We start from the raw sequence: 117,711 nt of genomic DNA on the forward strand, positions 1-117,711 counted from the left end.
AGGGAACCTCCTGAATCTTCTCAGGCTCAGCATGACCTTCTCCTTCGGCGGAGCCCAGCTGGTCTCCACCAGGGTCAGCAGCAACGACCTTCTCTGCTTCCTCCCCCAGGTCAGGTTGACGAAGAAAAACGTCAACCTCCCTATCAATATCATCTGAGAAGCCTTCAGCAATCGGCTTCTCAGATTCTTCAGCAGGGTGTCCCTGAAACCCCCCCTTCGGATCAGGAGTTCTTTGGTCCACCTCCATCTCTTGAGCCTCGGGAGGTGGAGGGGGGTTTGAGGACGCGGAGCTTCCGGCGGAGGGGGAGCCCTCGGCGAGCGTCTACCTTCATCAGGCTCCCGTATGAGGATGCCCCCAGTAGGCCTCATCCCCATTTGAAACTGCCGAGGCCCCAGCACGGCCAACCTCCTCCTTCTCTTTGCTAAGGGCTGCTCGTCCATTTCTTCAGACTCTGACGAAGATGGATCTTCAGAACGAGCAGGCGCCTTTCCTTCTCTCCTTCCGCTCCCTTCCTCAGACTGCAGAAAGGGGGGGCAGCAAAGGATGAGTAAAAAAAAAAAAAAAAAAAAAAAAAAAAAAAAAAAAAAAAAAAAAAAAGAAAAAGAAGAATATACCAAGCAAGTCAGGAACTTACTGGAACCCTCGGCTGAACTCCAGGTACAGGGATATCCCTCTCAGCAGCACCAGACGTCCCAACACCTCCTTCCAAGGAGTTGATTACTCGGGACACGTCAGCTGCTGTCTGAGCAGCCCGTGCTTCCTCAGGTAATAAAGGCCGAAAGGGATCTCGCTTCTCCCACCAAGGCTTCTGCTTGGTGTATTCGGCAGCGGCTTCAATTTGAAGACCCGTTTCATGCAGATGCAGCGGACGGTTCTTCGGAGCTGTGATTGCCGGAGCCCGGTCTAGAATGACCCTTTCAGCGTTTACCCCAAGCCGGTTATAATCAATTCCCGAGGTAGCTTCGCTCAGCTCTGAAAAGAACAGACGAAGGTTAGACTAAGGGAATAAGCATCAAAGACAAATCAAAGTTGATGAAGTTAAAGTCCTCGGCCCCAGCCGAACATACTTACCACCCCTGTACTTTCGGCTGAGGCCGACAACTGCCAACATCTTCTCTTGGAAGATGTAATGGTTATCCGGAAGCCATCTGGCCGGGAGAGTTTTCATTCGGCCAACTCCCCCGGGGTTATTCTGCTTCCCGAAGAAGCTCATTTGCTCATAACTCGGGTGGCTAGTGGCATCAGGTTCCTCAGGACCCAAGTCTTGCATGTCCGGATCAGGCCTGGAGAGGTATCGGGGAGCCCCGAAAAAATATGGATGCTCCGGATCAGCGGGAACTCTCACCCAGACCCATTGACCCCTCCAATCCTTATCCGAGGAGTCGTTCGGCCACATTGTCAGATATTGGGGGCGACTCTCTATTCGCCACCAGCCTGAAGACCCGTGTTGGCCGTACACGCTCTGGAGGTTCTGCACTAGCTGATGCATCTTTCGGAAGCAGTGCAAATTCGGTTCAACAGCAAAAAACCGACACACCCAGAGATAAGTCATCACCCGCCGAATGCTAACGGGTGTTAGTTGGCACAGGGAGATCCTGTACTTTATTAAAATGTCCCTGACGAAGGGATCCAAAGGAAATCGAAGCCCGTATTGCTATTGCCGAGTGTACACCCCTACATACCCAGGAGGGGGACGGTGAATCCTGTCAGTCGGCGAGGGCACTCGGCACCAATGCCCATCCTCTTCAAAAATGCCGTAGTGCAACTCAATTTGCTCGGCGAATCGGTAGGTTTCGGCATGCCGAACCCACCATGAGTAGGGGGTATTTCTCACCATGGCGTTCTGGGCCTCGGCGTCCTGCCATTCAGCATGCCCAGGAAGCAGGTCCCAGAGCACAGGGGGCAAATCTTCAGCCTGCCCAGCCTGTTCTCTCTGCTCAGTTTGCTCCGCCTCGCCGGCCTCGGCGTCTTGCTGAGGCGGCGCGGCGTTCAAAGGAACTGCCGGAATCCCCCTTTCCGGGTCTTCGTCGGCTTGTTCCCCGTTCCAAACGTCGGCGCGGTCACGGGGATCCCTAGCCTGACCCCGTCGACCCGGCTGACGCCTCCTTTCTCGAGCCATAATCGAATTCAGAGAAGGAAAGAAGGGAGAAGAAGAATTTCCCTAAAAAAGGGGTAAGAAAATCGAAAAAGCTCGGAGAAAATTACCTTCAAATTGGCCGGAATACGCCTGTCAAATCAGTGGAAGCGATGGATTTGAGTCTCGAACTCGGATTCGAAAATGGTACGCTGGAAATTCAGAGCGAAAATGGGTTTGCGCGAGAATTTGAGTGTAAGTTGGTGAAGAAATGAGGTTGAAATGCGAATCAGACCTTATAATTCCAGGAAGGAGAATCCCAAAGGTCGAAAAGTTCAAATTTCTCTTAAATGCCTCCTTAATTAACCGTTAAACACTCTCTCTCCTGATTAACCGCCCACTATCCACTCCGCTTCCTGTTAATTATCCAAATTACAGTTATTTAATTAATAACTGTTTAAAAATTTAAATCTTTTGATTTAATTAAGTCATTTACTTCCCTCCATTTCTTATTGGATTCAGACCCGACCCATCATCCTTCCAAATCGGGTCTGGGGGGCAAGTTGTTTGGGTCCAATTTATCTAATTGGGCCTAGTCATGTATTTGGGTCCAATTACCTTATTGGGCCTGGTCATTAAATGACTTCTTATTCCAAGGTCAAGGCCCGAACCTCCAATCAAGCCAAGTCAACCAAGAGCCCTTTGGTCCCAATTGCCATGGTCAGCCCATGACTACTTCAAGGCCCAATGGCTCTCCTCTCATCATGTGCAAAGGTATAAAAGCCTTCAATTCATTCATTTGTACAACACAACAAAGCCTCAAGCATAAAATCTCTTGCATAGCTTTCTCTCTAAACGTTGTTTGACTTCGGCATCGGAGGGGTCTTCCTCGGATCCACCCCCGAGGCCAGTTTACGTGTTTTAGTTGTGCAGGAAACCTTCGGCCCAACATCACTTGGACCGAACCCAGTCTCCAGCCACTTCAGCGGGCCTTCGGCAAGGCCCCATTGTTTTCACCCGAAACAAATGTAACTTGTGAATTATTTGAAGATTAACCAAAAATTGTATTTTCTTGCAAATAGTTGAGGACTTATAACTTAATGATCTTTATTTTGAAATACTAATTAGGTTTGATTTTGCACCTTCTTAATGATATGGTGTGCATCCTACATTTATAAATCTCAATTTTTTTTTTGTAATTTTTTTTTGTTTGGTTGCATTGAACATTTTTGCAGCTTAGAGCAAAAACTAAACAAGGGTCTTTCTTGTAAAAATCAAATTTCATTCAAAGATGTGGGGCCCGCCTAAAGGGTACGAGCCTAAGCCGTTACTCAAGGTGCCTTATAATGTAGTCGGCTTTGTCTGGTTAGTAAGAAGAAGTGTTGTATTGGACTAAAATCCCTTACGGATCAACCCTACCCGAATTAAGGGTGTGTTCTATTCATCTAATTTTCAAGTCTGAACTTATCCAAACTTTCTTAAACTATTTGAACTTACTAGATATTATTATATCTTATTTTGATTGTAATTTGCACTTGAATAACCCTTAAAAAACTTATTTATTCTAAGTTGGACCAAACAAAATTAGCCCTAACTAAATACACATATCACATGTGCTATAATATTGAAAAATTTATAGTATTCCTACGAGAAAGTACATGTTCATCCTCAGAAATGTTAAGATGACTGAAATTTTTATATTGATTTATATACGGAATGACTATTGAATATACGTTTTTTTTTTTTTTTTTTTTGGTTTTTTGGGGGGGGGGGGGGGGGGGGGGTGTGTGTGTGTGTGTGTGTGTTTATCATGAAATGAATTGGGGCTCTTTGGTACTACTACCGTCCTCTCCCCTATTCCGATTATAATTTTCAACCATAAAAAAAAAGGGAAAAGAAAAATAACTCTCCTTCCTCTGTCCTTCGCTATAAGACTTTCAACACCTTCCCTTGCCCAAAGATTTTTCATCTTAACACTCTATTTCTCTCTCCTCTCTCTAACAATGGCGATTAGGGTTTTTTTCCTCGCTTTACTCCTCCTTGCTTCTCCTTTCCTTCAAGGTAATTCCTTTTTTCATCGGATCTCTAATTTCATATCCTCTAATTTCATACTTACACTCTGATTTATTTACCAATTATCTTCTGTAATTTCTATTGCATGCATGGATCTGAATTCCTGATTTTTTTTTTTGTGGGATTTAATTTGCACGATTAAAGATCCAAATTTGCATTAATACTATGTGATTGTTTAGCCTTAATTTAGATCTGCATGTGTTGAAATTATTGACCCAGAAATTTTTGTTTGATTATTGTCAAATTTTGGTTTTAATTGAAAAAATTCTGAATTGTATTTGTGGGATTTGATTGTTAGTTGCTAGATGTCAATCGGAACCTACGGATGATCCCATTGGTGATTCCATCGCCGAGGAAATGAGTGATCTTGGAGTTGTTAACGATGACACTCAAGTTTATGGTGATGAGAGCTTAAGCTCTGCTCCTGGGGTTGAAACAGCTTATGTTTTCCCCAAAAATAGTGGCAAAGGTATGATCTGGTCTTAATTGTTTGGATTTCAGCTTCGTAATGTCTGCATTGTGTTTTTTTTTGGGATTGTTGACCTAATCTGAAACGGGTTTGTTTGTTTTGCAGTTGTGACAGCTGGGGAAGAATCTGAGGTGCTTGTTGGAATCAAATATGATGGTATTTTTCGAACTTTCGTACTTTCCCTCGGTTTCTTCGCCTTCGGGTTGTTTGCTTAGTGTGGTTAACTAGTAGTTTTCTCGGTTTCTTTCACTGTTGAAATTCAGGGTCTAAGAACTATAGGGACTATAATTGTTGTTGCATGTGATGTTTATGCATGTGGTCTTGTGCAATGTTGTTTCACTGGTATAATTGAGTGTTTTTAGAACTATAGGACTATAATTGCAGCAACTTTGGGTGGGGGGGGGGGGGGGATTGGGAGATTTCTATTAGTTGTCATGTTTCTTTGCGAATATTGCCATCTGAGAGATTTTTCCGGATACTTGAAGTATATGCGTGGGAACTGGTGATGATTTTATCTTTGTGGTTGAATTGAGTTTGCATGAGTATATTTCAACATAGAAATGTTTGTGTGTGTGTTATGTTTCTTCTATCATAAAATTAATTTACATTTCGGTTAAAAGAAAAGTGTATTTTTATATTATATAATTCTGAATGTAAGGAAATTGGTTCATTGAGATGATTATATGAAGATACTAAGAGCCGTTTTTTTTTTTTTTTTTTTTACTGTGATTGGCCACTATTCTGGTACTTTCAAATGATATTTAAAAAGCCTTTTATTTTTTCCTCTTATTAATAATCTTCTATTTTCATGAGTGAAGTGAATTTAGTATCTAGACTTGGTTATAATGGGTTGATGATGGGGTTGAAGTTTCTTCAAGCGAGGAGTTTTAGGATTTTAGTCTAGTTGCAGGTTGCATTTGTATTTTACAAAGTGAAGGCATTGAGATGTTACCTTACTATGATTTATTTTACAGGGGATGCAAGTTTCAGTGTTGTTGCAATCCATGCCAGCGTTCATCTCCCGTATGATCATCGTTTGCTTGTTCAGAACCTTACTGCACAGGTATATAAGGCTCTTTAATTTTCATGTAGACTTGGATACATGACCACCAGAATAGTGAACTTGTTATTTAAAATATATGATTCTGCCTTTTTTAATCTAGGCCATACTTGCTCCATTAGTATATCATATCCATATATATTGGATATTGGAATAGTTAGATTGTTGAAGTAACCAATAGGCCTGTTATTGGTTGGTGACCAAGTATACTTTTGCAAGTCATATGTGATATTTTGAAAGCGAATCAGATTGATTTTTCTGTTATCTGAGTTTGGAAGAATTATTTGTTACACTTGGTACTGGTTGTCTGGTATTGTCCTCTATGCTATAATCCAGGAGCCAACTAATTTAGCTTGTGAAAATTTGGTGCATGATCCATGCTGTGATGAGGTTTTTTTCAATTTGACTTTTTTGTCATGCTAATGCATATTGTCTTGTTTTTAAAACTATATTTAACACTTTGTACAATCTATAGGCTACATCACTGTTGACCACCAATTACTTCATGTTGTCTATTTGTTTTTTTTCTTCTTGGTGTTTATTATTTTGCTATTGTGTGTTGGGAAAGAGGAATGGACATGTAGCCCATGTGTGGTGTTGCAGATACCCAACTACCAAGGCTTAGGATGTGATGTTTTTTGGGTTAAAAAATAAAAATAAAATAAATTGTTACTTGTGCTGCTTTCGTGTTTGTTTCATATAGTTTGAGACGGTGCTTGGTAGGTTTGTTCATTTTAGTGAAGCTTGTGAAGGTTGGCTAACTGATGTAAACGATAAACCTGTCAGGTTGTGATACGCTGCCTGCATTTATTTCACTGGTTCATCTGCATTTTATTTTGTCCTGTATCTGGTGTATATTATTTTAGAGCTGTTCATCTTCTGTTTCTCTAATTTGCTTCCAATTTAGCTTAATGGTTTCTTTTTCAATATAGGTATTCAACAATGCCTCAGTTCCTTCATCAGCTCAAGCCACTTTCCCCTATGTATTTGCTGTCAGCAAGTACTTGCAGGTACGTGATATAATTCTGATTGTCTAGTTCAGACTTTATTCCATTTATGGCTGCTGCTTGTAAATGGCTAAACGCTACTTGATAAAAATAAATCATTTATCTGCTTGTAAAATTAATGGCAAGACTTTTTCATTGCAGCCTGGATCATTTGATCTTGTAGGATCTATCGTTTATGAGATTGACAAAACTCCGTATCAGAGCACTTTCTTCAATGGCACCATTGAAGTTACTGAGGCCAGTGGCCCCTTGACCATTGAGACTGTTTTCCTGGTTATGCTTGCTTTTGCCCTTGTTGCTGCCCTTGGTTTGTGGATACGTGGTCAATTACAACGCTTCTCAAAGGTAAATTCTTTCTCCATGTTTGTAGTCTTTTGTGCAATTTTAATTTTCTTGATTTTGTATGTCCACCTTTTTTTTTTAAACTCTTTTCTTCAAACACTCGTATGTGTCCTTGAACATAAGTAGTGTGCTTTTCTGAGGGATCTTGAGGTCCAAATTTGTTGATTGTTTTGGGGGTTATTAGGTCCAAATTGCTCATGTTGATATCCTAGGATAAATATTTAATGCTGGATGGAGGTTATGAACTTGCTTTATGATGTATTGTTGTATTTTCTTTCTACCATTGGTATGATTAATTACATGTCAAACTTGAGTTCCATTATAAGTACATCTTATCATCTTCAGCAGGTAGTTGATTCTGTTGTCAAAACGGAGATGTGTGCTAGTATAGTTGTATGGTCAGTGTTTGTAATGTTTACTTATGATATTTAGTAACTTCTGTCTCAGAAATCTAAGAAAGCACCTAAGGTGGAAGTTGGAACTCGATCAACTGATGCATCATTGGATGAATGGCTGCAGGTATGTTGGTTCTAATCTTAATTAATTAAAAATCTTAGTAGCTTCTCTATGAATGATTGCTAATATCCAGTCTTTCGTGGTTAATGCAGGGTACTGCATACACCCAGGCCAACAAATTGAAGAAGAAGAAATAGATTGGTCTTCTGCGGTACAAAAAACTGTTGTCTATTTTATAGGCTCATGTAACTCAGAACTCGGCATTTGATTTTGTTAGAGCGGAAGAGACTACTTTTTTTAGTTTAGAATGTGCAAGGGAATTTTGATGGGAGTTTAGTCTACAATGATATTTGCTTTAGCTCACCCGTCAGTTACTTGTCATACAAATTATACAGTTTCGTAACAGGATTTTTTTTTGTAAGCATGTAGATCTTCACAAATTAGTTACAATTATCCACTTCTCGTTAATATTTAGTGCTGTGATGTTCCATTATATTTCAAGCTCCCTTCTCAGTATTCTTAGCTGCATTGGTTCTGAACTTCTGACTCCTTGTGTTTTAACTGAGTTTTAAGTTGACATGGAGCAGTTTGCTTGATGTTGTTTTCTATATAGCTCACGTTCATTTTCAGGATCAGTATTGATTTCACTTATCTTTCTATTTGAATATTTGATCGAAGCTTACCTATCGTCTCACTGACTAATCTTGTGACTTCAGTGTCTCATTTTCTAAGTTTCTTTAATCATGCAGATCTTCTCGATTTTGAATCCAATTGCCTGTTTATCTTAAATTTAGATTTGTGTTGTTTCTGACTTCGCACCATAGTAACCATACTAGTACGAGTCAATTGATAGTGGACGAAGGGAGTACTATATTGTCGAGAAAAGTTCACTGTTTTGTGAAGTAGTATCCTCTGAAACTTTATGTTGCAGGCTGTCGTATAAGGTATAAGCTATCTTACCTCTAAGCTGCACAAAACCAAATCATATTTGTATCCAATAATTAAACATTTTAGGTGAATTGAGCAGTACACTTTTTCTTTAAATGTGAAAATTAATTATGGACAATACAGTGCTTTAGCTCTACTTATAGAGTAATTGCAGCCAGAATTAACACTTTGTCAGTAAATGCCATTCTTTTATGAAGTGATTCTTTAGCAAATTGATCGAAAGGAGGGTCCATGAGAAAATTCACGATGAATAATAATAATAATTATTATTATTACTATTTAATGATGATGATATGCATCTTTTACTATAATTGTGGTGTTATTTCTATAATGTCAAATTTAAGTCGATCATAATTTTTGGATGGTGGTACACTGGTACTTAAATGGGCGAAACGTAAGCAGGGATGATATTGAATTAAGTCACACTTAATTTCCTTGCTTGATGACGCCCTTCAGCTCACCTAATAACCATAATTTATAATCTATCTACTTTATATACACGAATTTAATTATGGTTTGAGGCTGTAACTAACAACTCAATTTCTGAAATTCTGTACACACTATATGGTATTAGCTTAGTTGGAAATTAGAATTTAGTTCACAAATTTTTAGTTAATGTCCTTTAGAAGAAAATATCTGCCATGCCTTTCCTTCTAGATTTGTGGTCATTACCTTTTGAATTGGTTTCCTGAGAGTAACCTTTGATTAGGACTTGCTATGCGCCTTTTACGGTCTAGCACTAATAGTAAAACCGAAAAAGAAAGTTAGGTTGTTCTGCCTTGTTATATATGCTTGCACACACCTTACTCTAATGATGTGGAGGATGTCAACTATCTTAGTTGGTTAAGGTCTTGGGGTGACACCAAGATTTGGATCAAATCCCGTCTACGTCATTGCTCACTACCTCTTTGTAACTTACCTCGTTATATATGATCGCACATATCTTACCCTAAAGATGTGGATGGCAACTAGCTTACTTAGTTAATCTTGGGGGTGGTACCAAGACTTGAGATTAAATCCCGTCTACATCACTGTCCCTTTGTGGCTTACTCAGTATTTTATTGTCGACAGTAGGCAGTAATCTTGTTTGTTGCCACATTACATTGTACAATGTGCTTCTTCTGTAATAAGCATGTTGATCCAGACCAGAAATATTAAGAGATACAGTACATCTTGCATTCAAAATATTACCAATATTAACTCTAAGAAATTAAATATCACTTCATAGGACACTCACTAAATGCATCTGATCAGTACTTCTGCTATGCCATGGATATCCTCGGACCACGGACTATTGAGTCCGTACCCAAGGATGATACATGTATAGGCGTTATAAGAATTTTCCTGACCAAATAATATAGGCATTTGGGAAAATTTGATTATATGTGGATCCACATTCATCAACTCTGCTAAAAGCCAAACTGAAGATTTTTTGTGTAGAAATGACCATAGCATTGATGAGTACACATAATTAGGTGTGCAAAAACTAGTTAACCCAACCACAACTCTTTGGACATGTGCTGTGATAGATCATAACTCATTCAATAGTGAAGAAGACCTCTTTTGCTATCTATCTACTTAAACGGCGATTATGTGCCTTAATTTGCAAGCTATTTAGGGGGACCCTGAAGAACATGTGAGTATGTGACTCCTTTAAGAGAGTTGGTTGTATAATCTTACATCCATCCATATATAATAACTCCCGAGGCCTATCATTTTTATTCAAGTTGTATGCCAAGATCTTCTGGCAGGGTTATCAGCACTTAATCCTGCATTGTTTGCCTGCTTATCAGACCAGTCTAGCTGTTCTGTGAGCGCGTGTAAAGTTAGGGGATCCCAATGAGGATATCAATCCCGGTCATTTTGACCCTATTGTTTGCCACAAGCTTCTGTTATGGCGCTCAAAAGACTGTAGAGGTCATTGGAGTTAGTGAATGTGCTGACTGTCAGCAGAACAATATCAAGCAAAGCCATGCTTTTGAAGGTATAAAGTAATCGCGCTGTTTGTATGTACTTTCAGCTTCTATTATCTCTGTTACTAACATGATCATGGTTTACATATGCAGGACTTAAAGTTACAATTGACTGCAAGCTTGCAAATGGGTATATGAAAAGAAGAGCAGAAGGGAAGCTCGATAAAGAAGGGAACTTTAAGGTAGATCTTCCACATGACATTGTGGAGGATGGGAAGAAGTTGAAGGAAGAATGTTATGCACAACTTCATGGTGCATCAGGCATACCATGCTCGGCTCATAATGGGATCGAGTCTTCCAAACTAACCTTTGTTTCTGAATCTGATGGAAAACACACATTTAGCCCAGTTGGAAAACTAAAATTCTCACCAGAAACTTGCACATCTGCCTTCTTGTGGCCTCACTTTAAGTACCCACCTTTGCACAAGAAGTCCTTCCCTAAGTTGCCATTCACTTTCCCTAAGATCTCTTGTCCTCCGTTTTTTAAGAAACCGTTTTTCAAGAAACATTTCTTCAAGAAGCCAATTATCTCTATTCCAAAGTACAAGAAATCTTTCCCACATGTCCCTATATACAAGAAGCCATGCCCACCACCCGTGCCAGTATACAAGAAGCCTCACCCAACACCCGTGCCAGTGTACAAGAAGCCACTTCCACCACCAGTGCCAGTATACAAGAAGCCACTCCCACCACCCGTGCCAGTATATGAGAAGCCACTCCCACCACCCGTGCCAGTGTACAAGAAGCCACTCCCACCACCCGTGCCAGTATACAAGAAGCCATGCCCACCACCTGTGCCAGTATACAAGAAGCCACTCCCACCACCCGTGCCTGTATACAAGAAGCCACTCCCACCACCAGTGCCAATATACAAGCCACCTGTATTCAAGAAGCCGCCTGTTATCCCAGTATATAAGCCAAAGCCTCTTCCTCCTATTACCTTCCCTCCTAAGAAGCCATGTCCTCCTATTAGTATTCCTAAGCTACCTCCATTTAAGTTCCCAGACCACCCCAAATTTCCTCCAAAGGTTTTTGAACATCCCAAGTACAAAAAGTGGCCTTCTTTCCCACCATTCACTCCTCATCCTTGATCAAAGAGACCATTTGCTTTATTTGTAGCGCTGTGATTTATTTCATTTCATTACAGGATCATATTCTTATTGATGCAGTAATATTTATAGTGTGTTCTTCATTCTGCATCGATGCAAGAAGGAGCGTGCTGGTTCAGTTTACTCTCCAAAAGATGCAGGCAGCAGCAGGCAGTTTCACCCTGAAGTACTAGAGTGATTATAAGTCATCATTGTTTTTATTACTGTTTCTTTTTTACTTGTACAATGTTCTTGCTACACCATATCTTTTGTAATATCTATTTTGCCAATAAGATTGGTGACATTATTTGTTGAATTTGTTATCATATCTCTATAATTAAGCAAATGATTGTTGAGAAATGGTTCTATGAATTTCAGAAAGAGATCTTAAAAGAGAATGTTGTTTAATTGGATATGCTATTTAATGTACACTATTTAACAGGAAATCAGGATTAGAGGACACTAGGACAGTGTGTGACATTAATATCGAATTTTAGAGCCTAATAAGTAATAACCTATCTACTCAATCAGACTTCATCAGAGGATGCCCTTTTGATATACTGCTCAGTCCTTATTTCATTTCGAATACCCTTGTTGTTGGGTCGTGGCATCTACACTTAGACATGACTCACATGAGTATGGTGTACTTGATTTTTAGTTTTTGATATTTTGGAGTTAAAAACGGACTTTTTCCGTAAGATAATGAGTTTATGCATACATGGCTACCCAAGCTCAAGTAACGCGTATAAGAGCAGCAGCTCTTAAGAAAATTGTAGATGAAACTGAATTATCAAATTCACTAAGGCTTGCTGTGAAGGATAGAGTGACAATTCTGACAGACGAAAGATGACTTCAAAGACTAGTGTGGCTGCATGTTTTGCCAAACTTGTACAAAGCAGTAAAGCTTATTGAATATACCATGTTATATCACAGGTTCAAATGTCCTATTTTCCTTGCTACAAAAGAGTCAAGTCAGTAAACCAAATTGAGTGTAGCAATTAAATTAAATACTTGCTTAAATTTCGGCTGATGTCTTATAAGTGGTCTTACACATAAGATTTCCCAAACAAAATGTTTAAGATGTATTATAAGTGGTTTTATAAAGTCCATATTTACACCTACATATATTTGTGAATTGTGAATGACTTAGTTGACTCCCCCAGTACTTCTTTTGCGGATTTTTGGGAGTGGTTGTGTAGCAAATTTAATACGGATGCTGTGAGTACCATGGCTACCTTTATGTGGGCTGCTTGGAGGTGTAGAAACCTTGCAACCTTTGAGAGCGAGAGGCCTAATCCTATTATGCTGGCTGCGGGGTTCCTGAAATTTGTTCATGAATACAACCAGTATGCAAGCAGAGTATTTAGGCCTGCTGGTCTGGCAGCAGGTTCTGTTACTGCTAAATTGCTAATGGGTGGAAATGTCCTCCACAGGGGTGCGTGAAGATAAATACAGATGCCCATTGTCCAGCAGGTTGTGTGGCAGGTTTAGGGGATGTGATTCGAGATGCTAATGGGTCTCTCCTTGCTGTCGCAACTGGAAAGGAACATGCTACATCTCCAGAGTGCACTGAGGCTCTTGCTGTTCCTTATGCTTTGAAGCTTGTTAGAAGGCTGGGGGTACTCGCATGTGTGGGTGGAATCAGACGCAACTAATGTGGTTCAAGCGGTGCGCATTGATGATGGTGGCAAAGCTCCAATTCACCTTATTTCTGATGATATTAGATATCTTAGTAAGTCCTTTGAAACATGTACCTTTTGTCCTTTTCCCATGTCAAGCGTAGTTGTAAACTTGTAATACAGTGGCTTACCTTGCTACGAGGTGGGATACCGAATGTAATATGAAAAATGTAATGTTCAATCCTTTTCCCCAAAGCTTCATCACTTTGGCGGAATTGGATATAATTTTTTTTTTTTTAGGAAAAATTGGATATAATCTAATAATATGGGCGACTATTTTTCTTAAAAAAGTACTCCGTACTCCGTAACTAAATTGTAAATTATTTAACCAATTAATTTAGGTGACACTCCAATTGAAAAAAAAAATGTTTTGACATTGGGCTCATACCGTCTTTCCCTTCTTCAGTTCTCCTCTTCTCTTTCTCTCACCACTTTAAGCATCAAAAGCGCGGGCTCTAAAAACACAGAACCAGAAAAACCTCTAAGCCCTAACTTCACAGCTTCTTCTCACTCTCTCCAATGGCGGCCTCCTCCATCGCCGCAACCTCAACCAACTCTCTCGATTCTTCTCTCTGGTTCGACTCCTTCTCTCTCCTCCTCACTGACCTCGAGAATCTCTCTCCTTCTTCCTCCGACCTCCCTCCTTCTCTGGTACTTCTTCTCTCTTCTTTCACATTTTCTCAAATTCTTCGAATTTCGTGCCCTAACAATGCTTGATTTTGATTTTTCATCTGTAGATTGAGAAGTTGAAGCAGAATCATGCTTGGTTCTTGAATACCGTTACTCAGTTTAAACCTCCGAGTGAAGCGTCGAAGTCGGCGTTGAATTCTGAGCAAGTTAGTGTTGTTTCGCATAAATTGAGTATTAAACCTCAATTTAAGGAATTGGCGTTGAAGCTCAGCTCCACTGTGGTATGCTTTTTCGAATTTTTATTTTCAAATTAATTTCTTGTTTTTGTTTTGTTTCAATGCTGCTGCTAATTTGAATTTGTTGTTTTATTCTTTTAATTGATTTTCTTGAATTGCTAATTTGCTTCCTTACAAGAAATTATTTTCATGATTTTTCGCGGTTATGTTATGGATACTAAGGGTTTCTGTAGTTTGCTAGATTAGTTGATGCTTCTTTAATGATGGTGGCATCAAATTACTAGAAGTACATTTATCTGCATTTCGGCAACGTGTTTATTGAAAATTTATAGGTGTGATGATTCATCAGGCATTGTAATCTTGATCGTTGATGTTAATTATATTTGACATTTCTATCTTGAACAACTATAGAAGAGGTGTTTGATCCCTAGGCTAGACATTTTAAAAATTATAGTTCCTGATTTCATTTTAATCTGTCTGAAACTAATTGATATTTCTTTGTCCGGAAATGATAGTTACATATTAGATGCTTGGAAAAAAAGATCACATTTTCTATATGACAATTGGTCATGCTTTGATTTTGCATAATGCATAATTCTCCATTTGGAATGTTGGAGGGACAAGTCACACAGCCGCTACAAAAGTTGTTTTGTTAAATTCACATTATCTCCTTACATAAGATGAGTAAGGAGTCCAAAGACCATATGCCAATTTTTTCCGAGCAAAGATAGAGTAATTGTTAGGAAAACAACCCTCATGTGAGTTGGGACTTGTTGTCCCACATGGAAAGTGTAGGAGGAGAATGACTAAGAGCTACTCCACCTATCACCAATTGGTTTTAGGACCGCACCTTACTAGGATTATATGTTGTCAAAATCTCCGTTTGACATGGGGATGGTGCAAGGCCTACTTATGATTATCTCATGTTTGAGCCCGTCATTTATTAATAAGTAAGGATTTGACGTAATTTAAAACTCTTTGTTATATCGTGTTCTTTTACTTAAGTTAGGCCTTGTTTTGCTCACTTCATTCAAATAATATATTGTAAAAGAAATTGAAGTTGTGCAAAATTAATTCCAATTTAGCAAAAATAAATCTTCATCAGTAAGAAAATTAGTTATTTTAATGAACATTAATATAGAGAATCTGTAAAAATAAGTTTTGTTCGGTAAAATAATTTAGGATAAGTAGAAATAAATTAAGTTCAACTAAAATAATTTCAGTTTAGAAAAATTAAGGTGAAGAAAATAGGGCCTTAGAGTGGCATATTGGGAAATTATGTCATTATTCACCAATCAAAAACGGTTACTAATTTTGGAAAGGTGACAAGTTCAATTGAAGTGTATATAGTGACCGTTCGCTCTAGATGAAGGCAAAAGCTTATGGAATAATTCTTCTTTGTTTTGCGTTACTTCCATTTATACATCTTCTGCTTTTATTTGTGTAGGTCTGCAGTGGATTCCTACTTGCAAGTCTTAAATTTTACAGTTATCAACTGTTTCTATTACATGCAGTGGCTTTCCTGGTTTTTTTGTTCTGTCAACTGGATTAGTACTCAGAGATGATAGTAGGGTTTTTCATGCTAAATGCATCTGCTGAAAGATATATATTTTAATCAAGGTATGAGTAATAATCAAACACTTTTTATATTGTGCAGTGCTTAGATGAGATACAGTCGTATATTCTTGTCGAAAGATCGATGGATCAGAAAAGTGATTTTGTTGATGGTGCCATACAAGGTTTTCTTCATGAGGTCTGTAGTTTTCCTACCTAATGTATTAAAATAATATGTTGATGCCTCTTTATTTATTTATAACTTTGTTGGTGAATACTTGGTGCACTTAGAATATGAATTATGGACTCTAGTGTAGCCTGCTGATGAAGATATGTTATGAGTTATGTGACAAACCCTCCTACACATGGGCTATACCCCTTGTGTGTTTTAGCAATGTTCATTGTTACTTGAGCCAAATAAATAAAGAAAAATCATGACAATATATTAGAGGCTTTCATCTCTTATGTCTTATCGAGTGTTGGTAGAAATAATGTGTTTCATTACTCTAGCTGTGAGGGGTTCTACGCAACTCTTATCTCCTAGATAATATAGAATGCAACACTATATTTATTATTTATTTGTCAACAGATTGTATTTTATCAACTGGTTGTTTCACCTACCTTTGATTAATGTTATTATATCTTGTTTTATGGTTGCGCACTTCTTCGTGTTTATGTAATTATCAATGAAGTCGTGCCTAACAATTACAGTTATAGTAAAGCAGGATCATATCAGCTGACTACTTTGTCTTATTGTTGTCTCTTTTGAAGATAGTGCTGCAATATTATACTCAAAGGCAATGCTTACTTAAATGTGCTCGCCAAATGATTATTCACGGATGTGAGTTTACATATTCTTGCTACCTTTGTGCTTAAATACTATTTTATTTACTTCTCTTGTCCCAATTTAGTGTTCTCACTTATCAGGGCAGTTAGTGAATGAAATTAATGTTGGAGTTTGATCATCAACTGTTTAGTGGTGTCAAAGATTAAGGTGTATTTTTTAAATTGGTTGAGACTCCTTCTGAAGATATTTATTACTTCTCTCTTAGCGGTGGAAAGAAAGAAGTAACAAAAATAAGAGGGAGTACAATTAATCATTAATTGTGTATTCACCTCTCACTCTTCTCGATTTGGTATCCGTCCTTAATATCCTTAACAATGTCTTTATATCTGCCTCATTTGTTCTGTAGCTTTTTTGTTCATCTCATCAACATTTGAATATGTAATCCACGAATAACTTCAATGTGGTTAATATTGATTTCTGAATCATGTTTCAGTAAATGTTGGATCATCTGTTGAAGAAGAAAAAGCCATTTGGCATGAGGTTTCCAAGCTCATTTCTGATGGTCTAGAGAGCAAGTTGATATCTATTCTGGATGGACAACTATCATCATCTTTTCCTCAACAAATGGTATGTCGTTGCATGATTGTTTTGTTGCATCATTGTGAAATTAGGAAAGTAATTTCCTGATCTTAAGTTTACGATTCATTAATAATCTATTGCTTGGATTCTGTCTCATTACTGTGTTCTTGATGGCAATGCATCCAGGATGTTGATCTTTTCATATTGTGGGGTGAAGAGATTCTAATTGAAGCCAACCTGATCTTGGACATTCTATTTCTTGTATATTATGAGTCATTCTCTACTTGCAGTGCTTCTAAATGGAAGGATTTATGCCTGTTGTATAAGGTATATATTTTTGTTGGTCCTTCTGTTGTTCTCTTACTGCTCAATGTAATTGTGGAATATATATCGTCACTTTCTCACTTACCAAAAATTGGCATTTCAGGATATGACAGCTGGATCATCAAACTTTGTTAAGCTGGGGGTGTCTGCTGAAGCTTGTAAATATTGTTATCGTGCTAAGATTCAGATGCTATTGATACTTATAGAGGCCTTGGACTTTGAGAGTCTTCTTCAAATGATACATGATGAAATTCCCTTTAGGCAAGTTTTCAATTTGATCCAATTGATATGGTGTTGCCTTCTGCTCTAAAGATTGATAAACCACCTAAAAATTAATATTGTTGCTTTTCGAATGTTGTATGTTGCCGATATTGTCACCAACAAAATTAAGTAAAATGTCAGGAGTGGGACTTAATTGTTTCAGCTATTGGCATGACTGTCTGTACTCTGTAGTAGTTTAGTGGTGAAAATGTTGCCCTTATCCTCTGGCTCCTTTTCCTTTCCTGAACTGCAGTTTCTATAGTATTGGGAAAATTTTTCTGCATAGCATTGCAACAATCAGAAGCTCGTTCTTCTGTGTCTAACAATCAATGGGAGAAGGAATGGTAACTTATTTACCCTATGGGTGTAGGGTTGTATTTTTACCTCATTAATAAGGATATGTGTACCCATGCACATGTTTTTAGGGATTAAAATAATGTTCAGATGACAAATTTCTGCTGGAGTAGCTATAATATCCTATCAAACCTGTCCAAATAAACTTTCTCTGTATCTAATAATGCGGTTGAAAGCTTAAATTGGGCCCATATCTCTTATGGACTTAGCTGCTGTAAAGTTTTCTATTGCTGTGCCAAAGACTTATAGCCAATGTTATAGGCTTTTGATTGGTTAAATTTCCAGCGACTGTGGCTTCTTTTGTTTTGTCTTTCTATTGTATTATTTACAATTATATGACAATTGACAACCTTCTTTGTGTTTTGATTATTCAGCAAGGATAGCTCTTGTGTGTTTTCATCAAGTGATATCCTAGAAATGGATTCTGTAATATCCAGTTTTGATATTTATGAAACCAAAGAAGCGGGTCCTCTGATCCTTGCCTGGGCTGTTTTTCTTTGCCTGATTGTATCTCTTCCTGGAAAAGAGGAACACAGTGAGCTAACGGTAAGCTTATCTGATAAAATAGTTTTCTTTCACATATCATATTTATAAGCACATGTTGTATGATTTATTCAGGAAGTTGACCATGTTGGGTATGTTCGTCAAGCCTTCGAGTCTTCTTCATTGAGCATTTTTATGGAAATTCTTCAAAGTGATGTGATGAAGGATTCAGATGTAAGTTATACCTGCTGATATTCATCTTTACATGTAGAGAGTACAGTTAGTGATTTTATTCCTTTTGTTATCTTGGATATGTTGCTTTGCCATTTTTTGCTGTAAGTCTGCAACTATATGAAGTTATGAACTATTATGCAGAGACTTGACAATTGATCTGTAGTTCTTGCCGAAATCAATTGCCAATATCATTTTATTCCTGATGGGTTCTGTATGTCTTTGCTCAAGGGACCTCTGGCTGGATACCGAAGCATCTTGAGGACATTTGTTTCTGCATTTATTGCATCTTATGAAATTAATACCCAGGTAATTATTATCTTTTGGGTATGAAGAGGGGGGGGGGGGGGGGGGCATCATTAATGTACTAAGTTTATTGTTTATCTTAGCTTCACCTATATGGTTTCATCGTTTTGCAGCTGGAAGATGATACTTTCAGACTTATATTAAATATCCTATGTGAGACCTACCGTGGAGAGGTATGTATTCTACTTTCTTTCTATCTTTTTTCTTTTTTTTTTTTTTTTTTTTTTTGTAAAATGTTTCTTGAATTTTATCATTGGTAACTACATTTGTGAATATATTACTTGCCGGAAGCTTTTGGTTGATGGAGCGAGGCAAATTCCTCATTCCTTAAACTTGATAAATGCTCACGTTGTTCCACTTTACTTGCCCTGTTTAACCAAAAAATCTCTCATTTTTGGTCAAATGGGCAGCTAAAGTGGGATGGATGTAGTAGCATTTTTGCACTCTCTTTTGGAAGTAGATGGACGTGTCATTAAATTTTCTTAAATGAAGGTTCCTTAATTTCATATCAATTTTTTATGTGCTTATTGTGGGATTTTTTTAATAATATACTCCCTCTTCCCCAAATGATTTGTATCAGTTTCTATAAAGCCGTCGCTAATTACTTACAACACTCTTTCTGAAGGCATGAACCCTCAATATCTTTCATAGTTTCATATTTCTCACTGACTTTCAGACCAATATACTTGTTACTTTCTATAAAAATATAAAAATAAATCCTCTTACTCACATCTTCATAAGTAATGATACATTTCCCTCTAAAAAATTACCCAACTATCAACTACCACCCAATAGAATATAATTCCAATTAAATTGTCTAAATCCTTTACCAGTTAAAGGCGTTACGAGTGATTTGGGAGGAAGTAGTATTTTAGTACTGTATGATTTGGCTATTGATCCAAAAGGGTCAACATTAAGGGTGTTAACCATGTGCTCGTTATTTGATATAGTCTCATCTATTATGTGCATGCTTTTTATAAAGTTGATATTTGCAAACTAGCAAATGTGCAGTTTACTTTTAAAAACTTTATGCACCTTGAAATTTGGTGTAGTTCCACTTCGGTGTCCTGTGTTTTCTCTAATTTTATGCTGGTGCCTTGACATTCTTTCATGCGATTCTTGTTTTACATGTTGATTCCACTACAAGTTGGAGCAGAATTTAAACCTTCTTTTATACTTTGTTGTGTTTGATGAATTTGCCAAGTGTATTTTTTTCTTTTTTTTTTTTTTCTCTTTTAAAGTTTTTTTTTTAGTAAAAAACCAGAATATAAGGAAGGGAAATAATATTTTATTTTATATTTTTGTGCTGTTTGTAAGAACTTGGGATTTGTAAGAATTTTAGATGACGTTAGTTATCCATTGAATAATGAAAGATACGTGATAATTTTTATTATTATTTTTTTTCTGATGGGGTAAATTAATTAAATGGAACTGTTGAAGAACTTAATTTCATGACATTAAAGTGGGGAAAAAAAAAACCTTTGAATGTCAGGTTACCGAAATGGAATTGGTATAAACGCGGTGCACCAAAAATAGAATTTTGTGAAACCTTATGGTACACCAAAGTTATATTTGTAATCGCTGATTTGGTAGAGAAGTGCTCTAGTTTGTAATCTGATTTTAAAATGCTGCAGGAGTCACTTTGTGTTCAATTCTGGGACAAAGGCAGCATAGTTGACGGTCCTGTTCGTTGTCTCCTTTGCAATTTGGAGGGTGAATTTCCGTACAGAACTATTGAGCTGACTCGCTTTTTAACTGCAGTCTCTGAGGGGTGCTGGCCTGCGGAGTGTGTGTGAGTAAAGATTTGTTTTTGTGTTGAGTAAAAAAAGTGAATTTTTCTCTGAAAATTTCTTGAAGTTTCAGTGGTTTGATTTTCTTGCTGACCCTCTTCCTTATTCCTAGCTGTATACAGCTTCGTAATGCTTTTATTATGTGATTTATTTGCATTTTTCGTAATATGATATATTTATATAATTATAGTTATTGCTCACATTTTGGTAACTTAAGTGTTGAAACTCAAAGCAGGACATTTAATTTATATTGGACGGAGAATTAGTTTTTTTTTTTACCTTATGAGCGAGAGGAGGTAGAGGGAGACCAAATATGACTTGGTTGGAAGGAGTTAGGAAGGATATGAAGCAAATGGATTTGCATGAGAATGAGGTAATTGATTGTAAGGGATGGAGGAGGAAGATTTTTGTGGATGACTATATGGAATAATCACTTTTGGTTATGTAGCCTACTCACTTCTGGGATTAAGGCTTTGATTGATTATGAGCGAGAGAAACATTAACTTCTAAGGTTGAAGATACACCGTCCTCTAAGAAGTAAATAATTACCATAAATGTAACTGAAATCCAAAGGGATGCTAATTATACTAATCTCCCATATACAGTCATATAGATTATATTAGGAACATAATTAAGTATCTATTTAGATTTTGACGCTCCTCTCTTACCAATTTACCCACTTGTTAGTAATGGAAGTTGATTGCCGCCACACCCCCCACCCCTCCTCTCTCTCCCCACTCCTTTTCCTCCCCTCTCCTCTCTCTCCCCACTCCTTTTCCTCCCCTCTCCTCTCTTTCATGTATATAATTCTTAGAAAGATGCACAATGCACCCTTAGCACAATTAAGATATCGTTCTCATAAGAGGAAACTAGCTTACAATGCAGAAACTAGTTTCACCTAGTTTTGCCTCTAGTTTGATGCATTAATTGCATGATGGGGTTATCATGCTCATAGGTTATCTTAGGCATTGGGAACAAAATTTTTGACTTGTTCTGGAACCTTGTCTTCTAATGAGAGTGAACCTTTTGAAAATTTGTGGATTCAGTTTTTATTGTCCAATTATACTCTTAGGCATAAATGATTTGACAAACAAAGTTGGGATATCAAACTGTCTCATAAGTCATAACTCTGGATTTCTCATCTTATTTATGTTTGCAGGTACAATTTCATGGAGAAATCTGTTGGAATCTCGTCTGTGGTTGAGATAGATAGTGATTTGTTGGCTGGTGGAGCATCTCAGCTAATTGAGACTCAAATTCCATTGCATGTTCCTACTGTTGAAGGTTTACTTATTCCAAGTAAAACCCGTGGTCGTATTCTGAGAATGATTGATTCCAAAACTGCTCTTGTGCGCTGGGAGGTAATTAAAGTATATTCGATTTGCTTCTTGTTTGCTCCATTTTCTCTCATGACATAGGATGAAAAAAAGTTCCATCTCAGTGCCCCTTGCATTTTAAATTTCTTTATTCTGGATGATTACAATTAGCCTATAACAAATTATATATAGTAAGGTACAAAGGTGCCTTGTTTCGAATTGATTTTCTCTGTTAATTTAATCATTTTCCCTTACCATTTCTAGAACGTTGATGGGTTGATATTTGGTAACTTGTTTCATGATAGATATTTATTATGATGACTGTTGTTATTGTATAATATTGTGGATGCTTTTTTATTTTTATTTTTTTTTACTTCATGTGATTTTTATTTTTATTTTTTATACGTAGTATTTTTTTGTTAGGCAGTTGATTGAGTGCTTTTTTACTTGCTTAGATTTTTCTATGACTAGGTGCTAGATTGTTTTGGTTTGAACTGGAGTGATTTTATGTGGCATTAACATTTGCTTCATAAACCTGCAGTACAAGCAGTCTGGGATGGTTGTCTTGCTTCTGCGTTTAGCCCAGATGCTGGAGCTGGATGGTAATGAAGAGGTTCTTGTGATCCTTGACCTTTTTAGTCGAGTTGTATCCTTCAACATGGTAAGAAGCTATTTGATACTCTTGTTTGCATGCTGATTGCTAATTGAATTAATTAACCTCTAAGTTTTGGAGTTGGCTCTTTCAAATGAAATTGTATAATAAGATTTTAATCCTTCATTATTGATAGAATTTTAAGTAGGTCATAGCCTCATAGGCGAATGTTGCTGTACAACACCCTATAACACAATTTTCCTTGAAAGTATATATAGTCCTCCAAAGTTTTGTTGTTCTAACTTGGCCTCTTATCCAATTAATTTCAGTGCTTGGCTTCGGATTTAGTAACCTCTAGGATCCGGATGTTAAACTCTTGTTTTTCTACCTCACCATCACCTCAATTTTCTACCAAGGCCCTTGCCTAGGGTGTGAGGGTCAAATAAATGCAGACCTAAGAAAGGTTAAAATCAAAGCTTTTTATACTTGGTTAACAATAAGAATCTTAAACTTATGCTGATCTTAAATGTACGGCTATACTTTTTGGACCAGCCTTGTTATGGACATACTTTTTGGACCGTGAAGTGCATGGATTTACGTGAGGATGAAGTTTTGGATCGTAAGGGATGGAGGAGAAAGATTTATGTTGATGACTACACGGAATAATCAAATTTGGTTCATGTTAGCCGACCCCACTTTTGGGATTAAGGCTTTGATCGATTGATCGATTGATTGATTGTTATGGACATAGTTTTTGAAAAAAATTTGGGTATTATGTTGAAAAGATACGGTCAGTCAAGGAACAACCTTGAAGACCAGTAAAGGTCGGTTTGAGATTGTGAGTATAATGTACTGATATGCACTCCCCCAAGTGTAAATAGCTGGGTGTTATCCTTTACAACATAGTGCTATTCCAGAGCTACTGAGATTAGTGCTGTTGCTCAGAGCCCTGCATCATATAGCCAGGACTTAGGGTATGCACTACTTTAAGGAGTTTCGAGTAGTCAAGCTGAAGTCTTAATACCCTTCTACTTGTGGTCTCTGGAATGAAATTATCCCAAAATAGGCAAATATTCCACATGACTATCCGTTGCTTATGAAGGCTTTCACAGTATACAGCAATAGTCTGCGCTGTTAACATTTATAGAGTAATGATACTAGGTGAAAAGATCCTGCTGTTATAGTGAAATCAATATGGTATGTTGAGGCATCACAATTTATCAGTATCTTGTATACAAGAGGAAGCAGAGAGTTTGGACTTCCGAATATGGTAGGCTGTTTATCTTGTGCGTGTCCGATAGTGGTAATGACTAAGGCTCTAAGCTTCTTGCTGGTTCCTTAGGCCACATATCTGAAAAATAATTAAGGATTAAGCCATGTGCAGTAGGAACAATATCTGCTCACCTGAAATAGATAGGCTTTGTTTTTAGCTGCATGAATAAAACGTCACATATATCTTTACACTGCATACCATTTACCTGCAACATCCTCTCACACTGTCCTGTGCTTAATCATATGCAGGATGTTTGTTTTTCTATGATGAATATTGGCAAATCGCTTTATCTTCAAACAAGCTATGGTGGTGAGCATATGGAGGGTGGTATCTGGTACCTTTCAGTCCGAGTTTCATTTTGCTTTTGTTTATTTCTCCTTGTCTAGTTTTTAATATTTTAATGTCAAATTTCCTTTTTATCGCAGGATTGACATGGTTGAAGTCTTGTGCAACCTTGTTAGAAATCTGTCACCATACAGTGGCAGTGTTTTAGCCATGTCCATGACTGTTAATATTCTTGCAAAGATGATGAAAGGGTAATTTTCTCAATTGTTCTATGTTTTGGTTGATTGTCTATTTTCCTGGAAGCATTCCTTGAACAAACAAAGTTTGTAGATTACAAAAGAGTGTGTGTGTGTTTTTGTTTTTTTTTTTTTTTTTTTTTTTGAGAATTAATTCCTTTCCTTTTATTGTCCTTTGAATTCAGCTCACCATCACATGTTAGTGCTGTGGTTTTGACGATGAATATATTTGATCTGTCCCTAAAATCTAGCATATTCAATGATCAGAACAGTAGTTTATCAAGGTTAGTGCTTATCATTTGGTCATTATACCGAGTAACTTTCAAGTGAAATGGATATGCATTGTTGTTACTTGCTTTTGTGGATATCATTTATTTGTTTTGTGTTTGCATCTATTCCAACTCCTCTAACTACTTACTGGGTTTAAGTTATTATTATTTTTTGAGTTATGGATTCGTTGGATTGACCAGGTTGCAGTACCTAATTCTATCTTGTAATTGAAACTTCCGTCTCTTACACAATTTGCTTGTGATTACTGTAAAAATCTTGTCTATGGCAGTTTTTAGTTTTTTACAATGGACTGTTGGTGTTGTAATTTTCATCTAATATGTCAGCTTTATGGTAAACTCCAACAACTCTTATCATAAAACTGGCAAGATTTGTGGGTGTAGCAAATTAAATCTGAGACCTAGTGTTTGAGCATTATAATTTCAAGTAAATTGCTTCAACGATTTACTTAAACAGTTTTTTGTATCTCGTACAAATGGTGAATGACAAATGGACATATCAAGATGTAGAACTTGACATTTGATGTTTTCTATTTCTATACCAGTGGTTCTTGGTTACTTTCGGGAAGACTTGCAAAAATGCTTTTGATTGATTGTGAGCACAATGGTGGTTGTCCCCTGACTATTTCAGGTATCTACATTGATTTTGATCATGCTTATTACTTTTGCTCTTTCTCTTTAGCAGTCACTCATTCACATACTTACGGAATCGTGCTATATTTACCATTGTTTACATTGAATTTCATTATAGATTTTTGACCCTTGATTATGTTGGGTATTTAATCAGCTTTGATGGTGGCTGCACTATGTAACTATTTACTATCTCTTAGTTTTTCTACATGTATCTTTTCCTAGGGAAGGAAAAAGAAAGCTTCCATAGTTTTTCTTCAGATGTCCCTTGCACTGGTTCATCCTTTTCTATTGAGTAAATGTATCTAAACTTTGTATGTAATTCTGGTTGGGCTTTAGCATGCATTCTTCCATTTCTAGCTTCTGTTTGCTAGATATTGGGGGTAACCAATGCCAAAGTCATAGCATTTTCTTGTTATCGGTTACTCCTAGTTAACTTCCCTTGATGGTCACCTTTTAATTTCCTTGGATTTTTTCAAATTATACATTTTTATACTGTTCTGAGCTTATGGTGTCTTGTTTTTTTGTTCAGTTAAGGGTTGAATATTGCGTGGGAAATTATTGTTACCTATTTGCCTATTTTCTCCACACAAAATCGTTTTTGTTAACTTGTTAGTGTACACTCCCTCTTTAGTAGTTTGAAGTTATTGTAGATAAATCCTGGTCCTGCAAAAACAATCCTCATTATAATCTGAATTTATCATTTCCCTTCTTTCTCTTCTTTGGTGTTTCTTACTTTATTATCACTCTTCATTTGTGAGTTTTCTTGTGGTGTAACTTAAGTAAACATGAAATTGGGTTTAATATGAAATATTATTGGGAAATTCTCTTTGGTAGACCTCTAATAATAAACATTCTCAGTGGTAAAATGCAAAAAAAGTTAATATCCTTGGTAAACTATGTTTTAAAAAGTTAAGTCAATGGTAACATTTAGCAAGATAATTAGCATTTTAAGCATAACTATGGTTAACCATGGTTAAGAACCACCTCCCCACCACCCCGCCACCACCACCTCTGTCCCTCCCCTGTACGCAGCCCCCCTCCCCCACCGCCTGAAAACCGCCGGCGTCCCTTTCCCCCTAACCAACCGGCGCACAGCCTCCTCCCCTACCGCCGACTTCATCCCCCCTCCCCTTTCCCTTAACCTCGACACCACCAGCCCCCACCCACACCCTTTCCCGAAACCCTAAATCCCCACTGGCGACACCTTTTGCTTCAACAAACATCAAATTAATTTCAATTACCCGTAATTCACATAATTTCTTATTCAATTGTGAGGAATTAGGGTTTCGATTTCCAGAAATTCACAAATTTAGTTCGATTTTTTTCATCATTTTCAATGGTGGTGAGGTGCGAGAAAGGAGAGAAGATGGGGAAGGGTGGTCGAAGGGGTTGGGTGCTTGGGGTGTCGGGGTGGGGGTTGGGTAATCGGGGTTGGGTGTCGGGGTTGGGTACTTGGGGTGTCAGGGTAGGGGATAAAGGTTGCCGGCGGGAATGGGAAAGTTAGGGAATAGGGGCTGGGGGAGGGGAGCTGCGACCAGAGGAGGGGGAGGGGGAGAGGGAATGGTGGCAGGATGGTTGGGAAGGTGGTGGCAGGGTGGTGATTTTTATTTTTTATTTTTTTTAATTAATTTTAGAATGGGGGTATTTTAGGCATCACAACTTTTTTTTACTTAGAATGGTTAACCATGGTTAAGAAATGCCTAATTACATTGATTAAGGTTACCATTGACTTAACTTTTTAAAATATAGTTTACCAAGGATATTAACTTTTTTTGCATTTTACCACTGAGAATGTTTATTATTAGAGGTCTACCATAGAGAATTTCCCAATATTATTTTAGCTTAGTTTTCCTTTTCGTACTTTCTCTTAGCCACCGACTTATACGTGCATTCAAATGTGTAAGAAGCTGTATGTAATTAAAAAATGAAGAGAGTGTTAATTTGTATTACTTTTATGTTCCACGGAAAAATATATTTTTCAAATTATTGTGTGTGTCAGTTAAAGGTACAGGCAATAATTATGTAGAAGATGAAACAGTACTCAAAAAGGAAAGGTTGTCATTCTTTTCAATATGCATGAGTGCCCATGCAGCAAAGTAGTTCAATCATTCATTGAAATTGTCTAAAGTGCTACTCCGTAACATCTAGTGATTATAAAATGCGTTTGATTAATCAATCAACTTAGCTAGAATCATACATATTAACATATATAAACTTTGCCTACAAATCTGGAAACCCTTTGTTCTTTTGCCAAGCTGTAAGTTTGTTATTTATTTATTTTTTTTTAATATATAAGAGGCTGTTGATTTATTTTTTAGTTTGCGGATTGGTTCTTGGAATGTGGGGTCTCTTACGGGAAAATCAGCAGAATTGGTAGAAGTAATGAAAAGACGACGCGTGAACATCATGTGCCTCCAAGAGACAAGATGGACAGGAGAAGGAGCTCGAGGCTTGGTTTTGGGGTATAAGGTATGGTATGTTGGGCAAGAAACGAGCCACAGAACAAGGAATGGTGGAGCTAGGAACGGAGTTGGTGTGGTTCTCGATAAGAGGTTGGCAAAAGAGGTGATCGAGGTCTATCGGAAGAACGATAGGTTGATAAGGCTGAAGTTGCTATGTGGCAAGGAGATTGTGAATGTTATCAGTGCTTATGCTCCCCAAGTGGGTTTAGATGCAGAAGAGAAACGACAATTTTGGGAGGATCTAGACGAGGTGGTACAGGGTGTCCACCACTCAGAGAAGTTATATATTGGAGGGGATCTAAATGGGCACGTTGGGGCGAGCCGAGATGGCTATGAGAGTGTCCATGGAGGCTTTGGGTATGGGCAGAGGGACGCAGGTGGTGAAGCTATTATGGATTTTGCCCAATCATATGATTTAATTTTGGCTAATACTTGGTTTAAGAAGAGGGATTCACACTTGATAACTTTTCGGAGTGGAGCAAATGCAACTCAAATAGACTTCCTGCTCACAAGGAGCATAGATAGACAAAGTTGCCTAAACTGTAAGGTTATCGGCTATTGGTAATGACTATTCGTCTGAAAGAGAAGGCGAAGAAAAAAGTTAGACAAGAAGAACCGAGGATAAGATGGTGGACCCTAAGGGATGCAAAGGCTAAGGTTTTTACAGAAAAGGTAATTGAAGAAGCGGATTGGGATGGAGAGGTGGATCCGGACATGACTTGGTTACGAATGAAGAACTGTTTCCTAAGAGTAGCCAAAGAGGTCTTAGGGGAAGTAAGGGGAAGAACTTCGATACGGAGAGATACTTCGTGGTGGAATGAAGAGGTGAAAGCAGTAATTAAGCAAAAAAGAGAATGCTATCAAGCCTTAGGAAAATGTAGGAGTGATGAAACCTTTGCAGCGTATAAGGAGGCTAAGAGTAAGGCAAAGGCAGCTGTTCGCCAAGCAAAAGAAAAGGCATATCAGGAGGTTTATGAAAAGCTTGATTCCAAGGAGGGAGAAAGGATCATTTATAAGATGGCAAAGAGAAGACAAGATGCAAGGAAGGATATTGGCATGGTGAAGTGTGTCAAAGATAAGAACCAAATGGTCCTAGTGCAAGAGGAGGACATCAAGGACAGGTGGAAGGGGTACTTCGATGAATTATTTAATGGAAGTAATGGAGTTGTGATAGGAGATACCTCTGTGAGTGATGAAGAAATCAACATGGAGTATGTGCGAAGGATTCGGAGAGTAGAGGTGGAGATTGCACTGAGGAAGATGAAACCTAAGAAGGCGGTTGGCCCTGATGGGGTACCGATAGAGGTGTGGAGGTGTTTGGGTAAGATTGGTATTGATTGGTTAACAAACCTTTTCAACAAGATATGGACGGCTACAAGGATCCCACAAGATTGGAGGAAGAGCACCTTGGTCCCGGTTTATAAAAACAAAGGAGACGCTCAAGATTGCTCTAACTATCGAGGAATTAAGCTTATGAGCCACACTATGAAGCTGTGGGAAAGGGTGATTGAACAAAGGTTGAGGGCATGCACAAGCATTTCCGATAACCAATTTGGTTTTATGCCTGGGAGATCTACTATGGAGGCAATCCATTTGATAAGACAAATGATGGAGTTTTATAGGGTAAAGAAGAAGGATCTTCATATGGTCTTTATTGATTTAGAGAAGGCATATGACAAGGTGCCAAGAGAGATACTTTGGTGGACAATGTTGAAGAAAGGTATCCCACGAAGGTATGTAGACCTAGTTAAGGATATGTATCGGGATGTGTCAACAAATGTGAGGACATGTGGAGGGTTGACAAAAGATTTCCCTATTACAATCGGATTGCATCAAGGGTCTGCATTAAGCCCTTTTCTTTTTGCAACGGTTCTAGATGAATTAACTAGACCAATTCAAGATGAGGTTCCATGGTGTATGTTGTTCGCAGATGATATCGTTTTGGTGGATGAGACTAAGGATGGGGTTAATGTCAAGTTGGAGCAATGGAGGCAAAGGTTGGAATCTAGAGGGTTTAAGCTAAGTCGGAGTAAGACTGAATATTTGGTATGTCGTTTTGGCACTCAGAGGGGGACAAGCAATGAAGTGGTGAGTTTGGATGGAAAGGATTTGACCATGAGTGAATGTTTTAAGTACCTAGGGTCGATCATCCAGAAGAATGGTGACATTGATCAAGACGTGACCCACAGGATTAAGTCAGGGTGGCTTAAATGGAGAGCGGCCACGGGAGTGTTATGCGACCGCAGCATTCCCTTAAAGTTGAAGGGAAAATTCTACAGGACTGCCATAAGACCAGTGTTGCTCTATGGTACAGAATGTTGGGCTTCTAAGAAAGAGCATATTAAAAAGATGGAGGTTACGGAAATGCGCATGTTAAGGTGGATGTGTGGAAACACTTTAAGAGATAGAATCAGAAATGAGGTTATTCGCAAGAAAGTAGGTGTGGCAGGCATTGTAGATAAATTAAGGGAAAATCGTCTGCGTTGGTTTGGACATGTAAGACGGAGACCCGAGGGTGCACTGGTGCGAAGAGTGGAAGAGTGGGACCATGGAGGGATTAAACGAGGAAGAGGGAGACCAAAGATGACTTGGTTGGAAGGAGTGAGGAAGGATATGAAGTGCATGGATTTACGTGAGGATGAAGTTTTGGATCGTAAGGGATGGAGGAGAAAGATTTATGTTGATGACTACACGGAATAATCAAATTTGGTTCATGTTAGCCGACCCCACTTTTGGGATTAAGGCTTTGATCGATTGATTGATTGATTGATTGAGGCTGTTGATTTAGTTGTTACATTTTGAGGTCCTATGTCAAATTACCGAGCTCTGTCTGACAATAGATTAAGAAGATATTGTGTATTCTGATTTCCTCGTGATGTTTCCCAAAGTGGAACATTGATAGATGTTTTGGTGCAAGGTTTATTGGAATTCTTGCTGCATCATTAAGATATCCTTATTTTGTCAGTGTATACTTAATTTTCTGTATGGTCATTTTTTACTATTCGTAATGTTCAAATGACTTCTCAAGAAACTAGTTTAAACTTCAAGGGCTGGTTGGAAGGAGAATAGATAGATAAATTTCTTTTCCCTGCCTCTCATCCTACCCTGTTTTGCTTCTGAGTTTGATAGTGGTGGATGAAAAATTTATAAATAACTGCCATCTAGGATTAGAGTGCTGGAACCATCTTGGAGTTTTCTAGATATCCTATTGTTTGTCACTGGCTTCCGACATCTGTCATCTATGGCACATTCTTATACCTAATCTTTGTTTGCTCTCGTTTATTTTCAAATCTTTGCCATTTCTATCACTACGTATTTGTTATACTACTATAATATTACAGAGGTTTCATACAACTTTGTTTGATATTGCAGTTTTGGAATTCACCGAGCAACTTCTTGGAGCTGGGGTAGAAAATGAATTTTCCCATGCTCTTGTCATGTTCTGTCTTCAGTATGTCTTTGTAAATCATGAGTACTGGAAATATAAGGTGAAGCAAGATCGATGGAATGTGACTCTGAAAGTATGTAATATTTTTCTTTCTGTGGTACCTTCTAGTTTTCTTTTGCCTTATTTTGTATGGCTAAGAGGTTGCATAATCACTGTGAAGTTCCATAATCAATTGACTTTTATAGTTATCTGGATACTAAATGATAAATAGACTGTGGTCTTCAGAATTTCCAATACATCATCCTCTGCTCTCATCTTGAACTTTATGATATGTTTTGGTTTGCCCTTTTATGGGATATGCACATCAGCACCTTTTTAAACAAATGTGTCCAATTCTCCATAACTAGTTATGCAATTTTGCGATGATAAAATCAAATATCCTGTAACAATCCGAGTATCAAGTCAGTATTTATAGTATCAAAAGTCTTGAAATAGGACTATAGGAGTCTGAATGTAGTTGAAAGTCAGGAGGCTGTTATATCAGTATATGACTCTGTCAAAAGCCTGGTACCATACATTTACTTGCATGCTACATTCATAGTGATTATGTTGATAGACATTAATTTCCGAAGTAACGGAGTGTTTTGAGAGATATTATTTGCAAACAAATAGATTATGTTGACAGACTTTAGTCTGCATAGAAACAGATTATGTTGTTCTTACCAAATTGCATTTGATGATAACTGTCCTGTTGGTAGATTTTCTGTTTTGAGCTCCCCTCACATCATAATAATGTATTTGTCATGCATCTCTGAGAGATGGGAAGGGTTCAAATGCCTGAGTACATTGGATAGATTCATAGATATGATTGCTCCAGGGCCACATCTGTGGATGTTTCTTCTGCAGAATAAGACACTACACCAATTAATGGCTTTTTCTTTCTAGAATTTCTATTGCTGTTTTGGTAAAAAAAAAAAAAAAAAAAAAAGTGTGTCATTTTATTTCTCCTTTCTGCACAGGTGCTTGAAGTGCTGAAAATGAGCATTATATCTGTCCCATACCTGACAAAGCTCGGTGGGTATATGAAAGATATTATACTTTCTGATTCTTCCATCCATGGTATGATACTTCGAATTATTTGTACAACTTCACCAGCATTAGAGGTAATTGTGACTCATTTTAAATTTACATTCATTCTTATTTCTAGGTTTTTTACTTTTCAATTGTAGAGTTAAATGTTTCCGTTTATGCTCAGAAACTCAACGTCAGTAGACTTTATGATTGGAGAGAGATTGATGGGTTGCAGCATGCAATATCCTCCATGTTGGATATTCTAGTGAACATTCTCTCCACCTTCCCAGAGGTACTACTTCTCTCTTTGCAATATAGATCTCATTTACATTATAAAATGTTGAACAAAATCCTCCCTGTCCACAGGCATAACTACAAAGAGGGGACAGGATAAGGGGAAGGTATTCTGAAGTAGGTTGTGTAACTACTAAGTAGATCTTCTATTAGCCTTTGTTTAAGTTTGTTATTTTATCTCGGGTGCAATATAATAGACATTCCTTCCAAAGCTTTAGATCTTTTACTCCCGCCATTTTTAATTAGTTGTTGTACATTCTTTTCGTGGTGTTTTAAAGTAGTTGTGCTGCCTTTTTATTTATTTATTTATATATATAAATTTTTTTTTTTCTCCAAAGTAACTTTTGCCTCCGACTCAAATTGGTATTTATACCCTTGTTTTTCTATCAACCCTTGCTTTATGATACATGTATACCCTTACACCACCCTTGAACTTCAGCCATAAAACGCATGTAAAATGAAGTGAAACAACTATATGCAAAGGAGGGACTCAGAGGAGTACGTAAGAAGCCATAGATCATGGTATAACTTTTATAGAATTTAATGCTTCACATATGGCTGTAATTCATTTCAAGGTACATCTTTATTTATTTGTAACTATTCTTGGACAACATTGTATTTACCTGCCATATTCCCCTGCTATTTTACAGGATGACTACTCTGGCTTGCCAGTCTTCTACCAAGCATTGCTGTCAAACTCTACTAAGCCGATTCCTGTTGTTGAGGCCCTGGCATCCTTAATCTCGTATTTCCGAAATCCTGTATGCTTTAAGTCTTTTTTATCATAAGATTTCCTTCTTAAATCAATCTAATTAGGGCTGTTGAAATTGAAAGAAAAATTAACTATCACATTCTATTGTCATATACTACCTCCATTGCCAGAAGTTCTTTACGATTAGTGTTTGCACACAAATTTAGGCGATTGGGTAAAAATGTTGATGTGTCTAGTGGGTTGGAGAAAAGTAAACATTGTGAGGAGAAGGGGGTAAGGTAGTAAAATGAATATGCAAAAAATAGAATTAAAATTAAGCAAAAGTGTGAAGAACTTGTAGGAATTGACTGATATGGAAAGCATAATGAACTTTAAGAACAGAGGTAATATGAGATAATTAAGAGGATCAGAAAATTTGTAAATATGTCTGTTTTAATTAGATACATGTATAGAGTATGCTGATTGGAGCATTATGCAGGCTATACAATTGGGAGCTACTACAGCACTTTCACTGCTATGCCGGACTGCTGATCGTTTGCAACCTTATCTATCTGGAAACGCAAACTTCGGTCTCGGTGGTAAACAGGTTGAATTTTATATCTGGTACAATATTGTTCAATCAAACTCTATGTGCTGTGTGGTTGAAATTAAAAATCAATGGGAGTCTTATTGTCTATCCTTATCCTGGACACAGACTTTGTGGCTGTGTATACAAGTCCTTGAAAGCTTTCTGAAACTATTTTGCCTCAGGTTATGCAACTAAGATCTGCCATTGAAAGTATTATTCGTGAACAGCCTGAAAGAAATGAACCCCTCTTTGTAGCAGCTATTGAGCTACTCACTTCTGCAGCAACTCACCAGGTTTGTTGCGTTTCAGTACTTTTCAATAAGAAACTGTAATGATGCCAGAGTATCCTATTGTTGACTCTATATGAATGAATTGAGTTGTGCTCTAAAAGAAAAAATTGAATTTTATGCTGGAGTAAACTATTGCTGACTCTGTATGAATTATCTAGCTATGTCTACATCTGCTTCCACTCTCTATTTTCTGTCATATCTATGTATGTGTTTAGGAAGTTTCTTGGACTATAGTTTAATTAGGTGAAACAAGAGCTATGCTGTAGTAATGGTTACCAAGTACGCAAATACAATCCAACTATCAAGATGGAATCCGTGGACATGGAAGTTTTGGAGTTGGAATGGTGATGCCCATATTATGGAGAAATAAGTGTTCCATGGACTACTTGTGCAAGCCAAGACTGAGGCACATGCTACATACAACTTGAAAACCTTTGCAAGTCAAACGGAGCCAAACTTTAGAGAACTTGGGCTTTTGTTATTATCAAATATTTGATTGGAGAGAACTTGTGCTTTTTGTAGACATGGTTAGAGTCATATCTTATTGGGTTTATTTGAGCTTGGTCCACCATGTGAGATACTCAGCTTTAGACAATGCTAAGGCGCTAAGCTAAAAGACACTTCTTGATAATGTAAATGATTATTTTTGTTATGTTGAATATTTTATAATTAGATTCGCATTGAATTTAGGCTGCCATGACAGCTGTTTCTATGTAGTGCAGTACCCTGCTTAAGTGTAATTCCAATTTTCATTTGAGTTTGTTGGTCTGTGCAATAATATTCCCCCTTATCATGGTTTTAGTGCTCTTCCAACAAGAATGAAAAGCAAGCATGTGATCTCTTCTCATGTTGAGTTTTATGTTACCACTTATCTGGTACCACATCTTACTTTCTTCCTGCTTTGGTGTCTGTTCACATTATTTACTATTCTGCTTGTGCAGCCTGCTTTTCTTGCTGCTATATTTGCTGGTGACGAGATAAGAGCTGACCATTTAGGGACTAATGGTGATCTAAATGAAAAGGGATGTTATTCAACTTCCCAGGCTTTGAAATCTGACAATGCAACACATCTAGTGGATATGCTTGTGCTTTATGTTGATAGATCTGTTACACTTCTTGAGAGGTAATAAGAGTGATGCATTGTATATCAATCTTGTAAGCCAATATAATTGTATGCCACCCCCCCCCCCCCCCCCCCCTCCCCCCCTAAAAAAAGTTATTCTAAGCTAATTTTTTTCATCTTCTGTATCTTACATCCAGGAATGCCAGAGTTCTTTTAAGTATACTGAATCTTATGAAAGCACTGTGGCAAGGAGCTGCTCAGTATTTTGATATTTTGAAGGCCATCAGAAAATGTAAGATGTTTTGGAAACAGTTGTCTGAATCTGTAATTCTCATCAGCCGTAAAGAAGCTCCCTTGCCGATAAATCTTGCTGAAACTGAGGCCCAGAAATTATCTTATGAGTATCAATGTCAGTCTGCTGCGTTGGACATTATGGCCTTAGAAATATTCCTGCAAAAGAAATTAATGCATGTCAAGTCACTGATGAGACAAACTGATCAATCCTTGAAAGAAGGAATTGATGGTGTTGGGAATAATGCACAAGGTTCCGCAGAATCTGAGCAGCTAGAAGATATCCTGCTATCTTGGTCTGATACCCCTTGTTTGAGCAATCTTCTAAAATCTTCTGCAGCTTGCATGTATGATACTGATGTTTATCTTCAAGCAAAGGTTAGTTTATTGTATTACCTTGTTACATTGTTGAGGCTTCATTTTTATCCTTACCTTCCTTGTTACTCAAAAGATAGTTTAGAATATTGAATCTTTGTAGCTATTCATCATAATCTGAAGTGCATATGCACTATTATTATTCTGTTTCTTTTTATTTGTCCCATACTCCCATTTAGTATCTCCAATTTTCAGGATAGATCAACTTAAACAATGAAAAATCATTGATAAATATGAGAAAAAAACATATTCATTGGGATGTTCGATTCATCTTGATGTTTAGTTTCAATATATGCAGTTTTACCAAAATCACAACACCTCTCATTTCATGCTTTCCAATGCATTATTGCAATTACTAATCTCTTTAATTATCAATAAGTAAAAGTTAAATTTTGATGTTGTGAAAGTATATATTGAGGTGAATCCCTCCTTATCTCCTTTATACTTTCTTTTCATCTATCCCCACATTTCCGCTCTTATTTTTAATTACTCTTTAACTTTTCTTGTACGAACCAAACAAAGGAAAACTATCTTGCAAGTGTGGTTTTTCTTGAAAATATGTTTTCCATGAAAACTAATTTTTCATTAAAAATGTTTTACATCAAACCAAACGGGGCCTTAGTGAAAAAGGAGGAAGTATTATTTTTTATTCCTGCTTTTAGAGATTTTGATGCTGGAATATGTGCATTGAGCATTGTGCCAAAAGGCAAACGGGACAAAGAAAAGGAATGAAGGGAGAATCTCTCTATTGGGTTTATTTAGAACATCTCAGGTTTATATAAAAGATACTATAGTGATGTTATTGAATATTCTAGCTTTTTATAGGTGCTGTCCGCTTTCTCTCCATTTAGTTTAAATATTGTTATTTATAAACTGGACTATCCTCGAGCAACTTTTTTGTATGCTTCACCTAATTGTTTTCTATATGATGTACTGTCTACCAAGGTCAGCTGTTTTCTTTTCCCTTACCCCGAGTTCCAGAATGATAGTGGTTTCTGGGATGCATGCTGTATTCTTGATTTCTTTCTATATTTTACAATTTATTTTATGTCCTCTCTGCAGATTGCTTTTGGTTTACTTGTTACACACATAATTGGGAAGTTGGCCACAGGTGATTCTGGTAGCATGTCTTTATCTTTCATAGCAGAAGTAACCGCATTGTCTACAAAGGTCAGTTCCTTTTGTTTTCATGCTGAAGGTTCCACCTGCTATGTGGGCCTCTTAACATATATATCTCTTTCATAGTTGTGTATTATATCTTGAATGTGTTTACTAACCTTATTAAGTTTACTGCTTGTACTCAATACTCCTTGCCACATGTCACTACATCCAAAAGATGTATGCATATGTTGTCTTGAATATATCTATGGACAGAGGATTTCTTGTTTAGGGAAAGAATTCATGTGTTAACCTGTCAGAACAAGAGAATTACATATAGATTGAAATGTTTACAAGCTGAAGTATATGTTTTGGAAGGCATGAGATGTGATTGTTCTCATCTTAATTTTCGCGATCTTCAATAATATGATGTATACCTATTCAGCTCTCATTGGTTTTTTCGTGAATTATGAAATTGTGCTTATTTGTTTATTATGTTGTGAAAAAGAGTGACAGTTTCAGTTAGTATAAGGATTATATTTTCATGCTTAGGATCTACTACTACTACTATTAGTATGAATAAGTATCATTAGGTTTTGATAAAGACAATTTTGATCACTTTTTGGTTGGTGATGAAATGATGTTTTATGAAAAAGTTAATAAATGTAAATGGGGTTGTTTGGGATAAAATCATTTTGGTGTTGTGCTACTTATGTTTCTTGTAACATTTTAATTTAATCCATTATTACTCTGTACGTCTTACCAATTGAATTGTCTACCAAAAAAAAAAAAAAAAAAAAAAAACTGTGTGGATTGTATACTTCTATGTTATTGAATAATAAGCAAACAAATTTATAGCCGTGAACAAGTATTGTGTATTTATAAATCTTGAAAACTGAAAAGTAAGTTGCAAGCAGATTATGATGGAATAATATACCATAGAATTTGATGTGTTCCATCTTTGTGTGTATGCTCATACTAACATATTATTCGCCTTCTTTCCTCTTCTGATGCCGTAGTCTGATTATTTATTATGGTAACTTCATGCAGTTATTCAAGCTACCTGCATTTTCGGAATTGTGCACCCAATATGCTCAGCATGGTTACAGGTATGAATATCCAGTCAAATGAAGGATGAAACTATTTGTGAGATTGTGAGAATTAGTTCAGTTGAGAAATTATAAGATTATTTCTGAAGGTTATGCACCCAATATGCTCAGCCTACAGGTGTGAATACCCAGTCAAATGAAAGATGAAAATTGTTTGTGAAAATTAGTTCAGTTGAGAAATAATAAGATTGGTTTTTATAAAATAGTTATTATGAAGGCTATTATTGTTTGAGGAATGAGTTTTCCAGTTTGTGGGATGAATTATAGATAGCTACTTTTATATATATATATATATATATATATATATATATATATATATATATATATATATATATATATATATATATATATATATATAAATGCTTGTATGCCAGTGTCATAAAATGTGTGTCTGCCAAAAAGATGTGATGGCTGTTTGTGTAACTGGAGGTCTGGAGCTACATCTGTGTTTTAAAGAATTTACATACTGATTGGGTCTTTTGGCTATGTGATGCATATCCAATTTTTTTTATATGTCTTTTCTGAATGCCTTTCGTGCATTTATTTCAAAAATTGAACTCTTGCATTCTCCATCCCTGCTATTTGTTTCTGTCTTTAGGATCCTTAGAGCACTTGTACTCTGGTGTAATGGTATACTGTTCTTTTCTTTCAGTGAAGGAATCCACATAAAGAACTTGATACTCAATGATCTCTATTATCATCTGCAAGGAGAGTTGGAGGGACGTGACATTGAGCATGGTGCATTCAAGGAGCTTTCCCAGTTCTTATCTAGCTCAAATCTTCTGCAAACTTACCAGAAGAAGTGTGTTAATGACTACTCGGCAGGAGCCAACAATGCTTACCTATTTGATCTTTGGCGCCTCCAACGTGACATTGGCCTTCATATTTGGGATTGCTCGGAATGGAAAGCGTCAAAAAAGATAGCGGAGAATACATTGTTTTATGTGCAGCGTGCCAACTCCATGCTGCTAATCCTCGGTTCAAGACTCCCAGCGTTGCGAGATCTTGTGACAATTTTAACTCTTGATATGGGGGATGTAAGTTTCTAGCTTTCCTTATTTTGCTTATGTTATCATTATCTGAGTTTTGGGTAAGTTCTGCATAGTCATAAAAGATTTGATTACTATGATTAGTTCTTTAGTGTGGTTCTTAAGGATAGCCATCTGGAATGTGCATTTGCCCACTTCTCTGTGAGTACTCAGTAGGCTGGATCTACCAGAGCATTTATCTTCTATGATTTCAATTGATCAATTTGGTTGAATTCTGCAATCACATGTTTACTTCTTTAGTGTCTATTTTACAAACATGCATTGAACAATCCTCGATCCTTTTTTCTAAAGGTTGTCTTTCCTATTTCCAATTGGTCTTTTTAATTGCTTACTCTACATTATGTGGTTTATCACATATTCAATTTAAACTAGGTGGTATAGCTTCAAATATGAGATATCTTTAAGACCTTTCTGAACTGTTACGGAGTATAAATCTTCTTAATTCAGTAGGATATTTGTAAGTAAAATCCTTTCTTAAGCACCATAAGACCTTTCTGAACTGTTACGGAGTATAAATCTATCCATAACTTGCTGATGAATAGTTTCGAGACATGGTTCATTTCATGTTGACTATTCTAAATTGTCGTTTTGGAATGTTGCAATGCTGCTTGAACAGTGCATATGATGATAATCTTTGTTCATTTCACTGATCTATTATCTTTGTCTTATTTAATTCAGTCGGTGAACAAACAGAAGAGTATGTTGAAGAAAATATCCAGGGACAGACTTCTTGCCTGTGTAGATCATGAATGCAATGAGTTACAAACAACTTTGGGATTACTGACAGCTGCATCCGATGCTCCACCTCAGGAAGTTCTTAATTATGTAGCTGCTCAGACAGAATTGCTTCTTTGTCTTGTTAGGCACGTTGACAGTGGCATGCCTTCACCTACTTGTTTGGTCATACTGAAAACTTGCGGTTTTGGTGTGAAAAAACTGCTTGAGTCTAGACTGTTTGGTAACAAGGTTAAACAAATAATTAGGTCCTTATTAATGCTGCTTCATTTGGTGGTGGATCATAGTTCTCACAGTATCTCTTCTTCAAGCACAAATGGCAGTGAATCTGAAGTCTCTAGTGAAGTGATTAATAATTGTTTGGCCATATTGCCAATACTTTGCAGCTGCACTGAAATTCCTGATCAATCTATCACCCTTGCAACCATTGACCTAATAATTAAGAAATTATTGGCACCCAGCACATGGCTCCCCATCATCCAACAACATCTTCAGTTGCAGCAACTCATTGTCAAGCTTCATGATCAGAGCTGCTTTGAATCTCTTCCAGTTATAATGAAGTTTCTTTTGACCCTTGCAAGTGTGAGAGGAGGTGCCGAGATGATTGTTGCTTCTGGTTTCTTGTCATCTCTGAGAGTTTTGTTTGCCGAAATATCAAATGGCTGTGTGGCTAACTGGGTTAAGCCTGAGAAATCCACAATGGTGGGAGCTGAGATTGAAAAGCCACAGTTTATTTGGGGATTAGGCTTGGCTGTTCTTACAGAAACAATTTGTTCTTTAGGAGAAACTTCGCTTCGCAACGAAGTGGTAGATAACATGATATCATATTTCTTCTCTGAAAAAGCGTATCTGATAGCTTATCATCTTAGTGCACCTGACATCCCATCTGATGATCATGACAAGAAACGTGCACGAGCTCAGAAGAGGAAGACCTCTTTATCTGCTTTTAGAGAGATGGAGCATACTCTTATGTTGCTTTGCATCCTTGCCAAGCATAGAAACTCATGGGTAAAGGCCACCAAAGAAATGGGTTCTGAGCTTCGGGGTAGTATTATCCATCTTTTAGCTTTCATTAGTAGGAGAAGTCACCGTCTTGGAGAGTCGTCTGGCCGGCCTGTGCCTCTTTTATGTGCTCCTATGTCCAAAGAGGAAAATGATTATTACAAAAAACCATCATTTGTAAATAGCAGAAATGGATGGTTTGCTGCTGCTGCTCTTGGGTGTGCTCCAGCTGCCAGTCTCCCTGATGAATATTCACAGACTGCTATTGTGGTGAAGGACCAAGTAAATGGAAATGCAGAGTCAGGGAGATCTACATACTTCTCAGATACTGTTGCTGTACAGATATATAATATCACATTTCTCATCCTGAAATTCTTACTCCTGCAAGCTAAAGATGCTGCTGGACGAGCAGAAGAACTGGGTTTCATTGATCTTTCCCATTTCCCTGAGCTTCCAGATCCAGAAATATTACATTGTTTGCAGGTAATATATTTCTCCTTTGTATAGATTTTACATCAGTTAACGACCACTTTGATTAGATGGTCAATTTGTCTTTATGCCATAATGTCTTTTCATTACATATGAACTTTGGATTCTGACTTCTAATCGTTTTTACGGCTTTACCGAAATCCAGGACCAGACCATTGCAATCGTTACTGAAGTTTGCGAAAGCAATAGATCTAAACAAATTCAACCTGACACCCAAGCAGTCTGCCTTTTGTTGCTTAAGATAGTGGAAATGGCTCTGTATTTGGAACACTGTGTCTCTCAAATCTGCGGAATTAGACCCGTGATGGGGCGTGTGGAAGATTTCTCTAAACAAATGAGATTTTTGGTCCGAGGTAAGTCACTTACAAGTCATTTCTACAGAAGACTGTTTATAAACCGTAGTTTATCAATTTAAATAGTGTTAATCTTAATATTTTGGTTGCAGCTACCGAGGGGCAAGCGTTCATGAATTCGTCAATGAAGCATTTGAAGCAAATTGTGTCATTTGTGTATCCAGGTTTGTTACAAAACGAAGGAATTTTGTAAATTCCGCTATATAGCAAGATAAGTGTTTTGTCCAAAACTTGTACAGAATATTGTAAAAGTAGTTCCCTTTATGTTTCTATAGAATCTTAAGACCTTCGTTGCATCTGGTCACTAGCGTGATTCCTAGTGGGGGTTAGAAAGAGAGTTGGAGAGAAGTGCAAGTAAGAAAAATTCCATATACCCACTACGAGAGATACTTTTCCCATTCAATTTGATGAGGCAAAATCATTCAAGTTTGAGCTTGATCATTCACATCTCTGGGATCTTATATCGTTTACCTTTTCAGCTATAAAGATAGCAGAGGTGATCGAAAAAGCCCGGCCATGATTGCCGTCATGGTCCATCCCGAAGTTGAGCCTGAGATTTAGCCTAGCCAGTCTCTTTAATCAATAGAACGTAACAAAAAATCTTCTACTTTGTATTTCATGTTTGTTTATAGCATGCCTCAAAAGAAAACGTGACAATATTTAGCTAAATGGAGCGTCTCTTCTTTCTTTTAGTCCTTTTCTTTAAGAAAATGATGGAGGTTGCCAAAAATAAGAATGATAATAATGATGGGAATTTTAATCAACAAAAAGAAAGAGAACAATGATGGGTATATAGGTGGTGTTGAAAGGTTAACCTCAATATAATTCTTTTCCAATTTCAACACCCTTGTCCACTATGTTAGAATCACCTAAGATTTGTAATTTAACATGGAAAATTCAGCTTAAACGTGAGGCTTATTATTATAATGTGCAAATGTAGGTCTATGTCCATGATAGTACGACAACATTTGTGATATACTATCAATTAGTGTAGACATCTTAACATGTTCAAGGCAGCAATACATGAGACTATTATTGAAAGGAAAAACATGATAATGATTTATCCTCGATGATTGGAATTAAAATGAAAATCAACATTATTATTGGTTTTGGATGGAACATGGAAGGTTAAAAGCGAAAATAAACCAAGTCCAATTATTTACGAAGTGTAATTCACCTCAGTCATTTGAAATTCTAGCACATGAATTTTTTTTAGGGATGAAGTATTACGGAGTACTTTGTATTAGTTCGTACAATTAGGGGGTGAAAGTTCGGTTTGCAGTTTCGATTATAGCCAAAACCAAACCCAATCCGAATTAATTTGGTTTCGGAAATCTTAATCCGAATCCAAATCGAATTAAGATTCAATCCAATCCAATCCAAACCGAATTAATTCGGTTTTTCAAATTAGAATCCAATCCAAACCGAAATTTGTTTCCTTCTTTTGCAACATTCAAATCCGAAACTCGAACTTCACCCTGAAAATTCCTATAATCATTTCTTGTTAACTACATTCTTTGTGAGAGAGTAAGATATTGAGAAAGGAGACTTGATAATTAGGTTCTTTTTTAAAGTTTGTATATAAAAGGGCAAAGTGGTTGGATAGTTTGAAAAAGAAAATAGGCTTAAAGTATTGGGTCGAAATTCGGTTTTCGGTTTTTTTAAACCCTAAACCGAATCCAATCCGTAATCCATATTTTTAATTTTTCCAATCCGATCCAATCCGAATTACTTTCACCCCTACGTACAATGTATAACAATGGCCTTTCTTCCCCCAAAAAAAAAATAATAATCAAATTTATTTTTTCTCATTATTTTGAATAAAAAATTTAAAATTAAAATATTTTGGGTTTGAGAAATGAGAAGACTGGGAAATGTATCCGTTACAGCATTAATAGTCCATTTATAAATCTAAAAATAAAAATAAAATTGAAAATGAAAATGAAAATGAAAATAAGTAAAACCAGAAATAGAAGCGGATAACCGGATCTCACAGGACTCACACATACCCCCCTTCCACTAAAGCACTGTTTACCGGATATCCTTCAATTTATCCTAACCCTGGTTCATTCTAACTTAACTCTAGTTAATCAACGCTCCACAATTCCAACCACGTGTCCATTTTCAACGGCTTAGATCAACCCACGATCAAAATCCCTAACTTGCCCTGCTAAAACCCCTCTATATAAACCCCTTCTCTCCCCTCCACCCCACCATCTTCCATCACAACAAACCCTAAGTCAATCAAAAAAATCATCAAAACCCCAAATTAATCGATTTCTCAAAACCCTAGAAAATGTCGAACCCAAAGGTCTTCTTCGACATGACAGTCGGCGGTGAACCTGTCGGAAGAATCGTGATGGAGCTTTTCGCCGACGTCGTTCCCCGAACCGCCGAGAATTTCCGTGCTCTTTGCACCGGCGAGAAGGGCGTTGGCCGTAAAGGCAAGCCACTCCACTACAAGGGCTCCGGATTCCACCGTGTGATCCCAAAATTCATGTGTCAAGGTGGTGATTTCACCGCCGGAAATGGCACCGGAGGTGAGTCAATCTACGGTGAGAAATTCGCCGATGAAAACTTCAAGTTGAAGCACACTGGTCCCGGAATCCTTTCCATGGCTAACGCTGGTCCCAACACCAACGGGTCACAGTTCTTCATCTGCACTGAGAAGACCGAGTGGCTCGATGGCAAGCACTGTGTGTTCGGTAAGGTCATTGAAGGTATGGATGTCGTTAGAACCATCGAGAAGGTTGGATCTGGAAGTGGAAAGTGTGCTAAGCCTGTTGTTATTGCTGATTGTGGTCAACTTTGAGGAGATTTGATCGTATCATCATCATCTTCATCTTCAACTATCGTTTGGTCTGATCTTAGATGTTAGATCTGATCTTCGTCTATCTATCGAAATAATATGGTTGTTTTTTTTAGGGTTTTAGGAGAAGGGAAGTTTGAGAGAAGAGGAGAGAGATATTGTGATTTTTATTCAGTTTTTTTTTATTCTGTGTTTTTCGTTTGTGTTATGGTGTTGTTTGATGATGATCATGTTTCTCTTCTTAGGGCATTTGGGTTAATAATGAAAATTATCTAGTTTAATCTCCATTTCTCTACTTTCACTTGTTTTTCATATCATTATTTCTTACCCATTAATAACTTTTGATCAATTCTCGTCTATTTTATTCGTATTCGTGTTCGAGTTGTGATCAAATCTCGTCTATTATTGGGTTTTAAAATGTGATCCATTGATCAAATCCTTAATGAAAATGCAAAAATAAGAAAAATGGTGGCATAAAAAAAAATCAAGTGTGAGATGGGAGTGAAAGAGGATCTAACGGTTGGAAATGGAGGAAGAAGACAAAAAATGGGAGGAGAGAGAAAGTACGGAAAATATGACAAGTAATGAAAGAGTAGCAGAGGGGGTGTGGTGTAGGAAATTTGGATGAGGATTTTTATGGGTGGGTCACGTGACTGTCTTATGATTCGACACGTATTATTTAAGTTGAATAAAATATAATATCTGTGAAACGCGGTACTATTTGGCTGTTTCTGGAATGATCTATTTCTTGGGCTTGGTAGTTGGGCTGTTTACATCACTTGAATAGTCCAAAGAGTATAATAGTCCAAAATCCGAGCAAATATAATTTAGACTGATTTATTTTGAGGTTTTGTAGAATGATGGTAAATGTAGTAGGTAGTCCAACTGCTCAAGAGGTTATTGAGAATTTACTACTAATTACAATTGATGTATAAATTGCTAAAGGAGGTTATTGAGAATTTACTAATTACAGATGATGCAAGTAAATTTATGAAAAATTGAAATTTGTACACCCGATTTTTTTAAATGTTTGTGAAATACATGTTAGATTACATTAGTATTTTGGATTAGGTTAGTGTTATTTTTAAAGTGACATTGATATTAAAAGATAGTATGACATTAACTATTGCATCAATTTACAAGTAGTATGTGAAAAATTCACTAGATCATCCAAGCTCAATCCCTCACTTGTTCCTCCATATCTAATCTTAGTCATTTCCCTTAAAGTTTATCTAATTTAAACAACTTGTCTAGTCAAGTGAAAACTAAGTATACAATAGATAAGATTGAGGTTAAAAAAATAAAAAATAAAAAATAAAAAAAAAAAGGCAAAAAGAGGAACTCATTCTTTTAAGAGATGTTGATACTTGATTCATGAAACACGGATATTAGTGGCAAATAAAAATTGACAACCACAGCTTTAGCATTTGGCATATCTATTGGTGGAAACTTTTAGTCAAAAAGATTTTTTAAAAAAGCTTTATTCCTTTCCCTTTTGTAAAAAAAAAAAATGAAAATGAATATAAATAAATAAAGCACTGGTAGCAAAATGGCCACTTACATATTGATTACTCCGTATTTTCCTAATAAAAAAAAAGAAAAAGAAAAATGAAATCCTTATACGGAGTAATTCATAATTGGCATCTAGGAGAGAGTACTAAACACTGCTAACAAAAAAGAAGTGGTTTTCTTCGACATATAATAAGATGCTAAAGTGGATTTAGCTTGATTTAAAGTCAAAAACGAACATTTTCTCCGTTGGTTTTAGCTTGATCCAATATTATAAAGAAAAAATTGTTAAAAACAACATTTTAAAGCAATCACTTTATTAGAAATAACCTTATAATTTTTTTTTTAATTTACATTTTGTTACTATATACCTAATTACAATTTTTTTTTCAAAGACAACCTAAATTTACTTTTCGGCGCTGACCCTTTAATTTTCGGCATTGACCACAGTGTGTGTGACTTCTTATTTTCCTAAATGTATTCCTCTTCCCTCCAAATCACTCACATAAAATCTTTGTTCTTTAATTCCCTCAAATTGGAGACAAAAACTAGCGTTCGTCTTCAAAATTGAGGAATTACGTAGTTGAAGACTTTAAATTGTAGAAACAATTAGTTTTATAATTTTATTAATCCTGGACATTTTGTTGAAGACAAAGGATGAAATTGAGGAAATGAGAGAACAGGACATTTAAAGTAGGATTTTGGAGGGGAAATAGGTGCATTTAGAGAGTAAGGATCACAACAAGAAGGAAAAAAAAAGGGGGGGGGGGGGAGGGGCACATGACAAGTACACTAAAGTCAATGCCGGAAATTAGAAGGTCAACGCTGGAAAGTAGGAGGTTGTCTTTGACAAATAAATTTTGTAATCAAATCTGAAGTAACAAAAAAAATTTATAAGGCTGTTTTTTTATAAAGTGATCACTTAAAAAAAGTTGTTTTTGACAATTTTTCCTATTATAAAGTTGACTAAATTCAATTTCTAAGAATGAAAATTATAAAGTTTAATCAATATAATCATTAATTTCGTCTCAAACTATAATCTATTGTTAAAGCAAACTACAAAATATTACATAAATTGTGTGAACAAAATCGTATAGAAAATTATTATATCTAATAATTGAAACACCTTACAGTTAACAGTGACATAGCTAACCTAGGAGTGTACTAAGAAGTGTATTATTTAATGTTTTGGGCTTGATTATTTGGGCAATGACATATGCATAGAAAATTAGAAATATTGTAAAGCATTCTCCATATTTGCTGAAACTGAGGCATTGACTTATTGACTTTAGTTTTCTACTCTACTATGGACTTACAGAGTTGGTTTTAAGGCATTCTACGTTAATAAAGTACTTAAGGTCTGTTCTTATTGACTGAACTTAACTCAACTGAACTGAACTAAGCTGAACTGAACTGAACTAAAATAAATATTTTATTAGAGAAGGAAATTAAGAGCTGAACTGAACTGAACTGAATTGAATTTCAACATAAGAGAACAAACCCTTAGACCCTAAGCAAATAAATAAAAATTACTTCGTATGATAATTTGACAAAGCCACTTCTATAAGTCTCTTCATTAAGATTTTACTTATCATTTCATGTAAACGGGACACACACCCAAAAAAACAAAAAAAAAAAAAAAACACAATTGTATAATCATTGCAACAAATTATATATAAACCTTTCATATCTTATACGTAACAGCAAATAAGAAAAAAAATCTTTAGATATCAAATTAAATATGAAAAGAATCTTTAAGATATCTAACCAATATTTAACTTTAGGAAATTATAATTCCATCCTTTACACATAAGGAAAAACATTCTCAATTCACAGCTGGATTTTATTTACTTCCTATAAAATTTTAATCAACAAGTAGTAAAATTTGTTTCTTATTTATGGTAATATATCTAATATGATTGAACACATGCACATTGAACCTTTTTTTTTTTTTTTTTTTTTTTGTGTGTGTTTTTTTTTTTTTTCTGCCTGATCAACAAGCAAAATGAGGCGCAACAACACCGACCTACACCTAATCACTTTAACAAAAATTCGCAGGAAAGAAAATTACAAAATAAATGACATAATGAATTTTTGTAATTTTGATGTCATCTTTGAGAAACTACCATTGGAGATTTGAAGTTTAAGAATAAAACACAAACAATTTCATAACATCTTCTCTTACATACTTAAGAATCATATTCTTGATTAACAAGGGACTACAAAAGAAAATACCTCAAAGACAATTCCAAGTCTACTTACTCATTACAAGAATGACGTTTACAAAATTGGGATGATGCCACAAAAATTAATCAACACTAAATACCAAACCTAATAATAAAACGCATCATCTCCCGATTACCACCAAGTTACATATACGGGTCAAATAGCTACTGCTTCTAATTATCTAACTCGAGAAATTAAGCCCTTTAAACTAACGATTCAAGAATAAATCAGCAATTAATTAAATCAAAATTAATATCATCAAAATCAAAATCAAAATCAAAATCTATATCAAAGGGTACTTGATCTTGACCTTGACCTTGACCTTGAACGCGAACACCACTATATTGAACTTGTTCTGGTATCTGATTAAGAAGATCCTCAAAACTCCATTCCAAATTACTTGCATCATCACTCAACATTACTCCATCAGAATCATCTCCAAGCATTAATCCAATGCAATCACCCACATCAACATCGCGATAATCGCCATCGTACATCATCATCAACTCTAATTTTAGCCTCTGATCTTCAAGATACTTAGCTGATCATCATTAACAGGATACCCACATTGAGAGTAATTAGACATAACCAATAATTGATTCATCATCATCATATTTTGGTCTAACCCTAAACCCTCACCATAAGATTGCACCTCTTCAAACATACTATAATTAGTAGGTAAAATTTGACCGTTATTATTTTTCATCATACTAATTCTAGCATTAACAGCTTCAATCTTTTCTTCAATTGAAGAATGCAAACCCATTAATTCTTTTGCCGAGAAATTGTCAATATTGTACATAGGAACTTCAGCCGTGACCAAATTATCTTCTTTTTTATTGTTACCATTAGTACCAATGTTACGAAAACGCGACGTGTACATATTAGTAGTCCTTTTTTGACGTTCCTTGTTACTTGTCTTTTGGTACCTTGTTACAATGTTGTGCAACACTTCGGGTTCCTTAAGCCAAATCAAAGGCGAGGCATCTTCCGGGCCAAAAATAATTACACCAACATCGACTTCACATAGGGTTGAAAGCTCGAATGCCTTCTTCAAGATCCCATCTTTCCTTTGCTTGAACACTTTTTTTATCTTTGATTTTCTTTGACGACCCATGTTTAGATAATTACTTGTCTGAAACTCTAACATTTAATTTTATAGAAAACAAATGAGTATTTTGATTTGACCGACTATGTTAAGTATGTTCTCGGTTATGCTTATTACCGAAGGAGAGCCTAAAATATTTTACAGTTTGATACATACGTGATTAATGAACTAATATCACTAGGTTATGTTGTTTGATATTATTTGTTATTACTAAAAGAGGAAGTTAGTGATTGTTTTTCTTAAAATGGATTATAAATACTACTTCGTACATAGTTATTTTTTCATTGTGTATTTTCGACAATTAATTAATAGTTACTTCATACTATACTACAGAGTAAAATAGACCCGTGCTTATGCACATGATCGGTATACAGAGTACTCATTGCAATGAAAAATAATTTAGATATTGGAGTTTATAAATAAAATGATTGAAAAAGTGAATGAAATACGTCTTATTTTAAATTTTATTTTGACAATGAATGTGAATAAAATTTGATGGTGTAGAATTGCAAGGAGAATTGCAAGGATGGACGGGTTTTTGAAACTTTATGGTTATTATATTTGATTTTCTTATATTATGGTTAGTTGTAAAAAGGGTGTTGTAAGTAAATGAAAACGGAGTACTTCCCATGAATATGTCAACCAAACAACTCCAAACAATTTCAATTCCTAAGAATTTTAAATTTCCATGTTTTTATTTGTCAACCAAACAACACCTTAACCTATACAAGATCTGATGTCAACAACCAGTTCAATAATTACATCCAATTTGACCTATAGATGGATGCTCGAAAATGAAAAAATAACTCCAAGTTTCATAAATATTTCCATCATTTCTAACTTCAATCGCCCTCTCCCACAATAACGTAGCCTAACTAAGTTTTGTCCCACAACATACCTACTTGGGCAGAACCACAATCAAACCGTAGTTCATTGCTCGTGTTTGTCGCATTGAGCTATTGGCTCGAGTAGTGCACTAGCTAGTAGGCACCATCTACAAGGGCACAAGACTGCACAAGGGTGTAACTCATCACTTTAAACTTTGGAGAGTTAAAAAAAAATACATCAACAACATGTAAATATGTACTAGTAATAAATCTCACCCATAAACCATAATCATAATCGTGTCCTATTTAAAGTCACAAATATGAACCAACAAATATTTTTTTAAAAAAGGTCAGAAACATAAATATGATAATTCAATCAATCTTCAGAAGCCAAACGTTCACTTCAAATCCCATCTAAATGGCTAACAGTCTAAAACCAATTTGCGCGGGTCCTTCAATTTCATCAGTATCTAATTTAGTACCCACATTTTCTCTCTCCAATTCCAGAATTTTCCCCTCCAAATTGAATGCTGGACTTTTGAAGAACAACAACAAGAACAGAACAAATCGTCGCTTAATTCTGGGATTTGGGGTTGTTTGTTCATCTTGGTCTCAATTTATGAGCATGTTTGGCCTTCAAAAGGGGAATTCTTTCTTGGCTTCTGCTAGGGAGAAGAGTGCTGTTGAGGAGGTACAAATTTCTGTAATTCTGCTTCTGGGTTTTAGTATTTATGTCATTTATGTTCATGGGTTTATGCTAATTTTGATAATTCATGCTAATATTCGACCTAATTCATAATTTGGCTTTTTTTTTTTTTTTTTTTTTTTTTTTTTTTTTATAATGTTATTTATTGTTCTGTGTTGATTTTGATTATGGTGTAAAGGGACCTTGAATGGGTAATTAGCTAGTGATATAGACCGGATTCGATTTCAATCATTTCATTTCTAAGAATTTAACGAATTAAGTTAGTTGACATCCACTCGTGTATAGTGTTGATGATTATTTAGCATTATTGTGCAATAGTGTAGTGTTATTGTAATTGTTGGATCACATATATTGGAGTTAGCAGAATTCTAATCCCTTCTTTGTAAAATGATATGGGAGAAGTCAGAAAAAGTCTGGCTTAACCTCTCTAAACCTTGTTATATATGGTCCTTTGTGGAAATTTGTTAATGCTACCAACTTATTAGGCAATTAACATGATTACTCCAGACAATGTCGTTTTATCAATAAACATTATGTTAGAACGTTTTTGATGTCGAAGAACCTAATGCCTTATATATTTAAGCTTATGAATAATGGTGATGTCCAGATTAAATTTTTGGGCAGAAACATGTTATAAGGAACTCTTGTTTGTTGGTTTACTGAATTTGTTCTATTTAAATCATGCAGGTTTTGAAGAATGTTGAATGGCCGGAGCAGTTTCCATTTAAGGAGGAAGAGTTCCAACGCTATGATGAGTAAGGTTTTACAGAATTTCTCTGCTTCAAGTAGTTATCTGAAATTGTACTCGTATAATCGTATTTATTAGTTACTTTATTTAATTCTTCTAGTAATTATGTACTCCTTAACATTGACGGAGTTCTATATAGAGTGATTTGAGAAAAGTTATATTTAATGGTTTGTGATTAGATCTCCACGACTGCTTAGCTTTGGTGATGGAAGATGATAGAAATTGTCAGACCTTTTTTTTTTTTTTTGGGTCTCTTCTGTATATCATGTCAAATACTTGACGCTAAGAGTTTGGGACATTGTGTGGTTGATATCTAAACCCCTGAAATAAGTGCTTTATTGACTTGATGCAATCTCCAGCAACTTTCTCATACTCTAGATGCATGGTAACTTAGGTTATAAACTTGTCACATAGATGGACATAATAACGGTGTTATAATCTGCAGAATTGATATATTCACATTGATACATAGTTTTTTGCATCTAAATATGACTTTTATATTTTCGATGCGGAGAAGTGAGTTTTGGCATAATATATTTATACGGTTGTACCGATGGAGCTTGTTATCTAGGTGTTTTAATGTAGTGAGCATGCTGCATGTACAATGGAGTTATTAAGTTTTATTTTTATCATTGAAAATATTGATAAGAAAGCGATAGAGGTTTTATCTGACTACTTATGAACCTGAATGTGGTGTTGTGATTAATGCAGCAATTTGATATTGCAGCAACACCAACCTTTCTTGAACTCATCTTTTCTACTCATGACAAATGTTATAGCTCTTTTGTTTTAACAGAAATCTAGATTACGTTATACGACTTCTTCCTCTGTATTTTTTTTTTTTCCATTCACGAGTAGAATTTAGACACATTTGTTTTGATGCAATTAATATAATTACTTGTGTTTGTTATGTTATCTCTCACATTATCATATTCTGATTTGTAAAGGATACATGATTCCATAGTGTTATGTCTGGCCATATGTTTCATGTTTTCGATGAATAACCACCACTTGCCATTAGACCCTATAATCCTACCAGCATTGGAATTCCATGTATAAATCTGCTGCTGTATAACCTGTATTAACTAGTGGCATCAAGCTTGAGATTGTGTGTAAACCTAAATGTGACTTTGATGATTTTTGCGCCAGCTGTGTAGTATTTCATGAGCCTCTAGAACCTATGGTCTCGTAATTTTTCTTACCAAATTTTGCTTCCTCATTGGATTACAGTACATGTATTTTGCAGGTCAAATGATACATTGTTCTATGATACACCACGTTTTGTAACTCACATCGATGATTATGCTATTGCTGCACTCACTAAATATTACTCAGAGGTTTTCCCTCCCAGTAATACTCCAGGGGTCAGCATGCTGGATATGTGTAGTAGCTGGGTGAGTAATCCAATTCAAATCATTTTGTTACCTCAACAAATGTTTAATGAGCATATATGTATTTTCATGCATTTCAATTTTCTCTAGGTTAGCCATTTTCCAAAAGGGTACAAGCAAGAGAGGATAGTGGGAATGGGCTTGAATGAAGAAGAGCTCAAGCGGAATCCAGTAAGATCTGTTTCCTACTTTTCTAATGTATAGCAACTGTATTTCTCTTATGATTTATATCAAACATTCTTCAGAAAAATAAAAGGGTACCCTGTACTTTTATCTTAGGCAATGTTAGGATTTTGGGAAGCTTAATTGCCAATTTGTTTCCTTTTTTTTTTCTTTTTTTTTTTTTTCCAAAAAGTTAAGATTAAAATGAAGTTGGAGTTATTGCTGAATTAAGTTATATCACAAGGTCGGGTTAGGATGCATTTTAGGATGTTGAAACTTGAAAGTATATTAGGTCTTCTCTTTTTGCTCTAGTCCTGTTATGTCTTTTCTTTTTTATTATCCTAGTTCTAACTCTATTGTCTCCCCCCCCCCCCCCTGCTAAGTACCAATTTTGACTTTGTATCCTACAAAGGCCTTTCAATCTTCGAAGGTTGATAATCATGATACAGAGTTACATACCGAGGTCCAATAAGTTGTTGCAAATTACAAAGTTAGATTGACAAGGGGTTGGGAAGCAAAGAGAAACAAATCGAATTTGTATTCTCTGCTTTTGAAAGGAATTATCATTATTTCAATCAAATTTCAATTTATTTACTGAAAAATCTCTAAGACAAATTCTGATAATCATGCTTTCTCTGATCCTCTGGTTTTCTTCAAGATGAATATTAGTTTGATCCCCAGCAAGTGTAACAAGTTGCTTTTTGCAGGTCCTGACAGAATATATTGTGCAAGACTTGAATGTTAATCCAAAGCTTCCGTTCGAAGATAACTCTTTTGACGTTATCACTAATGTGGTATGCACATCTGTCACTTTGATGCCATGAGCCATCTCCTTTAAGTTCATAATCCTTACCCCTACTAGCAGATCGTATGTAAAAAGTAAAACCGTTATATGGAAAGTGAGTTGAACTTTTCAGGAACGACGATAATATGTTTGCTTATATTTAAAACATCATTACTGAACATAATGGCCTATTTTGATCCTTAAAAAAGTGTGGACTAGATGCAAGTTTAATGGCTTACGTAACACTATGTATATTATACTTAAGTTATCTCTTAATAATAATGTGCAGGTAAGCGTAGATTATCTGACAAAACCACTTGAGGTATTCAAGGAAATGCAACGAATTCTTAAGCCTGGTGGTTTGGCTATAATGAGGTGATATGTTAATGCCCCTTTCATGTTATAGACGTTGAATTTGTCTGTTTATGTGCATGCTATGAGAAACTACCTGCTAACAGCATCCTTATCGAACACTAGATTCATTTAAGAAGCTTCAAACGTATTTAATAGCTATAGTCTTTATCTTCTTCAATTTAGATTATAGCATTTCTTACAACCAAAGAAATTGTTTCTTGTTGTCATGATATTTTAGAAAAGGATGATGCTCTTTTCTCTGTTGTCATGATATTATTATGTAGATATATTTTGTATCTGAGCCAATGAAAGATTTACAATATATTCTGACTTTTTTGGCTTTTTTTATTGTTGAAGATGAGCAATGCAAATCTCTGCCACAGTTTTATATTTCCCTTCCAAATCTGAACTGTCAAATCTTACTTCTGCTGTCTCTCTACCCCACCTTAGTTTTATTTTGTGTACTTGTCTGTAATCATAAGTTGTGTGACACACAGCTTTTCTAATCGATGCTTTTGGACAAAAGCAATCTCAATATGGACATCGACGAGTGATGCTGATCATGTTATGATTGTTGGAGCGTATTTCCATTATGCTGGAGGGTTTGAACCTCCAAAGGTAAATTCTGATTTTACTGTATATTTTTCTCTTCCTAGTGTCATTTCTTGTATGTTTCAATTTTCATGCACATACTGTTTGGTCCTTTATCCCAAATTTCTGCTATTTTTGATGGGATAGTGTGTGTGTGTGTGTGTGTGTGTGTGTGTGTGTGTGTGTGTGTGTGTGTGTGTGTGTGTGTGTGTGTGTGTGTGTGTAGGTGTTTTAAAATATTTTTATTTTGGGAAAGATGATGGGATAGTTTAATAGTGCTTAACTTGGTTTAAAAGATAAAGATCTCGAACATTACATAGAATCTATACATACATGTATGTATATTTTGTGGCTTCATAGAATGCCTGAAAGGCTGAAAGTGAGAAGTTAAGTTTCTAATTGGACTAACCTTACTGGGACTGCAAGCTTAGGTCGCATTCAAGAATGTGCAAGTTTCAGATATATTTACCTTCAAAGTAACATTTGTCAGAATTTGAAGCTATAAGCTATATTATACTTGAAAAAGTACATATTTATAGCTTAATCAGCCTTAAAGAAACAGAATTCTAATTTTATCATGCTGATGTGACATAATGCCAACTTTCTTTGCTCATAATTTCTTCTTCAAGTAGTTAGCACTTAATCCAGATTCTGCAGAAATATCCAACTTTACAGTTAATTGAACCAAAGTCTCCGATATATTGTGGTGAGCAACTAGTTTAGAGGGGGCACATATAAATAAGGAAAGCCAGTAATTAGGATTAGTATAAAATAATCAGTCAAAAGATATACCTCTGAACAAACAGCATTCAAAGCTTCAAAGAAAAGCATGACCTAAGCTTTATGTCAAGTGTGGCATTACCAGATTCTATAAATCCTCTTGCATTATAGAAAATCCCAAAGGTGGCCTTTTCCCCAAGTGTTTAACCCAAAAACAACTAAGTTGACAATGCCTTCAGGCACTTTGAATTTTCAGTTAGTTCTCCTATTTTTGACAATATATGCCTCATGGGCTTCAGGAGATTCAATCCAACAGAATTTCCTTGAATGCTTTAACGAGAACAGAATATCCAATGCCCCAGTTCCCCCAGCAAGTTATAGCCCAACAAACACATCATTCTCTATTGTCCTCCAATCCACAGCTCAAAATTTAAGGTATCTCCTGCCTTCTGTGAAAAAGCCTGAACTAATTATTATGCCAACTGATGAATCCCATGTCCAAGCTGCTGTTATATGTGCTAAAAAGCTTGGTGTTCAGCTAAGAGTTCGTAGTGGGGGCCATGACTACGAAGGGGGCTCATATGCATCTGAGATGGAAGAGCCATTTGTTATCCTTGACATGGCCAAACTTCGAATAGTAACGGTTGAGATCGAAGAGAATAGTGCATGGGTGCAGGTTGGTGCCACCATAGGTGAGCTCTACTACAGGATATCGGTGGAGAGCAAGGTCCATGGATTTCCTGCTGGGCTATGCTCCAGCTTGGGTGTGGGAGGCCACATCACAGGAGGTGCCTATGGTCCAATGATGAGAAAGTATGGCCTTGGAGCCGACAATGCCATTGATGTTCGGATGGTCGATGCCAATGGTCAGATTCACGATCGTAAGTCCATGGGGGAGGATTTGTTTTGGGCCATTAGAGGAGGTGGGGGTGGGAATTTTGGGATCATCTTAGCTTGGAAGGTTCAGTTAGTCCCAGTACCGGAAAAGGTGACAGTTTTCACTGTTGCAAAAACCTTGGAGCAGGGTTTTACAAAGATCTTATCTAAATGGCAACAAATTGCTGATAAGATTGATGAAAATCTCTTCATCAGAGTCATAATGCAGAACGCCAAAACCCCAAAGGGTGACAAAACTGTGATGGGTTTGTTCCAGGCCTTGTATCTTGGACAAGCTGATCAGCTGCTCAAGGTTATGCAACGTGACTTCCCTGAATTAGGCTTGCAAAAGAAAGATACCTCTGAAATTAGCTGGATAGAATCAGTTCTATATATTGCTAACTACCCCTCTGGCACAAAGCCTGAAATCCTACTTGAAGGTAAGCCAACTTTCACTAATTATTTCAAGGCAAAGTCGGACTTTGTTAGGGAACCTATCCCAGCAAGTGGACTTGAAGGTTTGTGGAAACAGCTTATGGAAGATGAGGGCTCCCTAATGATCTGGAATCCTTATGGTGGGATGATGAGTAAGATACCGGAGTCTCAAATCCCGTTTCCTCACAGAAATGGGACCATATGTATGATCCAGTATGTGGTAACATGGCAAGATGGGGAAAGTAGTAAAAGTAGGCATATGGAATGGATTAGGAAGCTATATAACTATATGACACCTTATGTATCAATGCTCCCTAGGGAAGCATATGTGAACTATAAGGATCTTGACTTGGGTATGAATGAAGATGCCAATGCTAACTTTATAAAGGCAAGTGCATGGGGTAGCATGTACTATAAGGATAATTTCAACAGGCTCGTGAAGATTAAGACGAAATATGACCCTGAGAATTTCTTCAGGCATGAGCAGAGCATCCCACCTCTGCCGCTTATGGAGAGCAAAAAATTTATCCATAGGGATACATGTCATACATCTGATATTCAGATGTAATAGACTTGTTTAATCAGTATGTTGTTAAGCTACTAAGCTAGTTTTGTAACTTTTCCTTGCATAAACTTGTCAACATTCCACTATATTGTGTAAGATGCATATCATGTATAAAAATGAAATTTTATTTCATTGTATTGTTGTGTAATAACTTCAGGTATTATGAATTGACAAATTGTGACAAATAGGCTTGCATTTTAACCATCTTTAAGTACTTGTTGAATGAAAATTCTATATTTTCTTGATTTCTGTCTTTTGTCTTTACAAGTTTGCAAGTTTGTTGTCTTTAATTATGTTTCTACACTATTATTTGCAGGTTGTAGACATATCTCCCAACCCTGGTCGGTCAGATCCTATGTACGTTGTATATTCCAAGAAATCAACAGCAAGGGTCTAAGCTGATTTTGGATTTTTGGCGTCTGCACGGGTAGCAATATGATGAGTCATACTAGTATAACAAACCTTTGATTTGTTAGCCCTTTAATTTTTACACTTTGATAATGATCGGGCACATAAATTAGGAAAGCCTGTACTTAGGATTAGTATAAAATAATCAGTCAAAAGATATAACTCTGAACAAACAACATTTAAAGCTTCAAAGTAAAGCATGACCTATGCTTTATGTTAAGTGTGGCATTACCGGATACAATAAATCCTCTTGCATTATAGAAAATCCCAAAGGTGGTCTTTTCCCCCAAGTGTTTAACCCAAAAACAACTAAGTTGATAATGCCTTCACAGTCATAACCAGAACAGTATCAAAAACACATCATTCTCCTACAAGTTGAATTTCAAAACTCTAATGTCAAAATAGTAAAACCTTGTGTAATGGCTTCTTGTAAAATTTCTCTACTCTCCGGAACAGCAGGAATTACAAGTTTGGGTCTTGTTTCCATTTCTTCAGCATTCATCCTTTCAAGCTCTGAATGATCCCTCAGACCCTCGCCATCACCACTTCCGATCCCCTACCCTCGACCCTTTCATATTCCCCTTCTCTAAGCATCGGTGGCCAACCACCTCTTTCCCAACCCTATCCCTTTCAGCGCCTTTCTCATCCCCTCCATAAACGTCAGTTGAGACCACCTACTTTGTACCCCAAATCCTTATACCCACCAATCACCCACCTCGAAACCCAAATCCCAAAAGCCATCTGAACAACTTATCTATACTTTATTATTAGTATTTAATAACACAAACTACAAATTTTTCATATGACACACGTCATCACAAGTCACTCATTATCCCCGCATTTCACCGCTCCACCGGAAATTCCCTCTGCCCCTACCGTACTCCCATATGATACATGTCACCTCCTTTAATTTTTTTTATTTATGTCTTTGTGCATTCTATAACTTACAACTTCAAGTAAGAAAATGAAGTGTTTCATTTCCTCCATAATAATAATAATAATAATAATAATAATAAAAAGTTAAACTAATTTGTACACATTATATAAACATATGAATTATATTAAAATAAACAAAAGCTAACGAACGCCCCGGGGGCGTTGGATAAGCTAAAAGATTAAATTAAAATTAATATTATTACACCGATTGACGCGTGATTTTGTAATGTTTTCCCAAATTAATACCATTTTAGGTAACATTTTAAATCAGCAAAATCCTTATTATAATTGCACATTAAGTTACATTTTCCTAAAGTCTTTTATAATTCAAATACTGTACATTTCAAAACCCAAGTATAGCTCGGGAATAATCTATTTGATAAATAAACAAAATTACAAACACTAAAAACCCAGAGCAAAACTTGGGTCATACCACAGGCCACAACACACTTCTGAAGTTCTGAACTAGTAGTCACCCATCATGAAACAGCAGCTGGGTATTTCCGTGCATTGTTTGACAAATGATATTGACCACTTGACCAGCTATCCCATCTCTTTTATCACTCCCTCTAGGAAACAAATGGATTCATACCTGTTTTCAAGTAACATATGCTCTAGCCTTTAGGAAACAAATAGCTTTCCCTTTTTTATTTTCTTTTAAAAAAATACTACGTATATGTTTAAGAACTCATGCAAGTGTTGGCCAGGAAATGGGAGTTCAGAAGTACTTACGACTATCTCAAGTAGCTCCAATAAAGGGGCTCCCCTGATTATGGAAGCAACGACACTGTAGGCCAGGTAGGTCACCCAAGTAAATTTAACATCAACCTCCAGTCGTTTTAGATTACTAAAAACACAAAGTTCCGTAAAATCACTCATGTCCTGCACAAGGAGCATAACAATACATCAGTAAGTGGCCAAAACCACACACACACACAGAAAAAAAAAATGCTAACTGAATGTCCTTCAGTTCAGTGCTAACCTTGAAGAGATGAGCTGAAATAACCAAAGATTTAAGATTTGCAAAATGAGAAGAGAACTGAGTGAAAACGAAGTTTTTTGCTCTGGGCAAGATCACAGTTGATTTATAGACTGGAAAAATTGATAGCCTTAGAGAAGCAAGCTGCTTAGCATCCTTAATAGAGAGAGTTGTTATATTTCCATCATACTTGAATGATATAAGATTTGGGGCAAAAACTTGCAGATATTGTAGGTGATGACAGCAGTACAACTCGAGTGATTTCAGGTTTGGGTGAGGAGCTGTATTTATTGCATTTACCAGCCCATAACTAAACTCCAAAAGAAATCTTTCAAGAGAAAAACAGCTAGATAAAATCAAGTTAAAAACATCATCTGTGAGGTTTACAGTTCTTAGGCAGAGATCTGTTAGAGACTGAAAGACATTAGGAGAAGCAAAAAAATGAGCAGGAAAATAATAGTTATTGGAATAACCAGGACAAAAAGATACGTTTAAGTTTAAGTTTAAGTCGAGCTCACAAACACCATGATTAATTGCAAAGGAAATCCATTCATCAAGATATTGCCCACTAATGTCTGACGGACGTACAATCCTAAATTTATGCAAATTTTGAGCATTATATTGTCGTAAAATATTATCAATGCATCGCACATACGTTCGTTCGCCCATTTTTAATAGTTTCAAACATCCAAAGTTGAGATTAGGGCAGGAAGCCCACAAGTTTTTCCATCTCTCTGAAAGGACGCCAGTTGCTATTGCTTCCTTGAGTGTCAACCGTGTCAATATATGACACAGGATATCATCTGGCATATCACTAATCCGATCCTCCGCTACCATTCTTTTACATCTCTGATTAATCAAACAATAATTCAATTCAATTCCCACTCACCTCATTAATGTTGTTTCAACTATAAATTTATACAAAATTCCCCAAATATTACAAAATTCAAATAATGTAACAATATTCACATTATCAAACAATTAAAACAAAGACCCACAATTTTTTTTTTTTTTTTTTTTTAATTTCAAATATCCAAATCCCAGGATTTCATCCAAAATTAAGAGCAGATCATAGAATCAGGGGAATTTGAATTACGCATCAACATCAGGTTTGTATATCAATCGAGAGTTTTAGTTAATTAATACAGTATAAAAATCTCCAAAAACTATTTCAACACTAAAAAAAAAAAAAAAACTAACCTTCAATGCATCAAGTTTCCGCAATTTTGTGGTGGCCATCGACTAATTAATCTTTAACTAAATTAATTATTTGATTCAATGAGAATTTGAGAACCCCAGTCGAATACAAAGATACGCTTTATAAATATGGCTCTGTGTGTGGGAGTTGGAAGTTCAAACTAACGATGTTGGGACTGGGGCAGACTATATACTTGGCCCGTTATTATTAACAAAGAAATTTTAATCCGGTTCGGCCCATTTTGGTCAATAAACACTTTAATAATTCACCAATACCATCAAGGTTTTCAAAATTCCTAAAATGGCACCGAGTTTTAAAAAAATTCACCAAATGTCATTAATGACTAATGGCCGTTAATTCGTTAGTCATTAAGGCTTAATCATGACACATGTAGACACATATCAGTCAGCTATTTGTTTTTTTTAAAAAAAAAGGAAAATAAAAATTAATTAAAAAATAAATAAAAAAAATTCTAAATCCTAACCCAACCCAGCCCCACCACCGTAACCACCTTCCATAGCCAACCGAGGCCCTAAGCCAACCGTCGGAACTCCTTAACCTTCTGCCGGAACCCCCTAACCCCCTGTCGGAACCTGCCGAAACCCCCTTACCTCGCTCGGGAACCCCTTGACCCACCAAAACCACCAACTCCACTTAATCTTCCTTTCCTCATCCCGAAAAACCACCCTAGCCACCGCAATCGTCTCACGCAATGCCCATAACTCCGTCTGCCCTACTCCAGATGACGACCCACAGAACTCCGCCTGCCTGACAACCCCCGTCCTAATCCCCACCCCAGCCCCCACAACCACCTCACGCACCAACTCGACGCATCACTGTAGCCACCGAAACCGACCATGGAGACCTAGAATAGAACCCGACCATGGAAACCCTTCACCCTCAAACGGCCTAAATCAGCCATGGAAGAATGGTCGTTTTTTATGGACGATTTCGTCGTTTCAAGGGTGGAGGATATAGGATTTAAGGGGGTGGTTAGGCTGGTTTCGACGGTGGAGGTGAGGCCGGGAGTACCGACGGCTGGGTTGGGCTGCCGATAGCGGCAGTGGTGGTGGTGGGGCTGGGTTAGGGTTTAGAATTTTTTTTAAAAAAATTTCTTTTTTTCTTTTTGTTAGATTTTTTAATTATACCAATCATATATGTTGTAGCCAAGCCTAACAACTTGGTTATGGACGTTTCTTTGGTCCAAGATGTAGCATCATGCATTGATGCTATGCGTTCTATCTATGTGCAACAAGATATTCAATCCTTTGAGTTTCTTGTTGTTCTTATTAACTAGTTCATTCTAGTTCTTTTTATGCTTTGAATAAATTGTAAACTTTAGTTCTTTTAAGTTTGCAAATTAGTTATATTTTTCTTACTTCTTTTTAGCTAATTTTAGTTCGAAAAATATTGTTACATTCACATAAAGTACAAGTACAAGATACACAAAAGAAGACAGCCATTTAAGCTTGGAAAACAACATAGAATCCGAAATTCTTTTGGAGGAATCTCAAGGCTTCAAAATGGGAGTTACAATCAGTTTTCAAAGAGGAATTACAAGCCATTACAAGCCTTAATTTCAGCCTTTAAGTGGCCGTTAATTTCAGTCAAACTTGGAGCATCTTAAGCCTTAATTTCGGCCTTCATTTGGCTGTTCAATTCGGTCAGCTTTTGGAGCAACTAAAGGGCGTCCAAATACACTTTAGTCCACATACATTCAAGCTACTTTCAAGGCTAGAATCAAGGGGAAATTACTCTTCTTTTGCTGTTTGAATTAGGCGTGAATTATGGGGCTGTTTTGCTTCTAATTTGCTGCTTTGTTGGGCGTAAATCAAGGGGAGTTTAAAGCCTTCACTTGCTGCTTTGTTGGGCGTAAATCAAGGGGAGTTTAAGCCTTCATTTGCTGCTTTGTTGGACGTGCATTAAGGGGGAGTTAAGCTCTCTTATTTTCTGATTTTTGGAGCATCTTTTGGAGGTTACAAACCGCCACTTTCTAAGCTTATGTACCTAGTTAAGTTTAGCTTCTTTAATTGATGTATCTAGACATTAAAAATCAGATTTTGATGCTTAGTTTAAGCATGTAACAAGTGAGCTAAAAAGTCACTTAAGTTAGCTTGTACTTATGATGCTTGTTTACTATAAATAACAAGCAAATGTGAATGAAAAATATAGAGAATATTTTGAACAAAAAATTGTGTTTTTACACTCGTTTCTTGGATTAGAAACAAACTTGAAATTCTTGGATTTGGAATTTCGTTTCCTTTGCTTAGTTAACTAGCTTAGACTACTAGTTGGCTTGTGATCTTAGGAACCCAAACTCGTTTCTTAGTGGTGTGTCTGTATCTAAGAAGCCTTTTTGGTTTTAGTCTTACTTATCCTTGGTTTATCCCTTGTGTATTTCGGGTTGATACTCCAAATATACAACATTTGGCGCTAGAAGGAGGGGGACTAGCAAAAAAAAAAAAAAAAATACTCGTCCCAAAACACATATCCCAAACACCTACCCCAAACACAAACCCAAACACAACCATGACAAACGTTCCACCACCTAATTGGCAAGAATATGTCAATAAGGTTGAGCAAGAGAAAGAAGATATGGAGCAACGAATGAAGTATATGCAAGATCAATTGAAAGATCTTACTATTAAGTTGCGCCATAATAGAGAAGGTTCACCCACCCATAGTGAAGATGACATGAGTGAGTCTACTTTCAATAACAATGAGAGACCTTTTAGTGAAAGAGAAAGGTCACGTTCTAACAATGACATAAAAGCAGACATTCCTGAATATGATGGCAAACTCGATGCTGATGAGTTTGTAGAATGGTTGAGAACGGTGGAGAGAGTGTTTGACTATAAGCAAACACCAGAGGAGAAAAAGGTGAAAATTGTGGCCTTGAAGCTACGAAAATATGCCTCAACTTGGTGGGCTAGTGTGTGCGCCAAGAGGGAAAGGCAAGACAAAGAAAAAGTGAGATCATGGGTTAAGATGAAGAAATTGTTGAAGCAAAAGTTTCTTCCCACATACTATGTGCAAGAAAACTTTTCAAAATTCCATAACCTCAAGCAAGGTACAAAATCGGTAGAAGAATATGCTAGGGAATTTGAAGGATTTGTCATGAAATGTGGAGTAGAGGAAGATGAACCTCAAACATTGGTGCGTTTTTTGGGAGGACTTGACCCAAAAATAGCCAATGTGGCCGAGCTACACCCTTACACCACCCTTGAAGAGCTCATTATCTTAGCACATAAGATTGAGCAACAACAAAAGGCAAGAGGCAAAAGTGATTCTTCACGTTTTGCTTCTCAATCCTCATCTCCCCAAAAAAGGCAAACAAATTTCCAACCTTTCAAATCCGCAACCACCCAACCTACTTCTAAACCACCCTCTCAAACCACCCAAAACTCCAATCCAAAACCAGGCCCAAGAAGATGCTTTAGGTGTCAAGGCCTTGGACATATGGCTAGTGATTGTCCAAATAAAAAAATTGTTACTTTGGTAGAGTATGAAGAGGAGAACGAATTAGAGGTTGAAGAGGACAGCAATCTTGAAGAGAATGATGAGTATGCGTGCCTAGGTCCGGATGAAGGAGAATGTTTGGTGGTTCGACGTACACTAAGCAATATGTTGGACCAAGAAGGGAGCTTGCAACGTGAGGCAATCTTTCGCACTCGTTGCACCATTGGAGGAAAGGTATGCACTTTGATTATTGATGGAGGTAGTTGTACCAATGTAGCTTCGCAAGTTATGATAGACAAGTTGAAAATGAAAACTATCCCTCATCCTACACCATATAAAATTCAATGGTTAAGTCATAGTAAAGGGATTTATGTCACACAACAAGTCTTGTTATCATTTAGCATTGGTAAAACTTATGAGGAAGAATTATGGTGTGATGTTGTACCTATGGATGCATGTCATGTTTTACTTGGTAGGCCTTGGTTATTTGATAGACGTGTGATGCATGATGGTTACAAAAACACCTACTCCTTTTCTAAGGATGGAAAGAAAATTGTCCTTACCTCTTTAATCCCCAAAAATGATCACTCCACATCCACGCTTCCCACTTCCCTCACCACTCTTTGCCTCTCAGAAAAAAATCACCCACTCCTTGCCTCTCTTCTCAAAACCTATGCTCATGTTTTCCCCAACGATGTCCTTCATGGATTACCCCCAAAGCATATCAAGTATCGGTTTCCTATTCCAATATTGGTTGATAATGCTTACAAAGTTGCATTGCACGGAGAGTATGGTGTTTCTAGCATCTTTAATGTGGCTGATTTATCACTTTACTATGATGAGCTTGAAGAATTGCCGAGTTTGAGGGCAAACTCTTTTCAAGAAGGGGGGAATGTTGTAGCCAAGCCTAACAACTTGGTTATGGACGTTTCTTTGGTCCAAGATGTAGCATCATGCATTGATGCTATGCGTTCTATCTATGTGCAACAAGATATTCAATCCTTTGAGTTTCTTGTTGTTCTTATTAACTAGTTCATTCTAGTTCTTTTTATGCTTTGAATAAATTGTAAACTTTAGTTCTTTTAAGTTTGCAAATTAGTTATATTTTTCTTACTTCTTTTTAGCTAATTTTAGTTCGAAAAATATTGTTACATTCACATAAAGTACAAGTACAAGATACACAAAAGAAGACAGCCATTTAAGCTTGGAAAACAACATAGAATCCGAAATTCTTTTGGAGGAATCTCAAGGCTTCAAAATGGGAGTTACAATCAGTTTTCAAAGAGGAATTACAAGCCATTACAAGCCTTAATTTCAGCCTTTAAGTGGCCGTTAATTTCAGTCAAACTTGGAGCATCTTAAGCCTTAATTTCGGCCTTCATTTGGCTGTTCAATTCGGTCAGCTTTTGGAGCAACTAAAGGGCGTCCAAATACACTTTAGTCCACATACATTCAAGCTACTTTCAAGGCTAGAATCAAGGGGAAATTACTCTTCTTTTGCTGTTTGAATTAGGCGTGAATTATGGGGCTGTTTTGCTTCTAATTTGCTGCTTTGTTGGGCGTAAATCAAGGGGAGTTTAAAGCCTTCACTTGCTGCTTTGTTGGGCGTAAATCAAGGGGAGTTTAAGCCTTCATTTGCTGCTTTGTTGGACGTGCATTAAGGGGGAGTTAAGCTCTCTTATTTTCTGATTTTTGGAGCATCTTTTGGAGGTTACAAACCGCCACTTTCTAAGCTTATGTACCTAGTTAAGTTTAGCTTCTTTAATTGATGTATCTAGACATTAAAAATCAGATTTTGATGCTTAGTTTAAGCATGTAACAAGTGAGCTAAAAAGTCACTTAAGTTAGCTTGTACTTATGATGCTTGTTTACTATAAATAACAAGCAAATGTGAATGAAAAATATAGAGAATATTTTGAACAAAAAATTGTGTTTTTACACTCGTTTCTTGGATTAGAAACAAACTTGAAATTCTTGGATTTGGAATTTCGTTTCCTTTGCTTAGTTAACTAGCTTAGACTACTAGTTGGCTTGTGATCTTAGGAACCCAAACTCGTTTCTTAGTGGTGTGTCTGTATCTAAGAAGCCTTTTTGGTTTTAGTCTTACTTATCCTTGGTTTATCCCTTGTGTATTTCGGGTTGATACTCCAAATATACAACAATATATATCATGACATATGTCATGATTAAGCCTTAATGACTAGCGGAGTTAATGTTCGTTGGTCATTAATGGCACTCGGTAAATTTAATTTAAACTCGGTGGCATTTGATGAATTATTAAAGTTCTCACTGGCATTTGGTGATCTAACCCTAAAATGTTTTTTTTTTTTTTTTTTTTTTTTTTTTTTTTTTTTTTTTTTTGGTTTTTGAAAGTAGTATAGGGAGGAGGTAAGAAGTCAAGGGATTCTCTCCCATCCTCTAAAATAACAAATGGGATTCTTGACAAATATTATGATGGTCCTTCAAAACCTAGCCATTTTTCACAACACAAATTCGTATGACTTTAATATGTAATTTTAGAGGTGTCATTCAACTTAAATTACTTCACTTTTTTTCTTTCTATTTGTTAAGTAATAAATGTATTTTTTTTTTCTCTTTTTATGAAGTACTCCAATCTCCAATGACTATTATATACATGACTTGAGATAATATATATACTCTTGTAATATGATTTGATGATAACTTTAAGGAATTATGCAAGTAGACACACGGACACAATCACACAATTGGTTTTGATGGCATCAATTAGTAAAGGAAACAATCTAGAAATTTCAAGTTACTAGATTAATGTTCAAAAGGCTAGAAAGTGTGGCCTTTTAAGAATTATTCCAACTGTAAGCTGCCAAGAACCAACGTCAAAGCTACAATTAGGGCACATCCCATGTGATAAATCTACATTATTATTATTATTGACGTTGATGATTTTAATTTTATTTATTTATTTATTTATTTATTTATTTTTTTTTTTTTTATTATTATTATTATTATTATTATTATTATTATTATTATTATTATTATTATTAATAATTACTTGGAAGTATAATTTATTCTTCGTAGTAGGACAACATTGGTATCGAGTCGTTGAAAGAATAAAAGTCGGTGGTCAACTTACGTCAACATAAAGGGTTAGAGTGTCTCTCTATGTTAGTATATGTTGTCCATAGTTTCTTGATAATTTTCGAGATCAATAATATAGGTAAATAGGTAATATTATATCTCAAAATAAACCAATGAAAGTTTAGGGGTGCAATACCTACATACAAACAAGTCATAACTATTTATATATACAAAGTATATATACAAATTAAATGAGTCGTAATGATTCTTTTAGATTTGAAATAGATCGATTATAAAAGACCAACAATTAATTATATGAGAGTTGATAGAGTATAAATATATTCCTGGGCCTCAACCATCAGTTTAAGCTTTTGGTTGAGTTGGTCCTTTAACATGGTATCAAAGCCAGCGTGACACAAAGATCACGGGTTCGAATCTCATCCGCCCCTCCTTCAAAGTGGAATTAATTCGCGCCGGGTATGAGATGGTCTGTGCAATCGGAACCTGTACAAGAGGTTCCGATTCCGGGTAGCAAACTGGAGAACCTGTTGTAATAGGTTCAGGTTCTCAATTTTTTGGAACTGGAACCTGTAGGGTACTTTGTACCTGATAAAAGTATCACTTAATATTTAAATAAAAATATATATATTAAATAATATATATATTAAATAATATTTCAAATTATACACTAATTCTTACTCAATATTTAAATAATAAATATCAAAATTACGATTATAAAAATATATATATTAAATTTGTTAGACAACTACTATTAGTTTGTCTTATTTGCAAGTTGCAAATATTATAAATTAGTGACCAACCAGTTTTTTATTAAAAAATCCGCAAAAAAGTTAGTGAGTATATTATAATACAGGGTACCCTGAATCGAAACCGGAACCTACAGGTTCCGGTTCCGGTTCTCAATTTCCAGGAACCTGTTCAACAGGTTCCGGTTCCATTTCCATTTTGAAGAACCTGTTGCAACAGGTTCCGGTTTCGGTTCCCGGAATTTTTACAGGGTACCCTGTTATGCTCACCCCTAACGTTCGTTATGTGTAGGATTATAGGTTATGTCACACACGCTACCATGCGTACGCAAGAAAGTCGTGATATACCCGCTTGAATCATATAGGAGCAAATAATACAAAGCTATCCACTAAAGAAATGGGAATCAAACAATTACAATTAATTTCTTTTTTATTTTTGATTGATTGGAATCTGATCCTCACAAAGAAAAGAAAAGGTTTACTATAAGAATCTCTTTGAAAATAATGCTACTACAACTTGTTCTCTATTCTATCAAATACTTATCAACTTGAACATACACTTGTGCATTCCATATACAAAATTGAAACTAATTTCTATGAAAATAATTAAACTAATTGACTAGCTTAACGATGAAATTAATTTTTCTTGGATTCAAGTCTTGTTAAGCCCAACCTTGCTTATACTTGCGAAATAGATCCTCAGTTTGAGCATTCCTGAATGCACTACAAGCGATCACGTAAACAAAGATGAGCACGACGACTGTGATTATGAGGATGATATTGGCTTTCCTCCATTCATCCCTTAGGTTTCCTAGAAGCCCTGCCTTACAAGAGTTACAATTGTAGCATAGTTGGCTTTGGTCGGAGCTCCATAACGTGCAATCCGGGTCAGCTGCCGGGTTTGTAGGGTTAGTCCATATTGTTGGGTTCACATATTGGTAGCCACAGATGTCTGGAGGTTTACAGCACCCTGACTGTAATAACAGGAATGAAAGAACTTCAGAATCTAAGTCCACTATTTTTCAGCAATTACTGTAACATTTTAGTTTGCTAATGAAGGGCAATATAAAGTGGCAATAAGGTCATTTCATATTATCAATGATAAAAGATCATCAATAATTGAGTTTTATGAATGTTACACCATGCTAATGTGACCCACCTAATGCTATACAGAGGAAACATTAACAATATGATACATGACTAGATTATTGACTTGGTCCAATGATAAGTGATTACTTGTTCCGTTCTAACAACATTAGCAATTACCATCTTCTTTTAGAGTTATAGGTGATGAAATAGTTACAAGTTTACAATAGATAATGATATAGATGAAATTGAATCTCGTGTTTTATGCACCACCAACAAGACAACATCCACACATAGTGACAAGTTTTTGGTGTGAATATGCATGCCCCACAATATCAACGTAAATTCTGGTAATTAACAGCCGAAACAAAAGGCAAAGAAAGCACTAATTACTACTTAAAATTTGTTTTATAATTCCAGTGGTTCACAAGATGACATGCATCAGTTTGCAAACAATGAAATGCTTTTCTACCTGCTACAATGAAGACAATTCCATATTTTCTAAATTATTCTACTTTTTTCGGTTAGAACAGAGCACTTTCTTTGAGTGTGATAAAAAAGATTGATTCTCTGAATTTTAAAATAAAATTGATTCCCCACATAGTACCTGATTAACTATAGAAGTTTCTCATAAATTTTTGTAGTGGAAATTTTAGTGATTGATTAGAATTGAAATACGGAGTAAACAACAATTAGTAAGGAAAAAGGCAAAGGATAATTTTAATTTTTAATTGACTTTGGTTAACATATGACTGATAAAATAGTGCAACCACTGGTGGACCATACCCACTAATTATCAGCAAAGATAATTGTTTCACTCAATAATTTGGACCCACTTTATGATATTCCAGATCTAGATCATTATAGAAATACACAATTTATAAGCTATTATTAATTTTAAGACTTTCGCATATTCATCTAGTACTACTAGTTCCTTTAAACTCTTTTAAGTACATACAAAGTTGTTATGAGTAGTTAAGGTAAATTAGATTAGTAATTCCAAAACGCTAATGAGTAATTTATACTCCGTAAGTGAAATTTGTTTTGTACGAGTACTTCATTACCTAAAACGAGAACGAGTAATTGAGGAAATAAGCTTAAACACTAAGGTAAGAATCAATTCTATACAAAATACTCCAATGTTTGAAAACCATGTTTGTGTACGGAGTAATAATTATTATATGAGTCAAAACTCAAAATATTTCGAGTATAATTAAGTAGACTTACAAATTTACGAAGTAGTATTTTCCTAATTATATGGGCCTCAAAAGTCGAGTACAAAGCAGGGGAGTGTGTCAGAGAAGCAGCGTATGAAAACGCCAAGCTATTTTCAGAGTACCTTCTAGCCTTTCATTGCTGATCAGATTTACTGTTTGTACGAGTACTTATCAAGAGTTCAAGACTTCCAAGTCAACCTTTAGTGTGACAATTTTTCAACATTTTCTTTCAAGTTTCAACATCTAACCAAATTAATTTTAGAGTCATGATTTCATTAATTGGAATCCGTATTTCTATAACCTTAATTTAACAACTCATCACTGGTAGCTAGCAATTCTAAAGTAACTCCCTAACAACTTGGGTTACCCTTAACACCTTAAGTGATGTCTATATTATTATTCTAACTCGAGTTAATGTCTAATATTATCAAATTGGAATTACATAACAAAATTACGCGTCAAATTAGTCATTGAGCAGAAAAAGAATAGGATTATAAGTTAGGAAAAGTGTGTACCTGAAGAGGTGAGATATGAGCAACAAAAAAATCAGGAGCACCCACAAATTGAGAATTGAGCTTAGCACAAAAATTTGTATCAATCAAGCAGTTTCTAATCTTAAACCAATTCTCATCATTAGTAACATGGTCCTTAAACCAATTAGAGAACCCTTCTAGGCGGTACTCCTTGTACCCCCGGCCCGGGACCTGAGTCGACCCATCGGGCCGGGTTACGACGAAGGCGAAAATGAGGAGAACCAGGAGGAGGGTAATAAGTATAGCCATACAACAAAGATATAGAGCTAAGAGGCTTTCTTTGTACCAATAAGCCCCAACAAAGCCTATTAATGAGATGACTAAGATAAGAAAGCCGAGCACGACAACGGGCCACCGGAAGAGGTGGACACACTCGTTGTCGGGCTTGGAAGCGAGCCATAGGCCCGAGGCAATAATTGGGATTGAACATAGTAGTGCTATGAAATTTAGTATTGCTGTTATGTTGTTACTTAGTCCCATGTTTGGTTCGTAACGGGGTTAAGTGGACTCTCTCTCTTGGTGACGGGTGCGGCCGAGGTGGTGTGAGGGGGGAAGTAGGATTTAGAGGGTGTGAAGTGAGTGAGAAGGGGAGTAAAGATACAAAGAGGATGATGATGAAATGCGGTGATAGGTGATGTAGAATTTTTAGGAAGGGAGTAAAGTTGTGAACTAACTTTGCATAAAGAGACACGCCGACGTAAGTTTGGAGTGGAAACTTTGAGGCATATTATATGCACAAGCACTGAGAGTTTGACTACTTGTAGTTCAAGTGGACCCTTTAGTACACGTCTGATGATTAAGGTAGCCTTACTCTAATTAGTAAGAGAACACGTATTGATAAAATTTTGGGTAAAATAGTCCTCCGTATTTAGGAAGGAGATTAAATTTAATTGCATCTTATATAGTTGTATAGACGAATAAAAAAAAAGTTGATACGGTATGCGTTGTTGTTTTAATTATTCGGATTTGTTATTTTTGTATAGAAAGTATTGTAGCCAATAGTCTAGTAATCTTATGAGCAATTTCTATGAAAAATGCTAAATTTGAAATTACGTCCTTACGTTCATTTGTATGAAAACTATTGATTGGAGCTCAGTTTATTTTTTTTCTTTTAAATTTTTGTTAGCCTAAAGCCGCTAACATATGTAGAGGTGTTTATATTTAAGGTCTGTTCTGATTTACTGAAATGAGCTGAACTGAATTAAATATGTTATGAGAGAAAGAAATTAAGAACTGAATTGAACTAAAAATGAGCTGAATATAAGCAATTTCTTCAAGATTACTAATATGACTGTGAAACTAAAATCCATAAAATCAACCATGTTAGATTGTCTAATCACGATGTGGATCGAACACAAGCCACACAAATTGTAAAATCCAATCCAAAGAAGCAAAAGCAACCATCAACACCAAACTAATAAAAGGGGCCATTTGTACATTTTTATACCAAAGAGTCCAAGGAATATTATGTTTTAGCTCAATATTAGTAATCACAATAATTATGGTCTTGACAAACAAAATAATCAACTTTACCACGTCTTTAATTCTGTATTGATCACTCCTCTGTCTTAGTTGAAATCTGCGTAATTATGCCAGTTCATCACTTTGACATCCTACCCTACGGAATTTTTGACAGTTCATAGAAGATTTACAAAATCAGATTAAAATACCCACAAAAATTACAAATTTGGTCGTTGCAGTAGAATGATTACAAAAAGCAATCCTAAGTAATCAGTCAAATTTAACTCGTCTTCTTTATCATTGTTGAGTGACTTCCGGCCATTGGAATCTGAACCCAAAGAAAGATCTGGGATTTTGTTTTTGACTGATAAATTTTGGAATTTGGAGATAAATTTTTTCTGGGTATTTGATTTCAGTAATTGGGGATCGGTGATTTGGCGGGAAGTTGGTGAGATTTGTTAATGGCGGAGGATAATGTAAGAGGGTTGGTACTAGCAGTGGGTTCAAGTGTGTTTATTGGGACCAGCTTTATCTTGAAGAAGAAGGGTCTTCGCCGTGCTGCTGCTAATGGCACCCGTGCAGGTTTGTCCAACTTTTGCTTTAAAAATAGGAAATTTAAAGTTTAATTGACTTAATTTTGAGTTGTATGATTCTTGGTATTTTCATTTTTTGATGATTATAATAGTTATCAAACTTTGAACATAGATTAAGCAATTGACCTATGAAAATTTGACAATATTTAACATTTTTTTGGCTCTGAAATGGCTTATTGTTGCTGTTGTTCTCTTCTTTACTTTGTTTACATCTGTCTCTTGGTTGAGCTTCATAGATTTGTAGTGTTTGGTATGTTAGTTTGATATTAACTTGTAATTCTAGTCAGTTACTGTGTGAAGTTCCCTCATTTTAGTGAAAAGGATGATATTTGGTGGCTTGGATATTGGATTGAATCATGAGAATGGCAAAAGGGAGCAGTGAATCAGTCATATGGACATCGTCGTGGAGTATGAAATTGTAGGCTGCTTACATGAGAAGTATGAAGTGGGTGACCTCCTTTTTGGGTTGTGTTAAGTATTTCTTTGTTGGTTGTAAGGAGGGGTGGGGGTCCATGATGAGTGTAAGGAGAAGGGGGTTCTACACCAGGTCAATTGGCTCACTTATTACTTATTAGGTTGCAAATGGTAGCTACCTGAATTAGTGGAATTAACAGTCGAAATGCCTCTTTGTATAGCAATAATGTGCTGCAATGCCTGCAAGTGCTGTCTCTGAGGAAATGATTTATGTGATAGGTGGTTATGCAGCAGCAACAAAAGACTAACATAGCATTCCACCATTGGTTGTGTTTGTCTTATCTCAACCAGTTGAAACTAGAGTGCCTCTAAGGAGTAGTAAAACAAAATTACTGTCAGTAAAACAGCACAAGTAAGGCAATACTGAATCAGTATGCAGTTCTGCAGTGTATGTGACGAGGGCTGGTTTTGAATGCTGGGAGCTTGTTGGACTGCATAGTCCCGACTTCTGTCGGATGGCCACAGATTGATTGTTAAACCAGTAGGCGCTGTACAAAAGGCATTAAAGATATTGGAGTTGTGCGCTTAAGAAATTTATTTTTCATTAGGTTAGAAGTTGCTCTTATGCAATAAGTACTTGCTGACGTAAATGTAACATATGACCATTGATATCCTTCTTATCTTTAGTGAATCTGCCTTCCTTATGTGAGAATAATTTCAGTGAGAAATGCCCCTCTTCTTTTTAAAGGCTTCCCAAATCACAAAATAAGAGTTCCTCCAGATTAATATTGATTTGATCAGAATGAGGGTGTCTACAAGTGTTATCTGGTTTCTATTGCAGGTTTGCTAAATGCCCAAAAATGATGATTAAATCCAGTGTAGAAATGAAATAGTTTACCCATAGTCAGGTACTGTTTGGCAAATCTAATATATGTACGGTATAAATTTCTTTTCCTTCTATGCTATCTGTCTAACAGTACGACACTACGACCTACCACTTAAGGATCTCTGCATAAATTCATAGTTCTGTAATGAAGCCAAGTCAAAAAGGTTTCCCATGATCCTCCATATACAGTATGCTGGTATTTTGTTTTCGTAATATAATGTTATTTTTTACCTGTTTTTCTATATTTCATTGGCACCAAATGGTTATTATGACTTTACTCCCATCAGCCTACTTATTCTGTATTTGAAATCATTTTGTCTGACAATGTAGGATACGGAGGCTACACTTATTTGCTAGAGCCACTCTGGTGGGCAGGAATGTCCTTAAGTGAGTGCAGGCTTTTTCCCTGCCTTAAACTCCAGTCTTTTTAGTTATTAACGTTTGTGTGGGTTACTGCTCATTTTTAAAAATCAAATTTTTTCTCTCTGAAATTCTCAAAAACAGTGTTTATTGGAGAGGCTGCAAACTTTGTGGCATATGCTTATGCTCCGGCTGTTTTGGTAACACCGCTTGGAGCGTTAAGTATTATAATCAGGTAAACTGGATTGAATTTCTTGAAATATTGTTATTGACGAATGCTGTGTCTGATTTCACTTGCCTGATTTGTGCAAATGTTCAGTGCGGTTTTAGCACACTTCATGCTCAAAGAAAGACTGTCAAAGCTTGGTGTCCTGGGATGTGTGTCTTGTATAGTGGGGTCGGTGGTAATTGTTCTTCATGCCCCACAGGAGGCAGCACCAACTTCTGTTCAACAAATTTGGGATCTGGCAAGTCAAACAGGTCATTTCAAATGACGTCTAGCAATATATTTAATTAGTCATACTTGTACTGGCCTATAGTCACCCTAACTGGTTTTTTCATATTCTTCTATGACCAGATTTCTTGATTTATGTGGCGGCTTCATTATCTATTGTGGCAGTTTTGATTTTGCACTTGGAGCCACGCTATGGGCAGACAAATTTGTTGGTTTACTTGGGGATATGTTCTTTGATAGGTTCACTGACGGTAAAATTTTCTGTTGATACTTTGATATTTTCCCTTGTCTATTTGATGCTTGCTTCACCCACAATCTATGGGTCTTAATAGCCATTCTGCAGGTAGTGAGCATCAAGGCTATTGGAATAGCTATAAAACTTACTCTGGAGGGGACAAACCAGCTTATCTATGCACAAACTTGGTTTTTCATGACTGTGGGAGCAGTCTGCGTCATTACACAGTTAAATTACCTGAACAAGGTTTGCATATTCTTTTATTGTACTCTGCGTTTTCTTCCTTCTATCTTTCAATTTGTCTCCTTTCACTTTTTTTAATTTTTAAAAAAAGTTTGATGTTGGGGGTCTTCTGGTCTTTGTGTGTATTTGTTAGTACGTTGTAAGAAAAATCTTGGCAGGGATAGATGGAAATACGAGTCATCAAAGTAATATTACCTTAGTGAATATCATTTCTTTTCTCAATTCCTGGCTATAGTATTCTCTTCCTAGGATATTACATTTGAGTGATGAGTTTGATGACAAGACAGTCTAGCAGAACCTTACTTTCTATTCACTCTAGTATTTTCAATTTTAATCTGTGACTTATGGCTCATTTTGTTTCAAAGGTGTTGCTTTTTGGGTGTTTTAACTCTCAATTTGTCATGTTATATACCTTATGGTATCCCTTTGTACGATGTTTTATCTTAATATATAGTGTTGGTGTGTCAAAGAAGCTTGAGGTTCTTGTGAAGGATACAATTTGGTTAGTATCAGGGGGCAAAAGAGAGGTATTTTGTGTGTTACCACTGTATCAGTTTATATGGAGTGCCAGTAGTATGGTTTTGGCACAATAGTGAATATGTTTCTGTGTTTATGTTGTCTTTGAAATTTTGTTGGTAAGCTCTGGTTGTGCTAATTGCTTCTTGGGTCCATCAAAAAAAAAAAAAACCTTCTTGGGTGAGTGTGAGCAACTTGTCCTTTTAGCTTTCTTCTCTTTTGACTATGTATTACTACCAAACTGGCAATCAGGCAAAAACAGGTTTTGGAAGCTAAGCTAGCACCTTTTCAATTTTCTTTCATGTCTATACCTCTATATCGTTTATATACTGCACTGTCTGCACCCATTTGAAACATCTTTTTGATGCAGGTTCATCATCCCTCCCAGTTCTCACATTTTAGAATAATGCTTAAGGTTTAGATTAGAACTTTCATTGTTTGGCTTCTTTATATGCTTAGAGCTTGGGCTTTATTGTGAGATCTTAATAAATTCAATGATATGTTTCCTATTTCCTAGCAGCATTGGCTCAAGGACATTGAATCATTTTTACTGATTTTAGTATTGCACCAGAGAGGCAGAGACCATGCTTTTATGCTGTGGTGCATCTAATTGGCAAATGTTCACATCTATAGTTTGTATTTCATTATTCATTTCCTTGCATTGTGGATGCTCATGTGTAGGCTTGTACCTGTAAACAGTGTAAACGACATCCGAGAATTTAAAAATTATCAGCCCTAACCAGTCAAAAATAGCAGTGACTGTTTTCAAATTGTCCTGTTTGTCATCTAATGAATTTATTTTCTTTTAAATGAGAAGTTTAAATGGGTTGGTAAAACATTAATTACTACTTCATACTAAAATTCATAAAGGAGGTTTTGCGGCCTGTGAAATAAAGTTACGGTAGAGTTGATTTTGCACGCATTCCCTTGCTATTTCTTTTTATAATATTAGGATGTGTAAAGTCTTGAATACTTTTCCGAGATTTTTACAAATGATCATTAGTTGGATATAGGGTTTATGACGTATCAATTCAATGCCTTAGCACTTAATTGTAAGAGAACAGATGATATAATTCAGTATATCATTGTAATTAAGCTCTATATTCTGCGATATCTTTCTTGCAGGCACTTGATACATTTAATGCGGCATTAGTATCTCCAATATATTATGTCATGTTCACGACCCTGACTATTGCTGCAAGTGCAATCATGTTCAAGGTAGATTCTTAATTAGATTAATCATCGAGTTTTTCTGTTTTATACTTGTATTAATATTTTGCCCAAATAGGGAGAACAATCTTTAAAATGTATTTATCATTTCAGGATTGGTCTGGTCAAGATGCAAGCAGCATAGCTTCTGAAATATGCGGCTTTATTACAGTTCTCACTGGAACAATCATACTACATGCTACAAGAGAACAAGAACAAACCAACACCTCAGGTAGCGTATCCAGCTTGAAATTAATTCCCTAGATGTGTTTTTATTTATCTATTTATTATGCCCTTTCAATTAAAAGAGAAAATGATCTGTCTTGACTTGAAACTTTTTATCTTCCTTACATCGTGTTGGATTCAAACAACAGCTTCTTCTTAAATTGAGAATTTGTGATTTGCGATATGCCATAGAATAACCAACAATAATTTTTTCCAAGGATCTATCCAGTTGCTAACAAAATATGCTCTGTTTCATCACATTCAATCAATTTCCTGTTTATGACTGCAGATTCACGAGGCAATGCGGGACCTGCCAATTGGTACTCAACTGGAGAGTCTCAAAAAATTAGTGACGAGGAGCACCTAATTACATTGCACAATACAGACTTTTTTGAATAACAAGGTTGAGATAAACTCGATTTCAAAAGTACGGCGAGACTTCCACTCAGGAAAACAGTCACTGACAGTGCTTTCAGCTAAAGCTCGAAAGAGCTTTTTGTTATAGAAAATGGCCTTGTCTAGGAAGTGCTCTGTTGTGATGAATTAGCATATGCTGGTAATCCTTTGGCACTGAAGTGAGCAACACTGTCTGAAGAATTAAGGTTTTAAATTACTTGCCTTTGTAGATTGCAAGTCATCTGATAGCACATTGCTAGATACAGCGATGGCCAGCAGCAATGTTTGTATCTAATTTTTTGTGTTGCTTGCCTCATTGTTTATACATGTACATAACCCCATTGTTTCTCTGGCATTTGAAGGAACGAGTTTATTCGGTGATTGAATTGATGTATTCATTTTTAAAATCATTTGTGATTAGCCAATGTTTGTATTTTTTTATGTAATCCTATTGTTGACAGTCATATTCTTCAGAATTGATTAAAAAACAAAATTTGGTGGTATACATTGTATTTTGTATACTGAAATCTAGCAATCGGAGTATGTATTACTTGTATTTTGTATACAATTCCAAAAATATACTTTTTTTTTTTTTTTTTTTGACGGGATTTCAAAAATATACTTAGTGGTATATAGAGCTATCAAAAGTTGACCCAACCCGAAATACCGAATCAAACCCGATTATTAACCGGACAATCTGAACCCGAAAAAATGGTGACCCAAACCCGACCTGAAATCAACCCTTAGACCCGAGTTGACCCGAGTATGTGAGACCCGAACCCGAACATGAAGTAACCTGGAGATGACTCGACCCGAATGTAACCCGTAAATTATTGACCTGAACTGATCCCGACTTGAACCGAAATCGACCCAAACCAGTTTTAACCCGACTTGTTATTAACTGACCAAAAATTCAACTCGACCCGTTCCTAACCCGACCCGAATTTAACCCAACCTGTTACAAACCTGACCCGAAATCAACCCGACTTGTTATTAACCTGACCCAAATTCAACCCGACTTGTTATTGACCCGACCCGAATTTTACCATACCTATTACTAACCCCACCCAAAAATTCAACCAGATTTGTTCCTAACCCGACTCAAAATCAACACCCTGACTTGTTATTGACCCGACCTAAATTCCACCCAAATTGTTCCTGACCCGATTTCAAATCACCTTAAATGCAATTTAGACCACCTTATTATTGTTGATCAAAGCATTTTTGTCTAGGTAGACCAAGTCGGTCCAGGCCAGCAAAAGAAAGGAGCATCATCCTCAAATTTAAGAGTTATATATAGTATATATTTGTTGTATGGTCAAAGGAGATAATTATCTTCATAAATTATAAACTATAGTTCCCTACTATATTGCCATATATATTATAGTCAAAGGGAATAATTAGCTTGATAAAAATGATAATTATCTATTTATAGTTAGTTGAACCCGAATATGACCTAACTTGGAAATGACCCACCTGATTGTAACCTGCAAATTATTGACTTGAACATAACCCGACTAGACTCCGAGAATGACCTGACTTGGGAATGACCCAGCCTGATTATAACCCGCAAATTATTGACTTGAACCGAACCCGACTTGAACCCGAGAATGACCCGACTTGAAAATGACCCAACATGATGACTTGAACTGAACCCGACTCAAACCCGAGAATGACCTGACCTGTTTCTAACCCACAAATTATTGACTTGAACCAAACCGACTCAAACCCGAGAATTACCCTAACCCGTTTTAACCCGTCCCAAATTAAACCCGACCTAGTTCACCCGACCCGAATGTAACTCGACCTGTTATTAACCCGACCTAAACCCGACCCAAACCCGATAAGAAGTATGACCCGACGTGACCCGACTTAAACATGACCCAACCAAAACCCGACCTGCATAGGTTATGGAATTAATCCGAATTGACCTAACTCACTCTTACCGAACCAAACCCGACCCGTTTACCCAAATTGACATCTCTACCCGAAACCTCCAAAATTTCTCAAAAAGCGTGGATACTAGCCTTCAATTTTGGAATTTTTTTACTTTTTTCACCCGGAAATAAAAATTGCCGAAATGTTACCATGGTCCCTAATACCCTCCGGGAGTCCAATTGGCTAGGTGAAATCACCCAATTTACCTTTAAACGATCAAATTACCGGTTTACAACTTGCACCGATTTTATTAATTCAAGCTTACCACGAACATTTATGACAACATATAACGATCATATATGGACCCAAACGGCATTATATGACCCCGAGATGTATCCCATAAACTCTCAAAAATTTTCGACACCGAGCCTCGAAACATTCGAAATTTCTCAAAAAGCGTGGATATATATAAGCCTTCAATTTTGGAATTTTTAGACTTTTTTTTCGCCCGAATAAAAAATTGCCGAAATGTTTACCATGGTCCCTAATACCCTCCGGGAGTCGAATTGGGTTGGTGGAACCATCCAATTTGCCTTTAAACGGCCAATTTAATTACCGGCTTACAACTTGCACGGATTTCATTCACTCATGTCAGAACTACTACATACGAACATTTATAACAACATATAATGATCATATATGGTTCCAAACGACATTATATGACTACGAGATGTATCCACTAAAATATTAATACTTTTCTACACCGGGCTTCGAAACCTCCAAAAATTCTCAAAAAACGTGGATATTAGCCTTCAATTTTGAATTTTTTTGATTTTTTTTTTCGCTTGGAAATAAAAATTGCCGAAATGTTATCAATGTTTCCTAATACCCTCCACGAGTCCAATTGGGTGGGTGGAACCATCCAATTTACCTTTAAATGACCAATTTGCTGGTTTACAACTTGCACCGATTTCATTAATTCAAGCCTAGCACGAACATTTATGACAACAAATAATGATCATATATGGTTCAAAACGGCATTATATGACCCCGAGATGTATCCCATAGAATTTCAAGACTTTTCGACACCGGTCAGAAACCTCCAAAATTTCTATAAAAACGTGGATATTATTAACCTTTAATTCAGGAATTTTTTGACTTTTTTTCGCCCGGAAATAAAAATTGCCGAAATGTTTACCATGGTCCCTAATACCGTCTAGGAATCCCATTGGGTGGGTGGAACCATCCAATTTGCCTTTAAACGACCAATTTACCGGTTTACAATTTGCACCGATTTCATTAAATTAAGCCTACCACGTACGTTTATGACAACAAATAATGATCATATATGGTTCCAAACAGCATGATATGACCCCGAGATGTATCCCCTAAAATTTCAAGACTTTTTGAACCGGGCTCCGAAACCTCCAAATTTTCTCAAAAAGCGTGGATATTAGTCTTCAATTTAGGAATTTTTTTGACTTTTTTTCCCCCGAAAATAAAAATTGCCGGAATATTTACCATGGTCCCTAATATCCTCCGGGAGTCCAATAGGGTTGGTGGAACAATCCAATTTGCCTTTAAACGGCCAATTTACCGATTTACAACTTGCACAAATTTCATTAATTTAAGCCTACCAGGAACATTTATGACAACATATAATGATCATATATGGTTCTAAACGGCATTATATGACCTCGATATGTATTCTCTAAAATCTAAAGATTTTTCGACACCGTACCCAACCTCAAAATTTCTCAAAAAGCGTGGATATAAGCCTTCAATTTTGGAATTTGTTGACTTTTTTTCGCCTGGAAATAAAAATTGCCAAAATTTTTACCATGGTCTCTAATACCCTCCTAGAGTCCAATTGGGTGGGTGTATCCATCCAATTTGCCTTAAAACAACCAATTTACCGATTTACAACTTGCATCAATTTCGTTAAATCAAGCCTACCACGAACATTTATGACATCATATAATGATCATAAATAGTTCCAAACGACATTATATGACCCCTAGACGTATCCCCTAAAATTTCAAGACTTTTCGACACCGGGCCTCGAAACCTCCAAAATTTCTTAAAAATTTCTTAGCCTTCAATTTCGGAATTTTTTAACTTTTTTTCGCTCCAAAATAAAAATTGCCAAAATGTTTACCATGGTCTCTTATACCCTCCGGGAGTCCAATTGGGTGGGTGGAACCATCTAATTTGCCTTTAAACGGCCAATTTACCGGTTTACAACTTGCACCGATTGCATTAACTCAAGCCTACCACTAACATCTATGACAACATCTAATGATCATATGCAGTTCCAAACGACATTATATGACCCCCAGGTTTATTCCCTAGAATCTCAAAGCATTTCGATACCGGGCTTCAAAACCTCCAAAATTTCTCAAAAAACGTGGATATTAGCCTTTAATTTTGGAATTTTAGACTTTTTTTCACCCGAAAATAATAATTGCCAAAATGTTTACCATGGTCCCTAATACCTTTGTTAGTCCAACACTACGTGAAAAAATGAATTTGGCACCGGTTCAAACCCGGCCTAAGGCACCGGTTTGAACCGGTGCCAATGTGGGGGGTGCCAAAAAGGGGTTTAAAAAGGCACCGGTTCAAACCGGTGCCAAAACTTAAAATTGGCACCAGTTAACCGGTGCCAAAAATTGATTTAAAAAAATGTGGAATTGTTTTTGGCACCGGTTAACCGGTGCCAAAAGTGCCAAATATTTTAATTTTTTTTTGTTTTTTTTTTTAAGAACATCAAACAATTAAAAATCGACTTAAATTATTTAGAACATCAAAATATAGATCGAATTTCAATCAACATAATCAAAAATTTACAATATATAATCAAAACAATTTTACAATATAGATCAATACAGTAGTAGTTCAATTACAACATATAAAAAAAATATTACAATATAAATAAAAAAATAAACTCAATATTCTTGCATCTTGATTCTTCCATTTAAGATCTAACTCAAGATACCTGCACCAATTAAAGCAAAAAAAAAAAAAAAAAAAAAAACGATTAATATAATTAAGCTTCCAAAAAAATTAAACACAGAAAAAATTTGAAATCGCCAAAAAATTAAACCGAAAAATACCCAGAAATCAAAAAACCCAGATAAAAAATGCCCAGAAATGGAAATAAATTGAAATCGAAAAAAAAAATCAAAATTGAAATGGAAATAAATTGAAATCGAAATAAATTGAAATCGAAAAAAACCCAGATAAAAAATATAAATTAAAAAAACCTAGAAATCGAAAAAAAATTGAACTCGAAAAAAAATTGAAATCGAAAAAACCCAGATAAAAAATATAAATTAAAAAAACCCAGAAATCGAAAAACAAAAAATCAAAATCGAAAAAAATATATATTAAAACCGAATAAACAAAAACAAAAATCGAAAAAAAATTCAAAGTAAAAAATAAGAAAAAATATAATCCATAAATCGAAAAATAAAAAAATCAAAAACGAAAACAAAATATATTAAAATCGAATAAACAAAAATCGAAAAAAAATCAAAATTGAAATCGGAAAAAAAATAACCAAAAAATCGAAAAACAAAAAATCAAAATCGAAAACAAAATGTATTAAAATCGAATAAACAAGAAACAAAAATCAGAAAAAAAAAATCAAAATTGAATTCGGAAACAAAATAACCCAGAAATCGAAAACAAAAAAATCGAATTAAAATCAAGAAATTATACCCTAACCTTGCTCATGCATGTGTTTGTGGTGGATTAAACCAAAATTTTTTTGATGAAACCCATAAAAAATTAAAGAGAAGAGATGGTGGCGGCGGCTTTGCGGTGGTGTTGTTGTTGTTGTTGCGGAGATGTTGTTGTTGTTGGTGTTGGTGTTGTTGTTGCGGAGATGTTGTTGTTGTTGGTGGGAATGAAGGAGAGCTAGAGGAGAGAGAAGGGAGAGCAGAGGAGAAGGGAGAGGCGGAGTGAGAGGAGAGAGAAGAGGTTGACTGATTTTAGCCTTTTAGGGTTAGGCGTTATATAAGTGGCCAGTTTTTTTTTTTTTTTAATAATTAAAGGCCCGGTTCACTAAGGCACCGGTTCAAACCGGTGGCCTTTATGATTTTGGCACCGGTTTGAAGTGAACCGGTGCCTTTTACTCTGGTTCAGCTTCCCACCAATTTTGTAGGCCATTTTTGGCACCGGTTTGGACTGAACCGGTGCCAATTAGGGGGTGCCTTTTTGATATTTTCTACTAGTGCAATTTGGTGGGTGGAACTATCCAATTTGCCTTTAAACGACCTATTTACCGGTTTATAACTTGCACCGATTTCATTAACTCAAACTTACCACGAACATTTATTTATGACAACAAATAATGATCATACATGGTTCCAAACGGCATTAAATGACCCTGAGATGTATCCCCTAGAATTTCAAGACTTTTTGACACCGGGCCCTGAATACTCCAAAATTTCTCAAAAAGCGTGGATATTAGCCTTCGATTTTGAAATTTTTTATTTTTTCGCTCGGAAATAAAAATTGCCGAAATGTTTACCATGGTCCCTAATACCGTCCAGGAGTCCCATCGAGTGGGTGGAACCCATCCAATTTGCCTTTAAACGACCAATTACCGATTTACAACTTGCACCGATTTCATTAACTCAAGCCTACCACGAACATTAATGACACCAAATAATGATCATATATAGTTCCAAACAACATTATATGACCTCGAGATCTATCCCCTAAAATTTCAAAACTTTTCGACACCGGGCCCCGAAACCTCCAAAATTTCTAAAAAAGCTTCAATTTTGGAATTTTCTGACTTTTTTTTCGCCCGAAAATAAAAGTTTCCTAAATGCTTACCATGGTTCCTAATATCCTCCGGGATTCCAATTGGGTTGGTTTAACCATCCAATTTGCCTTTAAACGACCAATTTAATTACCGGTTTACAACTTGCACGGATTTCATTAACTCAAGGCTACTACGAACATTTATGACAACATATAATGATCATATATGGTTCCAAACGGCATTATATCATTTATATGATTCGAGATGTATCCCCTAAAATATTAATACTTTTCTATACCGGGCCCCGAAACCTCCAAAATTTCTTTAAAAACGTGGATATTAGCCTTCAATTTTTATTTTTTTTTGAATTTTTTTCGCTCGAAAATAAAAATTTCCGAAATGTTTACTATGGTCCCTAATACCCTCCGGGAGTCCAATTGGGTGGGTGGAACCATCCAATTTGCTTTTAAACGACCAATTTACTGGTATACAACTTGCACCGATTTCATTAATTCAAGTCTACCACGAACGTTTATGACAACGAATAATGATCATATATGGTTCTAAATAGCATTATATGACCCCGAGATGTATCCCCTAAAATTTCAAGACTTTTCGACACGGGGCCCCAAAACCTCCAAGATTTCTCAAAAAACGTGGATATTAGTCTTCAATTTTGGAATTTTTTGACTTTTTTCGCGCGGAAATAAAAATTGCCGAAATGTTTTCCATGGTCCCTAATATTCTTCGGGAGTCCAATTGGGTTGGTAGAACAATCCAATTTCCCATTAAACGGCCAATTTAATTATTGGTTTACAACTTGCACGGATTTCATTAACTCAAGCTTACTACGAACATTTATGACAACAAATAATGATCATATATGGTTCCAAACAGCATTGTATGACCCCGAGATGTATCCCATATAATTTCAAGACTTTTTGACACCGGGCCCCGAAACCTCCAAAATTTCTCAAAAAACGTGGATAATTACCCTTCAATTTTTGAATTTTTTGACTTTTTTCGCCCGGATATAAAAATTTCCGAAAAGTTTACCATGTTCCCCAATTCCCTCTGGGAGTCCAATTAGGTGTGTGGAACCATTCAATTTGCTTTTAAACGGCCAATTTACCGGTTTACAACTTGCATCGATTTACCCGTTTACAACGACCGATTTAATTAACTTGCACCGAACCCGACTTGAACCGAAAATGACCCAAACCCATTTTAAGCTTTTAACTCGTCAAAACCCGACTTGTTACTAACCTGACCTGAATTCAACCCGACCCGTTCCTAACCCGACCTATTACAAACCCGACCCGAAATCAACCCGACTTGTTATTGACCTGACACAAATTCAACCTGACTTGTTATTAATCCGACCCAAATTTTACCATACCTAATACTTACCCAACCCAAAAATTCAACTCAATCTGTTACTAACTCGACTCGAAATTAGCACGACTTGTTATTGACCCGACCTAAATTTAACCCAAATTGTGCCTGACCTGATTTCAAATCACCTTAAATGCAATTTAGACCACCTTAGGGCCTGTTCTCATTGACTGAACTCAGATGAACTGAACTGAACTGAACTGAACTGAACTAAACTGAACTAAACTGAACTTATTAATTAGTGATTTTTAACTACAGATTAGTGATATTTGTTTATTTATTGATTATTTATTATTATACATATGTGTATATACAAATATACATATTAAAATATTTAAGAAAGATATATTATTATTATTATTATTATTATTATATTATTATTATTATTATTTATTGATTATTATTATTATTATTATCATTATTTATTGATTATAATTATTATTAATATTATTTATTGATTATTATTATTATTTATTTATTATTATTATTATTATTATTTATTGATTATTATTGTTATTAATATTATTTATTGATTATTATTATTATTATTTATTATTATTATTATTATTATTATTATTTATTATTATTATTATTATTATTATTATTATTATTATTATTATTATTATTATTATTATTATTATTATTATTATTATTATTATCATCTTCGTTGTAATAAGAGCTTAAAAGAATGAAATTTGGCTTTATATCATTAGCAATATCATAACACATGAACTGAATTGAACCGAACTGAACTGAACTGAATTGAGCTGAATTGAACTGAAATGAACTGAACTGAATTTCAACGTATGAGAACATACCCTTATTATTAGTCTTGGGAGACCAAGTAGGTCCAGCCTAGCAAAAGAAAGAAGCATCATCCTCAAATTTAAGAGTTAAATATAGTATATATTTGTTTTATGGTCAAAGGATATAATTATCTTCCTAAATTATAGACTATAGTTTCCTATTATATTGCCATATATATTATAGTCAAAGGAAATAATTAGCTTGATATAAATGATAATTATATATTTATATTTAGTTGAATCCGAATATGACCTGACTTGGAAATGACCCGACCTGATTGTAACCTGCAAATTATTGACTTGAACATAACCCGACTTGAATCCGAGAATGTCCCGACTTGAAAATGACCTAACCTGATTATAACCCGCAAATTATTAACTTGAACCGAACCCGACTTGAACCCGAGAATGACCCGACTTGAAAATAACCCAACCTGATTATAATCCGCAAATTATTAACTTGAACCGAACCCGACTCACACCCAAGAATGACCCGACCTAATTCTAACCTGCAAATTATTGACTTGAACCGAACCCAACTCGAACCCGAGAATTACCCTAACCTATTTTAACTCGAGTTTAATCCGACCTAGGGGTGCTTATTGAGCGAGTTGATCACGAGCTGAGGGGTGCTCAACCCAACTCGAAAACTTTATATATGTGCTCAACTTGTGCTCGTTAATGTTTCGAGCAAATAAAACCAGCTCGACTCGTGCTCGTTAAAGTTTCGAGTCGAGTCGAGTAGCTCACGATATGCTCGTTAAAATTTTAGTCCTTCTATTATTATGTGCCTTTTTTTTCAATTTATATTGTTTTCCTTATTATATGTAGATATTATTAAACATTTACTCTTTCTTTTTTTATGATATAAATTAAGACTTAATAAGTATCAAATTTGTTTTAAAGATATTGTTTGCAAATTCTATATTAATATTATATTATCGAGTTGCTCACGAGCTTATCGAGTCGAGTTAGACCTTGCTCAACTCGTGCTCGTTAACATCTCGAGTCGAGTCGAATTCGAGTCGAGCTAACTCGAGTCGAGTTTTGACCGAGCGTTGACCGAGTCGAGTATGAGTTGCTCGCGAGCTGCTCAACTCAATTAGCACCCCTAATCCGACCTATTGTTCATTTGACCCAAATATAACCGACCTAAACCCGATAAGAAGTATGCCTCGATGTGACCCGACTCAAGCATGACCCAACCCAAGCCCGATCTGCATAGTTTATGGAATTAATCTGAATTGACCCAACCCACTCTTACCCGACTCAAACCTGACCTGTTTACTCGAATTAACAGCTCTAGTACGTGGTATACATTGTAGAACTTGTGGTGTGCTGTTATGTAAGTATCAATTGTATGAAGCTTACACATTTTTGGAAAAACACATGATGGAATTTTGAGAATGCAGTCTAGACAAATACAGTACATGATGAAGTTGAACGTGCAATTGTGCAAATACTCCAAATTTCTGAGAAATATCCAGGTTGGACCACTTGCTCTAGGGTCATTACATGATGAACCTCATATTGTTAGAATATTTTGTACAACAAGGAAACTAAATTGAGTGTGGAATTTATCTTCAATTGTCTTTTAAACTTCAGGAGATAATATTGGAAGTATGTGGAAGAACATATACAAGAAAAAACCTTTTAAATGGGTGAATATTCTAAAACTTGTTCTTATAGCTTAGAAGGAGTCAAGGAACCATATACATACATGATACATTGACATCTTTTTTGGGTAACTAGAAAAACAAGTTGTCTAAGCATTAACTAATCACATGTGAAGTGTCATTCATGTTTTATTACCACTTTACAAGTATTATTTACTAGTAACTAGTAATAGATTTAAAATTAATCAAAGCAATGCAATAATTGTATATTACACTGCCCTTCAATTTAAGAAAAAAAAAAACTACGAAGTAGTACTATACATGTCTTATCTAAAATTATCCGAATTTATTAATATTCATTAACTTTTATCTATTTTATTAAACAATTTTCCGTCATAATACAAAGTTGAAGTCCTATAAGATTAGGATTAAAAAAGGAAAATTTGTCAAGAAAAACCTTTTAAAAGGACCTTTTTGTCCAAAAAAACCTTTTAAAATTTTTTTGGCCATAGAAAACCTTTTAATTTTTTTTTTTGTTCAAGACAGCCAAAACCCACTTTCCAACGTTGACTCACCCATCTCCGACGTTGACCACGTGTTTTACAACATGTGCGACGCACATGACCCCTATTTTCTTAATTACACCTCACTTTGCCTAATTTCACACCCTTTTCCCTCCAATTAAACACTCTCTCTCCTACTCTCTCTTTCTCTCTCCTACTCTCTTGTCCTAACTCCAAATTTGCATGCAGTGAATTTTCTCTCAGGATTATCATGGGTCCATGAAGTCCTCTTCGCAACAAGAAAACCACAACCACACCTCGTAACACCTCCTCGACCCATAGTCGCTGCATAATTAAGAAAAATTTAAAAGGGAAAAAAAAAACCTTAATTCTCAATCAAGAATCGAAAAAGTCATAGTTACACAAATTAATCACTTACCTGTTGTCGAAAATTGGTGATAAAGCCTTCTACTGCTTTGATTTTGTTGCACTCCAACAATGGCGTGAGAATTTGAGAACGCAGAGGAAAGAAGGAGATAAAATAGAATACAGAGAGTAGAAGAGAGAGAGATAGAGTAGGAGAGAGAGTGTTTAATCGGAGGGAAAAGGGTGTGAAATTAGGCAAAGTGGGGTGTAATTAAGAAAAAAAAGGGTCATATGCATCGCACATGTTGTAAAACACGTGGTCAACGCCGGAGAATGGTGAGTCAACGTCAGAAAGTGAGTTTTGGCTGTCTTGAACAAAAAAAAAAAAAAATAAAAGGTTCTTTGGCCAAAAAAATTTTAAAAGATTTTTTTGGACAAAAAGGTCCCTTTAAAATTAAGATTTTTCCTGACAAATTTTTCAAAAAAAAAAACATATTTTAATCCTAATCAAACTTTTTTTTTTGATATCCATCCTAATCAAACTTTGTATTACCACAATCAAAAATTCAAAATACTACGTAACACTAATCGACTCAAAATTAGTAAACAAAACCAAAATAAAATCCAACTAGATGAAACCCGTGCGATGCACGATTTGTTTGATTTTTTTTTTTAAATAATGTTTATTTTTTTTTTTTTTTTTTGTATTTATGAGCCTAAAATTTGTTATATATTTAGATAAAATTCGTAATATTAAAAGATAATATATAATATTTAATTAATTTAAACTTAAAAATCTCATTCGTCAATTTTGCTTACATGACATTTGAATTATTTAATTCTAAAAAGAAATTAATAATCACTTATTTAATTGGCTACTATTAAGATTTATAATCTTACATGGCGCGCTGAGAAAATTAGATCCGACTCTCTAAAAACTCGGGAAAAAACTCCCCTTTATATATTAGATTGTACGGAGTATTAGATTGTATTCATATTTTTCCCAAATTCCTAATACCCCAAAATTTCCTTAATTAGCTGCCAACACACGCAACTTGAATCCCTTTTATACCCCTCTGTAACATATCCGCATCCTTCTTCTCATTTCACATCTCCAAACAAACACACACAAACTTCGAAGAGAGAGAAAGGTAAACAAACAGTCACCCTTCTAGAGAGAGAAACAATGGCGGCAACTGTTTCATCAGTTTGGGCCAAGCCCGGAGCTTGGGCCTTAGACTCCGAAGAACACGAAGATGAGCTCACACAACAGATCATGCCTCAGCCCACTAAGCCCGAACCACCCGCCGCCGATTTCCCATCTTTAGCCGCCGCAGCTGCCGCCAAGCCCAAGAAGAAGAACAAGGCCCAAACCCTTTCTTTGGCTGAGTTTTCCACTTATGGGTCCGCGGCCCCAAAGCCCAAGCCCAAAGCCTTCGCCGTCCCCCAACTGCTAACCCAAGATGAGATGCTCGTTCTTCCCACCGGACCACGTGAGCGAACCGCCGAGGAGCTCGAAAGACCTCGCCTTGGTGGTGGGTTCCGAAACTATGGCGGCGGCGGCGCGAATGATAATTCTAGGGTTAGGGTTTCTGACAGGAGTTCTAGTAGAGATAGGGATATGGGCCCTTCTCGGGCCGACGAAGCGGATGATTGGTCCAAGACGAAGAAGTTTAGTTCTTTCGGTGGTGGTGCGCCGGAGAGGTCTGATAGGAGAGAGAAAGTTGGGTTCTTCAATTCAAGTCGGGCTGATGAGGTTGATAATTGGGCCTCTAATAAGAGTTTTGTTGCTGCCCCTGTTGATGGGCCTAGGAGAGAGAGACGGATGGGGTTCGAGTCGTATTCAAATGGGTCGGGTCCGGATTCGGGTAATTGGTCGAAATCGAAGGAGGAGAGAGGTGGGAGTGTCGGTGGTGGTGGTGTTGAGGCGGATACTTGGGGAAGGAGGGAGAGTATTGGGGCTGGAGGTGGTGGGAGTGGAAGGCCTAGATTGAATTTGCAGCCTAGGACATTACCTGTTGTGATCAATGACAATGTGACTCCGACCGAGGCGGCGAAAGGGGTGAATTCAGGGCTGAGTTTTACTCCTACCGAGGTGAAGGCGAAAGGGGCGAATCCATTCGGGGAGGCCAGGCCTAGGGAGGAGGTGTTGGCGGAGAAAGGGAAGGATTGGAAGGAAATTGATGAGAAATTGGAATCTGTTAAGATTAATGGTGAGAAGAGTGAAGGATTTGGGAGAAGGGGTTTTGGGCTTGGGAGGTCTGATTCTGGGGATGATGTTAAGAGTTGGAGGAAGCCAGAATCAGCTGATGCTGTTACTTCTCCTCCGGGATCAAGGTTTGATCCTGTTCTTTTCTATTTGTGAATGTATAAACGCTCATTGTTTTTATTTTTTCTTGGTTGTTAATGCTTACAGTATTTAATTATGAAAAAAAAATCTTTGGAAGATTGCATTATGGTAGTACATTGTTGCATAATGCTTGAAAATTGCAACCAATATGATCATTTGGGGGATTGGGATTAAGCTGATGAGATATATGTTAGGGCAATTTTGAATCAATAAGTTTATGGGGTTGCAAAATCCTTAGCTTGACATTGTATAAGCCACTTTAGTTGCTGATTTGATAATTTGACATGGGTTATGAGTGTAGAAATCATTGGATACTGTTGCAATATCTATTGTTTGGGACTTTGGGCAATCAAAAACTAGGACTTCAATTTGGATGGATCGTTTGTAAATTGTAATAGTTATGGATAGGCTTCATGTGGCATTGGATTTTGCTTAGGCTGCTATTTTTGGTCCTCATAACTTTAATTCTTGGTGTTGGATAATGTTAGGGATCAGAATTTCACGACTATGACATGAAAGTTTCATGATTTGAAGTTATGGAAAGACGATTATAAGTTGTCAAAAGTTACTATGTGGACATGAGGATGAGGATGAGGATGAGGATGTTGATGCTATCCATTTTTATGTCTGTGAGTTGGGAAGTATTAGTAAATCTAATAATTTAATATTCCTTTTCATGGACAAAACTGAAGTGCACTAGATCCTTACTGAAGTATTGGCTGTTGAGAACTTGACATGAATGCTTGTGCTGTAATTATGAGTCCTAATATCATAGCTTCTCATTTCAAAATATAAGTGCATTCACAGATTATTCAATTTAGAACTAGTTATTTTCATTCAAGTCTAGTGCTCGTTTTTTGTTTCTTTTTGTTTAAAAGAGGTGGGGGTTGCAAGTATGGGATACTGTTTGGCAGTTTGCAACAGATGTGATAGTGCACTAGATCTTAAGATCTATCTTAGAAATTTTGTGGTGGTTTTTCTCTGTAGTTTGAATCCACAGAAAGTGATCTATTTACTCTTTAGTTTATTGGTCTGTCTACATCTGGATAGTCTGTCTGTGTGTTGGCATTGTATTTGAACTCCCTAAACTTGGATTTTTGATGAATCAATGCAGTTTATTTATGTTAATCAGAATATGTATATGTGTAATTTTTATATAAAGTTCAAGGTATTTCTCTTGTAACAGTTCTAATTGCTCTTGTTTTTCTTCTTGTTGGATATTATACAGTGTTGATACAACAGAGAATAATGCCACCACAGCCGAGAGTACTACTGAGAACGCTTCTGAGAGTGTTGAGAAAGTTTCAGAAGAGAACTGAAGACAGTCAATGATGGAATAGCAGAGTGGAGTGTGGGTTTTTGATCGCTTGAGAATCAATTTTTGATAGTCGTCTTAGATAGGTACATTCTTTAGGGCCTGGAAAACCTGAAAGGTCATAGTGTTTGTGCTGTTTTTTGGGTAGCAGGGTGGTCACCTGAACATTAAGTGTTAATGTTTGTTTTTAACTTATAACTACACTTTCGTTGCTTATGCTTGGAGTATCTGGCTTTGCAAAAAGATTTTTGTGTAATAGTGAGCTATTGATATAAAAGGGATCCAATAACAGCAGCCTCAGCTGCTGTTGCCGTGTTTATTTAGCTGTAATCCTTTGAAATCTTGTGACTGTTTAACTGTGTTTCTGTTGTGGCATTAGAAACTTGGAGTCCGGTATAAAAATTATGCAAATGCTTTGGAATTCTGTACTTAATCTATGATCGTTAAGCTATAGTTTTTTCTCATTCTTGCTACTTCAAATATTGAGTTTTTGGTTCCTAGTTTGTGCCTAAGCAATGCATGATTGAAAATGAATCTAGCAAGCTACTCACTTACTCAGTGTCTCAGTAGATACCCAAAGTAAAACTTGAAGGAGTTTAGTGGGCTTTTGTGCAGGACGTTTTACTCGGCTAAATTAGTGGGTTGCTCCTGAAAATAATTTTTTTTAATTGTAACTTTAGCATATTATTTGAGAGAGATAAAATATTTTAAAGTTGCAACTAAAAAAAATCGGAGGTAATATATATATATTTTTTTGCAGCCAGATTAACTTAAACTGTTGTCTTATAAAGCATCATTAGTCACGTCGTCTCTTCTTATGGACTATGGAAAGGTACTCCGTAATTGACTATCAAGACTAAATAATATATGATGCCATATCCATAATTGTTCATGAATATAAGCATTCTAAAAAAGGGAAAACACCCTTCAACAACGCATTAGTGACATGAAGTTGAAAAAACTTGCAGCTGCCAACTCTGAACTTTCCATTAGTCTGAGTTGGCCAATTCATGAAATCACGAGATATAATGAGCTAGTATTGATTTTAGACCAATGTGAAAGTTCCAATTCTTTGTTCTGGTTTGTCTTCCATTCATATTGGTATAAAGCATGATCTGATTTTTTTTAAAAAAAACTGAAACTCATTCATGAATGCATCCAACAACGGACAACCTGTAACGGCTAACCAATACGCGCACAAAATAGATGATTAGTCCAGATGGTTGTGTAAAGATTATCACATATGAGAACTGTTACTCTGTACCCATAAAGTCCTCTCTTTTTTGTGGAACACATTTAATCAGACTCCTTCCTGCTTTCACAGTCGCCCATTTATGCAGCTCTCAACTGTCCACACTTCTCTAAACTGTCGTTCAGCTATTTCCGCTCTTTTTATTTTATTTACCAAGTACGGAGTATTTATTAGTGACCATTTTGTTATGACGTAGTTTTCCTATTTATTAATGACTAGCTTAGGTATATACTTTCTCCGTTTTCATTTACTTGCAACACTTTCCTAAAAAGGAAAAAGGAAAGTTACTTTAGGGAAAACTATACCATATCCCTTATTTAAAGCACATGGCCCACTAAATTACACTCCTAACAACCACTCATCCTATTTTAAAATTTATTATATCATGTAAACCTCGTCTTTCTTAATTACCACGCTAAAGGATTGTTGCATCTAAAAGAAAACGAAGAAAGTAAGTATCTAACAATCCTAACATGCATTTCTTTAAGCATTACTATTAATTCATATTTCCCAAGCAAAATTATTCTATGATCAGCTTTTGTTTCTTTATACTTTGAATTCTAGAAAGGTTGGTGCTACGTTCAATTTTATTAAGTAAACCGAGTCAAGATTTTTGAGTTTCATAAATTTGATGCATTGATGATATTTGATAAGCATTATTATTACGTCGGTGATGACAAGTGGTTCGATCCCCATTAAAATTTAATGCATATTTCTTTCAACTACAAAGATGGATATTGTTGCTATACTTTGAAGCATGACGACTTAGAAAATCATGTACAGTAAAATATTTAATAGAGTTCTTACACTTCATTTGATGGGTGTCCTCAACTTGATATGGAGTACCATTATTAATCAATTAGGAAAACCCTAAACATAATATTAAGAATTACATAACGGTAACTTAGCTTGAATCCAATTGGCTTAAGATAACTACGTACTTTGTACAACTTTATGCAAGTACAATGTACAATAACTTTTGATACTATCCAACCTTTATATGCTTATGAGCGAACAAATCCAACCATCATATCCTTAGGAGTTAGGCGTACTCTTGAAAATATATAAATACGAAGTACTTCATACGTGTGTACTGTATGTGTACATGTCTATATATATGACCAAACTTAGGGTATATACTTATAACTTATAGCATCCAAAATTAGCTGTGATTGATTTAATTGACAGTAAAAGAAACATTTGCCAAAAAAACAACATACTACGTACAAATGTAGACTTTTACCATAAGCTAGCCAAATCGAAATGTGAAAGCAGCTAGCTTAGCACCGTTGTATAAATGATAGCTAGCAGCCTAGCATAGACTAAACTGTAAAATATAAACGTTTGTAGTAACCATTAATTTCAAACAGATCATAAATGTAGACAGTTGAAGGTTGGTGATGCAACTTATTACTAGTGTTATTTATTACATCATGTGATTTTACTCATATAAAATCATCACTTGATCTCATTCCAACTTCACACTAAATTTCCTCCTAACTTTTTTTCCCTTTTAAATTCATTTTAAGGTCCCATCAAATTATCTTCAATTTTCAGGTTGAATTTTATTGATTCATCAATGAACAAGTTATACTTTTTGTTGGTTTTTTCTGTCTTTTTTGCTGTAGTAGATATTCATGGAGTTGAAGGTGGAGCAATAATAACTGGTACTGTTTTCTGTGACCAATGTAAAGATGGCCATGTGTCCATATTTGATTATCCTCTATCCGGTATGTTTCTTCAACTCTTCAATATGTTAGTTTATTTTTCCGAGATTAAGAATTACGTTGATAGTGTACTTTGAACTCTCAACATGACAACTAAATGTGAACAAACGAAGAAATTTTATAAAGTAGCTAGGAATATTACTTTAACATTGTTTAGTAGATTAATATTGTGGTTCTTAATAGGCCAACAATATTTTACTAGTATTGGTTACATGGAAATTGATGTGGGTGCTGCATCCTTTTTCAAGTGTTTGCTAACCAATAAAGCCATTGTTGCTCATTTGGACCCTAAAAAAATATTCATTATTTACTTTCCAAAAATGGCATTTTTTTTTTTCCAAAATGTCTTGGAGGTATGCAGTTTCAAAGCATTAAAATAGATGTTTTCTGTATTCCCATTCCAAAGGAAATACTTATAATAAATGACTTTTTTGTTATTGTTGAAAAAGAAAACCATTTTCATCCTTGTTCTTTATTCGTGTAGTCATTGTTTTGATCAATGTCAAATAACTTTGTCCTTGCTTTATTTAACTATTAAATCACTTGTTCAAAGAAGGCAAAAAATCACTTTTGATAATCAACATAAAATCGGTAAAATTCTATTATTAAAAAATAAATAAATAAAAATAAAAAAAAAGGTTTGTTCATCAAAAAATCAATTTTAAATTTCCAAATGAAGAAAGTTTATAACAATAAAACTAGTCTTAATCGGTAAAAATTAGTGACTACGTACGACAAAAATAGAACTTTGTAGGACTGTCTTGACTCTTGAGCCAACAAAAAAAAAATGTTACTCCGTATAAGCACAACCTAGTACAAGTACAAAACTTAAAAGCAATTTTTATTAGGTAAATAAATACGAAGTACTCCGTATTAATGTATGAACCTACTACCAGTCTACCACCGTTAACTATTATGTGCAACAAAGGGGGTATTATTTGTGAGACATAAAATATTCCTTTGTTGCACATAATAGTTAACGGAGGTAGTATTATATTTACATTTAATAAATACTTGATTTAAATTGAGGGATCTAATTCAATGAAAATTTGAATGTATTTGCAGATACGAATGTGGCAATGGTATGTCCAGGGAGTAATGGGCAGACAGTAGTTGGACAAGAGACCACAAACATGATGGGCAGCTATACCATAAGTTTTGGGGGTTCACCTGATTTAAGCAGCTGTTTTGTTCAGATCACTCCTAAAAATGGGCCTGACCCAAATAATAGATGTGGGGCTTCTATAGGCCCACCCAAATCTTTAAGGCTAATGTTTAGCATGTTTGATATGGAGATGTATTCTGTTGATCCTTTGATTTCTCAACCTGCTCAACCTATGTCTTATTGTTCTACTTCTTCACCCTCATCATCACCTCCTAATACTACTCCTATCTCTTTACCACCACCTACGACTTCGATTCCTCCACCCGTCACCCCGGTCACTCCCTCGGCCCCTCCTAAAGCTCCTACGACTCCCGGCTTTAAGCTCCCTCCTATGTTTCACATGCCATCATCGCCTTTCACACAAAATTCGGCGTGCTCCAATGAGTAAGTACAATTGTGTTTTTTTGGTGTTAAATTATTTTAAGGTAGATTAACTCATTAAATCACCTCACTTATAGGTCATCTAACTTCATACCGTTTCCTTAAAAAGGCTTATCTAATCACATGCTCTTTTAAAGTACTATTTGTGTCACTCTCTCAATGGAATTTCACTTTCATATCTTAAATTCTTATAGTCTAGTGCATGAAAATGTCAACTATTTTGGAACAATGAGGTGATGGAATAATTAAAAGCTAGGTAACTTTATTTTAAGGGAATGTAAAAATTAGAATGCCTATGAGATTTTTTAAAACAAAATTCATGGGACTATTATGAAAATTTTGTAGCATGTTCAATTCATTGTCACATTTTGTAAGTAGTAATTATTTTGATAGTTTCCTTTGACATTAACTCCCGTAAAAGCTTTTTGCTATTTAGGAAATACTAGACGTTGGACCACGACTTGTTTTAAACCCACTAAATAATAGATTATTAAAGCCGAATAAATATGGGAGTACATATCACAACTTAGTACCATAAAATCTTAAACCCTTTTCGTACTTTCATGTAAACTACTTCGTTCATCCATTAAAAAAAAAAAAAAAAAAAAAAAGTACCTACAACATTTTTTTGTAGTATGAGTAACATATAAATTATACAAGTATAAAATATAATTTAGCATAAGCAAAATAAAGTACAAAGGATACAACTATAAGAAGAAAAAAAAATGTTATTTCATATTTGACAACTAAATAAAACGTAACAATTACTTGCAAAAAGAGAAAGTTCACAGTATTTTATGGTACTAAGTTAAAATTCGTACGTGAAATAAAAACTAATCAAATGTGATGAATGGAGCAGATATTGGATGAAGCCAGAATACAAATGCTACTGGAAATTAGTGAACCCTGAAATGCCAGTGGCTCTAGTATTCGGACCCTTAGCAGCCCAAAAATATGGAAATGACTTAACATTGTGGTCAGGACTTAAAGGCAAAGGTGACCCTTACAAGACCCTCTTAAGGGAAACTGTCACTGCACTTCTCAACTCCTACAACAGCTTCCATTTCCCTTACAACGCGATTCAAGTGCTCCATAACTTCAACACCGCGATGACTGGCTCTACTCGTAGTGTTCTTCTCACTGCCTTGAGGTTCAAGAGGGCTAATTCTGGTTATGGTCGTGTTCCTTGCAAATTTCAAGCTTGCAAATAATTTACTAGCCTAGCTATTAATCCGTATTTATGTATAAGTTTTAATATATTACGAATTTATATAATAGATTATATATCATGTAGAGATTTATTTTGGAAGGTACGTATACAATCAGTTGTTAGTTGGTTGTATACTTGTATGTGCATGATTATATGGTACGGAGCTGATACTAATTTAAGATATATAGTATGCTTTGTTTTGAATTGACGTACTTTATTGTTTTACTTCTTCTCAACAATGTTGTGAATCATATTGTTACTCCCCAAACAGCAAATTTCTATCAAGATATATATACAATACAAGTATATAACACAACACATTGGCTGGTTAGCTACTCCATTACTCGTGTCCTTCAAAGTGTAACACATGTTAGTCATCATTATTTTCAAATTAATTTAATGTTCAAAGACTTGAAAAAATGTTGATGAATTGCCTACGATTGTAAGTTTAGTGACTTTAGTCAGCACCTCCAACTCCCAAATTAAAATAAATCAAGTTTACATTATATTGTATATCAAGATCAAGTATTATAGATAAATGTACAATATATTTTAAGGTAAGATCGAAGAAGATGGCTCACTTGAGATGGAAGATAAGGGAATCTCTCAAGTGAGTTCCATAAACTTTGATCCTAGACCTTAGTTTAGCTTAGGGATACAAGGTGGGAAGCGATGCTACTACTTTACCACCTCAACCTCACTTAAAAAGAAATATGTACCGAAATATTTACATAATAATCTAGCTGATAATTTACATTTGTATTCCAGAATATAGCTATAATATGGATAATTAAGGTATATGGACCCAGTTTAACAATATACTAACCAGTAAATTAAATGTGGGCCAGTTCCAGATAATAAGAATTATTACATAATGAAGCCAATTTGAACACGAGGTATAAAATCAAAGATACAAGTATAATAAAATAATAGAATCTTTGAATAGAGCGTAGCATAGTTGAGATGAGTTAGACATGATTACAGATTAGAGAGGAAAGAAAAAGGAAGAAGATACATACCCTACGTGTTTGAATAGGAAGGTTGTACTTGTACTTTAATAAGGCTTACATACGTAGCTGGTATAATTATTGTCGGTCGTACATACTCATTATATATCGTATGTACGAATCTTATGACTCGTATCAGCCGAATGAAGAATATTGTGTTACATTTTTTTGTTATAAACTAATATACCTGTATAGTATGTACACCCTCTTTATTCCCACGCATTTGTTATTTACACGCTTCTCATTTCCATCTTCAACAGCACTGATGATGTGATGAAGCTAGATAATTAATATCATGGACTGAAGAATGAGTCATAAACATCGAGAGCTCTTACGCCGTGTCATTATATCATACTCTCTCTGTCTCAAAATGATAAGTTTGTGATAGCCCTTTACTATATTATTATGTAATTGACAGCACTGCTAGCATATAATTTAGAATTTTTCCCGTCAAAAAAATAAATAAATAAATAAATTTTAAAAAAAAAACTAGAATCTTGGTTTTATTATACGTGGCCAAGCATATGTATATATATGCTACCCTACCTTGATTAAACACTTGTTACTGAAACACAATAATTATTGTCTTAAAGGTTGCATTTGTTGAAACATAATCAATAGTAAATCATCAACCTCTTGCAATTTATTAAATGCTTAGTTTCATACTATTATACAATTAATTTTCTAATATTATAGGGAGAATGATCATGCTTATTACTGTGTTTGCATCCATACATCCTTATTACAAATTTCAAATTTAAATAACTATCATTCAAACCTTTTTTTTTTATTTTTTTTATTTGTTGATAGAGAAAGACAGAAAAAGTTACAATTGAGCTCAAGGCAATGATGTTGTTAGCCAGTTACTCTTCTTTTTATTGACAGAAAATATGTTGTAAATAAATCTTTAATCTTTACCAAGCTGGTCAACCAATAATCTCAACGGGATGGTAAAACTTACTAAAAGCCTGATTGATTCAATGATTTGGTATATGTTTATTTCAAAGCAATCTTTTGTTGATATGAGTGACTCATTTGCTTATTTCAAGGCATGTAAAAGTCATTAGCACTCTTTACCTGATGAGCTCATCTCTTCAAAAATCAATTTGTTTTTCTATAATTTTTTTTTTCTCAAAAAAATAAAATAAAAATGATTTTGTGGATTTATTAAAATTTCATATAAGCATACTATTTACACCCTTAATCAAAAGTTATTCTCTCTTAGATTAAGAATATGTATAAGTCTTGTGATATAGTTTTCCCTCCTTTTATTTTACTCTATATATTAATTTATAGGTTAGGTGACGACATTTGAATATAATCTTATTGTCGTCTGGTAACATAACAGAACCTAAAACTCGTTATTCCGTAATAGGGAAGTCTCTTGCTTGCCATGCATGTTGTGCCTCTACCAATTATGTTCATGTCATGTTGCATGCTAATTGCCACCAATAAATCAAACCAGCTTATAAATCACTATACAAGTCTATAACCTAGTACACTTATAGGTGCCACCACAACCGCCATAGCAACAAGTAACAAGATCAAGCATTCAAGCACTTTAATTTCTACCATGAAAAAAAATATATAAAGAGAACACTTTAGCTAAGAACAACAAACCTAGGGCAGAGAGATTGAGATCAAATCTTCTCTAAAGAAAGCTGCACTTCTCAAACAAGACAACATACCACAAACCTAGATTTATCAACAAATATTTTAATTAATATCAAAGATAATGTGATCACCAAATAAATTAAACATTTTTATCAACTTCTTTGCCACTCTATCATAACATAACATAGTTCATTAAACTTTGATATTATTATAAAATGTACGTACCATATGTTTGTGATTTACTATAAGGTGATCAATCTGATCATCATATTAGAATATAGTTAATTAAATTAATTAATAAAGATTATCCTAGAATTGCGTGAAATACTGTAGAGAATAGGACGGTTGAGTGGGGCACACAAAATGACTTTTAAAGGGGCCCACATGATTGATGTTAGTATTAGAGCAGACAAAAGCAGGGAACCTTCTTTTATCCTTCCTGTGGGTTTTCACACCCAATACTACCCCTCTCTATTTCTTTCTCTCTCTAAAATTAGAATCTAAAAAAGCCAAAGTAATAAACTTGGGCTGGCATGTCATGCTAGTTATTTAGCTTAGCTTAACTCTAATTTTGGCCTTAAAAGTATGTATTATTTACTTAATTAAATATTACTCAACCTTAGTTAGTTAATCTTAATCCTTACACAATTATATTCACATTTGTCATTTGGTAATATTATTAATTTTTGCCATGCCATGCTCCCCTAACCCCACAACATGAAAGAATTAACTTTATCCTTTAATGAAGATTATTAAATTGTTTAAGAGATCTAATAAGGCCTATATAACTCCTTTTATTTTATTTTAAAAAAAATATTTTATTATTATTACTCATCTTAAAAGAGTGTTCTTAACATTCCCAATGTAATAGTTGTCCTCATCATCACAAATTAGTTATTAACATGAGGGTATGGAAATGAATTGAAAACGATTATATTTTTTATAAGTAGATTTTATGATATACTCCATATATAAATTTGCAAGACACTATTTATTATTTAGCTTCATTTTTATTTTGTCTATAATTTTTAACATTTATAACGATTAAAGATTTATATTTGTTAATGTACAATATCAATTTTTATTAATTAATTTTCCGTTGATAAAATTAATGAAATTATAAATTTATATTTCCAAATTAATATATAAATCTACACTAATCCAATTATATTTCACATAATACTTTGTAGCAAACTTATGTTTATATTTTAGTTAGGCAATAGCTCATAATTAGTGTAAAATTAAAGTAATTGTTACGAAAATTATTAAATAAAGAAGGAATGAAGTTAACAAGTTTTGTATTTTCTTATTTTATGAACTCATAAAATGCATGAAATAATATTTTAATGAATTCTAGAACGAGTATAATGAAAGTAAAACTATTCGTTCAAAAAGTAGTTTTCCAAATGTGGTGCTTGAACGGGAGATTGACTGCTTGTGGGACATAGAGCTTACTAATCATTTTGAATTTACACGTAATAGTCGTTGATTGCTTTATTATTCCAACTATAATTATAGCCTAATACAAGAATTGAATTGCCCCACGTCATATATCTACAGTACGTACTTGACAATAGCACGACTTGTCCTTTCCCAAAGTGCAAATATATGTTGAATTGTTGATATATATGGACTATATATATATGTGGCAAATGGTACGCGTTAGTCCATTTTACGGAGTAGAATGTGGCAAATGGTACAAGTAGTTGATTATCCAAAAACAAAAACAATTGAATAGATGCTAAAGAATTTAGAAAAATTAGTAATAATGAGAAAAAATTATAAGATAGGGTGGAAATTGGATTTGTAGGCTATATTTCAACATTGTCAAATTTGATCTTTATTGTACGTATTGTGTTTGAGCTAGCTAGGCCGGGTTTTAAATGTTGAAATCATAATTGAGTACGCCTGATTAATACCAGGCCAAATATCTCACTCGATATAAGGAGCTTTACTATAATTTAATTATTATATATATATATGTATGATGCATGCAATGTAACTACGTGTAAGGTTCATGCACCTTACCCATCTACATACATGTACAAATTACACGCGCCATAAAAAATAATCTATACTTGTTGTGAACTTGTGATATAGTAGTACTTGTGAAATGCTTCGTATAATGTAAATGCTAATATTTTTTTTGGGTTAAAATAAAGGCTAATAATTATCCTCTCCATTGTTGTATTTAAACTAGTAGACATTCTAGCTCTGTGTTGATTATTGTTGTGCACAATTAATGATGGAGTTTATATTCATTAATTGATTCTAGCCTAGCTTCGAGTCTTATTAGTGGATCGAGAATAGAAAATTTGGATGTACATATACCCGGGTTTAAATTTCTTACTCTTCTAGTCATTAACCGGAGCCTAATTAACTAGTGAGAGGTACAATAGGGCTTTCTCCTTCCCTAAAATAAAAATAAATTTAAAACATAACCCTAGTAAAAAAATAGTGTTATTAATTTTAATGGATTGTTCACTACATACATATATTTTACATAATAACTTTCAATTTACAATATCCCATACTATCACAAATAATACTATTGTATGTCCTAATTAAGAAACTAAAGCATCTTACTCCTGATATTTTCACTAAGAAGAGGGCCATAACATATAAAAAGTACACCAAAATTGGAGCCTACAATCTTGTTGGATTGATCATGTTTTATCCATACTATCTTTATTGATCACACCCCTTTTAGATTATATCTCACTTAGAGTTTTGTCTTGGCTTGTACACCTCTCTCTTTCTTAATTCATATCAAGTGGTTGTCATACCATTCTTTTCACTTTGGAACCAAAACATTTTAGTATTTACATTAGATGGGAAAAGGGAAATAAAATAAAAATAAAGCAAAGGGCAAAGGCCACAAAAGCAAATATAAAAAACGTTACAAATATAAACTATAGTAACAAAGTATGTAATTTATAATCTCAAAAATATATCACATCAACTTTAGTTTACGATCCCAACAGTAGGTTCTATATATTTCAGTTCCAATAAGGTACAAGCTTGTCTTCTCTTTGTTCTCTCTTCTTCATTCTCTCTTCTACTATACTTTGGCCCCCCACTTTTCTTTCTCTTTAAAAGGATTTATCACATAATATTAGCTTAGCTTCTTCGTCACTACTTTTTTTCTTCTTCTTCATCAACTTCAGCTCGTTTAGTACCCTCTCTTTCGAACTCATACACTGTTGCTTCTCCTATGGCGCCAGTGAGTCTACCACCGGGTTTTCGATTTCACCCTACTGATGAAGAGTTGGTTGCTTATTATCTTGATAGGAAGATCACTGGTCGTAAGATTGACCTAGAGATTATTCCTGAAATTGATCTTTACAAGTGCGAGCCTTGGGATTTACCTGGTAATTTAATTCAATTCCCTACTCTAATAAACCATTTTTTTTTCATATATGCTCTCAATATTAATCCAATATTATTGATACTGTAATTTGAATTACTAATAACGTGACAAATAAATCTAGACAAAGATAATATAGAATTATAGATTAGTCTATATATCTATGTTAATGACATATTCACATAAGATGTAATCATATAAATTTTTATGAAGTTTTTGAATATTAAGGGTAGCTTAATCAAGCTAAGCTAACATGTAAGTGTACACTTAAGTATAGGAAGAAAAAAAACTCCATAATAAATTAGGTTTAAAAAAATTAAGTTCTTAATTTTTCTTATACCATTCATTAGATGGAATGAATTATTTGATTAAGTACTAATGTACTAAAAAAGGGTACTGTGAATGAAAATATACAGATAAGTCATTTTTGCCGGGAAAGGACTTGGAGTGGTACTTCTTCAGCCCAAGGGACAGGAAGTATCCAAACGGATCAAGGACAAACCGAGCAACGAGGGCAGGCTATTGGAAGGCAACGGGGAAGGATAGACCGGTGCACTCGCAGAAGACGGCGGTAGGGATGAAGAAGACGTTGGTGTATTACAAAGGGAGAGCTCCCCACGGTCTTAGGACTAATTGGGTTATGCATGAATATCGCCTTCTTGAGTCTCTTTCTGGCTCTACTCCCTCTCTTAAGGTACGTACATATACCTTTAGCTAGTATTATTCTTTTTCCTCCTTTGCTTCTTAGTTATTACTATTAGTACTAGTCTAGATATATCTCTATATGTATGTAGGGGTTTTATTTTATTTTTTGAGTAGTTATGTAACATGTAATCTAGAAATAGTATACTTCATATAAATGTCAAGTTAAAAGACTGTAATTTTCTCCAACATTTATATGGCGGTGCACCAGCTGATAGCGCGTACATAACACGTACAGCTAGAAGAATTGTTTTGGGTACTCTCAGATACACCATGTAATATTCCTTTACGATTTTCTTAGAATGAAATCTTGCAAAACTATTTAAAAGGTTTAAAAAACAATAAAGGGCTGGGGCCTGGATCGGAAGAGAGAGAAAATATGAAATTCATATATAATAGATTAAGTACAAGTTATAAATTTTTTCAAAGTTTGAGTAATTAGTGAATTTATATATATCTACAAAATGAAAAAGATAAAAAGTATGGGTGAAAAACAGAAGTATTGAGAATAATGTGGTGATCTAGGGTTTGTAGTATTTGAAAGCACGAGGAGCATTTTGCAAAATAAGAAAGATTACTAATAAATAAACAAAAAAAAAAAAAAAAAAAAAAAAAAAAAAAAAAAAAAAAAAAAGGGGGAATAAAACATTGAAAAAGAAAAGAAAGGAACGTTGCATGACAAGATTCTATAAAAAAATGATGATTATGTGCATGAGATCCAGCAAACGTAGACGACAGTAATCATGCAATCATCATCTTGATCGACCTTTTCTACTATTACCGCGTCATAACCTAGATCCAACCTTCATTTTTATCATTCATTAATTATTCTTCTTTACTTTATCTTCCTTAACCCTTCTTTTCATGTAGCAAACATACGTACATTTCATTGATTTGAATCATTTCAAAACTAACCCCTTTAATTTATTCATTTCTTCACTATATTTTAAAGACATTTTAACACTAAATCATCATGACATACATTATAATTTCACCCCTTCTATAAAAGATTGTCGGCTTCGTAAATTGCGATTTGACGTGATGGGTTTCAATAATTTCACCATAATTTATGAAATGATGTTGTTAATCACAATGTATATAATTATCATAATGATTTCAAAAATCATATCAATTTCATTTGACTAGTGAAACTTAATCATGTCAATCATTAAGCAAACTTAAGTAACCTTATTTTGCAAGCTAATTATAATAGTCTAACAATATCTTATATATGCGGTCTTACTAGACAATCGTCTAACTAACATAAGATTAGTTGTTGACTGGTGTTAATCAAATTCGGATTTGGATTAAGTAATTCACTGTCGATTTTGAGTCCTAAAGTAAATACTCAATACTTTTGTTTACACATATAATGTCGAATATTTACATATATTATGTTAATTAATGCTCTATCTAATTATTTTCAACTTAAAAAATAGGAATCATATGCATTATGCCGTGTTTTCAAAAAGACAATTCAAAACAATCCAAGGACGAAAGAAGTAGGAGACGTTTTTATCCCAGATAACGAAAGCATAGACGAAGATGTACAAGGGGATGATCATACAAGAGGCATTGAGATTTCTCAACGAATAAGGGAAGCAAATCAAAACCAAGATCATTTGTCAAGACATAATAACAATGATGGATTTAATAAGTTTCCTTCAGAGGCATCTTCAGAGCTTACTAATCAAGAAGGTACACCAACAGGAAGTGCCCTAAGTACGGACCAAGATGTACAAGCCCCATTATTTGCCGCAGATGAAGCTAATAGTTCCGCACATTTCTACCCGTTTGGCTTTGATTACTCATCAAATCTTTACCAGGTAATTTTTTTTTTTTTTTTTTTTTTTTTTTTTTTTTTTTTTTTTTTGAATGATAAAAGTTAGAAAGATTATATAATAAAGTATCAAATTTGAGTTATTATGAATTTTACTGTTTAGCTTTAATAATCAGTTAATCATGAGGTCAAATTACATTTCAAGCTAAGTCAAGAGTCTTTGATCAAGCTTTAACTCTTTAAGCATGTATCTTCTTTTGTTTTGCGGCCCTATGTCATACTTGTTGCTTTAATGTTCTTCTTTGAGGAAGAAAGTTTTTTCTTATCAAATCATTTTTCTTGCCTTTCAAACTCATTAGTCATTACCGTTGATTTAAGTTATGAGAAGATATTTGCTCAAACACTTAAATTTTTAAAAGAAAATTATTGAACAAACACATTCAAAAAATTGTGTGGCTTGGGTCCTATCTAGCTTAATTGGTGAAATTATTGGGATGGCCTGGTATCCACAACCTAAAACTTGAGATCGAATCCTATTTAATCATATGTCTTTTGTAACTCTCTTTACATTAAATAAAATGATAGTAATTTTATGAATCCCTTCTTCAGTGCTTCGATTTATAAAGAGAAAGGTCTTTTTTCCCTTTAATTGTTCGGTTTTTGAGCGCATTATTTAGAATAAATAACACTCAGTCTGTAATAAGAAAATGATGATACTTCATTGAAAAAATAATTGTTTTCATTGAAAAAATAATTGTTGGTCTATTGCTTAAAATTCTAATATAACTCTCATAAATAATTTTAGAAAGATTATAAAATTTCTTTTAAAAAAAAATTAAAAAGGATTGTGATGTTAGAAAACTAGTAATGATTAGTTCACAAAGAAAAAAAGAGTAAAGTAGATAGAAGAGTTTTCTCATAGTCTGGAAATGGTCCAACAAAGATAAGACCTTTGAGTATCTCTTTTGATCCTAAAATTAAAGTAAGAAAGGGCTAATTCCCAAGTGATATATTTACCTCCTTTTCATAAAGCTTATTAGATTTGCTTCTAATTCAATTCATCTCTCTTGAAATTAGCTTGGACTGACTCACTCACTCACTGACTTTGTTATGACTGGAGAGAATCATCTATCTAGTGAGCTTAGCTAGCTAGCTTTCTTCACCAACTTCTATGGCTTCTTTTGACTGACTCTAAAACATCTTTTTTCTACTTTTCCCTCATTTTCCTCACTTCCTATCATCATTTTTAGTAGCCAAATAAGCTTGTTTGTGTCCCCTTCATTATACCCGGGCCCACCTTTCTGGAACAACTAGTCACGTACTCATCTTGACAGTATTATCTGAGCTAGCTAGTAACGTGTCAACTTAATTATTCCATACAATATTAGAATTATTATCTAATAAGTAAGGACATTCGACCTGTAATGTAATGTAACGTGATATGTTAACTTAATTAAAATGCACTTTTATAGTGATTTATACTAATGTAATGTACTTTTGCAACAGGATATGCAAATGGCAAATAATTACTTCAATTTACCACCATTGGCGATAGATGATTTCCCTCAAATGAATATATCAGAGACAACAATGTCATTGAAGCCAATAGACCATCATCAAGAAATGAGCAACTTGGGGTGTGACAAATTCAAGGATTACATGAAAGGAGCAATTATGTTTGAAGACATATTTGATCTTTGCTCAACTCAAGGAACTTCCATAAATCTACCTCTAGAAGATTGATCAAAGAAGCTTCAAACTTACTACTACTATACTACATACTAGTATATCATATGATATAATACCCATAAGATTATATCTCTAACTTAAAAATTCAATTTTACTAATCATAAAAACAACCCAAAAAAAAAGAAAAAGGTGGATTATTTTTGTTATCCACACAGTTTGGTGGGGTTCATATATACTTATTGCCCAGAGAAAAGAGATTCAGGGCATTTTTCTTTTTTTTTTACCCTTTTTTTTTTTTTTTTTTTTTTTTGATGGCATAAGAAAGCTCTTAGGCAATGCTCCCATAGAGCCCATAAGACCAAGAGCTAAATCACAGGTATACTTTGTAGGTGATCACCATTATCATTTTCTCGAACGAGATGGCTAGCTAGGGCAAGGCATACTCAATACATGTCTGTAACATTTTTTTTCTTTAACAAACTTAAGTTGTAATATTATTTTGTTTCTTACTTCGATTTCATTTGTGAAACATTGGTTTTATTTTTGTTAATTAATTGTGATACTTTGGGTCAATTTGGAAATGGAGGCAAATTTTTGCAAGATTTTACATCTTGATATTTGAAGATTTTGTATTAGTATGCAATTTGTGGTAGCTAGCAGACTTCATTAACATTTAACAACCACATCAATTCAATAAGAATCATTTCTTTTGAAAGTATGAAAATAAATCATCAAGGCCAACATGTCACAAGTCATAAGTTGATCCAAGTCAATCACATTAAGAATCATAGTATGGACAGATTTTCACCCTTGAAGCCATTCAGGTGAATCAAACAGGGGAGGCTTCCTAGCCAGAGTAGCTTGTTCGAACCCATAAGCACTCTCGATTAGCTTTGGTTCCGTTCCCTTCAACCCCGAGAATAACATGCCAAAGGGAATACCATGTTCATCATAACCAGCTGGAACTGTAATCCCAGGGTACCCTCCAATAGCCATCACAGGGATAGCCATTGTTCCGGGACTCACCATCGCGTCTAATTTGTTATCTTCCATCATTTTCTCGAACCCTTCTTTGTTCAGCTTGTCAAGATGCTCGACTATCTGCTCTATTTCCTCCTCGTTTCCTTGCATATTTTCTGCCTCGATAAATCCATCTTGCCCATACTCATTAGTCCTCTCCTGTAACAGCAAGATTTTAGACTAATTTGCTCATTGTAATTGTTTTATAAGAGGAAATTAAATGGTTAACTACATACCAGCTCAGGATTGTTGTCATTGAAGGCGATAATGTCTGCTAGGGACCTCACGGGTGAAGACTCAAGTCTCTCGAGGTATTCAGGAATCGCGTGCTTGAAATCAGCAAGCATTGCTGTTATTTCACCACTATGATGAGGGTTAAGGATCTCATCAATGTTCGAAATCTCAAGGTCATCCACTAATATTGCTCCTTTTTCCCTGCATTTTTATCATTCAACTCACTAACTTGAACAACCAAAATAATTCATGGACACCAAATGTAGGTGTTTAGCTTAGCTATACCTTAATGTTTTGAGATGGCGTTCGAAAGCTTGAGCCACAGTAGAGTCATGTAGGGAGCTAACAAAGGGGTGTCTGACAATGCCTAACCGCTTTCCTTTAAGTCCATCCTCCTTAAGGAATTGCTTGTATCCTCCTTGAGGTATAAATTTCGATGATCTTTTCGTGGCTTCCTCATCCCTAGGGTCGAAACCAGCAATCTCGTCTAGAACATATACACAATCAGAAACAGTCCTACATATAGGCCTGCAAGGTTGATCACATTGTCACCAAAGATTTAATTGATACTCTGTATACTCTGATGTAGTGATGTTATAACAAGATACATGGATTAGTTTAGATTATCTTTTGCTTACCCAACGGTATCTTGGCGGGATGAAATTGGAATTACACCGGCCCGGCTTACAAGCCCTACGGTAGGCCTAAGACCCACAGCAGAGTTATGATCAGAAGGGCAGATGATGGAACTGTGAGTATCAGTACCAAGTGATACAGCCACCAGATTCGCAGCTACAGATATGGCTGAACCACTGCTTGAGCCACATGGATCGGCAGATTTTACATATGGGTTCTACATGGTTCGATAAAGATCAATAAGATGAGGTTGGCAAATCAAAATCGTATAAACTCAGCTAAGTAGCTAAATGCACTAAATTGGTAGTCATAGTAACTTAAGCTTCAAGTACAATACAAGTCTCATTGATCTGTAAACAACTACGGAGTAAAATCTAATTTCTAATGCAAGCTTTCATTAATTTACGCCTTCAATAAGTGTTTTTTACACAAATGCCCAAATAATTTTCATGAACAACTGATTGAGCATGGATCTAGTATATCCTAAATTCCTAATATATACAACATTGGTTTTTCGTATATCAATGCTTAATCAAATCCATTATAATATTATGTCAACAAAAAAAAAAAATATCCATTATTATACGGGGTATAAATTCAAAAGTACTTCTAACTACAAATCTAGAAACATAGTTTGTATGAGTAAATTAAAACATGATTTGTACGAGTAAATTCTATGGTCAATAAAGAAATTCAAAGTTCGGCCCTAGAAAACCAACATGTCACTAATCAAGATCAAGATACGTACAAACTTCCTTCATAAAGAGTACTACAAAATTTGTTGGATTAGACCAAGAAATGACATGTTTAGCACTCTAACAAACTGTCCATCATTTAGTACAATCTATCAAACGAGTCGTAAAGTAACTTTTAATACTGGTACTAAAATACAAAAATGTTCAAAATTTAAAAAAATGTTCAAATTCAAAAGTAAGAGAACTAACCACTCCTTGGCCAGCTCTAGCAGACCAGCCATTGGGGAGATGATCAATAGACCGAAGTTTATACCACTCAGACAAACTAGCCTTCCCCAATATCACTGCTCCGCCTTTCCTCAATCTTTCTACAGCCGTCGACTCACGCGCCACCACTGACCCCACCAGCGCGTACGACCCGGCTGTGGTCCCCATTTTATCCTTGGTCCCAATTGTATCCTTCACTAACACCGGTATACCGTGCAACGCGCCCAACTGACGCCCATTTACTCTCTCCTGATCGGCAACGTCGGCCAGAGCCTGCGCGTCCGGGTTAACCTCAACAACTGCGCGTAGGATAGGGTTTAATATTTCGATGCGATTAAGGTAATAGTCAACAAGTTGTCTACAGGTTAGTTTGTGTTGGGAGAAGGCTTGATGGATGGCTGTGATTGTAGCTTCTTCGATTGGGAAATCTTGACCGTTATTTGCCATGTATGTCAATTCAAGGTCAAAGGAGAGAGAAAGAGAGATAGAGAGAAGTAGGATAAGGGTTTGGATAAAATTCACCATTGAGAGTGAATACAAGGAAGGGGAGATCTGACAGCCTTAGGGTGGAAGCCTATATTTGCGCTGAAATCTGTTGTAATCAGGCTGTAAGTACAATGGAGTAGTAACAAAGCCACACTATGATAATTGCTCCTTTAATTTCTATACATTGGGCTATATAATAAAGAATTAAAGAGCATTCCAAAATATTACTCTTATTTGTAGGTATGGCGTTATTTCTATTGTAATGGCTTGAGCCTTGAGCACTCGAACTTCACGTGAGTCTCATACAGTTATACTTCCTCTGTTTTTACCTCCGTTTCTTATTATGTGCAACAAAGGAATATTTTATGTCTCACAAATAATACCCCTTTGTTGCACATAATATGAAACGGAAGTAGTATTTACCGTACATAAAACTACGAGTACAATTTTAGTGGTCATTGTGAATTTCTGACTGTAGAAAATCACCAAGGCCCATATAGTCATATTTCAATCACGTAATATTACAAAAATGGTCCAACATCAATGATTTTAATGTACAATAAAGCCCAAACTTTTATTTTAACAGGTAAAGTGAAGGGCTGAAGGCCCGTATAATATAACACACAGGCCTGCGGCCTACCAACTAAGCATTGGTCTGACAAACTCCTTCTATAAAGATCTCATGGGATGTACCAAATAAAGTCACTACAATGTACATAACCAAGATGATTTAGAACAAAAGGTAAATATCTTAAGATTCACATTTCTATACGTTTTAGACAAGATACAACCTTCTTGGTTAAAATCTTCAAATAATAGTACTACACTACTACTTATATGTTATGATTTATCAACTTATAGCAATAAAATTTCTATATAATTCAATTTAAATTATACTCCCTCCGTCCCATAATATAGTTCCTGTTTCCAATTTTGGAGATCCAAAATGTTATTCTTGTTTCTATTTTTGGATAGTATGTGAAGACCCTTATACCCTCATTTTTTAACTTTATTCATTGTACTTCTTAAATTAACCCTGAATTTTGCACATACCTTATACTTCACTTTTTACCACTTTCTCTCTCTAACTTTTGTCTACAATTGTACTTATCACTTTTATTAATGTACTTCAATCACTTTTTCCTCCTATTTCTTAAATACCGTGAAAAATACAAACAAAAACTATATTATGGGACGGATGGAGGGCAATGTAGGAGTTTGGTCATTATGAGCCTCAATGAAGATCTAATTTTAAAGACAAAGATGTGTATAATTTAAATGTAAGGTGAGAAATATCCAAAATAAATAAAAGTTGCTGATATCCATTCCAAGTTCGTTCCAACTAATCGCTGATGGAAAATTTTCCCACCAAAGGAGTTGAAGGGAATATAGGACCTAATTATATTAATATTATATTATATCATGCTTGCTGACTCTCTCTATCTAAATACCATCAGTAGTGCTTTCTAAAGAAGAAAACCATATCACCAAAAGATAAACAATATAGGTGGCTGCTAGTTAAAGTAACAAACATACGTAGGTAACCATGCATTTCGTTTGTTCACTGTGATCACTTATATAGATTTTATCAATGTGGCACTGAACACGGACTCTTAACACATTAATAAACATCAATCATATAAAATATTTTTTGGTTTTGTATATACACTTCAATCGGAGTCATACCTTAATACCCAAAATTAAAATCATATCAGTTTGTGAAAATATGAAAATACTACGTAATTCGTATTAGTTATACTACATATATAGAAAATATCCTAGTTAAGATAGGAGAGAGAAGCACACAGCCGACTACAAAAACCTAAAGTGATGTTCCTTCTTAAAACCAATTGTACGACCGTGTAAAAGAAAAAATTTATCCCCTCATAATCGGAGTATTAATCAACTAAAGGGCGTGCAAACATGCAATAAAACGTGAGGTGGCATGGTGGATGTCAAATTTGACTTGAAGTTTTTTCATGTGTTTTGAGTGACTTATTATTATTATTATGAAGCGCAGCCACAATTCACAAAGGGGTCAATCATGCACTTTGAGTTGAAAATTTAAGACATTTATAATTTGGTGAAAGGAAATGTTTATTTATTGCTGTTCTCTTAATAGTCTGCTTTTTGCACATAAATACTGTGCCTGTTAGAATGTTGTTATCAATCAACTGATTTTGTCACTACCGACAGAGGTTACTAAATCTTTAGAGGCTGGAAATTTTTTTAACCTTTTATCAATTCTCGACTTATCTACAAGTTCGTTCCAAATTTTTCACACAATCTTGTTTGGGTTAGCGGGATAAACATTTTGATAGTTGGGGGCCGGGGTAGTAAAGGCCCCAACTAGATTTTAACCTATATAACGTTTTTAGTGTAATATTTACAGGATATATACACTTAAAAGTACGGAAAAAGAGTAATAAAGAAATCCTCACCTCCAAGGCCCCAAACACCCTCAGCTAACAATATTTGAAACCTAGATGACCTCTTGATCGAATTGAAATATAAAGTCTTACTAAGTTAGTCAAGCTTCATTTGATTGTACTTAATGATAGAAGTATAATAACAACGGGTATATAATAATATCAATACAAAACTGTCTTTTGATTTGAAAAACAAAAAAAAAAAAAAAAAAAAAAAAAAAAAACAAACAAACTATTCAGTAAGATTATTTTAAGGCTAATTAAGTAAATGATTCAATATAAAAACATATAAGTAATAAGAATACATCAAAACGGTTACGGTAGCTCCATAATCAAGTTCCAAGTATTGCGAAGGTTGTTTGAATGAGGTTGACAAGGCACTATGCCAGGCAACACTTGTTAGGTATTCATTTGATGATGTTCATACAACTTGGACGTCATTATTATGCCAAACTGTCTCCAGTCACTACCATACGAATCTATAAATCTTGTTAAAATTTTATACAAGTATAATTTAGGAAAAATCAAAGTATGTTGCTACCAATAATAATTGTATAGTATAGTGCCTTGTTTTATGGAATTTATAATGTTTCTGTCGATTACTTTAATTTGTACGTTTTAGACTAAATTAAAGTTGTTGTAACTTTAAGTCCTAACATATAATAATCAAAATGAATTTTCATTTCCTCTTTAAAAATGATGTTAACATAATTTTCAACGTGGAAAATGGTCTTATGTTATGTGAAAATAGTCTTGTATGAAAAACACTTGCAAGTAAGTTGCAACTTGCAAGGAGAAGCCAGCAGTGTCAAAATTAATACTTCATATATAGAGTACGTGCAATAATCATTTCATTATGAGTAAAAAAAAAAAAAAAAAAAAAAAAAAATGAGAGTTTCTTTTTTAAAAAAATAAATAAAATAAATAAAAATTTGCAATGTACTTTTTTTTTATTTTTTTTTATTTTTTTTTTTATGTCTTAAGCTAATCACTTTAGGAAAAACTAAAAAAAAAGCATAATATCAACTTGTTAACGAAAAATTGACAACAAAATCATACTACTCATACATACAAACTAGAACGATTTAATCCAACATTTAAAGTAATTTATGTTTAGTTAATGAGAAACAGAAGCATCATTTAATAAATAAAAAAAAAAAAAAAAAAAAAACATCATTAGCTTTGGCCACATAAAATTTGATCTCAAAATATAGTTAGGTAACATGTTCAAAAGAGGGTGAGAGATAGCTCAACTAGTTAGTGCTTCCTTTCCGATTCCAATAGATTTGAAATCGATTCTCATCACCCATCCCTGGCTCTAGGACATTATAACCTCAATAGGCTCAATTTCCATACCTTCAACAAATGAAAAATATTAGAAATAATCAATAGGTTTCATAGTAATCATATTTTGGTTTTTGTTTTTCTTACATAAGATTAGTATCACAAATTTTTGTATGCGGCTGGCCACATGGTGCGGCATGCATTACTTGTATGGTGTTACTGGTTTTGTCAGGGGTTACTTGTATTATGGGGTTACTTGTATGGGTGTTACGTACTGGTTTTATCATGGTTGCTTGTATTCTAGGGTTACTTATATGAGGTTTATTGGTTTTGGTCAGGGGTTACTTGTAAGTGTTACTTGTATTCTGGGATCACTTGTATGGGTGTTACTTGTTTTGGTCAGGGTTAGTTGAATTGTAGGGTGTTACTGATTTGGAACGAGATTTTGGTCTGGGGTTACTTGTAGGTGTTACTCAACCCATACAAGTAACCTCAAAATACAATTAATCAATACAAGTAACCCTAAAATACAAGTAACATCCTATAACTAACAACTACAAGGCTACAAGTAACTCCAAAAACAAGTAGCCCAGAATACAAGTAACCTCTGCCGCACTGAAAAAACTCTGGATGAGTATTCATAATATCCCCCATTAGTGTAAAGATACTATGTACTAACGTACCTAGAGAAATACTTGGTATATGCTTAGTCTCCCTAGAAAAAAGGAAAAGGAAAGGGGAATGGTAATACTCCGTGGTCGTAGTATATTACGGTGCAGGATTTGCCAGCTTTGATAAAATCAGTATTAGTTGGCGGGCCAACGACAATATGAACCAACCACCCCTGCTTCCTTCTTTTATTTTTTTTCTTTCTCCCTTCCTTCCTTATTTTACCTTAATTACGTTATCAATTAAAATATTCTTGGACTCACAGAGTACTTATTGTCTAAATTACATTATCAACATGATTATTGATTTCAAATAAAGAGAATAACAACTTGGTGATATAGAGTAGTATTTTCTCCACTTTTCTCCTTAATTATAACTTTATATAATTAATTATTTTCTTTAATTTGCATGTATTGTTGTTGACCAAATTGTTTATAAATGTCGGCGAAACATATTGTTAATATAAAAAAAAAAGTCACAAGTGCTTTTAAAGTTTTAATAATTATTTTAGAAGAAAAAAAATAATAATCCTAACTTGCAATTGGGAAACGTTAGAGGAGACAACTAATAAACTTATAAAGAAGTATACTATAACAACTTATGATCTGTAATTTGTGAGTACTGAGGAATAAGTAAACACTATTAAGTCTCCAAAGACTAGTCACTTGATGCTTCAAATGAATTCTGTTTTTGCCGTTTATACAATTGTCAAAATATAGGCTAGAGGATTCCCACCAACTTAATGCACCCTTGATGTTAATTTCTCTTAAGAAAATTTATTGTAAGGCCCTGTTTGATTCACCTTAATTTTGCTGAACTGAAATTATTTTTACTGAACTGAACTTAATTTTACTGAACTAAATTATTTTTAATGAACTTAAATTATTTTTACCGAATTGAAATTATTTTTACTGATTTTCTATTATAATTCTTCTTTAAGAAAACTGAATTTTACTGAACTAAACTTATTTTTAC

At 35.3% G+C, this 117,711-nt stretch overlaps 13 protein-coding genes and 1 pseudogene across 14 annotated transcripts; 11 read left to right on the forward strand and 3 right to left on the reverse strand.

Annotated features, from left to right (window-relative positions):
* Positions 1 to 3,975: 3,975 nt before the first annotated feature.
* LOC145559055 (translocon-associated protein subunit alpha-like) lies at positions 3,976 to 7,975 on the forward strand. The gene is made up of 8 exons (XM_081620457.1): positions 3,976 to 4,136; positions 4,447 to 4,617; positions 4,723 to 4,773; positions 5,592 to 5,680; positions 6,610 to 6,687; positions 6,826 to 7,029; positions 7,474 to 7,545; positions 7,635 to 7,975. Exons 1-8 carry the CDS (start codon positions 4,079 to 4,081, stop codon positions 7,677 to 7,679), a joined length of 768 nt encoding a protein of 255 aa, XP_081476583.1. The 5' UTR covers positions 3,976 to 4,078; the 3' UTR covers positions 7,680 to 7,975.
* A 2,158-nt stretch (positions 7,976 to 10,133) lies between these two features.
* LOC145559056 (uncharacterized) lies at positions 10,134 to 11,807 on the forward strand. Its single transcript, XM_081620458.1, has 2 exons — positions 10,134 to 10,414; positions 10,497 to 11,807. Exons 1-2 carry the CDS (start codon positions 10,270 to 10,272, stop codon positions 11,492 to 11,494), a joined length of 1,143 nt encoding a protein of 380 aa, XP_081476584.1. The 5' UTR covers positions 10,134 to 10,269; the 3' UTR covers positions 11,495 to 11,807.
* A 1,769-nt stretch (positions 11,808 to 13,576) lies between these two features.
* On the forward strand, positions 13,577 to 17,600 carry LOC145560393 (uncharacterized). Its single transcript, XM_081621644.1, has 7 exons — positions 13,577 to 13,821; positions 13,908 to 14,081; positions 15,694 to 15,789; positions 16,362 to 16,431; positions 16,871 to 17,004; positions 17,143 to 17,283; positions 17,384 to 17,600. The coding sequence occupies exons 1-7, from the start codon at positions 13,690 to 13,692 to the stop codon at positions 17,588 to 17,590; spliced, it is 954 nt and encodes a 317-aa protein (XP_081477770.1). The 5' UTR covers positions 13,577 to 13,689; the 3' UTR covers positions 17,591 to 17,600.
* Positions 17,601 to 18,284: 684 nt separating this feature from the next.
* On the forward strand, positions 18,285 to 42,355 carry LOC145559057 (uncharacterized). Of its 2 annotated transcripts, XM_081620459.1 has the most exons (25): positions 18,285 to 18,441; positions 18,514 to 18,612; positions 18,841 to 18,918; positions 19,029 to 19,088; positions 20,550 to 20,707; positions 21,865 to 22,066; positions 22,563 to 22,682; positions 24,135 to 24,220; positions 24,312 to 24,422; positions 24,593 to 24,691; positions 25,240 to 25,325; positions 31,162 to 31,310; positions 32,197 to 32,340; positions 32,433 to 32,540; positions 33,193 to 33,303; positions 33,733 to 33,840; positions 34,005 to 34,115; positions 35,054 to 35,235; positions 35,373 to 35,844; positions 36,904 to 37,011; positions 37,990 to 38,048; positions 38,701 to 39,085; positions 39,776 to 41,317; positions 41,469 to 41,676; positions 41,769 to 42,355. In XM_081620459.1, the coding sequence occupies exons 1-25, from the start codon at positions 18,313 to 18,315 to the stop codon at positions 41,867 to 41,869; spliced, it is 5,016 nt and encodes a 1,671-aa protein (XP_081476585.1). In that variant the 5' UTR covers positions 18,285 to 18,312; the 3' UTR covers positions 41,870 to 42,355. The 2 variants fall into 2 exon arrangements, with proteins under 2 accessions (XP_081476585.1, XP_081476586.1); XM_081620460.1 differs by lacking the exon at positions 24,593 to 24,691.
* A 1,518-nt stretch (positions 42,356 to 43,873) lies between these two features.
* Positions 43,874 to 44,772, forward strand: LOC145559058 (peptidyl-prolyl cis-trans isomerase 2). The gene has a single exon (XM_081620462.1). The coding sequence runs from the start codon at positions 43,973 to 43,975 to the stop codon at positions 44,486 to 44,488; it is 516 nt and encodes a 171-aa protein (XP_081476588.1). The 5' UTR covers positions 43,874 to 43,972; the 3' UTR covers positions 44,489 to 44,772.
* A 5,705-nt stretch (positions 44,773 to 50,477) lies between these two features.
* On the forward strand, positions 50,478 to 58,115 carry LOC145559060 (uncharacterized). Its single transcript, XM_081620463.1, has 8 exons — positions 50,478 to 50,846; positions 51,549 to 51,616; positions 52,856 to 53,003; positions 53,091 to 53,171; positions 53,870 to 53,956; positions 54,236 to 54,321; positions 54,798 to 54,918; positions 57,804 to 58,115. The coding sequence occupies exons 1-8, from the start codon at positions 50,574 to 50,576 to the stop codon at positions 57,882 to 57,884; spliced, it is 945 nt and encodes a 314-aa protein (XP_081476589.1). The 5' UTR covers positions 50,478 to 50,573; the 3' UTR covers positions 57,885 to 58,115.
* Positions 54,953 to 57,736, forward strand: LOC145559059 (monolignol oxidoreductase AtBBE-like 15 pseudogene; annotated as a pseudogene).
* Positions 58,116 to 59,098: 983 nt separating the features above from the next.
* LOC145560394 (F-box/LRR-repeat protein 25-like) lies at positions 59,099 to 61,771 on the reverse strand. Its single transcript, XM_081621645.1, has 4 exons — positions 61,011 to 61,771; positions 59,814 to 60,659; positions 59,564 to 59,713; positions 59,099 to 59,423 (listed from the first exon to the last, which is right to left on the reverse strand). The coding sequence occupies exons 1-4, from the start codon at positions 61,047 to 61,049 to the stop codon at positions 59,418 to 59,420; spliced, it is 1,041 nt and encodes a 346-aa protein (XP_081477771.1). The 5' UTR covers positions 61,050 to 61,771; the 3' UTR covers positions 59,099 to 59,417.
* A 6,932-nt stretch (positions 61,772 to 68,703) lies between these two features.
* Positions 68,704 to 71,836, reverse strand: LOC145560395 (tetraspanin-2-like). Its single transcript, XM_081621646.1, has 2 exons — positions 71,110 to 71,836; positions 68,704 to 69,265 (listed from the first exon to the last, which is right to left on the reverse strand). The coding sequence occupies exons 1-2, from the start codon at positions 71,605 to 71,607 to the stop codon at positions 68,954 to 68,956; spliced, it is 810 nt and encodes a 269-aa protein (XP_081477772.1). The 5' UTR covers positions 71,608 to 71,836; the 3' UTR covers positions 68,704 to 68,953.
* Positions 71,837 to 72,590: 754 nt separating this feature from the next.
* LOC145559061 (putative magnesium transporter NIPA6) lies at positions 72,591 to 78,624 on the forward strand. The gene is made up of 9 exons (XM_081620464.1): positions 72,591 to 73,170; positions 74,812 to 74,868; positions 74,986 to 75,076; positions 75,161 to 75,321; positions 75,419 to 75,546; positions 75,639 to 75,776; positions 77,415 to 77,507; positions 77,613 to 77,730; positions 78,013 to 78,624. The coding sequence occupies exons 1-9, from the start codon at positions 73,050 to 73,052 to the stop codon at positions 78,120 to 78,122; spliced, it is 1,017 nt and encodes a 338-aa protein (XP_081476590.1). The 5' UTR covers positions 72,591 to 73,049; the 3' UTR covers positions 78,123 to 78,624.
* Positions 78,625 to 90,551: 11,927 nt separating this feature from the next.
* LOC145559062 (eukaryotic translation initiation factor 4B3-like) lies at positions 90,552 to 93,452 on the forward strand. Its single transcript, XM_081620465.1, has 2 exons — positions 90,552 to 91,794; positions 93,036 to 93,452. The coding sequence occupies exons 1-2, from the start codon at positions 90,644 to 90,646 to the stop codon at positions 93,124 to 93,126; spliced, it is 1,242 nt and encodes a 413-aa protein (XP_081476591.1). The 5' UTR covers positions 90,552 to 90,643; the 3' UTR covers positions 93,127 to 93,452.
* A 2,389-nt stretch (positions 93,453 to 95,841) lies between these two features.
* Positions 95,842 to 99,069, forward strand: LOC145560396 (uncharacterized). Its single transcript, XM_081621648.1, has 3 exons — positions 95,842 to 96,104; positions 97,167 to 97,650; positions 98,507 to 99,069. The coding sequence occupies exons 1-3, from the start codon at positions 95,954 to 95,956 to the stop codon at positions 98,856 to 98,858; spliced, it is 987 nt and encodes a 328-aa protein (XP_081477774.1). The 5' UTR covers positions 95,842 to 95,953; the 3' UTR covers positions 98,859 to 99,069.
* Positions 99,070 to 104,559: 5,490 nt separating this feature from the next.
* Positions 104,560 to 109,313, forward strand: LOC145560397 (NAC domain-containing protein 2-like). Its single transcript, XM_081621649.1, has 4 exons — positions 104,560 to 104,849; positions 105,262 to 105,539; positions 106,987 to 107,373; positions 108,834 to 109,313. The coding sequence occupies exons 1-4, from the start codon at positions 104,693 to 104,695 to the stop codon at positions 109,068 to 109,070; spliced, it is 1,059 nt and encodes a 352-aa protein (XP_081477775.1). The 5' UTR covers positions 104,560 to 104,692; the 3' UTR covers positions 109,071 to 109,313.
* A 420-nt stretch (positions 109,314 to 109,733) lies between these two features.
* On the reverse strand, positions 109,734 to 112,524 carry LOC145560398 (putative amidase At4g34880). Its single transcript, XM_081621650.1, has 5 exons — positions 111,851 to 112,524; positions 110,909 to 111,123; positions 110,556 to 110,798; positions 110,273 to 110,471; positions 109,734 to 110,195 (listed from the first exon to the last, which is right to left on the reverse strand). Exons 1-5 carry the CDS (start codon positions 112,391 to 112,393, stop codon positions 109,821 to 109,823), a joined length of 1,575 nt encoding a protein of 524 aa, XP_081477776.1. The 5' UTR covers positions 112,394 to 112,524; the 3' UTR covers positions 109,734 to 109,820.
* Between the last annotated feature and the right edge of the window lie 5,187 nt (positions 112,525 to 117,711).

Source organism: Chenopodium album, chromosome 9 (genome assembly GCF_948465745.1).
Source record: "Chenopodium album chromosome 9, dcCheAlbu1.1, whole genome shotgun sequence".
Lineage (NCBI taxonomy): Eukaryota > Viridiplantae > Streptophyta > Magnoliopsida > Caryophyllales > Amaranthaceae > Chenopodium > Chenopodium album.

Excerpts from the sequence above, each read along its gene's own strand:
- LOC145560397 (XM_081621649.1), top strand. The coding sequence starts at position 104,693 with ATGGCGCCAGTGAGTCTACCACCGGGTTTTCGATTTCACCCTACTGAT. Across the intron at positions 105,540-106,986 it reads GCTCTACTCCCTCTCTTAAG|GAATCATATGCATTATGCCG; the intron begins GTACGTACATAT and ends CTTAAAAAATAG. Across the intron at positions 107,374-108,833 it reads ACTCATCAAATCTTTACCAG|GATATGCAAATGGCAAATAA; the intron begins GTAATTTTTTTT and ends CTTTTGCAACAG.
- LOC145559056 (XM_081620458.1), top strand. The coding sequence starts at position 10,270 with ATGAGGATATCAATCCCGGTCATTTTGACCCTATTGTTTGCCACAAGC. Across the intron at positions 10,415-10,496 it reads GCAAAGCCATGCTTTTGAAG|GACTTAAAGTTACAATTGAC; the intron begins GTATAAAGTAAT and ends TTACATATGCAG.
- LOC145559060 (XM_081620463.1), top strand. The coding sequence starts at position 50,574 with ATGGCTAACAGTCTAAAACCAATTTGCGCGGGTCCTTCAATTTCATCA. Across the intron at positions 50,847-51,548 it reads AGAAGAGTGCTGTTGAGGAG|GTTTTGAAGAATGTTGAATG; the intron begins GTACAAATTTCT and ends TAAATCATGCAG. Across the intron at positions 53,957-54,235 it reads TTGACGTTATCACTAATGTG|GTAAGCGTAGATTATCTGAC; the intron begins GTATGCACATCT and ends AATAATGTGCAG.
- LOC145559057 (XM_081620459.1), top strand. The coding sequence starts at position 18,313 with ATGGATTCTGTAATATCCAGTTTTGATATTTATGAAACCAAAGAAGCG. Across the intron at positions 20,708-21,864 it reads TGCTGGCCTGCGGAGTGTGT|GTACAATTTCATGGAGAAAT; the intron begins GTGAGTAAAGAT and ends TTATGTTTGCAG. Across the intron at positions 24,423-24,592 it reads CTTGCAAAGATGATGAAAGG|CTCACCATCACATGTTAGTG; the intron begins GTAATTTTCTCA and ends CTTTGAATTCAG.
- LOC145560395 (XM_081621646.1), bottom strand. The coding sequence starts at position 71,607 with ATGGGACTAAGTAACAACATAACAGCAATACTAAATTTCATAGCACTA. Across the intron at positions 69,266-71,109 it reads CTCATATCTCACCTCTTCAG|TCAGGGTGCTGTAAACCTCC; the intron begins GTACACACTTTT and ends CTGTTATTACAG.
- LOC145560393 (XM_081621644.1), top strand. The coding sequence starts at position 13,690 with ATGGCGGCCTCCTCCATCGCCGCAACCTCAACCAACTCTCTCGATTCT. Across the intron at positions 15,790-16,361 it reads TACAAGGTTTTCTTCATGAG|ATAGTGCTGCAATATTATAC; the intron begins GTCTGTAGTTTT and ends TCTCTTTTGAAG. Across the intron at positions 16,432-16,870 it reads CCAAATGATTATTCACGGAT|TAAATGTTGGATCATCTGTT; the intron begins GTGAGTTTACAT and ends ATCATGTTTCAG.
- LOC145560394 (XM_081621645.1), bottom strand. The coding sequence starts at position 61,049 with ATGGCCACCACAAAATTGCGGAAACTTGATGCATTGAAG. Across the intron at positions 60,660-61,010 it reads GGAAACTTGATGCATTGAAG|AGATGTAAAAGAATGGTAGC; the intron begins GTTAGTTTTTTT and ends TTGATTAATCAG. Across the intron at positions 59,714-59,813 it reads TTTCAGCTCATCTCTTCAAG|GACATGAGTGATTTTACGGA; the intron begins GTTAGCACTGAA and ends CTCCTTGTGCAG.
- LOC145560398 (XM_081621650.1), bottom strand. The coding sequence starts at position 112,393 with ATGGTGAATTTTATCCAAACCCTTATCCTACTTCTCTCTATCTCTCTT. Across the intron at positions 110,799-110,908 it reads TCCCGCCAAGATACCGTTGG|GCCTATATGTAGGACTGTTT; the intron begins GTAAGCAAAAGA and ends TCAACCTTGCAG. Across the intron at positions 110,472-110,555 it reads CGCCATCTCAAAACATTAAG|GGAAAAAGGAGCAATATTAG; the intron begins GTATAGCTAAGC and ends ATAAAAATGCAG.
- LOC145559061 (XM_081620464.1), top strand. The coding sequence starts at position 73,050 with ATGGCGGAGGATAATGTAAGAGGGTTGGTACTAGCAGTGGGTTCAAGT. Across the intron at positions 73,171-74,811 it reads TGCTAATGGCACCCGTGCAG|GATACGGAGGCTACACTTAT; the intron begins GTTTGTCCAACT and ends CTGACAATGTAG. Across the intron at positions 75,547-75,638 it reads CTTTGATAGGTTCACTGACG|GTAGTGAGCATCAAGGCTAT; the intron begins GTAAAATTTTCT and ends GCCATTCTGCAG.
- LOC145559058 (XM_081620462.1), top strand. The coding sequence starts at position 43,973 with ATGTCGAACCCAAAGGTCTTCTTCGACATGACAGTCGGCGGTGAACCT.
- LOC145559062 (XM_081620465.1), top strand. The coding sequence starts at position 90,644 with ATGGCGGCAACTGTTTCATCAGTTTGGGCCAAGCCCGGAGCTTGGGCC. Across the intron at positions 91,795-93,035 it reads ACTTCTCCTCCGGGATCAAG|TGTTGATACAACAGAGAATA; the intron begins GTTTGATCCTGT and ends GATATTATACAG.
- LOC145560396 (XM_081621648.1), top strand. The coding sequence starts at position 95,954 with ATGAACAAGTTATACTTTTTGTTGGTTTTTTCTGTCTTTTTTGCTGTA. Across the intron at positions 96,105-97,166 it reads ATTTGATTATCCTCTATCCG|ATACGAATGTGGCAATGGTA; the intron begins GTATGTTTCTTC and ends ATGTATTTGCAG. Across the intron at positions 97,651-98,506 it reads AATTCGGCGTGCTCCAATGA|ATATTGGATGAAGCCAGAAT; the intron begins GTAAGTACAATT and ends TGAATGGAGCAG.
- LOC145559055 (XM_081620457.1), top strand. The coding sequence starts at position 4,079 with ATGGCGATTAGGGTTTTTTTCCTCGCTTTACTCCTCCTTGCTTCTCCT. Across the intron at positions 5,681-6,609 it reads TTCAGAACCTTACTGCACAG|GTATTCAACAATGCCTCAGT; the intron begins GTATATAAGGCT and ends TTTTCAATATAG. Across the intron at positions 7,546-7,634 it reads CATTGGATGAATGGCTGCAG|GGTACTGCATACACCCAGGC; the intron begins GTATGTTGGTTC and ends TGGTTAATGCAG.